Source organism: Sphaerodactylus townsendi, linkage group LG01, assembly GCF_021028975.2.
Source record: "Sphaerodactylus townsendi isolate TG3544 linkage group LG01, MPM_Stown_v2.3, whole genome shotgun sequence".
In the NCBI taxonomy this organism is placed as follows: Eukaryota; Metazoa; Chordata; class Lepidosauria; order Squamata; family Sphaerodactylidae; genus Sphaerodactylus; species Sphaerodactylus townsendi.
This window is the reverse complement of record NC_059425.1, coordinates 7,991,989-8,113,884: the sequence shown is the minus strand read 5'-3', so window position 1 is coordinate 8,113,884 and position 121,896 is coordinate 7,991,989. Positions and strand designations below refer to the sequence as shown.

Here is a 121,896-nt window from a genome sequence, read left to right as displayed (position 1 = left end):
CCTATAACTCATGCTATACTCTGTCTCAAAAAAAGATGATAGTAGGGCTGTACACGCCTCCACCACAGAACTCAATATACTGGACTTTGTTGAAGAGTGTTCCACCTGGGTCTCAGTGCCTACCACTTTGCAAAAGGCAAGTATTGGTGGCAGTCTTTCAACGAACCATAAATGCTCTTGTATCAAAGTACCATGTTCAATAACGCACAAAATTATCGTTTTTACAAAGGCAGCGTGTACAGATTAATGATAATTTTCATAGTAGTTCGGGACTATATTCCAAGGCGGAGGCCTACATTTCTAGACCATTACACCTCAATCGACCATACTAACATCTGCATTTTTTTTTCGTTTCAAGGCCTTGTTTCCCACTTCTCACCCAACGCATTTTTATTCACTGGTCAGCATACCTGGTCACACACACTCCATACCCCAAACCCCTCACTTCGTGGAAAAGTGACCCAAACTGCTCCCCACCATCACATACACACGCTACTACCATGCAGAGAGAAGAACTCATGCTGATAACTCTTCTGGGAAGCCCGCAGGAAGAAGAGATGGATTTATACCCCCCCCCCTTCTCTCATATAAGGAGACTCAAAGGGGCTTACAATCGCCTTTCCCTTCCCTGCCCCACACCCTGTGAAGTGGGTGGGGCTTAGGGAGCTCCAAAGAACTGTGACTGGCCCAAGGTCACCCCGCCGGTATGTGTTGGAGTGCACAAGCCAATCTGGTTCACCTGATAAGCCTCCACAGCTCAAGTGGCAGAGCAGGGAATCAAACCCAGTACTCCATATTAGAGTTCACCTGCACTACATCCACACAGGGGAGTTGATACAGGGCCTTGCTCTTTTCTAAGAGCAAAAATCCAGAGACAACTTTGGGTGGGATGGATAACCGGAAGCGCTGCCGAACCCAACAGCAGAGGTTCTAGAGCAGTGGTTCTCAACCTTCCTAACGCCACAACCCTTTAATACAGTTCCTCATGTAGTGGTGACCCCCAACCATAAAATTATTTGTGTCTTGGTTCCTAAGACCATCGGAAAGTTGTGTTTTCTGATCGTCTTAGGCAACCCCTGTGAAAGGGTCGTTCGACCCCCAAAGGGGTCGCAACCCATAGGTCGAGAACCGCTGTTCTAGAGCACCAGCTTGTCCTAAGGAGGCAGCATGAAAGGGGGAGGCAAACAGCACTCGATTCAAATTTTTATCATTACCTGCTATGATGACAAAATGCACCAGAAGAATGTATTCGAATCTCGTGTTTTGGTCATTTTTCCTTTTGTGCCACTTGGGAGATTTCACATATGGTGGGACAGCACGAAGAAGAGTTTGGATTTATATCTCTCTCCTGTAAGGAGACTCAAAGGGGCTTACAATCTCCTCCCCCGCCCCAACAAACACCCTGTGAGATGGGTGGGCTGAGAGAGCTCTGAAGAACTGTGACTAGCCCAAGGTCACCCAGCAGAAATACAGAAACACGCCTGGTTTACCGGATAAGCCTCAGCAGCTCAAGTGGCAGAGCGGGGAATCAAACCCGGTTCTCCAGATTAGAGTGCACCTGCTCTTAACCACTACGCCATGCTGGCTTTCGGCCTCTGCCCTCTCCCTGTTTTGTTCCCAAGGATCCATCCACCAGCAGAAGGGAGGGTGGGGGGGAGAAAGGTACAGCAGGCTGTAGCAGGAAGGCGAGCAGTTCCCTTCAAGAACACGGCTGAGCAAATACTTGCTGAGCAAAAAAACCTATCCCATTAATATCATTTACAGGATTTTGGGATATTCCTGTAGCATTTAGACATCGAAAGCTGGGCTTACGCGGTCTGGGACCTCCGTACCTGCGGGACCGTCTTATCCCATATGTCCCAAATCGGTCTCTGCGCTCGGCAGAGGCCAACCTACTGGTGATCCCTGGCCCCTCAATGATACGGCTGGCCTCCACCCGGGCCAGAGCCTTTACAGCTCTGGCCCCTGCCTGGTGGAACGCTCTCCCACCAGCTGTCCGGGCCCTGCGGGATCTTGCTGAGTTCCGCAGGGCCTGCAAGACAGAATTGTTCCACCGGGCCTTTGGTGAGACTAGCCGTTGACAGGGGCCCCTCTTTCCTTCTTCTGTTAGAACATCATGCGGTTCCTACCGCCCTTCCCCTTCTGGGGCTTTTTAGAGGGAATTGTTAGCAGGCGCCATCCTGAGTTAACATTAATTTAATATTAGAAGAAGAAGAAGAGTTTGGATTTATATCCCCCCTTTCTCTCCTGCAGGAGACTCAAAGGGGCTTACAATCTCCTTGCCCTTCCCCCCTCACAACAAACACCCTGCGAGGTGGGTGGGGCTGAGAGAGCTCCGAGAAGCTGTGACTAGCCCAAGGTCACCCAGCTGGCATGTGTGGGAGTGTACGGGCTAATCTGAATTCCCCAGAGAAGCCTCCACAGCTCAGGCGGCAGAGCTGGGAATCAAACCCGGTTCCTCCAGATTAGATACATGAGCTCTTAACCTCCTACGCCACTGCTGCTCCTATTAATTTATAAGCTGCATTTTAATGGGGTAGGGTTTATTTTTATTAGAGCCATATTAACTTATATTTATTGTTTTAACTTGACTGTGCTCTATCTGTACATTGTTCACTGCCCTGAGCCTTCCGGGGGAGGGCGGTCTATAAACCCAATAAATAATAATAATAATAATAATAATAATAATAATAATAATAATAATAATAATAATAATAATAATAATAACAACAACAACAACAACAACAACAACAACAACAACAACAACAACAACCACCCCCGTGACTGAGTGCATGGAAGAGAACCTAGTTTCCTACTCATGATTCCCACCAGAGAATGACCACATGAGGGTCGGCACGTACAGACGCCCCTCGCCCCAAAGTGACTGCCAGTAGCCGAATGGACAACGCGAGGCCCAGAGAACAGAGTGGGGTTTTCGTTTTTATATACAAGACACATTTATCCATTAAATTTAGAACACAGTACAAAAAAAACACTTCAACTAATTAATCTTACAATGCGGTTCATATCAATTACTGCTCTTATTCCTAATAATAAAGGGGGGCATTGTAGGGGGAGGGGACTCCAGGTGTTGACTCCTTTGGATCCGCCGGGCGGTACTTTTGGGGGGCGAGTGGGGACAGGAGTAAAGGAGTAGAAAAACAAAACAAAAAAAAAGGCCCCTACGGCTGAACAGCTCGTAATCTGAATGAATGCAGAGAGAGAGAAAATAAAAGAAAAAAAGATACAAATTCTATATTACATACAATTGAGGAGGGGGAGGGGAAAGAGAGGGCGGCTGGGTGGGGGGGACACCGAGCCCAGCCACGGGGGCTGAGCTCGCCGGGGCTGCGAGGGCCAAGCCGAGGTTAAGGGAGCTCCTCCCCCGGGGGGGTCCTTCTTTCTTGGTTAGGTTGCTGTAGATCGATCGTCTGCTTCTGTCCGTCTGTCCGTCTCTTGGTTGAAGTGTGGAGCCGCCCCGAGCCCCTTCAGTTGGCGCCCCAGTTGTAGCTATTGTAGGCGGACTTGTTTGCCTGCGATTTCTGCGGGATGGAACTTCCCTGGCTGCGCTGGCCAGTGGTGCTCTGCGGGGGAGGGGGGGATGACGGGACAAAAAGGAACAGAGAGAAAAGGGGGTTTACTCGAGGTCCCGCTATAGGGGAAGGAAGCCCTACTGCCCAAGGATATAAGGAAAGTCCTCAGCTGAATTCTGGGGGAACAGACAGGTTCTTGCACCACAAAAAGGACCTCAGGTGCATTCTCCTTCCAAACAGTCTACATTTGATGTATTGTCGAAGGCTTTCGTGGCTGGAATCACTTTTGCAGAGGGTGTGGTTTGATATGGTATCTTCCAGATGGGATTCATGGACTAGCACAATTCGCCAGCATGGCCACTTGGCCATGCTCAGGCACAATTGGCCATGCCGGGGCTGGCAGGTAAATATTGGGAATTCTAGTTCCATGAACATCTGGAGTGCCATAGGTTTGCCATGCCATCGTAAGATCTTTATCGAGGGTGTTGTGGATCTTCCGGAGTCGAATACCGGTCTGTCTCCGTAGCATTTTCTCCTGACTTTTCGCCTGCATCTGTGGCTGGCATCTTGAAGACGCAGCCGAAACGTCAGGAGAAAATGCTACTGGAACACGGCCATACAACCCAGAAAACCCACAACACACCAGTCTACATCTGAGTTCTGCATTCTACGTAACAAACCTGCTCACTGCACAAGAGTTTCTTTTCGTTGTCGTACCATCATCAGCCTTTATGGGAGCCGAATGTCTGGAAATCGCCACCTTGTTATTACTACTGGGTACATTTCTTATTTTATTGGGACGGTTTTATATTGTTTAGAATGTTTCATTAAGGCGGGAGCCCTCCCCTGAGCCCGAGAGGGGAGGGGCAGCGTAGTCATCACAAATAACAGTAATAACAATAACACTGGCAGGAGGTGCTGCTGTCTGAGGAACAGATTGGTGGGATCCAAACCATTATCTGATTGGCAGATTTCTGCCACGCTCTTCCCCTGCTTCCGACCCCGCAAAGACCCTATCCTTGGGCTTGCAGGTGGACACAGCTTCCTGCCCTGAACACATGGAGTTGTCTGTGTACACAGATGAGAACCCCAGATAGCATCTTCCTGAGGGGTTGAACAGGACCGCTGCGGGGGAAAGGGAGCGGTACTTCTGCTGGGGTGTTCTGCTAACGGATTGCTGACTCCAAGCCTATCCATGCTCCTTGCCTGAAAATGGAACAGGAGCTTGAGAACGTTGCTGGCTCTGCTTACGTCGAATCAATAGACTAGTATTGGGGTTTTCTTCTCAGGGTCATCGTATCGTTCCAGCAAACACGGCCATACAAATCCGAAAACCCCCAACACTCCCTGAAGTGGGATCCCAGCTAGAAAGCCTTTTGAGAATTACATTGAAACATCTTCTAATGGGAGAAATTGCCCGCGACATGCGAATTTTGGAAAACCTACAGATCAGGAAAGTAATTTCATTCCTATATATTGTCAAGGCTATTTTCATGGTTGGATTCAATTATCGATAGGAGTTTATGCGACCGTTGCTGTGTCATCAGAGACGTTTTGTTATCTTGGGGATGCCAGATCTGTATGAGATTCGCCAGATAGGGTCTTTCACAGAGAAGTTCCGTTACTAGACACAGTGTGTAACAGACTTCTCTCTGTGATACACTCTTCTGAGGGGATGCTACAGCCAGCAGGTGGTGTTTAAACATTGTATCAACCAGATCTACAAGACCATGGCCACACAGCCCGAAAAACCCACTACACCTACTCTGTTCTCTAACCTTTCTTTTGCGCTGCAGACACACAAGAACTATTCCATTGTTTCTCACAGCCAAAAGGACTTCTGGACCATGGCTATACAACCCGGAAAACCCACAACACCCAGCTTGAGAATGTTTTGCAGAACTTTGCAAAGTCGAGGGCTTCACGTGAGATCACTGATGACCAGCTAGTGGCTCATCCCAGGATTTTAAAAAAAGGTCCGTGCACAAGTGCTGTTAAGCTACACCTAGTTTTCAAGGCAAGAGATGATGCGGTTGCCATTGCCCTCCTTGCCTGCTCTCCTCGCCCGGTTAGTGGCCCCAGCCTTCCCTGGTGGCCTCTGGTGCAAATGCTATAGGGCTGGCACAGCATAGCTGCTGAGATCTAGCATACGTACCGTCAATCCACTTTTACACCCAAAAGGCTAATTCATTTGTTGCAAGACAATAATTGCTTTTGAATCTTTATAGTATAACGTACATGCAAAAAAATGCTTCTCTAATCATTCACCAAAATAAATCATTCAGACTCACCATGCTAGAAGACAAATGGCCACAATGTATTATTATGGAGAAGTGCGGTCAGCTGTAGTCTCAGAAGAGCAAAGGTCAATAACCATTAGTTCAAACCTCTTTGAGAGCATTGCATACTGAATAATAAGCATTAAGCCTTACCGAAGCGATTTCCTCAGACCAAACCCTACCGGAGCCCAAGCAAAAATATTATGCCTAAGCCAAAATACTGGCCATTGAATTCAAGCGATGATTGACAAATGTTTATGTTGTTAAGTTTCATTGTTTAAATAATAATAAAAAAGATTGTCTAAGCCAGAATATGGATGCTGATTGATGACAGACAAATGTAAGTTGTGATGATTTTTTGTTTAAACAACTTCAAAAAGAATTATTGTCTTGGGACAAGTGAATTAGCCTTTTGGGTGTAAAAGTGGACTGACGGCACACCTACCCCATAATTTTTTGAATATGGTGAGATCCTGTATTAATGCAACAAGGCAAGCAAACAAAATATATAACACTATTTTACTGACTACAAAAAGGATGTGGGAAAATAAAGCAGGCCCAATGCTTTACTAATAAAGCAGGCCCAATGCGGGAAAATAAAGCAGGCCTAATAAAGTTTTGGGGAGCAGCAGTGCTAGAGGTGGAGGTTAAGAGTTTCGCATCTAATCATTCCTGAGGAACCGGCTTTGATTCCCAGGCTCTGCTGCCTGAGCTGTGGGAGGCTTATCTGGGGAATCTCAGATTAGCCTATGCACTCCCACATGCTGTTGAGATTTGACCTGGCTGTCATTAGTTGAGCTCTCAGCCATCTCCAGCTCTTCATTGGGTGCAGCTTTGTTGTGAGGGAAGGAAGGGCATCAGGAGATTGTAAGCCCCTTTGAGTCTCCTACAGGAGAGAAAGGGGGGATATAAATCCAAACTCTTCTTCTCCTCTTCGTCTACTATCAAGTGCAGCTAACAAGCATCATATTACAACCAAGAATCCACTGAACACGAAATTGAGAAATCTTCCACTAATGTTCTCAGAAATATATACATATATAAAGTTTATCTCCACAAGATCCCTTTACATAAGATCTGTACATGAGACCTGACATTCAAGATCCACAAGACAAGTTTCCCAGCGGTTATTCCCTGTTTCACAGGGCAGGAAAAGCTCCCTGCCTTTGCTTAAAACTTAATTTCTCTGTCTTACTTGGACTTTCGGGGAATCCTGGCTTTATGCATGCTTCCAAAAATATTAATTAACTATTTCTCAATTTTGCATTAGGTGGATTTTTGGTTACAGTATTATATCTGTTAGTTGCACTTTATAGTAAAACAGTGCACATACTTTAGTTTCCAGAATCCTTTTTGTAACCAATAAAATAGTGTTATACATCAGGCTAGCTAATATACCAGTCAGGACAAAACCATCTGTATATAGAAGAAGAAGTTTGGATTTATAGCCCACCTTTCTCTCCTGTAAGAAGACTCAAAGTGGCTGACAAACTCCTTTTCCTTCTCCACTCACAACAAACACCCTGTGAGGTGGGTGGGGCTAGATGAGCTCCAAAGAAACCTGTGTGATGCTGAAGCCCAAGGTTACCCAGCAGGGAATGGTAGGTTTTGTGTTGCAGAAACCCATCTGGTTCACCAGATAAGCCTCAGTCACTCAGGTGGTGGAGTGGGGAATCCAACCCAGTTCTCCAGATTAGAATCCACCTCCGTTTGCTAACCACTAATGCCATGTTGGCTGTCCCGATCCATTCCCAAGTAATCCTTCCTCCTCACAGCCTTCATTGTTTCTCTTGCTCTTTCTTTATCTCTGTTCCATTTTCTTTCTCCCTCCCTTCCTTTCCTCCTCCCTCTCTATGTTCCTTTTAGCTAGATTAGGCTTTGGATGATAGCACTATTAGGAAATTGGCAACAGTTGTGAATTCTTGGTGTAAGCCAGTTTTGGGGAAGGGCAGCTAATGAATGAACGAATGAATACAGGAACAAATGAATAAAATAAACAAACCCCAAGCACTGACAAGTCAACAACCCCAGGACCGCATGAGAGTAAGCGAAAAAAATTTTGTAATGCTAAAGAGGTACATTCTGCACCTCCCAATCAGCACCTCCTGTTCCGGGGGCAAGGGCCAACCACTATCGGGCACCAGGCTAGGCAAAAGACATGAGTCACTTGAGAGGTTCTTTTACCTGGTCTTCTTGCTGGCGTTGGAAGTACAGAATCGACTGCAATTTTAGGAAGGTGGAGGCAGGCCGAGGATATGGAAAATATAAGGACACATTATGACAACACTCCCTGGAGTCAGAGCGTGGGATGGGTGAGTTTGGGACGCCAATGACTCTACCAAGGATGCCGGAAGAGAAGGGCTATCCGGGCAGACTTGGTATGATCCAGAAGCAAGGGAAGGGGGCTTTTTTTTTCATTTTTAGGGGGACACAAGAACACCTAAAATGATCAACCCTGGTGTCTTCCTCTCATGCGCCAAGCCTGGTGTCATTGTTCATGCCGGCCACGTGGGATACCGCTGGCAACAAATTTGCAAGTATGTGAGAGAGACACCTGGCGCTCGGGTGGAGTGACACAGCAGGAGGAACGGACCGTGCCAAGGGGGGGGCCATAAAACGCCACTCCGCCCGGCCCCTGCTGCAGGTGGTGATGCAAAGATCTGGAGAAAGTGCTGCTGCTGATGCTAAGGCCAGGGATGTGCATGAATCTGCTCGGCGTAGCGGTAGGGCGTGCAGCCGGGTTTGGTTGATGGGGCCGCCATGCCAGTTCACACGCACGCAAGTTGGAACGAGGCCGGTAAGTTCCGGGTGTGGAAACTCCCTGCTTTTCAAAGGACTGCTGTGTGGGGCAGAGAGAAATGCAAAGGGCGTGAGCACACTTCCTGCTATGCAGGATGTGATGAAATGATTTCAAATAACCTGAAATGGCCACATGACATCCAGGAGGGGCAGTGGGCCACAGAGTATACTGGGAAAGCAGCTCCCGTGGGCCCCTTTCCTTACACTGCCTGTGAATATTTCAAACCGGCTGCTTTACTCAAGACCCTCGGAGCCAAAGCAGAAAAGGCCTTGCACTCAGGGTTGCTAGTATTCAAATAGGAGAGTTCACCTGCAGTGTTTCTTCAGATAGTTCATGGATTCAATTCTTACCACCAGCCCCTGCCAGCATGGCCAATTGGGGCTGATGGGATTTGTAGTCCATGAACATCCGGAGAGCCGCAGGTTGCAGACCCCTGATCCAGACGGATACCAAAACAAAGGGAAACATCTAGGAATACCAAAAACATGTTGAGGCTAGAAAATTAAATGGAAAACACTTCCTCAATAAATGAACATACCATTTAATTATACCATTTTTTGTACAGCTAAAGCCACATTTTTTTTCAAAATTAGCCATTAAATATCAATGGTTAATAAGCATATATGTAATAAAAATCAGACCAAGATCAAAGCAGCTTTTACGGACCCAATATAGTAAGACAGCATCCAAAGTCGGGTCATGATAATGGCCAAAATATCAAAGGCTTCTTGCTTGTTAACAATATATATGGTTTTCCCTGCTTCACCTTTACACTCCTCTTATTAATTCTTATTCTTGTATTGAAATAATTTGCTTAGTGAAACTTCACAATTATCTTTTGTTGTTGTTACGCTGCCTTCAATTGGAAGGAGAAGAAATGCTTTGTGGCTAATGAAGAGGAAGCTTCACCCTCATTTTGGATTAAGAAATGCGGGTTTATTGGCTGCTTGTTTTGTTTCTTTAACACATGACATCTTTGATTTCAAGGCCATATTTCACCCTAATTCTGATTTTATTTGTTGATAACTTAATAAAAATGTATTTTTTTTAAAACAATATATGCTTCATTCAAGACTATAATGGAATTCCGCTAATTGTTAACAATATGCCATATTCTTTAACTCTATTGTCAGCAACACTCAGATAATCTGGAGAGAATTTTCTCTGTTCCTAGTAGTTGGAGGTAAGCCGCTGCTAGTTTTCAAGTGCCATTCTAGCCGCCATTTTGTTCTAGGCTGCCTGATGATTATAGGCAAAACAGAATCTCGGTTATCTCCCTCTGTTTCAAAGAATCTCTCTTCAGTGCTCTTGATACATCTAGAGACCCGCAAAATCAGCCTTTTTCTTTGTAGAGCTAGCTTCCAGGTACTGAGAGCAGCATGATGTAGTAGTTAAGAGCAAGTGCACTCTAATGTGGAGAACCAGGTTCGATTCCCCGCCTGGGCCACTTGAGCTGTGGGAGCCAGGATTAGCTTATGCACTCCAACACATGCCAGCTGGGTGACCTTGGGCTAGTCACCAGTTCTTTTGGAGCTTCCTTCTCAGTTCTTCCACCCCACTTCACAGGGTGTGAGGGGGGAAGGGCAAGGAGATTGTAAGCCCCTTTGAGTCTCATTAAAGAAGAGGAAAGGGGGGGAGGTATAAATCCAAACTCTTCTTCTTCTACTTACTAGTGTACTTAAAATGGCGTCCCTGGTCGGTATCTAGATGGAGGCTGGAGTTCACCTAAAGTTTACCTGCTGGTCTCCAGACTACAGATACCGGTTTCCCCGGAGGAAGTGACAGCTTCAGAGGGCGGGCTCTATGATATCACATCCTGCTGGAGCCCCCCCTCCCCCCACCAACAAGCTGCCCCAGGTTACTTACACCCAAATCTCCAGGGATTTCCCAAGCCAGAGTTGGCAACCCTAGCCCCCTGCTCCTAGCTCTCCTAGCTCTCGTGCTGCTCACTGGCCTGAGTTTCAGGAACAGGAAAACGGGCCTTCCTTTTGCCATCTTTCAAGAGACCCAGGGAATAACACATGCTTGAAAAAGGGAATAACACATGCTTGAAAAGGGAAGGGCACACAACATCCAGAGCATCTTTTTAATATGCGGGCTCTCCAAAGGAGTCATCGCAGACCCTCTCGGTCTGTTTTGGATGAGCGGACTTCAGTCGCACCTAACTTTCAAAAAATTCAGAATCCTCCTTTGCCCGCTGATGCATTCTAATTGTGCAAAGCAAATATTTATACCCGGTCTAACTACCGCTGAACGTTATGGCTTTGAATCTAAGCCATGAAAGCGTAGCAATTTTGAGTCTGCAAATCTCGTTTTAAGAATCTGGGAGGTGACTTTCTGTCAAAAACGGCCCTAAACTTTGACCCCGGTGACCATCGCCCACATGGAAGACCAAAGGAACTATGGATGGACAGCACGTTTGTCACATTACGCGCGCGGCGTGAACCTTTTTATCCCTTAAAAAAAATGCCCAAAATCGCCATATTTGACGGCTAAGGAAATGAGCCAGTGCCAGCGCCCTCCCCGGGCGAAGGGAAGAAGAAGACGGTGACTTTCTGTTTTAGTGCAAACCCAGCAAAGAATATGAGAAGCTAGCTGGAATTTGGCACGCTGCCAATCAGAAATTGGCCAATGGCCCATTAAGGCAAAGGTCCCCTCCCCCAACTTAACCCGTGAATTGGACAATATAATGTAAAGATCAAGAGCTGTACAGATATGAACCAGCTTTCTACAAGACGCGCTACATAAAAGAATCCCAAAAAGTTACCGCCCTGCAAAAAACGCTCAAAGGGTAGTGCAAAATACACCGTTTAAGCGCCCCAAACTGGTACCTCTCATTCACAAATTAAAAACACTCATCGGTTAGAGTTGTGTTAACTGGAAGGACGGTTTCAGCAGCATTTATTTCCCTGACGCTTCACCTGCATCTGTGGTTGGTATCTTCAGAGCATCTTTCAGATCCTTCCGGTACATGCCAGCCACGGTGCAATGGCATGTAAACGCCAGCAGAGAATGCTTGCCAGAACACGCCATTTTCAGCCCGGAAACCACACAGCACCCCAGTGATTCCGGCCGTGAAAGCCTTCGACAATACTCCACGTCATCCTGGCTTAAACAGATACCTTTTCCTCAGTGGTCCCAAGCAGCAGCTTCTTTACAGGACTCACTTTTTTAGATATTTTAATTTGCTGTTCTGGACATGTTTTAACAAACTGTTATCAATTTAATTGTAACAATATCAGTGAATTTTCACTGAAGCTCCTTTCTTACCTGTTTCAATTTCTGACCTCCCTCACCACACAGCGTGTGTGACTGCTTAATGCTGTTGATCTACGATGGCATCTACACTTTCTAGACTTTCTCAATAACTGGGTCTAGTGTGAACTAGATTATGGGCTATGAGTAGAACGCCAAGTTAAATATGAGCAGCCAATGTGATCCTGCGACAAAAAGGGCTAATGCGAACTTGGGGTGTATCAACAGAGGCATAACATCCACATGGCAAGATGTCATGGTCCCACTGTATGCTGCGTTGGTCAGGCCACACCTGGAGCTGGATTGTACTGTGCAGAATAGCAAAATCCACTTGCAAACAACGGTGGAAGTGGATTGAAAGTGCATTACTCAGCATTACTTGTGCAGAAGGGGCCTCGGAGTTTTTCAACACACTACGAGAGGGAAGAAAGAATTCTCAACTCAGGTCAAACAAATCAATTGAAAAAAATACGGATGGACAACTGTCTATGGGTTCAAACATCCCCACAGCCCTGAAGGGTAGGCTGGTGGCCTGTACTGCAGACAGAGAAAGGCGCGCGGGCGGGAAAAGGTGGGCATGCACAAGCCCATTTGGCAAATCAACACCTGTGAATTCTCAACTCGTAGGTCATGATCTTCACCCTCATGCTGCAGCAAGAAAGAGAGGTAAGACTCCTTGGTAACTTATCACTTGGGGGACCCGTGGGTCTGAGAGAGAAAGAGTGATGACCAATTGGCCCTGATTCCATAAGCCGTTCCTTGTGCCTCATCTCCAACTGCAACAGGGCGGGCGCACATCCTTGTGTGGTGGAATATCCTCAGATGCAGTACTAACCTGTGTTTTGGAGTAGACTGAGCCAGAGATATCTGGCACGCCCGTGTTACTGGATGTTACTGACACACCTGGAGGCAAAAAAAAGAAACAAAATAGGTCAGTGATGGCAAACCTTTTCGAGACCGAGTGCCCAAATTGCAACCCAAAACCCACTTATTTATCGCAACGTGCCAACATGGCAATTTAACCTGAATACTGAGGTTTAAATTAGAAAAAATGGTTGGCTCTGGCGTACGCGCACTCAGGAGTAAAGCTTGGTGGTAGTTGGTGGCTTTGCTTTAAAACAAACCATGCAACTCTTCTAACAGTGAATCACTCACCCTAGAGGGAAGTTTACTCAGAAGCAAGCCCCATTGCCAGCAAACCGAAGCTTACTTGTGCGTAAAGATACCTTAGCTTCTTGCATTGAAAGCATCAGTGGGTTTAATACGCTTAACAGGGTTACCTATACTGCTTCCCCAAAATCTAGGTCTTAAATTTAATCGCTAATAATTCGAAAGCCCAGCAGTCTGTTGTGCCAGTAGATGTGTGTGTAGGGGCTTATCTCCCCATGATGAACTCTGGTGCGTGAATGTGAGAGGGTTCGAGCGCCACCCTCCTAAAACCGCCATAGGTCGCCATCAATGGAAATAGGGTATGGAGCCAGTGAATAACCATAGAGGAGTCCCCAACCTTTTCTGCATCTGAACACATCTGAAATTCTGACATGGCGTGGTGGACACAAGGACGTAACGGCTGTCTCAAAATGGCTGCTGCATGAGGCGGAGTGGCCGGAAAACAACTGCCGCAGCTTAACTGTGGTAATGTGGAGTAGATGCTTGAGCTGAGCTGGCAGCCGCTGCCAAAGGAACATTTAAAAATGGCCCCAAACCACTTTCAAAAAACCATTTGTGGATGCAAGAAAATGTGTGCCCCCCGTGTTGGGGACCCCTGCCCTAGAGAGACAAGTCCAAATCCCTTCCCTAGCTCCTGTTCAGACCCACCCCACAGACCCACAATGAGCTGGTGACATCCATGCCAGTCTTGTCCAGAATTCTGAACATGCAGCACAGATTCTAGCCATCATGAGGACTGAAAGCAGATTGAGGGCAGGCAAAGCATGCCCTACGAGGAAAGACTTAGGGAGCTGGGGGTGTTTAGTTTGGTGAAGAGAAGGTTAAGAGGTGACATGATAGCCATGTTTAGATATCTTGTTGGTGAGGGAGCAAGCTTGTTTTCTGCAGCTCCAGAGACTAGGACCAGGAGTCATGGGTTCCAGGTGAAGGGAAAGAGATTCCACCTAAACATCAGGGAAAACTTCCTGACCGGGTCAGGGTTGTCGGACGCGGAAATGCACGCTAAATAGAGAGTGGTGCAGTGTCTCTTTCTGTGGAGGTTTTTAAAGAAAGGCTGGATGGCCATCTGTCAGAGGCGCTTTGATTGTGTGTTCCTGCATGGCAGGTGGATTGGACTTGATGGCCCTTGATGGGTCTCTTCCGACTCTATGATTCTATGAAAGCAGCTTGAGGTCAGGCAAAACCAGCAACTACCCACTCCTGAACTTTTGAGGCTAACGGTCATCAGCCATCGGGGCATATGCTAACAGAGAGGGGTAGTTTGTTCGGTAAGAATTCTGACATGGCATGGTGGGCATCTCCACAAAATGGCTGTCAGAAAACAGCAGCTGCAAGAGGCAGAGCTGTCACATGGTGAAGATTCTTCTGCTGTGGCAGCAGCTGATGCCCAATCAAATCGGGGGGGGGGGGGCAACTAGAAGTCTGACCCTCTTTCCAAAAAACACTTTGCAGAACTGGACACTGTGTCAAGAACCCGTTAGGCAGGATGCTGCCTGGTATCTGTATCCTGATTGCAATTTCCATGTAACCTCGACATGAGGCCACTAACCTGGATAGCTTGATCTGAGATTGCAAATGCCTTAACAGACCAGGTGCTCAGGAGCAACAGCCGCAGAAAGCCATTGCTTTCACATCCTGCATGTGAGATCCCAAAGGCATCTGGTGGGCCATCATGAGTAGTGAGAGCTGGACCAGATGGATTCTGGTCTTGTATCCAGCAGGTTCTTTCTATGCTCTTATGGGAATTTACTGGCCTTTGTGCCCCCTTTCCTCTCACGGCATAGGTAAGCCAAATCCCAGCTCTCCAGAGGTGTCAACTCCCGTCAGCCTGAGCTGTGGAGGCTTATCTGGGGAATTCAGATTAGCCAGTGCACTCCCTGCAACACATGCCAGCTTGGGCACCTGGGGCCAGTCACAGCCCTGGGAGCTCTCCTTCAGCCCCACCTACCCCACAGGTGCTCAGAGCCAGAGGGGGGAAGGGGGGAAGGGCAAGGAGATTGTAAGCCCCTTTGAGTCTCCTGCAGGAGAGAAAGGGGGGATATAAATCCAAACTCTTCTTCTTCTTCTTCTTCTTCTTGATATGTAAAGGGGTCTGTCTCCTTTGCTCTTTTCCTTCCTCTGTTTATTGCTTTGACACCGACAGAGCAAGATGTTTCCTGTCCTGCCCTGGAATCTCACTTCCCACCACGCTTCATAGGACCTTGCCACCCTAGTGCATTCCCTCACCATCCCGAGGAGTCTCTCTGCCCCTTTAAACAGACACAAACCATTGGTCTCAGAGGGAAGGTGCAAGGCATGGTGGCTCTGCTGCATCCTAAGCCTCAATAACCTTTTCTCTGGGAAAGCGGGAGGGGGAATAACGCAAGATAAAGGTGCCCAGCAAAGCCAGGTTGAACAGAACTAGCTTTCTCAAGCTAGGCACTTGCTGCCTTTCAATAAACGCTACTGATCAAGAATCCAGAGTCTGTTTATTGACTCAAGGTCCAAGACCTAACAACCCCACCACAAAGTGCTGTTCCCCATCTGTGCCAAACTTAGAGCCAGAAAAACCTAAAACCAGAACTCTAGACTGTGAATTTCGCCTTCCTGCTGTACTGTATCTTCTCCTATCTTTGGCAGGACACGGCTGAAAGATAGGAAGGCTGAATTTCACCTTCCCCCACCTTCTGTCAGGGTGTCTGTATTTGCATTGCCATGCTGCTGCTCTCAATGCACCGTGGAGGATGGAATGGGTTTACCGCATTTCTAACCTGTATTGTCACAACTGTTGCTGTAGAATGTGGGAGCAGTACCAGGTGGAGTCTCGAAGGGGTCACTGCTTCTGCCCATCTGTGATGCGTTATTCCTCCCAACCACCCTACTTTTAGGCTGCTTTGAGGGGTTGCCAGTTGTTTTTTAACTACTGACGTGGTTTTCCCAGTTCTGGTTTCTTTAGCCAGGGAAGATCCCACACCATTAAAACCACTGTTCGCGGTCAGACAAGAGTTTGTGTGTGTGTTTGGGATTCCACCCCTTAAGCCAGGAATCTCCCCGCAGGCTTAACCCTACTGCCGTGCATTGCTGGAATTTCACCTTCATTTTTTTTAATTGCAGGGAACTACCTGTGGACATGACTTCGCTTCGAAACCTGCCAGCTGGGAGAAGTGCTCATGGTGAGCAGAAGCTGGGCGCCCCATTTCCGCCATGACTTGACTGGACCGAGACTTCTGATTCTGCCTCAACTGGACCCCGCTGAGGGGCCTCGGATGCAGCTGGGGCAACCGCCTCGAGCCGGGACCCCCACTCACCCTCGCTTCAGACTCTACCAAACCTGTTCCTGACTGCCCTGGGTGATGCCCAGGGACGTTACCGCCATCGCTGGCCAGGCCCGGATTATTATCAGACTCACAGACCAGGGATTTGGTAGTGTGCTGGGCGACCGTGACCTCTGGCTGGAAATGTATTTGCTGCCGTCGCCTATCCAAGGCGAGCTTCATTCCTCCTGCTGAGGCGGTTGAGGCATAATGCTTGTGACTGTATGCCATTAGCTGCTTCTAGTAATCGCTTGGGTTGATAAGTATACAGAGCGGCACAAATATGTTGGGGGAGTTTCCCCCTCTCTCCCCACTCTGCCTCACCCTCCCACCCCTCCACCCCCACGTCCTGCTCACCAGTGCTGTATCCGTGGGAGCCATAGCCACTGGGCTGCTGAAACGGGGGTCGAGGCTGCCTATCGCCGATGGACGCACGCCAGCTGCTTAGAAGAGGTAGGCGAACCTGGGAGAGCAAAGCGCCTGGATGTGTCAGCTGCACGGGGTCGGGAGGGCTTGCCCCTTACCCCCCACCCTCAAGAGGCCCACCAGCGTGGCCTCCCCACTCATGGGAACACGGGCAGGCCCCATACCGAAGGTACAAGGTGCCCCGTGACCTGCCCGGGGACACGGCAGGCTGGTGAAGCTGTAGCCGGGCAGGGCCGGTTCAGGAAGGCCCTGTTGGGTGGTGTGGGAAGCGCTCATGCCTGTTCTGTTGGGTTGCGCCCAGGGTGGTCGCCGGCGCTGGGAGGGAGGCTGGCCACAAACTGTTCGGGAGGTCACCTGGGCGGAGAGAGCGAGGCGCTGGAGTGAGGTGCCTCATCCAACTGGCTGGGCGCTTGAAGGCCGACTGGCTTGCCTCCCAGCCTTCAGCGTAGTTAAACACACAGCAGTAAGTAGCTTACTTGCTCACTTTATTACCTACCACAGACTTCCCCGCTCCCCAGTTTCCCCCCCAGCTGTTGGAGCTCTTTTCTCAGCTCCTTTGGGATGGAGTCCCCTCCCACACACACACACACACACCCCACAATTCATTCTGCCACACCTGGAGGGTCTACGTTTTTATAATTCCCCCTCTGGATGTAGCGATTGAGGATTAATGGTTTAGGGTAAAATTATTTGCTCAGCCCTGCCTTCCCCCTCTCCCTCCCACCCCCTGCTCCTTCGCTCCCTCCCTCTCCCTTCCCCCATCTCTTTCTCTCTTCCTTCCGCTCCTTCACTCCCTCTCTCCTGCTCCTACTCTCTCTTGTCTCCCTCCTTCCTGCTCCTTCTTTCCCTCCCGCTCCCCAGCTCCTTCTCTCCCTTCCTCCTGTTTTTTCCCTTCTCTATCCCCTGCCCTCTCTGAGCTTCTCTCCCTTCTTCTCCCATCCTCCTTCCTCCTTCTGTTCTTTCTGCTGCCTCCTCCTTCCTCCACTCTTTCTCTCCCTTCCTCCTGCTCTTTCTTTTCCTCTCCCCCTGCTCTTCCTCTCCCTCTCTAGCCTCTCCCTTTTTCTGGTTTCTTCTCTCCCATCTCCTTCCGCCCTGCTCCTTCACTCCCTCTCCCTCCCCCTTCCCCATCTCTTTCTCTCTTCCTCTTTCCTGCCACATTCCTTCACCCCCCCTCCTCTCCTGCTCCTCCTACTCTCTTCTATCTCCTCCTTCCTGCTCCTTTTCCTTTCCTGTTCCTTTTCTCTCCCTCTTCCTCCTTGCTCTTCCCTTTCCTTTTCCTCTCTATATCCCTTCCCTCTCTCTGGTTTCTTCTCTCCCTCTCTCCCATCTCCTTCCCTCCTGCTCCTTCTCTGCCTCTCCCTTCCACTCCTTCTCTCCCTTCACTTTCTGCTGCTCCTTCTTTCCTGTTCTCCTCAGCCCTTCTCTTTCCTCTCTTTCACCTCCTTTCCCTGCCTTCTGTCTTTTCTTCCTGGAGGGCGGGCATTGCCACAAAATCTCAATTACATGAGATCACTAGCAGTGATTTATCACCAGGAGGACGTGCTTATCCCATCAGGGTGACACTCTAGGATTTGCCCCAAACTCTGTAGTGAAGTCACTTCTGTTAATGAAGTCAACGTGATGAAGTCAGTTCTTGTTTTTGAGCCAGAAATGATATTGTGTGTTGATGTGATGGTTGACAGAGCAAGTCCTCTACACACTGGTAGAAAAGTAAGTTTGATAAGGAGGAGAAGCAGGGAACCATGTAGCCATTCCTAGTTTGTTGCGTTGGCCGTTGTCAGTTTCCTTCTAATATATGCAGAACGTACGATGATAAATGAAACAAATTAGAGAAACATCACAACTCTCCAGTGGTTTGTTATTCTGAAGAAGCCAGAGCCCCTAATTCTCTTTGCTCAGGGGCACAGGAGGTAAGACAGGAGTAACTTAATTGCAGCTCAAGACCCCCAGAATTTTTACACAACAGTCACCTACAAGCACACAACTACCTGCCACTTTCTGGTGAAGGAAGGAAGGAAGGAAGGAAGGAAGGAAGGAAGCAAGGAAGGAAGCAAGGAAGGAAGCAAGGAAGCAAGGAAGGAAGGAAGGAAGGAAAAGGAAGGAAGGAAGGAAGGAAGCTGAAGAAGGAGGGAGGGAGGGAGGGCGGGAGGGAGGGAGGGGGGAGGAGGGGAGGGAGGAGGAGGAGAGTGTGAGGAGGGGGGGAGGGGAGGGAGGGAGGGAGGAGTAAGGAAGGGAAGGAAGGAGAGGAAGGAAGGAAGGAAGGAAGGAAGGAAGGAAGGAAGGAAGGAAGGAAGGAAGGGCAAGTGAAGGAAGGGAAGGAAGAAGGAAGGGAGGAGGGAGGGGAGGAGTGGGAGGAAGGCAGGCAGGCAGGCAGGCAGGCAGGCAGGCAGGGAGGCAGGCAGGCAGGCAGGCAGGCAGGCAGGCAGGCAGGCAGGCAGACAGACAGACAGACAGACAGACAGACAGACAGACAGACATAAGTCCACCCCTTCAGATAAGGCGCTGCCATCTTCCCTACCAGAGTAAGGGTTGCTGCTCAGGCTGGCATCCCTTCCAGACAACGGGGTGGTCGGCGTCGGAAACGGGATGCTGTAGTAATCCTGCCAAAGATACAAGAAGATATAAAGAAAACTTGCACCCCAAAAAATCTGGTTGGTAACTTAAGGTGCCACTTTCGGACTCCCCGTAATCTAGCTTTCTTTTTCTACTGCAGACTGACATGTAATCAACTCGGAAACTTCATCGAATCTAAGGCGATCTGCTGGTAGCTACGAAGCCAGCTTTGTCCAAAATGTTGAGCTCCTTTCTAGCAGCCAGTTAAAAGCTAAATTCATAGTTTTATGAAGGTGCATCATGATAAGTGATCAGCGCTTGTACACTGAGTCTATTTCCACTTCTTCTTTCTTAATGCTGCCAAAACACAGCATCGCTGCTCCCTTCTTAGAAGGCGCTGCAAATCATGTCACAGCAAGGACAGAGATGCTTAGCACACAACGCAAAATATCTGAACACAAAAAAAGGGAACACAAACCACAGGGAAAGGAGAGAGTGATGACTCACCAACGGGAATCTCGCCTGTCTGTGAAATACCCATGTCATAGTCAGAACGTGGGTGCTGCGGGAAGATTAATCAGAATGCCGAAGTTTAAAGGGGAAACCAAGGACCCCTCTAATTCTTCAGGGAGGGTAGCAGAGACCCCTTGGCGGAAGCCAGCGCAACAGGGGCTGGTGGGGTCACTCATCAAAACCCAAAAGAAAATATGTGCTGCTGAACATGGCAGTTACATGCTTAAACTTCCTAAATCGAAGCTAATTGGGAAAATGGCCCAGAAAGGATGACCTTGATTCAACAAACTGAACATGCTTGTTCAAAGGCGTGATACGGGTGCAGCCAAGTTAAAGGCTAATGCAATTCTGGGACAACCAAATGGAAGAATACGTGTTTAGATCGACCAGGAAGTAATTGTACCACTCTCTACTTGCATTTGGTCAGGACTCTCACTCTAGAGCATTGTGTTCAGCTCTAAAACCGCGAATTTGAGTAGCTGGGATATTGGACAAGCTGGAACGTGTCCAGAGAAGGGGAACCAAAATAGTAGAAGGTCTGGAATCCATGCCCTATGAGGACAGGGAGCTGAAGATGTTTAGTCTGGAGAAGCAAAGGTTAAGGGGGGACATGATAGCTAGGTTTAAATATTTGAAGGGATGCCATGTTGAAGAGGGAGCAAGCCACTGTGCTGAAGGCCCTCAGAGACTAGGACCAGGAGTAATGGGTTCAAGGTGCAGGAAAAGAGTTTCTACCTAAACATTAGGAAGAACTTCCTGACCGTCAGGCCTGTTCGACAGTGGAATGCACTACCTCGGAGATGGGTGGAGTCTCTGTCTTTCAAGGTTTTTAAGCAGAGCCTGGATGGCCATCTGTCAGGAGTGTTTTGATTGCAAACGCCTCTGCATGGCAGGGTTGGACCGCATTACCTTGGGGTCTCTCTTTCCAACTCTAGGGGATTCTCTATGACTCATTCAGAGAATGAGGTTAGGGGCACATCAACCTGCCGTGTGCGAAGTAATCCCACCATAAAGGATGACTCCGATAGGTTTTTGTGCTCGGTGTTTCATTACACTGCTTTTGAGAGCTTCCTTGCAACCCACATTAGTGGTGAACGACGGGTTTGTGGACGGGTTCTTCTGTGGTTTGCAACGGGTTCGGGCTTACATACTTTCTCTACCATGGCATAAGTCAGGCAATCAGCATAAAAGTAGCCGAGCATCTGAGGCAGCCAAGCACCTTTCTACGCTTCGCAGAATTTGAACTGCTTTTCCTTCTGGCTGAAATCGGCAGGATCCCCGTGGGAGTGAGCCCTACGGGCTCCTCTCAAAAACGCCATCCTAAAATGGGGCTTAAAAAAAGAAAAGCAACGCGATTCCCCAAATAGGGGAGGACAGACAAACAGGCATAAAATACCGAAGCTTCTAATCCTTTCACTCATGATAGAGTAGGTTCAGAATTCGGAGCCTTCCGAGGCTCGATGGATGTTCAGTTAATTCCCATCAAAACCCCGCTAGACGGCCATGCTGGTAGTCGCTGAATACGGGGAATTGCAGTCCATGAGCATCTGGAGAGCCACAGGTTGCAGACCCCTGGTCTATGGAAAGCATTCAGTCAGAGAGCAATTCTAAACAGGTCTCCTACAATATTAAGTCCCATTTAATGTATAGGTTTGACTCCCAGGGAAGGAGTCTGGGGATGGTGGCTAACGTCTCAGGAAACATCATTCCCGCCAACACATTTCCTGCACATCAGGAAGCCGGGTGCTTTTCGTAGCCACTCTTTCCTCATTAAGTGACCACAGTTTGATCGCCTCGGTTTAGTCATTTTAGCTTCCAGGGAACTGGAACACACTTATCTTTGGGTTTTCTGGAAATCCACAGTGTCTGAAACACTCTCTTCCAATGCCACATTTTGAAGGAGGAAGAAGAAGAAGAGTTTGGATTTATATCCCCCCCTTTTCTCTCCTGCAGGAGACTCAAAGGGGCTGACAGTCTCCTTGCCCTTCCCCCCTCACAACAAACACCCTGTGAGGTGGGTGGGGCTGAGAGAGCTCCGAGAAGCTGTGACTAGCCCACGGTCACCCAGCTGGCGTGTGTGGGAGTGCGCAGGCTAATCTGAATTCCCCAGATAAGCCTCCACAGCTCAGGCAGCAGAGCTGGGAATCAAACCCAGTTCCTCCAGATTAGATACAAGAGCTCTTAACCTCCTATGCCACTGCTGCTCCCTCGTAGATTCCTTGTAGGAATCTACGAGGTCTGCCTAAACATTAGGGGAAGCAACCAGCTACTCCAGTAGGTACTGTAACATCTTCCAAATAGTTCCTCATTTACATTTCAGGCATTTGGAGTAAAAAAAAAATCGCCAATTTTAAGTTGCTTAGATCTCGGGATCGGGCTAACCTCCTTCCTGTCGCCATGACGCTCCCTGCAGCCCATTCTTAAAAGAATTCAGCTTAGTTTGACAATTTGCTATATAACTATTTGAGTCCGCTGACAATTGTAGAAGAGGGGAGGTCACACTGTGGGTCTTGTAGCCACTAACCAACAGTCCGCTCAGTTGTTAACAGAAAGGTGGATTTGAGAAAAATAATTAATCGCAGCTCTCAACCACAAACCCCCTCACTGTTCGCACGAGGGAGTTAGGGGAGTAACTCAGATATTTTCCAATGGAAGATAAAATTCCAAGGGACAACAAAATTTACAATTTAAGGCTGCTCTGACGACCGCTTTGCAACTCGAGACGCCAAGATGGTTCCTCACCCCAATTAGTAGCATTTCAACCAGCTAGGACTGTCCTCTACCATGTGTCATGCCATGATATATAAAAAAGAGTAAAGGTTCACTAAAAGGTCATCTTCTAAGTTAGCAGAAGTTTGCAAAACCCAGAGGACAGAGACAGTCAGTCTAGGGGCAAAAAGTAGCAAAGATTAACCTTTAACATAATTGGTGAATTCAACTGCAATTCTAGACCAATGAGAGGCTGTGGCCTGGGCGGGGAAAAGTATCCCTGATGTATGTATTGTATATGCTATGCTAAGCTGAGATAGAGATAGAGATTGAGTTAAGTTCTGTATGTGTTGAACTTTGTTATTGCTGAAGAGTTCTGTATAGTTTTATAGTCTTGTATAGAATAGACTTGTGTAACCTTGCAACTGCTAAAGTAAAAGCCTTCCTATGGAAAGAACATCTTGCGTGGAGAGTATTTTTTTTCAGTGAGTGCAAGAAGACTACTAAATCTTCTCATCTTATCAGAGTGACTCCACTTTAAACTCTGCTGATATGTCACTCATGCACTGCTAGGTGATGATACCCCTGTCAAAGAGCCTCTTCCTCTGTCTGAATAGGGAGATGCGCAGAGGGCAGTTGGGAATATCAGCAAGGTGGGGGCGGCCTGCCCTCAGAGCTTTTGTCTGAGTCAGATGTTGCAAGCACAAGCAGGTTGAAGGGAGCTGCTTCGATTGCATCTGGTACTGACTCAGAATTGCTTTCCCATACTCTGTCCCTCCTGCCACGGCACCATCAAGAGCCGGGCAGGATCTACTGGCATGGGTTTTGCACTGCAGCCAACGACAAGCGGTACTCACCGGATAGGCGGGCAGCAGCCCCGGAGCCATGATGTATGGGTTCGGCAGCAACGGCGGCACTCCAGGAGGCAAGTTGGGGGGAGCTTTGCCTAGAGGGAGACGGGCCAAGTTACAGCGGAGCTCTCACATCACACATATCTTACCAGCAGCAGCAGCACGTTAAAGGGAGAGGGGCGGCTCAAAAGAAACCAACAGTTTAAGGCTGCTGATAAAAGGGAAGTAGCCAATTGAAGGGGACAGGCAGAAGAAGAGGAGGAGGAGGAAGAAGAGGAAGAAGAAGAGGAAGAAGAGGAAGAAGAAAAGGAGGAAGAAGAGGAAGAAGAAGAAGAGGAGGAGGAAGAAGAAGAGGAAGAAAAAGAAGAGGAGGAAGAGGAAGAGGAAGAGGAAGAGGAAGAGGAAGAGGAAGAGGAAGGAGAAGGAGAAGAAGAGGAAGAGGAAGAAGAAGAAGAAGAAGAGGAGGAAGAAGAAAAAGAAGAAAAAGAAGAGGAAGAGGAAGAAGAAGGAGGAGGAGAAGGAGGAGGAGAAGAAGAAGGAGAAGAATAGAATAGAATAGAATAGAATAGAATAGAATAGAATAGAATAGAATAGAATAGAATAGAATCTTTATTGGCCAAGTGTGATTGGACACACAAGGAATTTGTCTCCGGTGCATATGAAGGAGAAGAGGAAGAAAAAGAAAAAGAAGAGGAAGAAGGAGGCGGAGAAGGAGGAGGAGGAGGAGGAGAAGAGGACATATCCCCCCTTTCTCTCCTGCAAGGAGACTCAGAATCCACCTGTTCTTAACCACTACACCACAATGGCTCTTACCAAGTACCAGATGCCCATTGGGCTTTAAGAAGAAGGCAGGTCCTCTAACCAAAAGACACGGTCAGGTGGAATACTTGAAATGATGTAGCCAGTGACAGCATCATCAAAGTTTCATGTGCTGCAAGCAAGGACATGGCCACATAAGAGGCTCACTTTCCTTCTTGTCTTGTGGCCCTTGGGAGCAAAGGAACCGCAAGCTGGATCCTGCAGATCCCAGTGGTTTTCCACCAGGCAGGAATTCCCTGCGGGCACTGACAGATCCACAGGATCCAATCCACCCATCTTTGTTCCAAGCAACAATTACCTGCTGCTTTAGCTACCGTTAAACCCATTAAAGCAAGGCAGTTTAGCCCCTGGCGGCGCACAGGACTCCGAGGACCCACCTGATGTCGTGGCCACCGAGCTGCGGGTGGTGGCGGTCACTGTGGAGTTGCTGCTGAGCCCCAGGCTGCTGACGCTGCTCAGACTGGAGGGGGCACTGACCACTGGGGGCGCAGCCGAAACCGTGCTGGAGGAGGTGGAGAAAGTGCTTGCGGAAGAATGGAGGCCGGCTTCGCTCTCCACACTGGTGTGCTGCAGAGGAGGGGGAGAAAGAGAGTCAGGGGTCTGCTGGGGGCGCGGGGGATGGCCATGAGGGCTCACAGAAGCACAGCGATTGCACGTGTCAGAGGATTGCAGTTCAGCCAGCCACGGGTCTGAGTCTGGCCGCATCTGGTTGCCGCTCTGCGATTGCTCTTGCACACCCGCCGCCCTGAGTAGCTACGAGCCAAGCTAAGCAGGAACTGGGAGGGCAGGCGTGCCACGACTCTCAAGGGCACGAGAACATAAGAACATAAGAAAAAGCCTGCTGGATCAGACCAGAGTCCATCTGGTCCAGCACTCTGCTACTCGCAGTGGCCCACCAGATGCCTTTGGGAGCTCACATGCAGGAGGTGAAGGCAATGGCCTTCTGCTGCTGCTCCCGAGCACCTGGTCTGCTAAGGCATTTGCAACCTCAGATCAAGAAGGATCAAGATTGATAGCCATAAATCGACTTCTCCTCCATAAATCTGTCCAAGCCCCTTTTAAAGCTATCCAGGTGAGTGGCCATCACCACCTCCTGTGGCAGCATATTCCAAACACCAATCACATGTTGCGTGAAGAAGTGTTTTCTTTTATTAGTCCTAATTCTTCCCCCCGGCATTTTCAATGTATGCCCCCTGGTTCTAGTATTGTGAGAGATGGGGAAAGCAAATGGCACAAGCAGCAAGCCCAACCAGAGAGATTTCACCACCTCCCTCTCCCACCCCCAATCTCAAATCTGGCTTCTCTGAAATGTATCTCACTGTTTGTGCGGAACAGGAAAGACGCACACCCCTCCCCCCCAGAATCAAGCAGAGCGATTCCTCTACTTCTGACTCATTTTGTCTTCAAGAATATCAGAATGTAAACCCCCCCCCCCCCCCCCCCCCAAGCACCCCCCTCTTCCTGGTTGCTTCTGTTGGGACAGAACTATTTCCTCTTCAGCAAGCAGAGAGGTACTCTGGAATACCTGCACCTATTTATTCATATTCCAATACTTCTCCCTGTTTTTGACTCAGTGGCTTGTGGAAAATTATTCTCGGCTTTCTCACAACACCAGCCCTGTGAGGCTGGCCAGGACGGCTGGCGAGGAGCCCAAGGTCACCCAGGAAGCTTCCATGGTAGATGTGGGGACCTGAAACAGGTTCTCCCAGGGTCCTAGTCCTCCAGTCTATTCACTGTACCAACTGGGTCCCAAAAACCATTTGAATATGAAAAGCTGAGTAGTACACAAGGAATCATAGAGTTGGAAGGGGCCACACAGGCCACCTAGTCCAAATCCCAGGTTGAGAATCATAGGATCATAGAGTTGGAAGGGGCCATACAGGCCATCACGTCCAACCCCCTGGTCAAAGCAGGATCAGCCTAGGGGCCGTGGTGGCGAACCTATGGCACTCCAGATGTTTATGGACTACAATTCCCATCAGCCCCTGCCAGCATGGCCAATTGGGGCTGATGGGAATTGTAGTTTGTGGGCTGATGGGAATTGTAGTTTGTGAACATCTGTAGTGCCATAGGTTCGCCACCACTGGCCTAGGGCATTCCTAACCAGTGTCTGTCCAGTGGCTGCTTGAAGACTGACAGAGAAGGGGAGCTCACCATCTCCTAGGCCCGTGGTGGCGAACCTTTGGCACTCCAGATGTTATGGACTACAATTCCCATCAGCCCCTGCCAGCATGGCCAATTCACCATGCTGGCAGGGGCTGATCGGAATTGTAGTCTATGAACATCTGGAGTGCCAAAGGTTCGCCACCACTGTCCTAGGCAGCCAATTCCACTGTTGAGCTGCTCTTACCATACATTCCCACCCCCTTCATTACCTATAATCCTGTCATTACCTTTCCACCCTATACTTCTTATTACAAGCCCTATCCTATGCAGCCAACAGGAACAGCTCTGTAACCCTTCTCTGAATTAGCTGTAGCCAGGGAACTCGTACAAATCACAGAGGAATGTAACCCTAGGTGACCGTGCGCACCAGGCGGCTAAGAGATGGAACTTCAGCATCCCTGCACGGGAGAGTCAAACCCTCTCCCCTCGTTCCGACTCACCAGGAGAGTGGAAGTCGACGTGCGGCCAGAGGAAGTTGAGGAGGAAAGGCTGTTCTGCTGGGTGGGTAACGTGCTGCTGAGAAGGGAAGGAACGCCTGTCAATCAAGGCTGGCAATTCTGGTAACCTGCAGACTCACTACGAACCAGACACCGGATGGATTCACTCCTCCCTTTGCAATTAATTACTTGAATTAATGCACTATGGCTCCACCTAGACTCATAGAATCATAGAGTTGGAAGAGACCCCAGGGGCCATCCAGTCCAACCCCTTGCCATGAAGGAACACACAATCAAAGCACTCCCAGCATACGTTCATCCAGCCTCTGTTTAAAAACCCCCAAAGAAAGAGACTCCACCACACTCAGAGGCAGTGAATTCCACTGTCGAACAGCCCTGACAGACAGAAAGTTCTTCCTCATGTTTAGGTGGAATCTCTTTTCCTGCACCTGAAATCCATTACTCTGTGTCGTAGTTTCCAAGGCAGCAGAAAAACAAGCTTGCTCCCTCACAGACAGGATATCCCTTCAAATATTTAAACATGACTATCATGTGTCCCCCCCCCCCTTAACTTTCGATTCTCCAGACTAAACATCCCCAGCTCCCTAAGTCTCTCCTTGTAGGGCCTGCATTCCAGATCTTTTACCTGCACCGTCTATGCAGCTGGAATGGGATCTGGACTGTTAGCTTTTCTCTTCCTTCGTTTTTCTTAATTTTCGTAATATCTGTCTGACAAACGGCTTGAAGTACCAATGGGTCCGCAAAAAGCTTACATTCTTTTCTTATCCATTTTATTCTCAAAGCAACCCTGTGAGAGCATGCACCTGGCCAAGGTCGGTAAGTTTCTGTGGCAGGGTGGGGATTCGAACCCAAGCCTCCCAGCACCTACTCTGTCACTCCAGCCCCAAGGTCATGCCGGTTCTCGATAATTTCTACAGAGCTCAAATGCCTGAGCAGTGTCTGATGTCATCTGGGGCCCTTTCCACACGGGCCATCTTACACGGGATAACAACGGGATAGTACCCATTGTGGGTGGGAGCTTTGCACAGTTCTCGCCACTGCATCGGGTCTGCCCCTGTTTATCCGCCCCAACCCAGCTTAAGCAAGAATTGCAGTATCAGCGGTTCTTTTTAGAAAGGCTGAGTTGGAGCCGGTCCTGAGCTAAATGAGAAGTGACATTTAGCCATGTGTTCTTTCTCAAAGAAGAAGAAAAGTTTGGATTTATATCCCCCCTTTCTCTCCTGTAAGGAGACTCAAAGGGACTTACAATCTCCTTTCCCTCCCCCCCCCCACAACAAACACCCTGTGAGGTGGGTGGGGCTGAGAGAGCTCAGAACTGTGACTAGCCCTAGGTCACCCAGCTGGCATGTGTTGGGGTGCAAAGCTAATCTGGTTCCCCAGATAAGCCTCCACAGCTGAAGTGGCCGCACCTTATTGTTTTGTCCTCCCCCCCACTCTCTCCGGAGTGGCCACGGATGTCCAAAGACATCAGCATGGCTGTGGGGGTCATCTGTGGCCAGCTGCGTCACTACACAGCAGGGAGAGGCAGGTACACAAACGAAAGACACGCCTCCAAGCGAAGGCACATTGGCCAGCTCCGGGGCCACCCACACGGAGGCGTGAGAATGACCTGGGGCTGCACAGGGCTCATGTACCCCGGATGCACCCCACGTTTATTGGCCCGTGCAAAAAGGGCCTGGGTTGGCCTCCATTATGACTTTTGTTTCCTGCTCCTTGGAAAGACCCACCCCGATGGGAGGCATCCGTGGGATCCAGCCCGTTGTGACCACAAGAGGCAGGAACAGAAGGACATAAGAAAAGCCACACCGGCTCAGCCCAAGGCCCATAAAGTCCAGCAGTCTGTTCACAATCAGGCCTTACACGGTCTGGGGCCTCCGTACCTGTGGGACCGTCTTACCCCATACGTCCCGAATCGGTCTCTGCGTTCGGCAGAGGCCAATTTACTGGTGATCCCTGGCCCCTCAATGATGCAGCTGGCCTCCACCCGGGCCAGAGCCTTTACAGCTCTGGCCCCGGCCTGGAGGAATGCTCTACCTCCAGCTGTCAAGGTCCTGCGGGATCTTAATGAGTTCTGCAGGGCCTGTAAGACCGAGCTGTTCCGCCGGGCCTTTGGGGAGGCCGGCTGCTGATGGCCCCCCCCAGAACATCAGTGGGTCCTGCTGTCCCCCTTCCCCCTTTTTGTTTTAGGGGACTTGATAGTAGGCGCCATCTTTATGCTGATTTTAATAATGCTGCGTTTTAATAGGATGGGGTTATTTATATAGCAGTGATGGCGAACCTTTTCGAGACCGATTGCCCAAATTGCAACCCAAAACCCACTTATTTATCGCAAAGTGCCAACACAGCAATTTAACCTGAATACTGAGGTTTCAATTTAGAAAAAAAAAAATGGTTGGCTCTGAGGCGTGTGTTACTTGGGAGTAAGCTTGGTGGTAGTCAGTGGCTTTGCTTTGAAGCAGCCATGCAACTCTTCCAACAGGTGAATCACAACCCTAGGAGGGTTTACTCAGAAGCAAACCCCATTGCCAGCAACCAGACTTACTCCCAGGTAAAGGATCGCACTAGTTCTTTGCATGAAAATCAGTGGGGTTTAACAGCGCTTAACAGGGTTACCTACACTGCTTCCCCAAAACTAGGTCTTAAGTTTAATGCTAATAATCGAGCCCAGCGGCCCAGGCCAGCCTAGATGTGGGGGGGGGGGGGCGCACTCTGTTTTCACGTGCCCACAGAGAGGGCTCTGAGTGCCACCTCTGGCACCCGTGCCATAGGTTCGCCACCACTGTTATATAGAGTTTTAAATTACCTAATATTTATTGGATTTTAGCTTTGATTTATGTGCTCTATTCTGTTTTGTTCACTGCCCTGAGCCCTTCGGGGGAGGGCGGTATAGAAATATAACCAATAATAATAATAATCAGGGGCTTCTGGGAAGCCCGCAAGAAAGGCGACGGCAGCTGAATTCTCCTGCCTGTGTTCCACAGGACCTCGTATGATAGACATGCTCCTCTGATACTGGAGGGGCTAGCAGGCCTTGGGCTTCTGGGAGGCCCCGGGGCAGGCCTGCCGCTACCTGCTGTGCTGCGTGGTGGCCGTGCTGGGGAGCTCCTCGGCATGGTTCAGGCTGCTGAGCACTGAGGAGTGCTGGGTGGCCGTGGTGAGCAGGGAGGCCGCGGAGACGGTGTCGTTGAGAGGGGCCGTGATGCTAGGGGCGGAGGGGGAGTCCGATTTCACCGCTGGGCCCGTGGAACCTGTTGGAGGAGAGACAGGCAGAGTGTGAAGGGGCAAGCTACAGGCCCCGGAAGAGGAACACGGGCCCTGTGACTCAGGTTTATGCAGCACAACTCCACAAAGTAACCCCAATCCTGTAAGGTAGGCCACTGCAAGAAACACACCCTGAAAGGGGATGAGGTTTACAGAACAAGAGCTTCCCTGGGGGCTGTAAACTGAGCAGTGAGATTTAGCCGTGTTTTCCTTCTCAAAGAAGAAGAGTTTGGATTTATATCCCCCCCTTTCTCTCCTGTTAGGAGGAGGAGTTTTGGATTTATATCCCCCCTTTCTCTCCTGCAGGAGACTCAAGGAGGCTTACAATCTCCTTGCCCTTCCCCCCTCACAACAAACACCCTGTGAGGTAGGTGGGGCTGAGAGAGCTCCGAGAAGCTGTGACTAGCCCAAGATCACCCAGCTGGCGTGTGTGGGAGTGTACAGGCTAATCTGAATTCCCCAGATAAGCCTCCACAGCTCAGGCGGCAGAGCTGGGAATCAAACCCGGTTCCCCTTCTAGTGATTAGATACATCGAAGCTCTTAACCTCCCAATACGCCACTGCTGCTCCTTTAGGGACTCAAAGGCATGATGCAATCTCCTTTCCTCCCTTCTCTTCACCTGGCACCCCCCCCCCCACCAACAAATACCCTGTGAGGTGGGTGGGGCTGAGAGAGCTCTGAAGAACTGTGAGTAGCCCAAGGTCACCCAGCTGGCATGTGTCGGAGTGCACAAGTTAGTCTGGTACACCAGATAAGCTTCCACAGCTCAAGTAGCAGAGGGGGGAATCAAACCCGGTTCTCCAGATTAGAGTGCACCTGCTCTTAACCACGACACCACTGCTCTCAACAGAATGCTGCCTCTGACACACGATTCACCGCCCCGCGGCTTTACAAAATCATGCCTGGATACAACACTAGTTACTGTACAGGTATTCCCCCCCCCCCCCCCCCCCCCCCCGCTGATGAAGCACAGCTTACCTTCAGCTGTCTGCGTTGTTTGCAACTGGGTGGGTGGCACAGAGCTGAAGCCATTCTAAGAGAGGAGAGAGAGGAGGTGTCAGTTCCGCTGCGGCAGAAATGCACTTTCCTTCAATCCAGCCAACCAGATCCAAATACCTTGTTGTAACACCGAGAGGCAAAAAGTGCTTTTCCACCGAGGAATTGGAAAGCAATAAGCGTGCCGCTGGTGAAGGCCAACAGTTTTACTGATCTCTCTCTCGCTATCAGCAAGTTATAGGGACGAAATGGAAAAGACCCCCATTGCTCCTTCTGCTATGGGAACCCTGAAGAATGACAGCAGGAAGGCTCCAAGAATTAACTGATGTGTTCAGCGCTGCTCCGCAGTCCATTGTGAGCACGCAGGTTGGCTCTTGTAGTTTGCCCAAAGTCATTCCTTGGGGTTCCCGTAGAGGAAGGGGCACAAGGGTAAATTCATAAGAACATAAGAAAGAACCTGCTGGATCAGACCAGAGTCCATCTAGTCCAGCTCTCTACTACTTGCAGTGGCCCACCAGATGCCTTTGGGAGCTCACAGGCAGGAGGTGAAAGCAATGGCCTTCTGCTGCTGCTGCTGCTCCTCCTGAGCACCTGGTCTGCTAAGGCCTTTGCAACCTCAGATCAAGAAGGATCAAGACTGGTAGCCGTGGATCGACTTCTCCTCCATAAATCTGTCCAAGCCCCTTTTAAAGCTATCCAGGTTAGTGGCTATCTCTACCTCCTGTGGCAGCATATTCCCAACATCAATCACACATTGCATGAAGAAGTGTTTCCTTTCATTAGTCCTAATTCTTGCCCCCAGCATTTTCAATGAATGCCCCCTGGTTCTATATTGTGAGAAAGAGAGAAAAATGTCTCTCTGTCAGCATTTTCCACCCTGTGCATAATTTTACAGACTTCAGTCATATCCCCCCTCAGACGTCTCCTCTCCAAACTAAAGAGTCCCAAACGCTAAAGAGTCCCTGATTTTGTTCTTATGACTTGCTAATATTGTAAAGAGATTTCAGTGCAACTGTTTTCCTGCTTATTGTCGTCGAACCCCTTAGTGGAAAATAATCTTTTGCCTCTTGGCAATACAACAACAAGCAAAACCTTAATGGGCATAGAGTCATCATACAATAGTCCAACCATTCTCAACCAGGGTTCCCTGGTACCCTGGGGTGCCGTGAGCATGTCCCGGGGTACAGCGGCAACACTACTGCCCCCCCCCCCCTCATTTTTGTGGTGTCTCCCACCAGCGCCAGCAAGGACATGGAGCTGGCCCATGGGGCAGGGCCTGCAACAAGGTCAGCAGCCGCCACCACCCCCAGTGCTTCCCTTCACCCTGGGAGGGGAAGGTGGGGTGTGTGGCAAGCAGGGGCAATGGGAGGGGAAGGTGGAGGGTGGCGGCATGGGTACCGTGAGATATGAAGAGTGAGGTCAAGGGTACCCTGACCTCGAAAAGGTTGGGAAACACTGCAATAGACACATGAAATAAGTCTCATAAGACCAGGAACTGTAACAAAAACTGAGCAATCTTCTCCAAAGTGAAAGAATCATCTCTGTTCAGAAGCCGCGCGACAGTACAGCTTTAGGGACCGTTAGTCTTGGATGAGAGAGAACAACCATCTCTAAGCAGAGAATATTTTGGGCAAATGAACAGAATGTGTTCTCCACCTGAGCTGTACAAAGTATTTGCAGATTGGTGGTCTCCTATTTTGGCCAAGCTGTTTACCCTGGTCAATGATACGGGAGTTTTGCGCAGTTCTTGGACCAATGCAATTATTACTCCTGATCTCCATCTAATTACAGGCCAGTCAGCTTGTTGTCAATTGCTGGGAAGCTGTACTCAAAATATTTGTTTAACAGGTTGCTTAGGTGGTTAGAAACCAACAAGATCCTGGGGTTGAGCAAATAGGACTTAGGAAAGGTTATTCTTGGCAATACATCTGCACAACCCAGTATCCTACTCCTGGCAGTGGTCAGATCCAGATTATTTAGGTTTCAACTTAGAATTCATTGTCACGTGACCTCAGCTGGGAGGGACACTGCCATGGGACACAAAGATTGGCAGCCTGCGAACAGGGATTTTTATGTGCTGCTATTGAGTCTGATCATCTCCCTACATGTTTATTTTCATCGGATGAAATATTTCACGCACACATAAGCTGATTCTGCATGGGCCTAAAACAGCAGTGCGGAAACGGTGTGAAAATGGTGTAAAAGGGTTTAAAACGGTGTAAAAGGGTTTATACTGTTTTCACACCGCTGTTTTTGGCCCATGCGGAATCAGCCATAGTTGTACATGGACAGACAGGGCTTGGACAGATTTATGGAGGAGAAGTCGATCTCTGGCTACCAATCTTGATCCTCCTTGATCTGAGGTTGCAAATGCCTCAGCAGACCAGGTGCTCAGGAGCAGCAGCAGCGGCAGAAGGCCATTGCTTTCACATCCTGCATGTGAGCTCCCAAAGGCACCTGGTGGGCCACTGCGAGTAGCAGAGTGCTGGACTAGATGGATCCAGCAGGCGCTTTCTTAAGTTCTTATGTATATCTACCAAGGCAGCAAACTAACAAGAATGCCTTTAAAAAAATCCTCCTCTTAAAAGCCATTAAAGCCAGAGCTAAAATAAATGCAAAACACAGAAACCTTAAACTTGAAAACACTACTGGTGGAGGTAGATTTCCACAGATCTCAAAAAAATTATGTAGAACTGAAGTTATAGTTTAAGAGAACTTGACCTTTAATACAACAAATCAAGAAGAAGAAGAAGAAGAAAAAGAGTTTGGATTTATATCCCCCCTTTCTCTCCTGCAGGAGACTCAAAGGGGCTTACAATCTCCTTGCCCTTCCCCCCTCACAACAAACACCTTGTGAGGTGGGTGGGGCTGAGAGAGCTCCGAGAAGCTGTGACTAGCCCAAGGTCACCCAGCTGGCGTGTGTGGGAGTGTACAGGCTAATCTGAATTCCCCAGATAAGCCTCCACAACTCAGGCAGCAGAGCTGGGAATCAAACCCGGTTCCTCCAGATTAGATACATGAGCTCTTAACCTCCTACGCCACATCTCTTTCTTTCTCTCAACATGGAAGATGAGACAGGCAAAGGAGCGTATTTCTGACACCTGCTCCATGCCCAGAAATTGTAAAAAAAACAAACAAAAAAAGCACGCCAGAATCCCAGCCCAATCTGGCCTGGAAGAAAATTCCTCCCTGACCCCAAAGTGGTGACTGGCATTACTCTGGGCCTATAAGAAAGGGCCCCAAGGGCCGAGCACTGACTCATCTTGTCCTCCCCCCGCCCCACGTCTCACGTTCTACCTAAGTTCACAGTATCAGCCTTGCTACCAGATAGCCATCTAGCCTGTAGTTCAAAAACCTCCAAGGAAGGGAGAGTCAACCGGAATCTCTCCAGAGTGACTCCTACCTTGGCCTGGGTCAAGTCTTTCTGGGGTGAGGAGGAGAGAGAGTTCGGGTATCGCCGTGTCTGCGTGGATCTTTGCTCGTACAGTGGTCCCTGAGCGCTGTTCTGGGAGGTATATGTCGCTGTAGGCATGGTGCTGCTCTGGTAACCAGACTCCTGGGCCTTGTTGGACGAAATCGTGGACAGAGACTCGCTGGGGGAGAAAGATAAGCGCACACGGCTGTTAGTAACATGCCTGCCAAAGGCGAGGATCAGCAGAAGGGCAGCTAGAAAGACTACGAAATCCTTGCTCTGTGGTTTCCATGATACCAGTGATATTTTATACCTTTTAAAAACAACAGAGAAACTGGAGCGAGAAATGCACTGTCTGAGCACTGCAGGTGGCGGCCCAGTCATCAACCTCTGCAGGACCAAATCTGCCAGCAATTCCAGTATTTGCTGTGGCGTACCTTGACCCCTTTTATGGCTATCTGGGAGTCAGAAAAGGTCCATTACAGTGGTGGGGAACCCATGGCACGGGTTTTCTGTGGGCATGCGTGAACAGAGTCCCCCCCCCCCCCCCCCCACATCTAGGCTGGCCTGGGCCGCTGGTCTCGATTATTAGCATTAAACCTAAGACCTAGTTTTGGGGAAGCAGTGTAGGTAACCCTGTTAAGCGCTGTTAAACCCCACTGATTTTCATGCGAAGAACTAAAGCACGATCCTTTACCTGGGAGAAAGCTCAGTTGCTGGCAATGGGGCTTGCTTCTGAGTAAACCCTCCTACGGTCGTGATTCACCCGTTGGAAGAGTTGCACAGTTGCTTCAAAGCAAAGTCACCGACTACCACCAAGCTTACTTCCGAGTAACACATGCCTTGGAGCCAACTGTTTTTTCCAAACTAAAACCTCAGTATTCAGGTTAAATTGCCATGTTGGCACTTTGCGATAAATAAGTGGGTTTTGGGTTGCAATTTGGGCACTCGGTCTCGAAAAGGTTTGCCATCACTGGTCTATTAGTATGCAGCTGAGCCCCAGGTTAGAGTCTCTGGATTGGTCCACCGAGCTGCTTGCCTTTACAGTTCTCCTATTCTACCCTTGAAAATCTTTGGATGGTAGGTGAAGAATGTGTACTTTGGTGAATTTCATACGTTAACTTAGCATAAGAGCAGCCATTTTGCCAAGGACTTTTTTTTTGTAAGAGTAAAATGAGTTTTTCTGTCTCTATCCCTTATCAGGTTCAGCTGGCAGTTCCTGAGGCCTAGCTGTGCGCTGTTCAAGGCCACGATGACCATGGAGAGATAACTGGAGCTCGAATTCCAGTGTCAACTTGTTAGCTTGTGAGTCATGGCACCTACAATAGATAACATAACCTAAAATTATTTCAGCTGCGCTAATTAGTAGAGACTTTTTGATTGGAGGTTCTAGGGCATGTGATACCTACCCTACCCTAAAATGCTTAATTGTTGTAACACAGGGTCCATGTTTACTTTGATTATTGGCTTGTCTTGCTGCACTATATCTCATGCCTTTTTTTCAAGATCAACCTCTTTGTTTCGGCTAAGTATTATTTTCCAGCTTGCTTCTATGCAATGAAGGCGACGCTATTACAAATTGCACAGACTCGACTATTCTGGCTTTTTTCTATACTATTATTATTTACAGCAGCTTTTCAAATTCTTTTCTGTATCATCTGTGAATGGAGTTACAGATATCGTTAATCTGCATTCTTTTTGAATAAATGAAAGTAACTTTGAATAAGTGAACTGTGTTCTTTCATGGTTCAGAAAAGAACTCACGCTTTATGGAACTTAAGGGAGGTACCCCTTTAAGTCTTCATAGCATCTTTGTATGTTGCGGTCCTATCATTTAAGAAGAAATATCCTCCAGATCTCAGATCTTAGACCAAGCCCCCTGATCAGAGACTGCAGGAGTGCAAATCCTCAAAATCCGCACTCAGAAAAGCACACCAAACAACGAGGATTCCCCCCAGCATCATAAGGGCGCTGCAGGCTAAATGGCCTGTCTCGGACGCAAGAGGAGCCCCGCCTTCGTTGGGGCAGGGGAGCGCAACCCCAGACGCATGCAGGGACTCACCTTGCCGTACTTGTGTACAGGCTGCTCGGAGGCTGGCTCACGGAGGCACTCGTGGCCGGAGCGGGTTCGTACTCCGAAAGGACAGGCTCTGAACCGAACTGCAACGCCCCGAACTGCAAGTTAAGTCCCGAGATATCCGCGGAGCCGGGCATTTCCACCGCCAAAGCAGGAATCTGAGGACGAGAGGAAAGACCGTTACCACGGCAGATTTGCGGCACCGTGCTGAGCGCGAGGCTTCTGGCTTGGCAAGTCTCTTGGAAACTCGGCGGTACTCTCAGAGCGAAGACGGTCCAGCCAATGACAGGAGGAGGAGGAGGAGGAGTTTGGATTTATACCCTCCCTTTCTCTCCTGAAGGAGACTCAAAGGGGCTTTCAATCTCCCTTTCCCACCCACAACAAACACCCTGTGAAGTGGGGCTGAGAGAGCTCCAAAGAACTGTGACTACACAGCTCAAGTGGCAGAGCAGGGAATCAAACCCAGTTCTCCAAATTAGAGCGCACCTGCTCTTAACCACTACACCATGCGAGGCACCTACATAGCAACCTCAACTACGTCACAACCCAGTCCAGAGGGCTAGCTGCTAGATGCGGAGAATCTGACAAACAGAGCTTAGACAGGCAGGGTTTTTTTATGATTTCATTTCTTAGCCTTGTATGCTGCCCTTCCCCTAAACAGACTCAGGGCAGCTCACAACATATTCAATACCACGTAAAACCAGTATAAATACAGCTAAAGGTAAAGTTTCCCCTACAGTCGTATCCGACCCTGATGTACTACTGCGAGCAGTAGGGTAGTTTGCCATTGATTTTGTGGGGTAGTTTGCCATTGCTTTCCCCAAATAATACAAATAAAAACATTTAAAATCATTCCAGATCTGATCGCACTCATACATACATAAAACAAGCAAGGAGGGCAGAGGGACGGAAAACCTTATTAGTCAGACTTCATGGGAGGAGTTAGAGTCCTAAATGTTCAATACAATTAAACCTTTTTTTTTTGAACTGTTGGTCATTTGTCTATGGGTCTTACATTCTGTTCTGGTTGCCAATGCAAGGCACCTCTGCTAAGCATAGCCCCGCTGAACAGAACCCAAAACCTCCGGCAAGCAGCATATAGCAGTGGAAAGCGACTCGCACTTGGGAGAGTACTCAGGTGTCCAGTTCTGGTCGCCTACATCTCAAAAAAAGCGATATTGAATGAGATAGGAAAAGTGCAGAGGAAGGGCAACGAGGTGGGATGATTGAAGGCTGGGATTGGGAGCACCTTCCTTATGAGGGAGAGGCTGCAGAGTTTGGGGGACTCTTTTTTTAGTTTGGAGAGGAGACGCCTTGAGGGGGGGATATGGGACTGGAAGCCCATAAAATCCATGCATGGGTAGAAATGTTGACAGGAGAGAAATTTTTCTCTTCTCAGCAATATTCAGGAACCAGGGGCATCCATTGAAAATGCCTGGGGGGAAGGATCATGGACTAATAAAAGTTGAACACACTTCTTCACACGACGTGTGATTGGTGTTTGGAATATGCTGCCACAGGAGGTGGTGATGGCCACTAACCTGGACAGCTTTAAAAGGGGCTTGGACATTTTATGGAGGAGAAGTCGATGTAGGGCTACCAATCTTGATCCTCCTTGATCTGAGATTGCAAATGCCTTAACAGACCAGGTGATCGGGAGCAACAGCCACAGAAGGCCATTGCTTTCACATCCTGCATGTGAGCTCCCAAAGGCACCTGGTGGGCCACTGCGAGTAGCAGAGAGCTGGACTAGATGGACTCTGGTCTGATCCAGCTGGCTTGTTCGTATGTTCTTAACCTTCGCACCGTGCACCACTTCCAAAAACCACTGCCGCTTCACCAAGGCCTGGCAACTGTGCCCTCAGAGAAGCCCCATGTGTGCCCCCCAACCAATCAGCCCCTGAGCGTGTTTGGGCCCTCGGCCGCCTCCCTACCTTTGATGTCAAGGACGCCTTCTTTTTCTGCTGCTTCAACTTCTGCTGGGCTGGCTGGGGGCTGGACGACTGGTTGTCCGAGGAGCCCGGGGACATCTGCGGAACGGGGTTGGTTTTGCTAGCCAGGGGGGACGAGGGGGGCGCCGGGGCCGTGACGGAGGCCGTCACCACAGGCGGCTTGTCCTGCAGGAACACGTCCATCATGGCCGAGGTGGGTGGGAAGGCCTGGCGCTTGGCGAACGGGCTGTGCACCGCAGAATCCGACGGGTTCTTCAGATCTGTTGGGCCGGAAGGAAAGGGAAAGGTCAGCGCAGCTTTGGCAGCCTGGCCGAGGCCGGCGAATCTTAGCTCCAGCTTCTACCACTCAGACCTTTGAATCACAGGGGAACATGCCATGATATCTAAAAAAGAGTAAAAGTCCACAAAGAGGTCATCTTCTGAGTTAGCAGAGGTTTGCCAACCCAGAGGACGGAGACAGTCAGTCTCGGGGCAAGAGGTGGCAACCATTGACCTTTCTACACACAAAAAAGAGGGTGCAGCAGTAAATATTAGTAATTAGGATTGGTCAGAATTGTTGCTACTCTGGTTGCATCAATTTCTCAGGATACATATATATATGAGATATAGATGTTGATTCGCATCATTGAACCATTATTTCTGATAGAGTATTTCATTAATTATAATCACAATAACTTATTTTTAAACAACATCCAAGAGGTAAGTCCGAAATCATAATTTTGGACTCATCACTGGACATGTTCAGAACAGTTACCTGAATGGATTTATATAAAATTATATTGATGAATTATTTGGACTGAACATTTATTGATGTATATACATGACTTCGCATTGATTGGAACTAAATACTTACCTGATGATCCTGGATTTATCTGGGATGATTTCGGACTTACCTCTTGGATGTTGTTTAAAAATAAGTTATTGTGATTATAATTAATGAAATATATAAAAAATGAACAATGATATAAATCCATGTATACATATATGCATCTGAGAAATTAGTCACAGCCAGAGTGCAACAGTTGTGATGGTCTAATCATTGACCTTTAACATGATTGGTGAATTCAACTGTGATTCTAGACCTGGGGTAGGGAACCTGCGGCTCTCCAGATGTTCAGGAACTACAATTCCCATCAGCCCCTGCCAGCATGGCCAATTGGCCATGCTGGCAGGGGCTGATGGGAATTGTAGTTCCTGAACATCTGGAGAGCCGCAGGTTCCCTACCCCTGTTCTAGACCAATGAGAGGCTGAGGCCTGGGCGGGGAAAAGTATCCCTGATGTATGCTTTGTATATGCTGAGTTGAGTTGAGATATAGTCTGAGTTAAGTTCTGTATGTGTTGAATTTTGTTCTTGCTGAAGGGTTCTGTATAGTATAATAGTCTTGTGTAGAACAGACTTGTGTAACCTTGCAACTGCTGAAGTAAAAACCTTCCTATGGAAAGAACATCTTGCGTGGAGAGTCTACTTTTCCAAGAGTGGTAGAAGGTTGCAGTGAGTGCAAGAAGACTGAACATTCTCATCTTACCGGAGTGACTCCGCTTTACACTCTGCTGATAGAACGCAGCCTCGAAAAAGAGCTGGTTTGTTCCAAGTACCCCAGAAAGGGCCCGCTATGACAGAGCGGGCCCCCACTCAGCTGGTGAACTTGATCGCTGCTGTGGCATACGCTGTCCCCCCTTTATGGCTATGAGGGAGCCTGGGGGGGGTGGGGGGGGGGGGGGGTGGGGGGGGGGGGGGGTGGGGGGGGGGGGGGGTGGGGGGGGGGGGGGGTGGGGGGGGGGGGGGGTGGGGGGGGGGGGGGGTGGGGGGGGGGGGGGGTGGGGGGGGGGGGGGGTGGGGGGGGGGGGGGGTGGGGGGGGGGGGGGGTGGGGGGGGGGGGGGGTGGGGGGGGGGGGGGGTGGGGGGGGGGGGGGGTGGGGGGGGGGGGGGGTGGGGGGGGGGGGGGGTGGGGGGGGGGGGGGGTGGGGGGGGGGGGGGGTGGGGGGGGGGGGGGGTGGGGGGGGGGGGGGGTGGGGGGGGGGGGGGGTGGGGGGGGGGGGGGGTGGGGGGGGGGGGGGGTGGGGGGGGGGGGGGGTGGGGGGGGGGGGGGGTGGGGGGGGGGGGGGGTGGGGGGGGGGGGGGGTGGGGGGGGGGGGGGGTGGGGGGGGGGGGGGGTGGGGGGGGGGGGGGGTGGGGGGGGGGGGGGGTGGGGGGGGGGGGGGGTGGGGGGGGGGGGGGGTGGGGGGGGGGGGGGGTGGGGGGGGGGGGGGGTGGGGGGGGGGGGGGGTGGGGGGGGGGGGGGGTGGGGGGGGGGGGGGGTGGGGGGGGGGGGGGGTGGGGGGGGGGGGGGGTGGGGGGGGGGGGGGGTGGGGGGGGGGGGGGGTGGGGGGGGGGGGGGGTGGGGGGGGGGGGGGGTGGGGGGGGGGGGGGGTGGGGGGGGGGGGGGGTGGGGGGGGGGGGGGGTGGGGGGGGGGGGGGGTGGGGGGGGGGGGGGGTGGGGGGGGGGGGGGGTGGGGGGGGGGGGGGGTGGGGGGGGGGGGGGGTGGGGGGGGGGGGGGGTGGGGGGGGGGGGGGGTGGGGGGGGGGGGGGGTGGGGGGGGGGGGGGGTGGGGGGGGGGGGGGGTGGGGGGGGGGGGGGGTGGGGGGGGGGGGGGGTGGGGGGGGGGGGGGGTGGGGGGGGGGGGGGGTGGGGGGGGGGGGGGGTGGGGGGGGGGGGGGGTGGGGGGGGGGGGGGGTGGGGGGGGGGGGGGGTGGGGGGGGGGGGGGGTGGGGGGGGGGGGGGGTGGGGGGGGGGGGGGGTGGGGGGGGGGGGGGGTGGGGGGGGGGGGGGGTGGGGGGGGGGGGGGGTGGGGGGGGGGGGGGGTGGGGGGGGGGGGGGGTGGGGGGGGGGGGGGGTGGGGGGGGGGGGGGGTGGGGGGGGGGGGGGGTGGGGGGGGGGGGGGGTGGGGGGGGGGGGGGGTGGGGGGGGGGGGGGGTGGGGGGGGGGGGGGGTGGGGGGGGGGGGGGGTGGGGGGGGGGGGGGGTGGGGGGGGGGGGGGGTGGGGGGGGGGGGGGGTGGGGGGGGGGGGGGGTGGGGGGGGGGGGGGGTGGGGGGGGGGGGGGGTGGGGGGGGGGGGGGGTGGGGGGGGGGGGGGGTGGGGGGGGGGGGGGGTGGGGGGGGGGGGGGGTGGGGGGGGGGGGGGGTGGGGGGGGGGGGGGGTGGGGGGGGGGGGGGGTGGGGGGGGGGGGGGGTGGGGGGGGGGGGGGGTGGGGGGGGGGGGGGGTGGGGGGGGGGGGGGGTGGGGGGGGGGGGGGGTGGGGGGGGGGGGGGGTGGGGGGGGGGGGGGGTGGGGGGGGGGGGGGGTGGGGGGGGGGGGGGGTGGGGGGGGGGGGGGGTGGGGGGGGGGGGGGGTGGGGGGGGGGGGGGGTGGGGGGGGGGGGGGGTGGGGGGGGGGGGGGGTGGGGGGGGGGGGGGGTGGGGGGGGGGGGGGGTGGGGGGGGGGGGGGGTGGGGGGGGGGGGGGGTGGGGGGGGGGGGGGGTGGGGGGGGGGGGGGGTGGGGGGGGGGGGGGGTGGGGGGGGGGGGGGGTGGGGGGGGGGGGGGGTGGGGGGGGGGGGGGGTGGGGGGGGGGGGGGGTGGGGGGGGGGGGGGGTGGGGGGGGGGGGGGGTGGGGGGGGGGGGGGGTGGGGGGGGGGGGGGGTGGGGGGGGGGGGGGGTGGGGGGGGGGGGGGGTGGGGGGGGGGGGGGGTGGGGGGGGGGGGGGGTGGGGGGGGGGGGGGGTGGGGGGGGGGGGGGGTGGGGGGGGGGGGGGGTGGGGGGGGGGGGGGGTGGGGGGGGGGGGGGGTGGGGGGGGGGGGGGGTGGGGGGGGGGGGGGGTGGGGGGGGGGGGGGGTGGGGGGGGGGGGGGGTGGGGGGGGGGGGGGGTGGGGGGGGGGGGGGGTGGGGGGGGGGGGGGGTGGGGGGGGGGGGGGGTGGGGGGGGGGGGGGGTGGGGGGGGGGGGGGGTGGGGGGGGGGGGGGGTGGGGGGGGGGGGGGGTGGGGGGGGGGGGGGGTGGGGGGGGGGGGGGGTGGGGGGGGGGGGGGGTGGGGGGGGGGGGGGGTGGGGGGGGGGGGGGGTGGGGGGGGGGGGGGGTGGGGGGGGGGGGGGGTGGGGGGGGGGGGGGGTGGGGGGGGGGGGGGGTGGGGGGGGGGGGGGGTGGGGGGGGGGGGGGGTGGGGGGGGGGGGGGGTGGGGGGGGGGGGGGGTGGGGGGGGGGGGGGGTGGGGGGGGGGGGGGGTGGGGGGGGGGGGGGGTGGGGGGGGGGGGGGGTGGGGGGGGGGGGGGGTGGGGGGGGGGGGGGGTGGGGGGGGGGGGGGGTGGGGGGGGGGGGGGGTGGGGGGGGGGGGGGGTGGGGGGGGGGGGGGGTGGGGGGGGGGGGGGGTGGGGGGGGGGGGGGGTGGGGGGGGGGGGGGGTGGGGGGGGGGGGGGGTGGGGGGGGGGGGGGGTGGGGGGGGGGGGGGGTGGGGGGGGGGGGGGGTGGGGGGGGGGGGGGGTGGGGGGGGGGGGGGGTGGGGGGGGGGGGGGGTGGGGGGGGGGGGGGGTGGGGGGGGGGGGGGGTGGGGGGGGGGGGGGGTGGGGGGGGGGGGGGGTGGGGGGGGGGGGGGGTGGGGGGGGGGGGGGGTGGGGGGGGGGGGGGGTGGGGGGGGGGGGGGGTGGGGGGGGGGGGGGGTGGGGGGGGGGGGGGGTGGGGGGGGGGGGGGGTGGGGGGGGGGGGGGGTGGGGGGGGGGGGGGGTGGGGGGGGGGGGGGGTGGGGGGGGGGGGGGGTGGGGGGGGGGGGGGGTGGGGGGGGGGGGGGGTGGGGGGGGGGGGGGGTGGGGGGGGGGGGGGGTGGGGGGGGGGGGGGGTGGGGGGGGGGGGGGGTGGGGGGGGGGGGGGGTGGGGGGGGGGGGGGGTGGGGGGGGGGGGGGGTGGGGGGGGGGGGGGGTGGGGGGGGGGGGGGGTGGGGGGGGGGGGGGGTGGGGGGGGGGGGGGGTGGGGGGGGGGGGGGGTGGGGGGGGGGGGGGGTGGGGGGGGGGGGGGGTGGGGGGGGGGGGGGGTGGGGGGGGGGGGGGGTGGGGGGGGGGGGGGGTGGGGGGGGGGGGGGGTGGGGGGGGGGGGGGGTGGGGGGGGGGGGGGGTGGGGGGGGGGGGGGGTGGGGGGGGGGGGGGGTGGGGGGGGGGGGGGGTGGGGGGGGGGGGGGGTGGGGGGGGGGGGGGGTGGGGGGGGGGGGGGGTGGGGGGGGGGGGGGGTGGGGGGGGGGGGGGGTGGGGGGGGGGGGGGGTGGGGGGGGGGGGGGGTGGGGGGGGGGGGGGGTGGGGGGGGGGGGGGGTGGGGGGGGGGGGGGGTGGGGGGGGGGGGGGGTGGGGGGGGGGGGGGGTGGGGGGGGGGGGGGGTGGGGGGGGGGGGGGGTGGGGGGGGGGGGGGGTGGGGGGGGGGGGGGGTGGGGGGGGGGGGGGGTGGGGGGGGGGGGGGGTGGGGGGGGGGGGGGGTGGGGGGGGGGGGGGGTGGGGGGGGGGGGGGGTGGGGGGGGGGGGGGGTGGGGGGGGGGGGGGGTGGGGGGGGGGGGGGGTGGGGGGGGGGGGGGGTGGGGGGGGGGGGGGGTGGGGGGGGGGGGGGGTGGGGGGGGGGGGGGGTGGGGGGGGGGGGGGGTGGGGGGGGGGGGGGGTGGGGGGGGGGGGGGGTGGGGGGGGGGGGGGGTGGGGGGGGGGGGGGGTGGGGGGGGGGGGGGGTGGGGGGGGGGGGGGGTGGGGGGGGGGGGGGGTGGGGGGGGGGGGGGGTGGGGGGGGGGGGGGGTGGGGGGGGGGGGGGGTGGGGGGGGGGGGGGGTGGGGGGGGGGGGGGGTGGGGGGGGGGGGGGGTGGGGGGGGGGGGGGGTGGGGGGGGGGGGGGGTGGGGGGGGGGGGGGGTGGGGGGGGGGGGGGGTGGGGGGGGGGGGGGGTGGGGGGGGGGGGGGGTGGGGGGGGGGGGGGGTGGGGGGGGGGGGGGGTGGGGGGGGGGGGGGGTGGGGGGGGGGGGGGGTGGGGGGGGGGGGGGGTGGGGGGGGGGGGGGGTGGGGGGGGGGGGGGGTGGGGGGGGGGGGGGGTGGGGGGGGGGGGGGGTGGGGGGGGGGGGGGGTGGGGGGGGGGGGGGGTGGGGGGGGGGGGGGGTGGGGGGGGGGGGGGGTGGGGGGGGGGGGGGGTGGGGGGGGGGGGGGGTGGGGGGGGGGGGGGGTGGGGGGGGGGGGGGGTGGGGGGGGGGGGGGGTGGGGGGGGGGGGGGGTGGGGGGGGGGGGGGGTGGGGGGGGGGGGGGGTGGGGGGGGGGGGGGGTGGGGGGGGGGGGGGGTGGGGGGGGGGGGGGGTGGGGGGGGGGGGGGGTGGGGGGGGGGGGGGGTGGGGGGGGGGGGGGGTGGGGGGGGGGGGGGGTGGGGGGGGGGGGGGGTGGGGGGGGGGGGGGGTGGGGGGGGGGGGGGGTGGGGGGGGGGGGGGGTGGGGGGGGGGGGGGGTGGGGGGGGGGGGGGGTGGGGGGGGGGGGGGGTGGGGGGGGGGGGGGGTGGGGGGGGGGGGGGGTGGGGGGGGGGGGGGGTGGGGGGGGGGGGGGGTGGGGGGGGGGGGGGGTGGGGGGGGGGGGGGGTGGGGGGGGGGGGGGGTGGGGGGGGGGGGGGGTGGGGGGGGGGGGGGGTGGGGGGGGGGGGGGGTGGGGGGGGGGGGGGGTGGGGGGGGGGGGGGGTGGGGGGGGGGGGGGGTGGGGGGGGGGGGGGGTGGGGGGGGGGGGGGGTGGGGGGGGGGGGGGGTGGGGGGGGGGGGGGGTGGGGGGGGGGGGGGGTGGGGGGGGGGGGGGGTGGGGGGGGGGGGGGGTGGGGGGGGGGGGGGGTGGGGGGGGGGGGGGGTGGGGGGGGGGGGGGGTGGGGGGGGGGGGGGGTGGGGGGGGGGGGGGGTGGGGGGGGGGGGGGGTGGGGGGGGGGGGGGGTGGGGGGGGGGGGGGGTGGGGGGGGGGGGGGGTGGGGGGGGGGGGGGGTGGGGGGGGGGGGGGGTGGGGGGGGGGGGGGGTGGGGGGGGGGGGGGGTGGGGGGGGGGGGGGGTGGGGGGGGGGGGGGGTGGGGGGGGGGGGGGGTGGGGGGGGGGGGGGGTGGGGGGGGGGGGGGGTGGGGGGGGGGGGGGGTGGGGGGGGGGGGGGGTGGGGGGGGGGGGGGGTGGGGGGGGGGGGGGGTGGGGGGGGGGGGGGGTGGGGGGGGGGGGGGGTGGGGGGGGGGGGGGGTGGGGGGGGGGGGGGGTGGGGGGGGGGGGGGGTGGGGGGGGGGGGGGGTGGGGGGGGGGGGGGGTGGGGGGGGGGGGGGGTGGGGGGGGGGGGGGGTGGGGGGGGGGGGGGGTGGGGGGGGGGGGGGGTGGGGGGGGGGGGGGGTGGGGGGGGGGGGGGGTGGGGGGGGGGGGGGGTGGGGGGGGGGGGGGGTGGGGGGGGGGGGGGGTGGGGGGGGGGGGGGGTGGGGGGGGGGGGGGGTGGGGGGGGGGGGGGGTGGGGGGGGGGGGGGGTGGGGGGGGGGGGGGGTGGGGGGGGGGGGGGGTGGGGGGGGGGGGGGGTGGGGGGGGGGGGGGGTGGGGGGGGGGGGGGGTGGGGGGGGGGGGGGGTGGGGGGGGGGGGGGGTGGGGGGGGGGGGGGGTGGGGGGGGGGGGGGGTGGGGGGGGGGGGGGGTGGGGGGGGGGGGGGGTGGGGGGGGGGGGGGGTGGGGGGGGGGGGGGGTGGGGGGGGGGGGGGGTGGGGGGGGGGGGGGGTGGGGGGGGGGGGGGGTGGGGGGGGGGGGGGGTGGGGGGGGGGGGGGGTGGGGGGGGGGGGGGGTGGGGGGGGGGGGGGGTGGGGGGGGGGGGGGGTGGGGGGGGGGGGGGGTGGGGGGGGGGGGGGGTGGGGGGGGGGGGGGGTGGGGGGGGGGGGGGGTGGGGGGGGGGGGGGGTGGGGGGGGGGGGGGGTGGGGGGGGGGGGGGGTGGGGGGGGGGGGGGGTGGGGGGGGGGGGGGGTGGGGGGGGGGGGGGGTGGGGGGGGGGGGGGGTGGGGGGGGGGGGGGGTGGGGGGGGGGGGGGGTGGGGGGGGGGGGGGGTGGGGGGGGGGGGGGGTGGGGGGGGGGGGGGGTGGGGGGGGGGGGGGGTGGGGGGGGGGGGGGGTGGGGGGGGGGGGGGGTGGGGGGGGGGGGGGGTGGGGGGGGGGGGGGGTGGGGGGGGGGGGGGGTGGGGGGGGGGGGGGGTGGGGGGGGGGGGGGGTGGGGGGGGGGGGGGGTGGGGGGGGGGGGGGGTGGGGGGGGGGGGGGGTGGGGGGGGGGGGGGGTGGGGGGGGGGGGGGGTGGGGGGGGGGGGGGGTGGGGGGGGGGGGGGGTGGGGGGGGGGGGGGGTGGGGGGGGGGGGGGGTGGGGGGGGGGGGGGGTGGGGGGGGGGGGGGGTGGGGGGGGGGGGGGGTGGGGGGGGGGGGGGGTGGGGGGGGGGGGGGGTGGGGGGGGGGGGGGGTGGGGGGGGGGGGGGGTGGGGGGGGGGGGGGGTGGGGGGGGGGGGGGGTGGGGGGGGGGGGGGGTGGGGGGGGGGGGGGGTGGGGGGGGGGGGGGGTGGGGGGGGGGGGGGGTGGGGGGGGGGGGGGGTGGGGGGGGGGGGGGGTGGGGGGGGGGGGGGGTGGGGGGGGGGGGGGGTGGGGGGGGGGGGGGGTGGGGGGGGGGGGGGGTGGGGGGGGGGGGGGGTGGGGGGGGGGGGGGGTGGGGGGGGGGGGGGGTGGGGGGGGGGGGGGGTGGGGGGGGGGGGGGGTGGGGGGGGGGGGGGGTGGGGGGGGGGGGGGGTGGGGGGGGGGGGGGGTGGGGGGGGGGGGGGGTGGGGGGGGGGGGGGGTGGGGGGGGGGGGGGGTGGGGGGGGGGGGGGGTGGGGGGGGGGGGGGGTGGGGGGGGGGGGGGGTGGGGGGGGGGGGGGGTGGGGGGGGGGGGGGGTGGGGGGGGGGGGGGGTGGGGGGGGGGGGGGGTGGGGGGGGGGGGGGGTGGGGGGGGGGGGGGGTGGGGGGGGGGGGGGGTGGGGGGGGGGGGGGGTGGGGGGGGGGGGGGGTGGGGGGGGGGGGGGGTGGGGGGGGGGGGGGGTGGGGGGGGGGGGGGGTGGGGGGGGGGGGGGGTGGGGGGGGGGGGGGGTGGGGGGGGGGGGGGGTGGGGGGGGGGGGGGGTGGGGGGGGGGGGGGGTGGGGGGGGGGGGGGGTGGGGGGGGGGGGGGGTGGGGGGGGGGGGGGGTGGGGGGGGGGGGGGGTGGGGGGGGGGGGGGGTGGGGGGGGGGGGGGGTGGGGGGGGGGGGGGGTGGGGGGGGGGGGGGGTGGGGGGGGGGGGGGGTGGGGGGGGGGGGGGGTGGGGGGGGGGGGGGGTGGGGGGGGGGGGGGGTGGGGGGGGGGGGGGGTGGGGGGGGGGGGGGGTGGGGGGGGGGGGGGGTGGGGGGGGGGGGGGGTGGGGGGGGGGGGGGGTGGGGGGGGGGGGGGGTGGGGGGGGGGGGGGGTGGGGGGGGGGGGGGGTGGGGGGGGGGGGGGGTGGGGGGGGGGGGGGGTGGGGGGGGGGGGGGGTGGGGGGGGGGGGGGGTGGGGGGGGGGGGGGGTGGGGGGGGGGGGGGGTGGGGGGGGGGGGGGGTGGGGGGGGGGGGGGGTGGGGGGGGGGGGGGGTGGGGGGGGGGGGGGGTGGGGGGGGGGGGGGGTGGGGGGGGGGGGGGGTGGGGGGGGGGGGGGGTGGGGGGGGGGGGGGGTGGGGGGGGGGGGGGGTGGGGGGGGGGGGGGGTGGGGGGGGGGGGGGGTGGGGGGGGGGGGGGGTGGGGGGGGGGGGGGGTGGGGGGGGGGGGGGGTGGGGGGGGGGGGGGGTGGGGGGGGGGGGGGGTGGGGGGGGGGGGGGGTGGGGGGGGGGGGGGGTGGGGGGGGGGGGGGGTGGGGGGGGGGGGGGGTGGGGGGGGGGGGGGGTGGGGGGGGGGGGGGGTGGGGGGGGGGGGGGGTGGGGGGGGGGGGGGGTGGGGGGGGGGGGGGGTGGGGGGGGGGGGGGGTGGGGGGGGGGGGGGGTGGGGGGGGGGGGGGGTGGGGGGGGGGGGGGGTGGGGGGGGGGGGGGGTGGGGGGGGGGGGGGGTGGGGGGGGGGGGGGGTGGGGGGGGGGGGGGGTGGGGGGGGGGGGGGGTGGGGGGGGGGGGGGGTGGGGGGGGGGGGGGGTGGGGGGGGGGGGGGGTGGGGGGGGGGGGGGGTGGGGGGGGGGGGGGGTGGGGGGGGGGGGGGGTGGGGGGGGGGGGGGGTGGGGGGGGGGGGGGGTGGGGGGGGGGGGGGGTGGGGGGGGGGGGGGGTGGGGGGGGGGGGGGGTGGGGGGGGGGGGGGGTGGGGGGGGGGGGGGGTGGGGGGGGGGGGGGGTGGGGGGGGGGGGGGGTGGGGGGGGGGGGGGGTGGGGGGGGGGGGGGGTGGGGGGGGGGGGGGGTGGGGGGGGGGGGGGGTGGGGGGGGGGGGGGGTGGGGGGGGGGGGGGGTGGGGGGGGGGGGGGGTGGGGGGGGGGGGGGGTGGGGGGGGGGGGGGGTGGGGGGGGGGGGGGGTGGGGGGGGGGGGGGGTGGGGGGGGGGGGGGGTGGGGGGGGGGGGGGGTGGGGGGGGGGGGGGGTGGGGGGGGGGGGGGGTGGGGGGGGGGGGGGGTGGGGGGGGGGGGGGGTGGGGGGGGGGGGGGGTGGGGGGGGGGGGGGGTGGGGGGGGGGGGGGGTGGGGGGGGGGGGGGGTGGGGGGGGGGGGGGGTGGGGGGGGGGGGGGGTGGGGGGGGGGGGGGGTGGGGGGGGGGGGGGGTGGGGGGGGGGGGGGGTGGGGGGGGGGGGGGGTGGGGGGGGGGGGGGGTGGGGGGGGGGGGGGGTGGGGGGGGGGGGGGGTGGGGGGGGGGGGGGGTGGGGGGGGGGGGGGGTGGGGGGGGGGGGGGGTGGGGGGGGGGGGGGGTGGGGGGGGGGGGGGGTGGGGGGGGGGGGGGGTGGGGGGGGGGGGGGGTGGGGGGGGGGGGGGGTGGGGGGGGGGGGGGGTGGGGGGGGGGGGGGGTGGGGGGGGGGGGGGGTGGGGGGGGGGGGGGGTGGGGGGGGGGGGGGGTGGGGGGGGGGGGGGGTGGGGGGGGGGGGGGGTGGGGGGGGGGGGGGGTGGGGGGGGGGGGGGGTGGGGGGGGGGGGGGGTGGGGGGGGGGGGGGGTGGGGGGGGGGGGGGGTGGGGGGGGGGGGGGGTGGGGGGGGGGGGGGGTGGGGGGGGGGGGGGGTGGGGGGGGGGGGGGGTGGGGGGGGGGGGGGGTGGGGGGGGGGGGGGGTGGGGGGGGGGGGGGGTGGGGGGGGGGGGGGGTGGGGGGGGGGGGGGGTGGGGGGGGGGGGGGGTGGGGGGGGGGGGGGGTGGGGGGGGGGGGGGGTGGGGGGGGGGGGGGGTGGGGGGGGGGGGGGGTGGGGGGGGGGGGGGGTGGGGGGGGGGGGGGGTGGGGGGGGGGGGGGGTGGGGGGGGGGGGGGGTGGGGGGGGGGGGGGGTGGGGGGGGGGGGGGGTGGGGGGGGGGGGGGGTGGGGGGGGGGGGGGGTGGGGGGGGGGGGGGGTGGGGGGGGGGGGGGGTGGGGGGGGGGGGGGGTGGGGGGGGGGGGGGGTGGGGGGGGGGGGGGGTGGGGGGGGGGGGGGGTGGGGGGGGGGGGGGGTGGGGGGGGGGGGGGGTGGGGGGGGGGGGGGGTGGGGGGGGGGGGGGGTGGGGGGGGGGGGGGGTGGGGGGGGGGGGGGGTGGGGGGGGGGGGGGGTGGGGGGGGGGGGGGGTGGGGGGGGGGGGGGGTGGGGGGGGGGGGGGGTGGGGGGGGGGGGGGGTGGGGGGGGGGGGGGGTGGGGGGGGGGGGGGGTGGGGGGGGGGGGGGGTGGGGGGGGGGGGGGGTGGGGGGGGGGGGGGGTGGGGGGGGGGGGGGGTGGGGGGGGGGGGGGGTGGGGGGGGGGGGGGGTGGGGGGGGGGGGGGGTGGGGGGGGGGGGGGGTGGGGGGGGGGGGGGGTGGGGGGGGGGGGGGGTGGGGGGGGGGGGGGGTGGGGGGGGGGGGGGGTGGGGGGGGGGGGGGGTGGGGGGGGGGGGGGGTGGGGGGGGGGGGGGGTGGGGGGGGGGGGGGGTGGGGGGGGGGGGGGGTGGGGGGGGGGGGGGGTGGGGGGGGGGGGGGGTGGGGGGGGGGGGGGGTGGGGGGGGGGGGGGGTGGGGGGGGGGGGGGGTGGGGGGGGGGGGGGGTGGGGGGGGGGGGGGGTGGGGGGGGGGGGGGGTGGGGGGGGGGGGGGGTGGGGGGGGGGGGGGGTGGGGGGGGGGGGGGGTGGGGGGGGGGGGGGGTGGGGGGGGGGGGGGGTGGGGGGGGGGGGGGGTGGGGGGGGGGGGGGGTGGGGGGGGGGGGGGGTGGGGGGGGGGGGGGGTGGGGGGGGGGGGGGGTGGGGGGGGGGGGGGGTGGGGGGGGGGGGGGGTGGGGGGGGGGGGGGGTGGGGGGGGGGGGGGGTGGGGGGGGGGGGGGGTGGGGGGGGGGGGGGGTGGGGGGGGGGGGGGGTGGGGGGGGGGGGGGGTGGGGGGGGGGGGGGGTGGGGGGGGGGGGGGGTGGGGGGGGGGGGGGGTGGGGGGGGGGGGGGGTGGGGGGGGGGGGGGGTGGGGGGGGGGGGGGGTGGGGGGGGGGGGGGGTGGGGGGGGGGGGGGGTGGGGGGGGGGGGGGGTGGGGGGGGGGGGGGGTGGGGGGGGGGGGGGGTGGGGGGGGGGGGGGGTGGGGGGGGGGGGGGGTGGGGGGGGGGGGGGGTGGGGGGGGGGGGGGGTGGGGGGGGGGGGGGGTGGGGGGGGGGGGGGGTGGGGGGGGGGGGGGGTGGGGGGGGGGGGGGGTGGGGGGGGGGGGGGGTGGGGGGGGGGGGGGGTGGGGGGGGGGGGGGGTGGGGGGGGGGGGGGGTGGGGGGGGGGGGGGGTGGGGGGGGGGGGGGGTGGGGGGGGGGGGGGGTGGGGGGGGGGGGGGGTGGGGGGGGGGGGGGGTGGGGGGGGGGGGGGGTGGGGGGGGGGGGGGGTGGGGGGGGGGGGGGGTGGGGGGGGGGGGGGGTGGGGGGGGGGGGGGGTGGGGGGGGGGGGGGGTGGGGGGGGGGGGGGGTGGGGGGGGGGGGGGGTGGGGGGGGGGGGGGGTGGGGGGGGGGGGGGGTGGGGGGGGGGGGGGGTGGGGGGGGGGGGGGGTGGGGGGGGGGGGGGGTGGGGGGGGGGGGGGGTGGGGGGGGGGGGGGGTGGGGGGGGGGGGGGGTGGGGGGGGGGGGGGGTGGGGGGGGGGGGGGGTGGGGGGGGGGGGGGGTGGGGGGGGGGGGGGGTGGGGGGGGGGGGGGGTGGGGGGGGGGGGGGGTGGGGGGGGGGGGGGGTGGGGGGGGGGGGGGGTGGGGGGGGGGGGGGGTGGGGGGGGGGGGGGGTGGGGGGGGGGGGGGGTGGGGGGGGGGGGGGGTGGGGGGGGGGGGGGGTGGGGGGGGGGGGGGGTGGGGGGGGGGGGGGGTGGGGGGGGGGGGGGGTGGGGGGGGGGGGGGGTGGGGGGGGGGGGGGGTGGGGGGGGGGGGGGGTGGGGGGGGGGGGGGGTGGGGGGGGGGGGGGGTGGGGGGGGGGGGGGGTGGGGGGGGGGGGGGGTGGGGGGGGGGGGGGGTGGGGGGGGGGGGGGGTGGGGGGGGGGGGGGGTGGGGGGGGGGGGGGGTGGGGGGGGGGGGGGGTGGGGGGGGGGGGGGGTGGGGGGGGGGGGGGGTGGGGGGGGGGGGGGGTGGGGGGGGGGGGGGGTGGGGGGGGGGGGGGGTGGGGGGGGGGGGGGGTGGGGGGGGGGGGGGGTGGGGGGGGGGGGGGGTGGGGGGGGGGGGGGGTGGGGGGGGGGGGGGGTGGGGGGGGGGGGGGGTGGGGGGGGGGGGGGGTGGGGGGGGGGGGGGGTGGGGGGGGGGGGGGGTGGGGGGGGGGGGGGGTGGGGGGGGGGGGGGGTGGGGGGGGGGGGGGGTGGGGGGGGGGGGGGGTGGGGGGGGGGGGGGGTGGGGGGGGGGGGGGGTGGGGGGGGGGGGGGGTGGGGGGGGGGGGGGGTGGGGGGGGGGGGGGGTGGGGGGGGGGGGGGGTGGGGGGGGGGGGGGGTGGGGGGGGGGGGGGGTGGGGGGGGGGGGGGGTGGGGGGGGGGGGGGGTGGGGGGGGGGGGGGGTGGGGGGGGGGGGGGGTGGGGGGGGGGGGGGGTGGGGGGGGGGGGGGGTGGGGGGGGGGGGGGGTGGGGGGGGGGGGGGGTGGGGGGGGGGGGGGGTGGGGGGGGGGGGGGGTGGGGGGGGGGGGGGGTGGGGGGGGGGGGGGGTGGGGGGGGGGGGGGGTGGGGGGGGGGGGGGGTGGGGGGGGGGGGGGGTGGGGGGGGGGGGGGGTGGGGGGGGGGGGGGGTGGGGGGGGGGGGGGGTGGGGGGGGGGGGGGGTGGGGGGGGGGGGGGGTGGGGGGGGGGGGGGGTGGGGGGGGGGGGGGGTGGGGGGGGGGGGGGGTGGGGGGGGGGGGGGGTGGGGGGGGGGGGGGGTGGGGGGGGGGGGGGGTGGGGGGGGGGGGGGGTGGGGGGGGGGGGGGGTGGGGGGGGGGGGGGGTGGGGGGGGGGGGGGGTGGGGGGGGGGGGGGGTGGGGGGGGGGGGGGGTGGGGGGGGGGGGGGGTGGGGGGGGGGGGGGGTGGGGGGGGGGGGGGGTGGGGGGGGGGGGGGGTGGGGGGGGGGGGGGGTGGGGGGGGGGGGGGGTGGGGGGGGGGGGGGGTGGGGGGGGGGGGGGGTGGGGGGGGGGGGGGGTGGGGGGGGGGGGGGGTGGGGGGGGGGGGGGGTGGGGGGGGGGGGGGGTGGGGGGGGGGGGGGGTGGGGGGGGGGGGGGGTGGGGGGGGGGGGGGGTGGGGGGGGGGGGGGGTGGGGGGGGGGGGGGGTGGGGGGGGGGGGGGGTGGGGGGGGGGGGGGGTGGGGGGGGGGGGGGGTGGGGGGGGGGGGGGGTGGGGGGGGGGGGGGGTGGGGGGGGGGGGGGGTGGGGGGGGGGGGGGGTGGGGGGGGGGGGGGGTGGGGGGGGGGGGGGGTGGGGGGGGGGGGGGGTGGGGGGGGGGGGGGGTGGGGGGGGGGGGGGGTGGGGGGGGGGGGGGGTGGGGGGGGGGGGGGGTGGGGGGGGGGGGGGGTGGGGGGGGGGGGGGGTGGGGGGGGGGGGGGGTGGGGGGGGGGGGGGGTGGGGGGGGGGGGGGGTGGGGGGGGGGGGGGGTGGGGGGGGGGGGGGGTGGGGGGGGGGGGGGGTGGGGGGGGGGGGGGGTGGGGGGGGGGGGGGGTGGGGGGGGGGGGGGGTGGGGGGGGGGGGGGGTGGGGGGGGGGGGGGGTGGGGGGGGGGGGGGGTGGGGGGGGGGGGGGGTGGGGGGGGGGGGGGGTGGGGGGGGGGGGGGGTGGGGGGGGGGGGGGGTGGGGGGGGGGGGGGGTGGGGGGGGGGGGGGGTGGGGGGGGGGGGGGGTGGGGGGGGGGGGGGGTGGGGGGGGGGGGGGGTGGGGGGGGGGGGGGGTGGGGGGGGGGGGGGGTGGGGGGGGGGGGGGGTGGGGGGGGGGGGGGGTGGGGGGGGGGGGGGGTGGGGGGGGGGGGGGGTGGGGGGGGGGGGGGGTGGGGGGGGGGGGGGGTGGGGGGGGGGGGGGGTGGGGGGGGGGGGGGGTGGGGGGGGGGGGGGGTGGGGGGGGGGGGGGGTGGGGGGGGGGGGGGGTGGGGGGGGGGGGGGGTGGGGGGGGGGGGGGGTGGGGGGGGGGGGGGGTGGGGGGGGGGGGGGGTGGGGGGGGGGGGGGGTGGGGGGGGGGGGGGGTGGGGGGGGGGGGGGGTGGGGGGGGGGGGGGGTGGGGGGGGGGGGGGGTGGGGGGGGGGGGGGGTGGGGGGGGGGGGGGGTGGGGGGGGGGGGGGGTGGGGGGGGGGGGGGGTGGGGGGGGGGGGGGGTGGGGGGGGGGGGGGGTGGGGGGGGGGGGGGGTGGGGGGGGGGGGGGGTGGGGGGGGGGGGGGGTGGGGGGGGGGGGGGGTGGGGGGGGGGGGGGGTGGGGGGGGGGGGGGGTGGGGGGGGGGGGGGGTGGGGGGGGGGGGGGGTGGGGGGGGGGGGGGGTGGGGGGGGGGGGGGGTGGGGGGGGGGGGGGGTGGGGGGGGGGGGGGGTGGGGGGGGGGGGGGGTGGGGGGGGGGGGGGGTGGGGGGGGGGGGGGGTGGGGGGGGGGGGGGGTGGGGGGGGGGGGGGGTGGGGGGGGGGGGGGGTGGGGGGGGGGGGGGGTGGGGGGGGGGGGGGGTGGGGGGGGGGGGGGGTGGGGGGGGGGGGGGGTGGGGGGGGGGGGGGGTGGGGGGGGGGGGGGGTGGGGGGGGGGGGGGGTGGGGGGGGGGGGGGGTGGGGGGGGGGGGGGGTGGGGGGGGGGGGGGGTGGGGGGGGGGGGGGGTGGGGGGGGGGGGGGGTGGGGGGGGGGGGGGGTGGGGGGGGGGGGGGGTGGGGGGGGGGGGGGGTGGGGGGGGGGGGGGGTGGGGGGGGGGGGGGGTGGGGGGGGGGGGGGGTGGGGGGGGGGGGGGGTGGGGGGGGGGGGGGGTGGGGGGGGGGGGGGGTGGGGGGGGGGGGGGGTGGGGGGGGGGGGGGGTGGGGGGGGGGGGGGGTGGGGGGGGGGGGGGGTGGGGGGGGGGGGGGGTGGGGGGGGGGGGGGGTGGGGGGGGGGGGGGGTGGGGGGGGGGGGGGGTGGGGGGGGGGGGGGGTGGGGGGGGGGGGGGGTGGGGGGGGGGGGGGGTGGGGGGGGGGGGGGCAGCATGGCCAATTGGCCATGCTGGCAGGGGCTGATGGGAATTGTAGTCCATAACATCTGGAGTGCCAAAGGTTCACCACCACGGGGGTAGGCTAATACACCACCACTCCTGATTTAAAGATGGAAAATGGGGGGGGGGTGTAGGGGGCAAGAGGAAGGGAGGCCAGCCAGCTAGACAAGACGGTGGGTCAAAAGATCGTAACTGACTGGGTCGAACACTGCTGTTGGACTGAGAAGAATCAGCAGCGCTGACCTGCCCTGATCCTGTGGTCTCTGCAGATCATCCATAAGAGCGACCAACACCGTCTCCGTCCCATGGCCAGGTCGGAAGCTGGACTGAAATAGATCCAATGCTGCTGAATCATCTAGGAATGGCCGGAGCTGAACGGCAACTGCTCTCTTAAACATCTTACCCAGAAAGGGCAAGAGCAAGACCGGGTAGTAGTCAGCCAGATCGGATGGATCTAGTAATGTATTGTCGAAGGCTTTCATGGCAGCATTCAACTGGTTCTGGTGGATTTTCCGGGCTGTGTGGTCATGGTCTGGTGGATCTTGTTCCTGACGTTTCGCCTGCATCTGTGGCTGGCATCTTCAGTGGTGTTTCGCCTGCATCTGTGGCTGGCATCTTCAGACTTTTCCCTGTGATACTCCTCTGAAGATGTTAGGAACGTTAGGAACAAGATTCACCAGACCACGGCCACACAGCCCGGAAAACCCAAGAGAACCGATCTAATAATCGTTTTTTCAAGAGCAGATGTTTCACTGGCTCCTTCAGCTTCGCTGGAAAGACCCCCTGTGCCTGGGAACGGATTTATAATGTAATGGGGTAGAAAATGTTGACAGAGAGACATTTTTCTCTCTTTCTCACAATACTAGAACCAGGGGGCATCAATTGAAAATGCTGGGGGGAAGAATTAGGACTAATAAAAGGAAACACTTCTTCACGCAACGTGTGATTGGTGTTTGGCATATGCTGCCACAGGAGGTGGTGATGGCCACTCACCTGGATAGCTTTTAAAAGGGCTTGGACAGATTGATGGAGGAGAAGTCGATCTATGGCTACCAATCTTGATCCTCCTGGATCTCAGATTGCAAATGCCTTAGCAGACCAGGTGCTCGGGAGCAGAAGCAGCCGCAGAAGGCCATTGCTTTTGCATCCTGCATGTGAGCTCCCAAAGGCACCTGGTGGGCCTCTGCGAGTAGCAGAGTGCTAGACTAGATGGACTCTGGTCTGATCCAGCAGGCTAGTTCTTTAAAAAAGAAAGAAAGAAAGAAAGAAAGAAAGAAAGAAAGAAAGAAAGAAAGAAAGAAAGAAAGAAAGAAAGAAAGAAAGAAAGAAAGAAAGAAAGAAAGAAAGAAAGAAAGAAAGAAAGAAAGAAAGAAAGAAAGAAAGAAAGAAAGAAAGAAAGAAAGAAAGAAAGAAAGAAAGAAAGAATCCCTCAGGCTGTCACCAGTCATGATGGACTTGGATCCAGAGGACAAGTGGTAGGTTTTTACAGCTGCCAGGGTCCTGCCAACATCGGCCTGGGTGAGGCAGCTGAAGAAGTCCAAAACTGGACCAGAGGACAGCCAAGGAACTTCCAGCTCCTTCACTGTATTGAGCTGGCCAGAAGGTCACAACAAAAAAGCTCGCAAATCCCTCACAGCTAATGGCCACATTTCTAGTATTTGAAATTATTTGAACAATCTCAGTGAGGATTGTTAAAGTCCTAATTATCCTCAACAACTGTGCCAGCTGTGAGCTTGCAGACTCAACAGAGGTTGCCTAGCTGTCTAGCTTTAATTTGGGGGGGGGGGGGGGAACTGTGCCATAGAAACAGGGCACCAGCCGGTAAATGTTTGACAAAAACCAGGCTAAGATGCCAGAGTTTGGAAATATGCCGGTGTAAGAGGCAAAATGCTCCCCCTCCCCCGCCAAAGCTGCCCTCCAAATCTCCAAAACACCTCTAGCTATTCTTCCAGTCCAATGTTTTGATTCGCCTTCTGCAGACAATTGCTGGCATCACATCCAAAAGTGATGCCAGAGGTTTGGGCAAATACCACTCCCTCAAACTCAACCCAAGAATGCCAGTATGCCATCCCCAAACCTGCAGAGTGTCAGGGGGATAGTGTCTAGTGCCGTGGTGGCGAACCTTTGGCATTCCAGATGTTATGGACTTCAATTCCCATCAGCCCCTGCCAGCATGGTCAATTGGCCATTCTGGCAGGGGCTGATGGGAATTGTAGTCCAGAACATCTGGAGTGCCAAAGGTTCACCACCACTGGTATAGTGTTTGAGATGCATTCTTAACCCAATGTAACTGCTACAAGATATATGTAACTATTTTGCTAAGAGATATATGTAACCAGCCTGCTATATGTTATTGCTGCTCTTCTGGGGCATTCTTTTCTTGATCTTTGCTTTGTGGCTTCACATGTCATGTAGATAAATAGGCTTTCCCCTGACACTTTAGTCTCATGGGAAACAGGGTTGCTTCTATGGGGGTACGATGTCAGGTGGCTTGATCTCTGTCTATCGCCAACCTTGGGGGACCTCAGCTCCAACCGAACTCTTTCTCACATTCCTTGGGAAGCAGGGCCCAGTGCTATTCAATATTTTTATCAATGACTTGGATGATGAAATAGAGGGCATGTTAATCAAATTTGCAGATGACACCAAATTAGGAGGGGTAGCTAATACCCTGGAGGACAGGGGCAGGGTTCAAAATGATCTGGACAGATTAGAGAGCTGGGCCAAAACTAACAAAATGAATTTCAACAGAGATAAATGTTAAGATACTACATTTAGGCAGAAAAAAATGAAATGCAAAGATATAGGATGGGTGACATCTGGCTTGACACACTACATGTGAAAAGGATCCGGGAGTCTTGGTAGACCACAAACTGAACATGAGTCAGCAGTGTGATACAGCAGACAAGAAAGCCAATGCAATTCTGGGATGCATCAATAAGAGTATAGTGTCTAGATCGAGGGAAGTAGTTGTACCACTCTACCCTGCATTGGTCAGACCGCACCTAGAGTACTGTGTTCAGTTCCGGGCACCACAATTCAAGAAGGATATTGACAAGCTGGAATGTGTCCAGAGGAGGGCAACCAAAATGGTCAAAGGTCTGGAATCCATGCCCAAGAAGAGAGACTTAGAGAGCTGGGGATGTTTAGTCTGGAGAAGTTAAGGTTAAGGTGGGGGGAGGACATGATAGTTATGTTTAAATATTTGAAGGGATGTCATGACAAAGAGCAAGCTTGTTTTCTACTTCCTCAGAGACTAGGACATGGAGTAATGGATTCAAGGTGCAGGAAAAGAGATTCCACCTAAAATTAGGAAGAACTTTCTGACTGTCAGGGCTGTTCGACAGTGGAATTCACTGCCTCAGAAAATGGTGGAGTCTCCTTCTTTGGAGGTTTTTAAAGAGAGGCTGCATGGCCATCTGTCAGGAGTGCTTTGATTGTGTGTTCCTGCAAGGCGGGGGGGGGGGGGGGGGGGGGGGTAGACTTGATGGCCCTTGGAGTCTCTTCCAACTCTATGATTCTATGAAACATACTTAGCATGGACACGGCTCATGAGCATGAAGAGGTGGCTGATCCACATTAAGAAGATGTGAGTGTGACCGTGAATTGAGTGGCCACTCAGGAACAGCAGACTCAGAAGGTACGGAGATCCCATTGACTCAGCAAACTTGGGACGTCATCAGCACCTTCTCTGAATGAAGATCCACCCCCACCCCTAAGCCCGGGCCACTTACTCGTCCCATCGTCCGGCTCAAAGCTACCAGTGTTATTCCATGTGTTGTTATTACTATTCCCATAACCTTCTTCCGTGCTTGCCGGCTCTGCGTAGTCCGCTGGGTTGAAAGTTCTGGAACACAGAGCAGAATTTGAAAATTTTCATTTCACGTTCAAGCTTGGTTGCCCCTTTATAACTAACTCAGAAAGTTGTGGGTTTTCCGGGCTGTATGGCCGTGTCCCAATAGCATATTCTCCTGATGTTTCGCCTGCGTCTGTGGCTGGCACCTTCAGAGGATCAGATCCTCTGAAGATGCCAGCCACAGATGCAGGCAAAACGTCAGGGGAAAAGGCTATTGGAACACGGCCATACAGCCCGGAAACCCCACAACAGTCCGGTGATTCTGGCCGTGAAAGCCTTCGACAATACATTAACTCTGGAAGGTTTGATTTGAGTCCAGCAGCACCTTAGAGACCGACGAGAATTTCAGAGGCGTGTCACAGAGGCCCTGGACAGTGTGTAACAGACTTCCCTCTGTGATACACCTCTGAAGATGCCAGCCACAGATGCAGGCGAAAAGTTTGGAACAAGAAACTACCAGACCACAGCCACACAGCCCAGAAAACCCACCACGACCAGTTGAATCCGGCCATGAAAGCCTTCGACAATTAGTTGCACTTATTGCTGGTCCCAAATCCTGGATCCCTACTGCTTTCAGTGGCAACTGTCACCGGCCTTATTTTAACTTTGATTTGAAATTATTTGTTATTATCAATTTCATGAATGTAACAAATTGTATATTATTGAGTTTTTGTGTATGTATGTATGTATATACGTGTGTATGTGTATGTATAGATAGATAGATAGATAGATAGATAGATAGATAGATAGATAGATAGATAGATAGATAGATAGATAGATAGATAGATAGATAGATAGATAGATGGTTAAGGTTAGAATGTTTCTTCTTTGAGTTTAGAGATATGTAAATCTAGCTGGAAGTCCTTCCTTCGTGTTTCTTTCTTTCTTTCTTTCTTTCTTTCTTTCTTTCTTTCTTTCTTTCTTTCTTTCTTTCTTTCTTTCTTTCTCTCTTTCTTTCTTTCTTTCTTTCTTTCTTTCTTTCTTTTCTCTTGGGATCTCTTGCTTAATTGCTTATAAATTATTGTATTATGAATTGTATGATAATGAACTACCAATAAACTTTAAATCATTAAAAAAAAGAAAAGAAATTATTTGTTATTATTGTAAGCTGCTCCGAACCCTGCCAAGTAGGATAGCGCACAAATCGAAATAAATAGTGTCCTCGGCCCCTTCACCACTTCCCAGAATTCCTCAACACTGCTGCCAAAACGAAGTGTGGAAGGGTGACAGTGCCATTCACCCACCATACAAAGAAAGAACCCCCTGCCCACCAGCAATGTTTTTAAGGAAACGTACCCCATGCCTTGGGCGGAGAACCTTCCTCCCCGCCTTCCGGAGCCACCTGTAAAAAAAAAACAAAAAACCTAAGCACAAATACTTTCAGCGGTGTGACCTCTAAACAAAGAGGCGGCAAAAATTCAACTGTAAAAGCAGTTGACAACTGTCAGGTGCTGTCAAAGTGAGCAACATCTACCGTGTTTCCCCGAAAATAAGACAGTGTCTTATATTAATTTTCGCTCCCAAAGATGCGTTATGTCTTATTTTCAGGGGATGTCTTATTTTTTTGTGTTCTGTTCGTCAGGCATGCTTCCCAACAAAAACTTTGCTACGTCTTACTTTGGGCGGGGGATGCCTTATATTTCGCACTTCAGCAAAACCTCTACTACGTCTTATTTTCAGGGGATGTCTTATATTCGGGGAAACAGGGCACATGACAGTCATGTCCGACCTTGGACAGTGCCATGTGCAACCAAAGTCTGATAAGACACCTGCACCGGATAGGTGGCCTTTTTGTATATATGTGGCCGAGAGAAGGCAGAGGAGTGTGTCTTGGAACACCTGCTACCTGGCGAAGCACTTTGTTACTTGGTATCGCGACAATAAAGGAACCTCTTCTTTGGAAGGTGACTGTGTGCTGTTCCTGGCTTGCATACCGCTGGGTGATCTACTCCTGTGGGGCGCTCCGCTGGAAAAATTTGTCGACACCCCTGTGGTTCTGACAACAACGGCCACGAGAACTCAAAGACTGCGGAACCATCTCCCACAAGGCAGCGGAACGCGCAGTTCTTCGCAACGAGGCTTTTGTTGGCCCGAGGACCTTTCAGTGGCTGGATTTGCTACCAAGAGCTCCAGCCTCAGTGGTTGAAGGCACAATTGTGCTTCTGCTCCCAGCTAGAGTTGTTTGGCCCATCTCAATGCACAAAGCAGCATAAGGCACACATCTAGGGAGCCCCATTAGTTTCCGAAGGAATTTGGAATGTAATAAATTACATGATTTATTTATTGCCGAAATCCAAATGGGGGAACCGTACAGTAGCAAGGAGCCAATCCTAGCCTCAAAAACCTTCAAAGCCGCAGGAATGTATTGATTGCCTTTACTGTAAAAAAAAAGCGATATATTGCTGTCATGTTGGTATGTGCCGAGGTAGTTACTGCTAGTTGCTGTGAGGACCATGACAAAATATAGCTATAGTAAATGCCAAGGTATCGGAAATATTTGACCTGCTCAATTTTGTGGCCCTTAATTCGCCAGGACGTGGGCTTCCAACTCTTAGCAAAAATGAGAACTTTAGTTTTGGCATAGTTAATTTCCAGTCTGTTCTCTTTGCAATAATTAGCAAAGCTGTACATTAGGCGTTTAAGGCCAATACTGGACAAGGACAATAGCACTGCATAGTCTGCATACAACATTAAAGGAACATGGGTAAGATGTAATTTAGGACTATGCCCATTTTCTGCTCCCAGCTCATTTCAGGACAGCCATGACAGCTGCCCTTCTGCCCGGCTCAAAGGGCGGGGGTGCCTAGCCTCTTTTCCACCTGGTCCTGCTCACCTCTGCCTCTCCCGCGCCCCCGTCGGCCTCTCTCCGTGCCTCGTCCAGAAGATCCACCGGCCTTGCCACCATCCAGTCCGTTCTCCTGCCCCCGAACTGGAAGATACAAAATGTCCCTAGTACGTTTTCCTCTTGGACCGGCCTGCAGCTCAGTGGCATGGTCAAACAAACAGACTTGAGTCAAGTCTGACAGCCAGAGTGGTGCAGTGGTTAGTGTCAGAGTAGGATCTGGGAGAACTAGGTTCGAATCCCTGCTTATGCCACGGAAGTTCACCAGGCCTACACAGGCCAATTATACTCTCTCAGCCTAGCCTACCTCACAGGGCTGCCACAGAAAGAGAGAATTATGTAAGCTGCCTGCAACCTTGGAATTTAGCATGTCGCTGTAGCAGCTCTGAAATGTTTATCTGCGGTATTAATTTTAGATTTAATATGTGTCTTAATTTCTGTCTCTTGCTAATAGTAATCATAACAAACATGGCCAGTATGATGCAGACAGAATTTGCTTGTTGTTGGGTGGTTCGGGCTCAGTGTAATGTGAATTGGTGGTCTTCTTTTTGTTGAAGATGTGAACACGGACTGATGTGTCTTGCAGGTTTGCATTGGATGTGTTTTGCTGTATTGGTTTGTTTTGTAGCTGCCGTGTTCTTTTAACATGCCAATAAAGGCTTTCTGTTCTGTTAAGCTGCCTGCAGGTATAATCAATTAAGTAAAGGGCAAGTAAGTAAAGAAGATAAAGAGTTGGATTTTACACTCCTTGTGAGGCTGAGAGAGTTCAAAATAAGCAAATAAATGCATCTGATGGCAGTTCCTGGGGTCCAAACTTTCCTCCCAGACGTTGCACTGCGCTCCCTTTAAGGTTCACTCACAAGAACACCTGACGATTTAGCAAGCCAGAAGGCTTCCAAATGGAGCCCCTTTGGTCAAGGACTTTCACCCCCCAGCCACCTCTTTTAGCCCCCAGCCTGCACAATGAGAAGCCCCCACCCCCTTTGCAAGAAGTTGTGATGCGTACACTCTCTTCCGCGGCTTGCTCCCCGGCCCCTTCTTGGCAACCCGCCGCGTCGCCGGCTGAAGTCCCTCTCCCTCTCTCGGTTCTCTTTGCCTTCTTCGCTGGGTTCCGTTTGCCCGCTGTCCTTCTGTCCCGAAACACCCTTCTTTTTGCCAACCATTTCCCAGGAATGCTGAGGGCGAGAAAGACCAACACCGTTCACATAACTCTGGGTATACGTAGCCGCTCCCAGTTCAACACCTTTAACAATGTGACGTAGGAGAGCGAGGAGGCGTCCACAGCGTTCGGCCAACAGGAATGCCCAAAGAGCTTTTATATGTGTTTTAGTTTCGGAAAACAACTGGGGAGACGTGGTAGAGGTTCACAAAGGTCACGTGCAGAGCACCGGAAGAGGATCGGGAGCGCTTCATCTTCCCTCTGTTATACCACAAGCACTTGGGGGCACTTTGTGAAATCAACTGGAGGTAGAATCAGACAAAAGGAGGCACTTTCTCAACTCATCTAATGAAACTCACTGTTATGATATGTGACATGCTCAGTTCGAAGGGGGATTAGATAAATTATCAGTGCCTGCTTACCATGAACATAAGAACATAAGAACATAAGAAGTAGCCTGCTGGATCAGACCAGAGTCCATCTAGTCCAGCATTCTGCTACTCGCAGTGGCCCACCAGGTGCCTTTGGGAGCTCACGTGCAGGATGTGAAAGCAATGGCCTTCTGCTGCTTCTGCTGCTCCTGAGCACCTGGTCTGCTAAGGCATTTGCAATCTGAGATCAAGGAGGATCAAGATTGGTAGCCATAGATTGACTTCTCCTCCATAAATCTGTCCAAGCCCTTTTTAAAGCTATCCAGGTTAGTGGCCATCACCACCTCCTGTGGCAGCATATTCCAAACAGCAATCACACGTTGCGTGAAGAAGTGTTTCCTTTTATTAGTCCTAATTCTTCCCCCCAGCATTTTCAATGAATGCCCCCTGCTTCTAGTATTGTGAGAAAGAGAGAAAAATTTCTCTCTGTCAACATTTTCTACCCCATGCATAATTTTATAGACTTCAATCATATCCCCCCTCAGACGTCTCCTCTCCAAACTAAAGAGTCCGAAACGCTGCAGCCTCTCCTCATAATGATAACTGAATGGAACCACCAGCAAGTCAAGCGTGCTGTCAGTCGCAACTGACTTATGGCGACCTCTTCAAGAGGCTTTGACTAATAAAAGGAAACACTTCTTCACACAACGTGTGATTGGAATATGCTGCCACAGGAGGTGGTGATGGCCACTAACCTGGATAGCTTTAAAAAGGGCTTGGACAGACTTATGGAGGAGAAGTCAATCTTGATCCTCCTTGATCTCAGATTGCAAATGCCTTAGCAGACCAGGTGCTCGGGAGCAGAAGCAGCAGAAGGCCATTGCTTTCACATCCTGCAGGTGAGCTCCCAAAGGCACCTGGTGGGCCACTGCGAGTAGCAGAGTGCTGGACTAGATGGACTCTGGTCTGATCCAGCAGGCTAGTTCTTATGTTCTTATGCTTTCAGGGCCACAAACAAAGAGGCCATCCTTCATCTCCTACCTCTGCATAGCAACCTTTCCTTGGTGAACTCCCATCCCAGCACTAACCGGGACCAACCCTGCGTAGCTTCCGAGCTCTGACAAGATCAGGCTAGTCTGTCTCAGAAAAAGATGTTAGTAGGGTTGTATATTCCTCCACCACAGAATCAACATGCCGGACCTTCTTTGCTGCGGAATGCTCCGCCTGGGTCCCAGTGCCTACCTAGCCCTGCTCCCCCGTAATCCATTTGAAAGTAAAAAAATACATTTTGGCATTTAAAATGCTCTTGTATCAAAGTACCATGTCCGATAATGCACAAAATAATGGTTTTGACAAAGGTAGCACACTATAGCCTAACACAATTTCCTTGACTGCTACACCTCAACTGACCTTACTAATATCTTTTCCTGAGACCGAGTATAAGCGTAGTAATATTGAAAGGAATTCAGAAGTGAACATAAGAGGGATAACCCCCTCACGCCCCATCTGTGGGCTTCCTGAAGACATTTGGCTGGCTACTGCAGTAAATAGAAACCTTCACCAGGGGTTTGCATTTAGGTGATTGAAATGCATTCCTAACTTAACTGCTACAAGATATACGTAACCAGTCTGTTACATGTTATCTCTGGTGTCTTGGGGCATTCTTTCCTTGATCTTTGCTTTATGGCTTCACATGCTCAACTAGAGTACTGTGTTCACTTCTGGGCACTGCAAATTAAGAAGGTTATTGACTAGCTGGAACGTGTCCAGAGGAGGGCAAGCAAAATGATAAAAGGTCTGGAATCCATGCCCTGTGAGGAGAGACTTAGGGAGCTGGGGATGCTAAGTCTGGAGGAGAGACGGTTAAGAGGTGACATGATAGCCATGTTTAGATATCTGAAGGGATGTCATGTTGAAGAGGGATTCAAAGTGCAGGAAGAGAGATTCCACCTAACCATCAGGAAGAACTTTCTGACTGTCAGGGCTCTTTGACACTGGAATGCACTGCCTCGGAGAGTGGTGGAGTCTCCTTCTTTGGAGGTTTTTAAAGAGAGGCTGGGTGAATATATGTCGGGAATGCTTTGATTGAGTATTCCTGCATGGCAGGGGGTTGGACTGGATGGGCCTTGGGGACCCTTCCAATTCTACGACTAGTCAGCCACCTTCTGATGGAGGCACCAGGATGGCGCAAAAGCAGATCTGGAATCACTTCTCGAACAATCACAATTGGAACAACTGGGAAACCGCACGGGCATCACAGTTTGGCTGTAACTCCTCAGCCAGAGAAACGTCCCCAGCCCCCCAACCTAACGAAGGAGGTTTTGGCAAAGCACCCCCCTAACCAAGCTGCAGACCGCCAGGCTTACCGTGTCCGGATTCCCCTCCAACAGCACATTGATGGCTCTGTTCACGTCCCCGTTACAGTCGTGCAGGGCGATGACGCACTCATCCTGGTTCTTGCCTGTGATGTCAATCAGCTGCGGAGGGAAAGCACGGAGGGTCATTCTCGACTCGGCACGGCTCGCAGGCCTGCAGCCGCCACCATCCCCACAAGAACCCAAGTGGCCACGCCTGGGACCAGGCGCCCAGAGAGCCCCCACTCTCCAGCTCTCAACTGCCACAGAGCAAGGCCAGAAAGATAAAGAAGCTTTAAAAAGGGCTTGGATAGCTTTAAAAAGGGCTTGGACAGATTGATGGAGGAGAAGTCGATTTATGGCTACCAATCTTGATCCTCCTTGATCTGAGATTGCAAAGGCCTTAGCAGACCAGGTGCTCGGGAGCAGCAGCAGCAGCAGAAGGCCCTTGCTTTCACCTCCTGCAGGTGAGCTCCCAAAGGCACCTGGTGGGCCACTGCGAGTAGCAGAGTGCTGGACTAGATGGACTCTGGTCTGATCCAGCAGGCTACTTCTTATGTTCTTAAGCAGCAAGAACTCCTTCCAGGATGCCTGTACCTGGTTAAACAAAAACCCTCCACTTTAACAAAGAGTTGAACTTGAGCACCTTTTGTATCGGAGCCAACTTAAAATCGAAAAGCCGGGTCAGCAAATATCTAGCTCAGGGGTAGGGAACCTGCGGCTCCCTCATAGCCATAAAGGGGGGACAGCGTATGCCACAGCAGCGATCAAGTTCACCAGCTGAGTGGGGGCCCGCTCTGTCATAGCGGGCCCTTTCTGGGGTACTTGGAACAAACCAGCTCTTTTTCGAGGCTGCGTTCTATCAGCAGAGTGTAAAGCGGAGTCACTCCGGTAAGATGAGAATGTTCAGTCTTCTTGCACTCACTGCAACCTTCTACCACTCTTGGAAAAGTAGACTCTCCACGCAAGATGTTCTTTCCATAGGAAGGTTTTTACTTCAGCAGTTGCAAGGTTACACAAGTCTGTTCTACACAAGACTATTATACTATACAGAACCCTTCAGCAAGAACAAAATTCAACACATACAGAACTTAACTCAGACTATATCTCAACTCAACTCAGCATATACAAAGCATACATCAGGGATACTTTTCCCCGCCCAGGCCTCAGCCTCTCATTGGTCTAGAACAGGGGTAGGGAACCTGCGGCTCTCCAGATGTTCAGGAACGACAATTCCCATCAGCCCCTGCCAGCATGGCCAATTGGCTGATGGGAATTGTAGTTCCTGAACATCTGGAGAGCCGCAGGTTCCCTACCCCTGAGCTAGCTGGATCCTGCAGGCCCATTCCCTTAGCAGCGGCGCTTTTGCCCAGCTGTATGTGTGGATGGGTGGTTGGCCTGATGCCGCCCCAGATTCCCTGGCTGGTTGTTGGGAGGCTGTGGCCAATGCGCCACGGCAGAGCTGGCTGAAACTAAATCAGGGGTAGGGAACCTGTGGCTCTCCAGATGTTCAGGAACTACAATTCCCATCAGCCCCTACCAGCATGGCCAATTGGCCATGCTGACAGAGGCTGATGGGAATTGTAGTTCCTGAACATCTGGAGAGCCGCAGGTTCCCTACCCCTGAACTAAATCCATCAAAGACGGAGGTACTGCAGCTGGGCACGGGAGGTGCGGAGGGGGTTGGCCAACTTCTGAGCCTCGATTTGGGGGGTGCAGTTAACATTTACATCCAGGAGCGAACCTGAACGTCTCCTTATCTAAGAAGACCCAGGTCACAAATGTATCCCGTTTGGCATCCAATCCCGTTTGGGAGCATGGGGATGTTCCCAAAGGATTTAGTGAAGAAGGTGACATGCAGTAGCCCAGGAGTTTTAGAATATTTGCCAGAAGAGGGATGTCCGCATTCGAGGGGAGGGAGGCGAGGCTTGACTTGTTTTCTGCATCTCGCGGAGACTGGGACCGGGAGCCATGGGTTCCAGGTGAAGGGAAAGAGATTCCACTGAAACATCAGCAAAAACTTCCTGACAGTAAGGAGAAGAGAAGAGTTTGGATTTATATCCCCCCTTTCTCTCCTGCAGGAGACTCAAAAGGGCTTTCAATCCCCTTTGCCCTTCCCCACCCCCAACAACAAACACCAACCAACCCAGGTGGTGAGGATGAGGCGCTCAGAAATCTGTGACTAGCTAAGAGTCACCCAACTGTGGCTTGTGTGTGGGAATATGCGGGGCTAATCTGAACTCCCCAGATAAGCCTCCACAGCTCAGGTGGCAGAGCGGGGAATCAAACCCGGTTCCTCCAGCTTAGAATGCACCTACTCTTAACCACTGCGCCACTGCTGCTCCGGTGGAATGCATTACCTCAAGAGTGTGGTGGAGTCTCCTTTGGAGGTTTTTAAAGAGAGCCTAGATGGCCATCAGTCAGCAGTGCTTTGATTGTCCCTGCATGGCAGGGGTAGGACTTAATGGCCCTTGGGGTCTCTTCCAACTCTATGATTCTACAGTTTCCAAACACAAAGAAATTACTTATCCAAAGAAGCAACAGCTTCAAACTTGGGCCTTGGTCTCACCAGAAGGTATAAAAAGGGGACCTACAGAGCAAAGTACGAGACGGGATTTCTTTCCCACAAGTCTCATTGCTGTGGCCTAACCATGCTGTCAGCAGAATTGGGCAAAGATAGCCAAGGAAGTATCGAGAATTAAAGGGAACTGCACAGTAAAACCCCTGCATACCAGTGCCAGGAGGCAACATCGGGGGAAGGCCTTGGCCTCTACTGTTGGACCTCCAGAGGTACAGAGGCCTTTTCCCTGTTGTTGGACCTCCAGAGGCACAGGCTGGCCACTGGATGGACCCGCTGGTCCGATCCAGCAGAGCTCTTCCTATGTTAATAGCTGCAGCCGTGGAGAAGCCTGTGAAATCTGAACTGACAGCCATCTTAACTCTGCACTGGCAAAACATCCGTTCTGCAAGCAAGGGAAAACCACGGCAACCAGCACACGGCCTTGATAAACCTTGATTCTGAAAGAAGATACTTCTAATCCTTCGCTGGTGGGTTTGCTTCAGTAGATGAACGCAGACAAGCATTGAAGGATATGAAAGCTGGGACTTGGATTCATGGCAGGCAGGCAGGCAGGCCTCACGGTAAAGTCATGTGGGCTCCGCACCAAAAGATATCCACCAAGAGAACACATAACACGCAGATAAACCAATTGGCATGTGGGCTTTTTTGTTACATTTGAGATGCTTGTGATCCCACAGCTGTGATTCTGCATCAGGTTTCAAAACACAGCTGTGTTGCGTGGCTCTTTGCCTTCAACACAACACAGCTGGTGATTTCAAAACAACCCTCTCCCATCAAGTATACCTGGGGCTACAGCTTCATCGCTAGCAACTCAACGAATTAAAGCTATCTGATGCAGGGAACTTGGACTAACCCTGAAAGCGCCTATCCAGAAAATCTTGTGGGTCTCTGAGGGGCTACAGGACTGGAATTGAGCTGCTCTGCTGCAGAAAAAAATGGCTACCAACAGGGTCATTTCAGGTAGCCCACAGGAGAGCAAGAAGATTTGCAAGTCAAGTCGGTAGCATCTGGGAGACCAGCGCAGATGGACAAGAAATGAGAAGGGTCACGAGCTTTCAGGGAATGAGCTCAGCCAGCGTGGTGGGGGTGGTTAAGAGAAGGTGGATTCTAATCTGGAGAACCGGGTTTGATTCCCCACTCTTCCACCTGAGTGGCTGAGGCCTATCTGGTGAATCAGATGTGTTTCTGCACCATTCCTGCCAGGTGACCTTGGGCTAGTTACAGTTCTCTCTGAACTCTCTCGGCCCTACCTGCCTCACAAGGTGTCTGGGGAGAGGAAGGGAAAGGAGCTTGCAAGCCACCTTGAGTCTGCTGACAGGAGAGAAAGGTGAGATACAAATCCAAACTCTTCTTCTACTCTTCAAAGCTCCCTTTGCTAGACAGGGACCTCCCTTCCAACTTGTATGTGACATTGGGAACTTTGACTTCCAAAAGGTCATACGGCGAAACTCTCATTGGTCTTTGAAGGGCTACTGGACTTGAATCATGCTCTTCGACTGCAGATCAGCAGAGCTGCCCACCTGACGCTCATTCCTCTTCCTCTCCTTCAAATGCGAGACTTTCATAAGACACGGCAGAAAAGCTCAAGGCGTTTCACTGCAGTCAGTGACCAAAAGCGGCCAATTTTACGCGACCGCTTATTTTTCCGGCAGAAACTGTCCCCGGGTGGACCAACTCCCTCCTGCAAATGTCCTCCCGTCTCCCCGGGACTCACTTGTTTCACTTTCTCCTCGAAGTCAGCGTCGTTGTGGTCCGATATCATCTGTGCAAGCCGAATTTGCTCCGCAGTGGCCTGAGGCAACAGAGGACAAGACAGCAGCATTAAAACCATTCCCTTTTTTGTTTTTTAAGCATGCTGCAGCCCGGAAGCCCACAAAGGACCCTTGGCACAGGTAGGCCCTGCGTGGCGGCAGCGATCAGTAGGAACAAAAACTCAGAAGGGTTTCAACTGTGGATAAGAAGAAGAAGAAAGAGTTAGGAGTTTATATCCCCTTTCTCCCCCCTGCAAGGAGACTCAAAGGGGCAAGGGCTGACAATCTCCTTGCCCTTCCCCCACTCACAACAAGCACACCCTGTGAGGTGGGTGGGGCTGAGAGAGCTCCGAGAAGCTGTGACTAGCCCAAGGTCACCCAGCTGGCGTGTGTGGGAGTGTACAGGCTAATCTGAATTCCCCAGATAAGCCTCCACAGCTCAGGCGGCAGAGCTGGGAATCAATCCCCGGTTCTTCCAGATTAGATACATGAGCTCTTAACCTCCTATGCCACTGCAAACATAAACGAAGCCCAGTCATGATCCAGAGCAGGGGTAGGGAACCTGCGGCTCTCCAGATGTTCAGGAACTATAATTCCCATCAGCCTCTGTCAGCATGGCCAATTGGCCATGCTGGTAGGGGCTGATGGGAATTGTAGTTCCTGAACATCTGGAGAGCCGCAGGTTCCCTACCCCTGATCCAGAGTGAGGTTTGAGTAGCTTTTAACCTCAGTTCTTCCTCAGGGAGCAGCAGTGGCGTGGGAGGTTAAGAACAGGTGCACTCTGATCTGGAGGAACTGGGTTTGATTCCCAGCTCTGCCGCTTGAGTTGTGGAGGCCTATCTGGGGAATTCAGACTAGCCTGTGCACTCCCACACACGCCAGCTGGGTGACCTTGGGCTAGTCACAGCTTTTCGGAGCTCTCTCAGCCCCAGTCATCTCACAGGGTGTTTGTTGGGAGGGGGGAAGGGCAAGGAGATTATCAGCCCCTTTGAGTCTCCTATAGGAGAGAAGGGGGGGATATACATCCAAACTCTTCTTCTTCTTCCCTCCACCAAGAAAAACTTAAATCTGAGCTCCACACGGCTGCCCCGAACATTGTCCTGAAGCTATTGCCAGAGTGGTGACTGCAGTGGATTGCAGGAGCCATAGTAGGTAAGACCAGGTGGCCACTAATCCAAAGAACCACGTTTGTTTCCCAGCTCCTACACATGTAGCCTGCTGGGTGACTGTGGGCCAGTCACAGTTCTCCCAGAACTCTCTCAGCCCCACCTACCTCTCAAGGTGTCTGTTGTGGGGACAGGAAGGAGATTGGATTCATATCCCACCCTTCTCTCCTGTAAGGAGAGTGGCTTACATGCTCCTTTCCCTTCTCCCCACAGCAGACACCTTGGAGGTGTCAAAGGGAGGTGGTTAGCATCAGGGAGTCCAAGATTTGAATCTCTGATCTGTCATGGAAGCTCACTGGATGATCTTAGGCCAGGCATACCCTCTCAGCCCAGCCTACTTCACAGGATTGCTGTGAACGTAAAAAGCAATACATGCTGCTTTGGGTCCCTACTGGGGAGACAGGTGACCAAATAAATGTAGGGGGCTGATGGCTATCTACTGCCTGGACTGGTCTAGATGGCCTGTACGACACCTTCAAACTCCATGGTTCTATGGTTCTAGGTGTTCAATGGCGCGCGCGGAGGAAATTGAGGATTTGTTTACAATTTTCTCCATTGCTGCAAGCCGGCTGCAAAGCCAAGAAGGTGTTCACCCTGGAGTAAAGGAGCACAGGCTGCCACCATATGAAGACTGTGGCTGAGATTAAGCTTGGGAGAGCCACTCTTATCTCACCTCGATCTCGGGTTCTTTTCCCTCCTAATGACTCCAGGCCGGCTGATCTCTCAAAGATTTATTGTAAAAGTTCGAAACAAAGAAATAAAACATACATGCAATCAGAGAAATGGCTCAGCTGAATACAGTCTTATGGGTCTCTCGGGACGTCCAGCCAAGAGGTGCTTCCCTTAGCCCATGGTAGAGTCACCTAGGTCTTTGTTCTTAGTCTCCAAGAAAACTTCCCTGCTGGCCATGCGGTCCCCAACCTTTGAAGTGCCTCATTCGGGCATCTTCCTGTCCTGGGTGCATTTCTATGGCCTTTTGGTTTCTCGTCCAGGTGGATCAAAGATCATTTGATCAAAGCCCCTTTTTACCATGTAGGTGTGACTCTGCTAGTTTTACAGTACTGTTCCATCACAGCTTATTATTTATTTAAAATTTTATTTCTGGGGGCGGCTTACAGCGACAAACTAAGGATTAAAATGCACCACTATACATTATGAGGTGCCATAAAATCTCTCACTGAGGGTAACGAAGTAAAGAAAGGGAGAGGGGGGAAAGAAGAAGGAAAGAAACGGGAAGAGAAAAGGTGAAGAAGAAGAGGAGGAGGAGTTTGGATGTATATCTCCCCGTTTCTCTCCTGTAAGCAGACTCAAAGGGGCTTACAATCTCCTTTCCCTCCCCCCCGCCCCGCCCAACCACAACAAACACCCTGTGAGGTAGGTGGGGCTGAGAGAGCTCCGAGAAGCTGTGACTAGCCCAAGGTCACCCAGCTGGCGTTTGTGGGAGTGTACAGGCTAATCTGAATTCCCCAGATAAGCCTCCACAGCTCAAGCGGCAGAGCAGAGAATCAAACTCCAGATTAGATACAAGAGCTCTTAACCTCCTACACCACTGCTGCTCCTAAGCCTCTACAGCTCAAGTGGCAGAGTGGAGAATCAAACCCGGTTCTCCAGATTAGAGTGCACCTGCTCTTAATCGCCACACCACACTTGCTCAGGGAATGGAGGTCAGCTGTGATGGAATGCCGTTGCTGCACTCAACCATAGGCTTGGCAGAACAGCTCCGCCTATTACAGGCCCTGTGGAGCTGTAATAGGTCCCACATGGCCCGGGTCTCATGTGATACAGCGTCCCACCAGGCCGGAGCTAGGTCTGAAAATGCCCTGCCCTTGGTTGAGGACTGCCGGATATCTTTCGGGCCAGGAATCACCAACAAGTTTCAATCTACAGAGCGAACGACTCTCCCGGGCTTGTACGTAGAGGGGCAGCCTCGATTTCTCCACTTCTCCAGTAGCAAAAAGAGAGATCCAGTTAAAAACAGACGACTGGGACACGAGATCGAGGAAGGGCACTGAAATCTGTTCATTCCGTTCCCTCCCGTTTGTGCTCCCAAGCAAGAACTCTGGCTGGCCTCCAAGGCAGGCAAGTTCAGTTGCACATTAGCCGAAAACATGCCAGGGCGTGGACTTCCCCCCGCCTTCTCCTTTTGTTTCTCAGGAAGATGTTAGGATCAGGCATGGGCATTAGTCACACGACCAGAGAGAGGCATGCTGGGAGGCAGGACTCCTCCCTCCCCAAGCCAGCCAGGTTTCCATGGACACCCCTCCTCCCCGCTTTGGCCTCACCTGTGGCCGCTGCTTGTGCTGTGCCTGGTTCTGCGTCTGTGTCTGTTCCCAGCTCCCCCGGGCTCGGTTAGTGCCCACCGATGTCATCATTTACAGTATATACAAATAACAGTATTTACAAGGTAGAACGCTGCGGGAGGGAAAAGAGAGCAAGCGGTTAGAAGGGGAAGTAAAAAGGGCAGCCCGTTGTACTTCGAGCGCTCGGCTGCTCATCCCCGCCTGGACGGCCCAGGTGAGCTTTATTTCGGCAGGTCTCAAAAGCCAAGCAGGCCCAGCCCTGGTTAGGACATGGATGGGAAACCACTAAAGCGGTGATGGCGAACCTTTTCGAGACCGAGTGCCTAAATTGCAACCCCAAACCCGCTTATTTATCGCAAAGTGCCAACACGGCAATTTAGCCTGAATACTGAGGTTTTAATTTAGAAAAAACGGTTGGCTACGAGGCGCGCGTTACTCAGGAGTAAGCTTGGTGGTAGTCGGTGGCTTTCCTTTGAAGCAACCATGCAACGGGTGAATCACGACCCTAGGAGGGTTTACTCAGAAGCAAGCCCATTTCCAGCAACCGCGCTTACTCCCAGGCAAAGGATCGCGCTTTAGTTCTTTGCATGAAAATCAGTGGAGTTTAACAGAGCTTAACAGGGTTACCTATTCTGCTTCCCCAAAACTAGGTCTTAGGTTTAATGCTAATAATCGAGCCCAGCGGCCCAGGCCGGCCTAGATGTGTGTGTGGGACACTCTGTGTGCGCGTGCCCACAGAGAGGGCTCTGAGTGCCACCGCTGGCACCTGTGCCATACGTTCGCCACCACTGCACTAAAGCTTACCAACATCTGCTAAACAGAGGACGGCAATGGCAAACCCCCTCTATTAGTCCCTTGCCTTGAAAACCCTATAGGGCACAGGTGTCAAACTCGCGGCCCTCCAGATGTTATGGACTACAGTTCCCATCATTCCCTGCCAGCTGGCAGGGGATGATGGGAACTGCAGTCCATAACATCTGGAGGGCCACGAGTTTGAAACCTGTGCATAGGGTTGCCAAAAGTCGGCTGTGACTTGCCAATGCTTTACTCACACGCTCTCTGGAAGTGCAAGTCCACATTCCATAATCAATTTTCCACTTTGGAATAATGATTCTCTCCAGTCTGCAAGAATGCAATTCTCTGTGTGGGGACACGTCCTCTCCCCCGGCACAGATTTCCCCCACCTGCTTTAACCTCAGTGAACTCCCAGTCAAAACTCTAGCCCAGCACCGAGACCCAGAAGAAAAACACCTTTGGCCTTTACTACTTCTCGGCTGTTCGCCTTTGAGATAAAGGGGTTTGATAAACCACTTTCCCAAGGAAAAGTTTCCATGGCTGATGGAAAGTTACCAGACCGCGTTTCAACATCGAAAGGAGGCCAAGCAACGCTGATGCTCAAGGACCACAGCAAAACACCTGTTTGGTTCTTCCCTTGAGCAGTCAGTGAACCCAAAAGAAGACTCCCCTCAAAGATGGCCGTCACTAACCTAGCAAGCTTAAGATGCAAACAACGGCCTTCACAGCCCCAAATCTCAACTACGCTGGCTCAGAATGTAAGACAAAGAAGCCAAACGTTTTGACCCAAGATCCACAAACAGAAGCCAAGCTGAGCAAGGTATTATATTATATAGGTCCATGCACTGTGAGAAAATGTCTGACGCAGAGGCACAACAAGATGAATAACTTGGGTGCTTTGTGGTTTCCGGGCTGTATGGCCGTGTTCTAGCAGCATTCTCTCCTGACGTTTCGCCTGCATCTGTGGCTGGCATCTTCAGATGAATAACGTTTGGGGTATTTTACAAAGTTTGTACCATCTAGTTATCCTTGTAAGTCGGCAGCTGTGTCGTGATATAAGGGACAACCCCGTCGCTGTTCCCACCCAGTAGATGGAATTCACTACCCAAAACCCCTTGCAGGAATTCTTGAGATAGCATGAAAACAGAAAATCTGGAGGGGGGGGGGACTCAAGAAGAGCCCCCACATCCCAAAGTCTTGTGCATTATTACTGAAACGAAGACCAAAATCAGACCCAGCGACGAAAACAAAACGGAAATTAGGTCTCCAAATATTCACTTATGATCCAGTTGCTGCCGAAGGTGAAACTCCAAACGAAATAACTGGAAGTTATTTAGGCAGAAGTGACACTACTTTGATTCCAAGACTCTCTGCTTGGCTTTATTATCTACAGCGAGGGATTCCTGGAATTCTCAGCGAGGGGACACCCTCAAAAGGAAGAACTCTCCAACGCAGAACCACAGGAGGCCTAGAAGTTACTCAGAAGATTTTATGTTGGGGGGGAGGGAGTAAACAATAGAATCCTTCATTTTGAAACACAGAAACTGTACCAACAAATTCAAGAGGAAGGGCAAAACCTTTGCTATCTTCACACTGAGAATGGGTCTTTTATGTGATCGTTGGCCGCAGTAATTGCCCCGAATGGGAGGAGCTTGCTCCAGAAATGATCCTGTTCCCCTCACCACTCTGAGAACTGAAACTTTATAGCGATGATTTCCAAACGCCGGATCTGGGGAGTTCTCCAGGTTTTTCTCTGAGCACAACCTTCTTCAACGGTAGATCGCTTGAGGAAAAGCAGCTGCAAAGCCAAAAAGGTTTGGACCAAGAAAGAAAATCTAACTGCCAGGTTAATTCTACCAGGTTGGAGGGGGGCGTGTGTAAAGTAGAGGTCTTCAAACTATGGCCCTCCAGATGTTCAGGAACTACAATTCCCATCAGCCTCTGCCAGCATGGCCAAGTAGTGGGGCTGATGGGAATTGTAGTTCCTGAACATCTGGAGGGCCACAGTTTGAAGACCCCAGGTGTAAAGGAACAAGGAGAGACAGGCTGAAATCTTCACTATGTGATGACTCTCAGGTGTAGCTACTCATTTTCCTCTAGCCTAACTTACCTCTGGTGAGGGAGGAGAGACACATTAGTTGCCCCCAGCTCTTTGGAGAAAAGATGGCACAAAAACGAAATAGAGCAATCTAAGTATAGGCCACGGCAGCGATAAGTCTTACCAGCTATTTACAAAGAACTGTTAATTGTTCCAGCAAACAAGGAAAGAAAGGTTTGGATTTATACCTTGCCTTTCTCCCTTGTTAGAAGACTCAAGGCAACTTACAAACTCTTTTCTCCTCCTCTCCCCACAACAGACATCTTGTGAGGTGGATGGGGTTGAGTTTGGAGAGAACTGGGACTAGCCCTAGGTCACCCAGCAGGCTTCACGGGTAGGAGCAGGGAAACAAATCCAGTTCACCAGATAAGAGTCCGCCGCTCATGTGGAAGGCTGGGGAATCAAACCCAGTTCTCCAGATTCGAATCCGAGATAACCTTGAGCCAGCCATCTGAAACAGACTTCTGTGGGGACTGAACTCAGGTCATGAGCAGACCTTGGACTGCAGTGTTGGGGCAGCTTACCACTCTGCCCCCATAGGGCTAACTTTTTTCACTTGGGATTATAAAACAAAGAAGAAGAAACAGCAGCAGCGTTTGGATTTATATCCCCCTCTTTCTCTCCTGTAAGGACACTCAAGGTGGTTTACACACACACACACACCCCAACAAACACCCCATCAGGTAGGTGGGGCTGAGAGAGCTCCAAAGAACCGTGACTAGCCCTAGGTCACCCAGGGCTGTTGGAATGTTGTGTTGGAATGCACAGACTAATCTGGTTCCCCAGATAAGCTTTCACAGCTCAAGTGGCAGAGTGGGGAATCAAACCCGGTTCTCCAGATTAGAGTGCACCTACTCTTACCCAGTACACCACGCTGATTAGCAATAACCTACATCGTAACTGGCAGGATTTTTTTTTCATTTGTTGTTGGCTGCAAAGGGGAAGGCTGGTTGCAGGTCATCACATCTTTTTTTTTTTTGTGCATAAAATTCCTGTTCGTTCCCTGGTAGAAGCAGCAGTGGCGTAGCGGTTAAGAGCAGGTGCATTCTAATCTGGAGGAACTGGGTTTGATTCCCCGCTCTGCCGCCTGAGCTGTGGAGGTTTATCTGGGGAATTCAGATTAGCCTGTGCACTGCCACACACGCCAGCTGGGTGACCTTGGGCTAGTCACAGTTTTTTGAAGCTCTCTCAGCCCCACCCACCTCACAGGGTGTTTGGTGGGGGGGGGAAGGGAAAGGAGATTGAGTCTCCTACAGGAGGGAGAGAAAGGGGGGATATAAATCCAAACTCTTCTACCTGCAATTAGACAAACTGCCAGTCACAGGCTTGGCAAAATTCAAGTCCACCTTGAAGACCAACAAGATTCCCAAGGGACAAGCTTTCAAGAGCCAAAGTTCCAGTTATCTGTTTCATCAGGTTTGGGGAAGAGTTCCATCCAACAGCTGCTTGCTTGCCTAAACAGACCATCCCGGGCTGAATGCCTCATCAGATTGCTGCGTCTCTCGTAGGGCAGCGAAGTGATTTCTCCTCTTTCATATCTACACACGTCACAGGAGCTCAGAAGCTGCCCACGGTTCTCAAGGCTTTACAGAAGGAAGTGCTGTGGGCTGATGTGTTTTGTTAAATTCTAACCAGAGAGGTAGCTTCGCTTCACTTCCTGTATTGGGACGTCAGCGATTTTCATGCCATGGGTGGAATAAACTTCCTTGTTACACATTAGGCCTCTCGCTCAAGGAGATCACCAATTGTAACTACTTGCTGCTGAAAGCGGGGGTTGAATTCCCACTTTGGAATTGGATTGGGTACTTCTGGAAATCAGTACTGAGAATATGGAAAGGGTTCTATCACATTTTCTGGGTCCTCCAGATCAGTCCTGACTGTAAGCATCGAGAGGAAAATTTTAACTGATGCCTTTTGGGCCCATCCAGCCTAAAGTTCCAAGGTGCCAAACTTCAAGATGGTTACTGAGAAACAGGAGTGGATTCAACACACAGAAAAGACATAGCAGGAGGCGAGGAATACAGCACTCGGGGGGGGGGGGGGGAACCCTTAAGAAACTCAGCATGAGATGGAAAAGGAGAGAGAAAATAGAAAGATAGAAGGGAAAGGCCCATTTCAAAAAAGTAAAAGGGCTAAAGTCAGAACCAAGAGTTTGATATCTCTGGGTTCTTAAGTTAAGCATTAGAATAAATGGAATTCTTTCCTAAGCACTGGTATTATCCCAATAGTCCTGACAACAACCATAGACCAATATTACAACCTCAATAGCATGAAAAGGGAAGAGCAGTGAAGTTACTGCTTGCTTAAGGATGCCCAATGAGTTTGGAGCTGAACAGAAAGTTGAGTTTGGAAGACTCTCAAGTTATAGACTATACACTAAGCCCAAGAGCTACATCCACCGTTAGGAACCAGAACAAGGTACCCAAGAATCTCTTCCTTTAGAAGAGCTGACCGAAAACATGGAGTAGTTGAGAGGGACCCTTAAAAGTGTGAGATTCCCTCCTTCCATACCCCTGGCATCAAAGAAGATCTTAGACTCAGAAAACGCCCTAAAGTCAAAGCTATAAGGAGGGAATTCTCCGTTGTGGAATAAATGTTGAAAAGAGCTAAAGATGTTGAGTTCCCCTTCGCTAGCATTCTTCAAGCTGTAGCTGGAGAAACTCTTGTTTGAAATGCTTGACCCTACTTTGAATGGAGAGTTGGACTATTGGCTTGTATAGCCCTTTTCTTTTTGTTTAGTAAATCAGCTACAAACAAAAACAGCTCAGGTATATGAAAACAAGCAAACTTTCTGGTGTTTACATGTGCACACAAGCAGTGTCAAAAACAGCAATTCTCTGCTTGTTTACATTATCAGTGAATTTGCTCCTCAATAGGCTCAGGATCAGACTGCAGAAGTCTGCACTGCCAAGTTGTTTCAGCAAGAGCTCTCCACAACTGTGAGAGATCTCGCTGCTTTAGAGTTCTCTGAACTGGTTGTAAAAAGTTTTAACGGAAGAAACTTGAAAGGGCAGAAAGTGTTGTTTTGATTAATCCCGGGAGCCCTGAAACACAGTGCAGATGGGTTGGTTGAACTTGGACACAGAAGTACAGGGATCCTCAAACACGTACTTCACCGTGGGTTCTCCGCAAGGTTTTCCATGCTTCCTTCCCTGCCACGAAACAGGCAACAGCCCAATGCGGGGGAGGGGGTGCTCACAGAAAGGACTGAATCACTCGAAGACTGCTAAGTGCTCTGCAGTGGATGTACAAAGGAGTTAGAAACAGTTTCCGCAAAATTAGAACACCAGTTGAAAAAGTCAACTGTGGCACAACAGAAGATCCTGAGCTGAAGAAGTTGATTTGCTGTACCGTATCAGCCCAAGCTTTCTTTCCCAGGTGGTTTTCTCACAACCTCCACATGCTAGCTCAGGGGTAGGGAACCTGCGGCTCTCCAGATGTTCAGGAACTACAATTCCCATCAGCCTCTGTCAGCATGGCCAATTGGCCATGCTAGTAGGGGCTGATGGGAATTGTAGTTCCTGAACATCTGGAGAGCCGCAGGTTCCCTACCCCTGTTCTAGCTGAACATTTCCTTTGTAAATGCCGCACCTTCTGAATCAAAATGTTGTTAACTGTCAAGGGAAATTGTGGGCTTCTTCTGTTAGCCACCTGGAACAAGGGATCTGTATAGTATAGTAACATGACATAGCATCATCTCCAAAGGTTCAGATCCAGGCTGGGTAAGCCAACACACTGCACTGCTGATTGTGGTAGACCTGGGCTCAAACCCCTGCTAAATGTTGTTACGTTAAAATGTTTGGCGATCCACATTTCCTCCTCGCCTTTTCACAGGACGATCCCCGGAGATTCACTACACTGAAGCTTTTAGAGAAAGAAACAGGGCCGAACCTGAAGAAAAAGAGAAACTGAAAAATGCGATAAAGGACCAAGAAATTGTTTGCAAGTGCGAGTAAAGTGCCGTCAAGTTACAGCCAACCTACAGGGATCCAGTAGGGTTTCAAGGCAAAAGGCCAACAGAGGTAGTTTGCTGCTGTCTGCCTCTGCGTAACAACCCAACCCTTCCTTGGTGGTCTCCCCATTCAATCAATAACCAAGGCCACCCCTGCTTAGATCCTAAGGTCTGTGATCAAGCTAGCCTAGACCATCCAGGTTGGGGCATTTTCTCCTCCTTGTTTCTGTATAAAGTGCCATCAAGTTGTAGGCGACCCTTCACTGAGTTTTCAAGGCAAGAGACAAACAGGCGGTTTGCCATCGCAACCCTGGCATTTCATCTTTAAAAATCCAGCAAATTAAGAATGCATTTCGACTCCCACCCGAGTCCTCGCCGGGGCTGACCTTACTCAGCTTCTGAGATCGGGAAAGGTCAGGCCAGCCTGGGCCGTCCAGGTCACAGGAGAGAAATGAGCGAGTTTACAAAAAATCCCAAAGCCTGCTAAAACGTCCATCGAGATAAGGATGCATTTTTATTCCCATCGAAGTCCTAGCCCAGGCCTGACCCCTGCTTAGTTTCTGAGATCAGGCCAGCCAGGTCATAGCAGAGAAATTGGAGAGCGTGCAAAAAAAAATCCAAAAGTCCAGCCCATTTAGGATGCTTTTTTTAACTTTGCTGCTGAACCACAGAGCAGAGTCTGGGTCAAGCCCCACCTTGGCCCAGAGCCCAATCGGTTGCTTCGGGCACGCCACTCTCTCTCTCTCGCAAAGTCACCCTAAAGGGGAGATATGCTCCCTTCTCAACCTGGTGACCTCCGTCGCTTCTCAACCTGGTGACCTCCGCCGAGTGTAACTCCGATTAAAACTGCACTGTTGCTCTCGGGCCAGGAGTAAATGCGCTCTCCTACTACGTGGCTACGCTTTGAGCAGCTGCGGGTTCGCTACATAAAAACCCCGAGCGGCGTCGCTTGAAGATCCTGAAGTCAGCAGAGCCTCCTGGCCCGGGACGGAGCTGGAAGTTTCCTTTTTGTTTGTTTTCGAGCAGAAGATCAGAGACCCTTCCCCCCACTTCCACGTGCGGGGTAGAGATTGCGGGGGGGGGGATATTTGGAGATAAGGCGCGGGGAGGGGGGGAGGATCCGCCCCTCCTCTTTTTCCCGTACTCTCCCCCCTCCCCCGTAAAAAGCAAAACTGCAGCGAGACGGTGTGGGGAGAGGCACAAACAAAGGGGGGGGGGAGAGGAAAGGCGAGGAGGAGGCCCGCAGGGGGGGCGGCATTGGGGGGGGGAGTTGGCGAAGGGGAGAAAGGGGGGGTTGGGGTTTCCCTTCTCTCCCCACCCCTCCCCTGGAAGCGGAAACAGCCACAATGGTGGGGGGGGGCAGGAAGGAAGGAGGAAAAGAAAGCGGCCTACTCGACGGGGTGAAAAAATTGACTCGGCGGAGGTGGGGGGAAAACCGTACCGGTTCGGACTTGCCCGACTAAAGACCTCCCCGGGCCGGCTAAGCGCGCTACGCGAGGTCCCGGCTTGGTTCTGGCCGACTAGGCCGCGCTGGCGCTCGAGACCGGAACTGTGGCCGCCTCACGCCCCCCGCTTCCTCCCAGCGTCCCCCGCTCGCTCCCAAGACCGGTCGGCTCAGGCGCCCCCCCCCCCTCAAGGAAATAAAAGCCCCCCTCAGGAAAAAAAGGGGGAGGGAGATTATTGTGGGGGGGAGGGGGCCGGAGGGGCGGGGCCGGCGCTTAAAGGGCTCGCGCGCTATTCCCGGCCCGGCCGCGCAACTTTACCTGAGTCTCCACCGCCGCCGCCGCCGCCACACACACTGACAACTAACCCAGCGCGGCCGCGACCGCCCCCTCCCGGACACGTGACGCTGGCGGCAGGAGGAGGGGAGTGTCCGGAGTGGCTTCGGAACGTCCGCGTCACGTGAAAGGGGCAAAGCCACGCCCCCGGTTCTCCCGCCAGGAGGGGCGCCCACGAGCGGATTCTTTGGTCCAGGTCGCCCCGCCCCGCCCCTCCTTTTCCGAACGCTACCATCCACGTGACTCCGTTCGGCATTAGTGGGTCTAGAGATAGGAGGCGTTGGAGTGTTCATTTCCGGCTCTCATTCGAAGTGTATCTGAGGGGCAAGGGAGTAGTAGGGGTCTCTCTCTCTGGGAGGGATTGTCTCTCTCTGGGTCCTAGGACAAGGTAGCCTCTTCGTACGTCTCTTTATGTCTCCATGGGTTCGTCTCTCTCTTATTTCTGTTGAACTGCCTGTTCATAAAAGTCAACGCGCTATAAAACCAACCTGTGGACAAAACGAATTTATAACAAGTGATACACCAGTTTAGTTTTTGTTCCCTTTTATGTCTATTGAATGGTCGAGCAACGCATCAGTGAACATAAACAGCCCTTACTGCCCTTTTGAGAAGAAGACGTGCAGAGAAGGGCAACAAGGATGATTGGGGGACTGGAGCACCTTCCCTATGAGGAGAGGCTGCAGCGTTTGGGACTCTTTAGTTTGGAGAGGAGGCGGCTGAGGGGGGATATGATTGAAGTCTATAAAATTATGCACAGGGTAGAAAATGTCGACAGAGAGACATTTTTCTCTCTTTCTCACAATACTAAAACCAGGGGGCATCCATTGAAAATGCTGGGGGGAAGAATTAGGACTAATAAAAGGAAACACTTCTTCCTGCAACGTGTGATTGGTGTTTGGAATAGGCTGCCCCAGGAGGTGGTGATGGCCACTCACCTGGATAGCTTTAAAAGGGGCTTGGACAGATTTATGGAGGAGAAGTCGATTTATGGCTACCCATCTTGATTCTCTTTGATCTGAGGTTGCAAATGCCTTAACAGCCCAGGTGCTCGGGAGCAACAGCTGCAGAAGGCCATTGCTTTCACATCCTGCATGTGAGCTCCCAAAGGCACCTGGTGGGCCACTGCGAGTAGCAGAGTGCTGGACTAGATGGACTCTGGTCTGATCCAGCTGGCTTGTTCTTATGTTCTTAAGACGTCGCTTTTGCGCCGCGCTCAATCAGAAGCCGGAAGTGTTGTCATAACCCATTACCTAACTGTGCCCCTAAGTCCCGGATCACATGGCGCCACCACCCGCCATTTACCGCTTTTCGTTCTCTCCCCCTCTCTTTCGCTGACTTCCGGCCACCTGACCCGAGCATTGCGCCGTCGTCACGTGCCGGGGGAGCAGGCCGGCTTCGCGGGCCGCCATGTTGTGTGGCCCTCTGGGCGGCTGGGCTGGGCGCCGGGGCCGGGGATGGCGGCGTCCGAGAGCAAGTGGCTCTCTGGGGTGAACGTGGTGCTGGTCATGGCCTACGGGAGCCTGGTGAGGACAAACCCGGGCGGAAGAGCCCGGCGTGCGGGGCGGAGGGAGGCCAGGACTGGGGAGGAGGGAAGAGCCTCGCGGCGGGTGGGCGTGGGGGCGACCGTGGCTTGGCGGGTGGCGAAGGGGGTTGCTACGGAAACGGGGCCCACCCCGCTCTCTCCTCTCCTAACCTCGTGTAGGTGAGAGCACCTTTCCTCTTGCAGAACGGGTCCCTCTCCGTATACACGTGGGTGCACTTGTTCATGTATTCAGACGTTGCAGATATCTGTGCTCGTGTGCCTTTTTTTTCCAGATTTATGTATCCCCAGCCCTTTCATGGTTTCTATCGGAGGTTTCATCTTATTGTCTGCATCTTCTTAAGCCAGCGGTGTCAAATTCTGCCCTCCAGATGTTCATGGACTACAATTATCCGGGCTGATGGGAATTGTAGTCTGTGAACATCTGTAGGGACAGAGTTGGACACCCCTGCCTTTCAGTGCATATATAACCCATCTTGGGTTTTGGGGGGGGGAAACACAGGCTGTGAATAGCTGCTTAAATAGGTAACGTGTGAGCCCCAAGCAGGGTCGTCCAGAGCTGGCACTTGATGGAAGACCATCAAGGGAAATCCAGGGTCATGATGTGGAGGCGGGCAATGGCAAACCACCTCTATCCATCTCTTGCCTTGAAAACCCTATGGCGGAGTTGTCCAACTCTGGCGCGTCAGATGTTCATAGACTACAATTCCCATCATGGACTACAATTCCCAGGGGCTGATGGGAATTGTAGTCCATGAACATCTGACGTGCCAGAGTTGGACACCCCTGCCCTCTGGGGTTGCTGTCAATTAGCTGCAGCTTGAGGGCAAGTGGCGGTTGTGTGGGTTTTCCGGGCTGTGTGGCTGTGGTCTGGTAGCTTTTGCTCCTGACGTTTTTCCGGCATTTATGTCTAGCATCTTCAGAGGCGGGTCACGGAGGGGAGTGTTGAGAGATGTGCCTCTTGAGCTGCCAGCAGTGGCGTAACGCCAAGGGGACAGGGGGGACGTGACACACCAGGCGCGTGCTGGGGCAGGGCGCTGGGTGCACCGATGCCCTTGAGGCATAGAGTCCCCACTCGCTGTGACTCTAGCTGCCGCGCCGTGGGTGCAAGGGATTGAGTAACATTAGGGCTGACAACTACCAGACCACAGCCACCATGGGGGGGTCCACAACCAAATTTGGTTTGATCCTGGCCATGAAAGTCTTTGACAATACATTGCCTTGAGAACACTTTCCGAACGCACTGTGGAAGATTTCTGCGGAAGTGTACACTATACGAAACGAGATTTCACCAGAGAATTAGTAAAACTTCTGCCATTATCTGATCTTGAACGGCTGCCACCAATAGGTTTCAGGTCTTTATCGACTATTAGTCTTCGTATGCAAGATTTTCGAAGTGCCGACTTTGTACAACATGTTACTGTTGTGACCTTATCCTATGTGGGTAGTCCATAATTGCAATTATTAATGCAAATATTGTAAAGAAATATAGAGAAACTCTTATCTCACCCATTTTTATTACAATTGTTTTTTGCTTTCTAAGATTCCAGAATCTAAGCATAGTCAACCTTCCAAGGAAGTCCAAGTTTGCTGGAAAGGAGACCTCCAAGGCAATCCAGGGTCACAACACAGAGACAGGCAACGGCAAACCACATTTGTATGTCTCTTCCCAGGGTGCTGTAGTGGTTAAGAGCAGGTGCATTCTCATCTGGAGAACCAGGTTTGATTCCCCGCTCTGCCACTTGAGCTGTGGAGGCTTATCTGGTCAACCAGATTTGCTTGTGCACTCCAACGCATGCCAGCTGGGAGCTCTCTCAGCCCCACCCACCTCACAGGGTGTTTGTTGTGTGGGGGGGGGAAGGGAAAGGAAATTGTCAGCCCCTCTGAGTCTCCTCACAGGAGGGAAAGGGGGGATATAAATCTAAACTCTTCCTCTATGGGGTTGCCAGTTGACTGCACTTTACACATTTGATGGTACTTTGCATTCTACACTTGTATAATACTTGATTGCACATTCTACTATTGGAATTTGGCACAGGGCCCTGACCTGGAAGGCCCAGGCTAGTCCAATCTTGTCCGATTTCAGAAGCTAAGCAAGGTCAGGCTGCTCAGTGCTTGAATGGCAGACCACCAAGGAAGTCCAGGGTGGCCCGCAATGGCAGGCAAACCACCTCTGCTCATCTCTTGCCATGGAAACCCCATGATTGGTCATTGTAAGTCAGATGCATCTTGATGGTACTTTTCATCACCACTGTGGGTGGGTGGGTGGGTGGATGGATGGATGGATGGATATTCGTGCTGTGTGTTGTTACATTGTGTGTATGCGTGCACAGCTTGTCTTGCACTCGTGTGTATGGATGGAGATGTATATTATGGATGAGATTCGGGGTGAAGTTCACTTGTTTGCTTTTAAGCAACAGATCCTTCTAAATGACTATAGATTAGGTTGCGGGAAGGCAAATGGGCTAAGACTGGTGCCCAATATTTCTTCACCAAATATCAAGCCAAGAGAAGAGAGTTTTAAGTAGCTTTATTTGCAAATAAAGGGGACACATCCTGCCCGGGTAGACTCTGCCGAAACAGTATATCCACAGCATGTTTATTCCCTTCTACCAAATTTGCCACACCCTCTCTGTTCCCCCATTGGCTATTTAGAATCACAACTTTCTGGTCGGCCTATTTACATATTTCTCCCTAATAAGTACCCCCCCCCCCATTCTTCCTGCATGTTCATTGTGATACAGTTTGTCATCAGAGCAGGAGGAGAAGTTAATATGCATTAGCTCATTAAGCATGCTCAATGCGTACAATCTGATGCAAACCTTGCCCTTCAGCCTAGTCATCCAGCGGTCTTATCTTGTCCTGCAACAAGCATCCTCCCTCGTGACTCATTCCTAAAAAACACATTTCTCGTTTATCACAAGACCACCCAGAGAGCTGCAAGGCAGTGTGGAGACTTTGGTTATCCACAGGGCAGTGTGGAGACTCTGGTTATCCCTGAGCCTTTCAGGGGAGGGCGGTATATAAATTAAACATACCATACCATCCTATTCCAATACACAATCAGCGTGGTGTAGTGGTTAAGAGCAGGTGCACTCTAATCTGGGGAACCGGGTTTGATTCACCACTCTGCCACTTGAGTAGTATGATGAACCAGATTAGCTTGTGCACTCCAACATATGCCAGCTGGGTGACCTTGGGCTAGTCACAGTTCTTTGGAACTCTCTCATCCCCACCTACCTTACAAGGTGTCTGTTGTGGGGAGAGGAAGGGAAAAGAGTTTTTAAGCCCCTTTGAGTCTCCTTACAGCAGAGAAGGGGGGATATAAATCCAAACTCTTCTTCTTAACAGCTAGGGTTCCCAGCTCTGGTTTCGGAAATACCTGAAGGAGGAGCCTGGGGTGGGCGGGGTTTGGAGAGGGAAGGGATCTCGGCAGGATATAATGATGTAGAGTTGACCTACCAAAGTGGCTGTTTTCCCCCAGAGGATTGACGTTGGTCAGCTGGAGATAGTAGTTCTATAATAGTAGGAGACACTGAGTAACTTCATACATATAAAATGAGGCTACCTGGTCTCATTCCTGCACGCGGTCGGGCGGTGCAATCAAAGTCTCATCAGATTACTTCTTGGTAAATGCCGGCCACATTGGTGGGTAATTCTGTGTGTGCTTTGAAGGAACTTCCACTCTGGTAGGGCAGTTTTCTTGTATGTGCTTGAAATCCAGGCTCCAGGGATATGTCTGTGGTTGGTGTGTTTGTAGAGTGCGTCTGGTGCCTTAGGGCACACGGTTTTACATGAAGACACTCCCAAGTTCGATTCAGGGAAAGTACCAGGACTTTTCTCTGGCAGGGACTCCAGGTTAGATTGGGCAGCGCTAGGATTGCTGGAACTGCTCCGAGCTGTGTATGCAAACAGGGGTTGTGTTGTGGGTTTTCCTGATTGTATGGCCGTGTTCCAGTAGTATTTTCTCCTGACGTTTCACCTGCATCTGTGGCTGGCATCTGTATCCCATCCGTCTCCCAAGTAGGGACCCAAATGTCAGGAGAAAATACTATTGGCACACAGCCATACAACCCGGAAAACCCACAACATCCCAGTGCTTACAGCTGTGAAAGCCTTCGGCAGTACAGGGTTTGTGTCTTTGCTCAGTTGAATATTTGTAGCTGGGTTTGCTTAGCGCTAGTTGCTTAAAGGACATAAGCATTTCGTTTCACGTAGAGCTTTGCAATAGTGTCATGCCTTCCCAATGGAATCTTTTGTGCGGGTCTTCTGTTTAGGTCTGCTTTGGTTTTGTACAGTTTAACATAAATAACGACCGCATGTTTCCTGTCCTTTTTGTTGTGGTGGTTGATTTGGCTTTATTTGTAGCCCACTGTTCTCATGGAGATTCAATACAGACTGGGGGAAAATGTAATCATTTCAGGCAGTCAGGCAAGGCGCCCTGCCTTTTTGTGCTTGCGAGCACATTTGGAATTCTGACCGCCATAGTGGGTTCAGCAACAAAATGGCGGCCACAAGATGGCTGCCAGAAGAGGAGGAGGAGGAGGAGGAGTTTGGATTTATATCCCCCCTTTCTCTCCTGCAGGAGACTCAAAGGGGCTGACAATCTCCTTGCCCTTCCCCCCTCACAACAAGCACCCTGTGAGGTGGGTGGGGCTGAGAGAGCTCTGAGAAGCTGTGACTAGCCCAAGGTCATCCAGCTGGCGTGTGTGGGAGTGTATTGGCTAATCTGAATTCCCCAGATAAGCCTCCACAACTCAAGTGGCAGAGCTGGGAATCAAACCCGGTTCCTCCAGATCAGAGTGCACCAGCTCTTAGCCACTGCTCTTAGCCACTATGCCACTGCTGCTCCCAACTCACAGGGTGAGGGTGAGCCTACTGTAAAATGGCTGCCGTAGTTTAATTTCAGTTACACAGTCCAGATCTTTGCGTGGCCAAAGCAACATTGTTAAAAAGCTTCACAACCAATCAGAACTCTCCTGGCCAAAAACCCTATCTAACCTTTCCCCTCCCTCCCCCCCTTGCATGCCACCCCTCACTCCCTCTCCTTCCTCACATCTCTTCCCTTGCATGCCACCCCTCCCTCCGCTAAGGTGGGTGGGCCATGTCCAGATGCCGGGCCCCCTTCCCCTCCCTCCCTTTACTTGCATTCCACCCCTCCCTCCCTCTCCTCCCTTACTCCTCTTCCCTTGCATGCCACCCCTCCCTCCCCTCCTCTGCCCCCCCCCCTTGCTAAAAAAGTAGGCGCCAGAAAAGGTGTCGGTGGGCACCCTGGTTAGGACTGCTGCATTGAGGCCTCAAATAAACAATGGAACAATACTTCAAAACCGAATGACAATGCGAGCAATCATGTATTCCTAGAGTGTACGATATCTAATTAGCAGTGCAATAGGACCAGGAATGCAGTATTGAGTTTGAGCGGGAACGCCCCTGCACAGGCCAGCATAGTGTGAACAGAGGGCTGGCTTACAAAAGTATTAGAAGAAGAAGAGTTTGGATTTATATCCCCCCTTTCTCTCCTGCAGGAGACTCAAAGGGGCTGACAATCTCCTTGCCTTTCCCCCCCTCACAGCAAACACCCTGTGAGGTGGGTGGGGCTGAGAGAGCTCCGAGAAGCTGTGACTATCCCAAGGTCACCCAGCTGGCGTGTGTGGGAGTGCACAGGCTAATCTGAATTCCCCAGATAAGCCTCCACAGCTCAGGCGGCAGAGCGGGGAATCAAACCCGGTTCCTCCAGATTAGATACACGAGCTCTTAACCTCCTACGCCACTGCTGCTCCTAGGCAATGAAGTACCCACTTTTATATGAAGATTCCCCTCTGGACTATTCTGCCCCACTGCAGATCAAATTCCATTCAAGAATATCCTCCTGGATGTTGTTGTTTTTGATAGTGCTACAAAATTTTGATACAAAATGATAGTGCGGGGGTCTTCCTGACCTCCTCTGACTGGCCATTCCACAAGGTAGGAGCCACTGCAGAGAGTAAACGTTGGCAAGCAGCTGTCAATCTTACCAGTTGGCATAGTAGGAGGGGCAGTCCTGCAGGTATGCGGGTCCGAGCTGTGAAGAGTTTTGTGGGTGGTAACCAGTGCCTTGAACTGAGTCCAGTAACTGATCAGTAACCAATAGAAGAAGAAGGGTGGGATTTATATCCCCTCTTTCTCTCCTGTCAGGAGACTCAAAGGGGCTTACAAACTCCTTTCCCTTCCCCCCCCTCACAACAAACACCCTGTGAGGTGGTTGGGGCTGAGAGAGCACCAAAGAACTGTGACTAGCCCAAGATCTACCAGCTGGCATGTGTTGGAGCGCACAAACTAATCTGGTTGACCAGATAAGCCTCCACAGCTCAAGTGGCAGAGCGGGGAATCAAACCCAGTTCTCCAGATAAGAGCGTACCTGCTCTTAACCACTTCACCATGTCGACTCTTCAGGTTTGGTGTGACACACGTGTTCTTTCTGGCATCGGCTGCAGCGTTCCATACCAACTGGAGTTTCCGAGTTGACTTCAAGGGAAGAGCCATATAAAGTGCATAACAGTAGTTCAGCCCTGAGGTTACCACGGCGTGGATCTCCATGCCCAAATCCTGGGACTCATCCGTTTCGCATTTCCCAGTTCGAGACCATGCCTTGTCTCTCTGTGTCCCGTGCATCTGCCGGCGTTCTCCTTGAACTGTGCTTATTTTCCAAGAACCATCCAAACAAATTCTATCCATCCTCCATACAGTGGTTCTTTTAATTATCAGCTCCTGGAAAGCAGTTGATGTAGCCCCGAACAGGATTGGCCTTCTGTGCCGCAGCATCATTTTGCTGGCTCATGCTCTTAACAAGGAGTGTCTTATGTTTTGCAGGAGGGCGGGGATCTCGCAGACTGTTTCAGCCTTTCCAGATCATGACGTTTTGATCTTCTTTCCTGGTTTCCTTTCGCAGGTCTTTGTGCTGCTGTTCATTTTCGTCAAGAGGCAGATCATGCGCTTTGCTATGAAGTCCCGTCGCGGCCCCCACGTCCCCGTTGGGCAGCACGCGTCTAAGGTTTGTTGGCAAGCAAAGTTTGGAGGATCGTTCACCCCAGGAAAGAGAGGAGGATCAGAGCCTGGGGGGGCGGGGGTGTGTGTGTTGAAAAACAATATGACAACTGGGGGGTGGGGACTTGGCGAGAGCCAATGCCTTGGCTCGCTTGTAAGTCAGAACCTTGGTTTTATTTTACATTTGGTTATTTTGTGAAATCTTGTGGACTTAACTTGGTGTATGTTTGACAGGTGTAGTGGTTAATTGCAGGTGGATTCTAATCTGGAGAACCAGGTTTGATTCCCCACTCCTTCACCTGAGTGGCAGAGGCTTATCTGGTGAACCAGATGTGTTTCCGCGCTCCTACATTCCTGCTGGGTGACCTTGGGCCAGTCCCAGTTCTCACAGGACTCTCTCAGCCCCACCTGCCTCACTAGGTGTCTGTTGTGGGGAGAGGAACGGAAGTGTGTAGGCCACCTTGAGACGCCTTACAGGAGAGAAAGGTGGGGTATAAATCCAAACTCCTCCTCCTTCTACCTTCAGGAAAGGTGCTGACCTAAGTAACCAAAATTGATCAATTTGGCTGTACGGTTTTGCATTCACAATTTGATTGAAGTTTTTGTGATTTGATATAGTTTTTTGTAATTGACATTAACATTCTCGTACAATTTTTTTCCGCAAATGGATTAATTCTGGGTGGAAATTTTCTCCCACCTTTTTTGTTGCTGTTGTTGTTCCTTATTTTCGCAGCACTAACAGCTCAGCCTGGTGTAGGGCAGGGGCAGGGAACCTTTAACACTCAAAGAGCCACTTGGACCCGTTTTCCACGGGAAAAGAAAACACTTGGAGCCGCAAATAATTTTTGACAGTTAAAATAAAGATAACACTGTATATATTGGGGTTTTTTTTACCTTTTACTCCATGCATTCTGAGAAGCGCTTGGATGCACCTGCCCTGCTGCCTGCAGGGCGGGCAAGGATGGGGCCAGCGGCTCGGCCTTGCCGGCCTCATCCTCGGGAGGCAAACGCCCCCACCCACGGGCTCAAACAAGGCTGAGGCTGAGGGGGAGAAACCCGCGAGCACTGCCTCCCAGCCCGAGGCGGCGGCCAATTGGTGCGCCCGCCCTGCTGCCTGCAGGGTGGGCAAGGATGAAGCCGGCGGCTCGGCCTCGCCGGCCGCCGGCAAAGTGCCCGCCCTGCTCCAACAGGGCAGGCGAGAGGGGAAGCCCGATGAGTCAGCGGCCCAGCCTGACTCTCAGCGATGGCAATTGGTGCGCCAGAGGCTGGGCAAGGATTGTGAACCAGGCGGCTCAGCTCTGGGCGTGGACGCCCGAGAAAGTGCAAGGGCAGAAGAGCTGCATGCGGCTCTCGAGCCGCAGGTTCCCTACCCCTGGTGTAGTGGTTTAGAACAGGTGGATTCTAATCTGGAGAACCAGGTTCGATTCCCCACTTCTTCACCTGAGCGGCAGAGGCTTATCTGGTGAACCAGATGTTTCTGTACTCCTACATTCCTGCTGGGTGACCTTGGGCTAGTCACAGTTCTCTCAGGACTCTCTCAGCCCCACCTTCCTCATAGGGTGTCTGTTGTGGGGAGAGGAAGGGAAAGGAACTTGTAAGCCCCTTTGAATCTCCTTACAGGAGAGAAAAGTGGGATATAAATCCAAACTCTTTTTCATCTTCAGTGACGTAAATTAGTCACCCAGTCAGCTCCCATGGCAGAGTGGACATTCAAACCTGGGCCTCTCGAATCATAGTCTGAAGTCACAATCTTATACCGTAAAAAGAAAAAAGGTTGGTCTTTGTGATGCCAATTGACTCAAATTTAGTTTTTCCCCACTCTGGCTCTTAACAGTATGTATTTCTGTTTGCTCTCCTCTTCCCCCAGGGCTTGAAAGAAGAGACCGACATCCGACTGTCACGAGTCCAGGACATCAAATATGAGCCTCAGCTACTGTCCCAAGATGACGTTCGACTCCATCAGTTGGAGACACCTAAGAGTCCATGTACTGTATCTAGGAATGTAAACTTTCTATACGTTTTGAAGTTGCAAAAAACCTTTTTTTTTCTCTCCCAGTTTTTTTCCTTCAGAAAAAAACCCCACATTTTAGGGAAAACTGAAATATAAGCAACACTTACAGGGCTATCCCATGCAGAATTACCCCAGTCCAAGCACATTGAAATGAATGGCTTAGATGGGAGTAACTCTCCTCAGCATTGCACTAGAGCAGGGGTCTTCAAACTATGGCCGTCCAGATGTTCATGAACTACAATTCCCATCAGCCCTGCCACTTGGCCATGCTGGCAGGGGCTGATGGGAATTGTAGTCCATGGAGGGCCATAGTTTGAAGGCCCCTGCACTAGAGGAAGGGAAGTTGACACCTTTAAGAGTCCCTCTGTCCAATCAAACCAATTTTTTTTGCTATAGCAACATAAAAATGAATATACAGAATGACAACATTTCACATATTTATGGACTTTAATGGGTACCAGTGCCCTTGTCTTCTGTAATCAAAATTGCAGACATATCCAATAGAGAGAGAAGTGCAAACTGGTTTAGTGGTTAAAAGCAGGTGGATTCTAATCTGCAGAACAGGGTTTGATTCCCCACTCCTCCATCTGAGCGGCAGAGCCTTATCTGGTGAATTGGACGTGTTTCCACACTCCTACATTCCTGCTGGTTGACCTTGGGCTAGTCACAGTTCTTCAGAACTCTCTCAGCCCCACCTACCTCACCAGCTGTCTGCTGTGAGGAGAGGAAGGGAAAGGAGTTTCTACGCCCCTTTGAGTCTCCTTACAGGAAAGAAAGGTGGGATAGAAATCCAAACTCTTCTTCTTCTATGTAATCTTGGCAAATGTACCTTAATTTTCGGTATCTGGTTAGAGAGAGCTTGTTTCTCAATGGCACTTCCAGAGTTTACCTCTGAGGCTTTGATACAGTTTCTTCCCAATCCCCTCCTGATACCCTCACCCTTTTCATCTTGCCCTTTCCCTGTTCGGTTTTCCCATTTCCTTTCATTCATCCCCCTCATTTTCATTTTATGGCATCACTGGGCAATATATTGTGGGAACTGGTTGCTGGCTATCAGTTTTAATTGTGAATCTCTGTTGTAAGCTGTCCTGGGGAAGTATGTTCTGTAAATCTCAAATTATAAATAAATAAATAAGCTATTTGTTACCCATATTCGGGTATGAGGGAGAGGTGAAAAGGTTAAACACTTAAGAACATAAGAACACGCCAGCTGGATCAGACCAGAGTCCATCTAGTCCTTTTCAGCTCTCCTGCCTACCATAGCATGAGTGGGCCCACTCAGGTGCCCCTTTGGGAGGCTCTCACACATACATTATGGGATACAGGAAAGCTTAATGGCCTTCTGCTGCTGCTGCTGCTCACGAACACCTTGGTCTGCTAAAAGGCATGTATCGGGTGCAAATCCTTGAGGATCAGGAGGAAGGGATCAAGATTGGGAGCCATAGATCGATTTCTCCTCCATAAATCTGTCCAAGCCCTTTTTAAAGCTATCCAGGTTAGTGGCCATCACCACCTCCTGTGGCAGCTTATTCCAAACACCAGTCACACGTTGGGTGAAGAAGTGTTTCCTTTTATTAGTCCTAATTCTTCCCCCCAGCATTTTCAATGGATGTCCCCTGGTTCTAGTATTGTGAGAAAGAGAGAAAAATTTCTCTCTGTCAACATTTTCTACCCCATGCATAATTGTATAGACTTCAATCATATCCCCCCTCAGACGTCTCCCCTCCAAACTAAAGAGTCCCAAACGCTGCAGCCTCTCCTCATAAGGAAGGTGCTCCAGTCCTTCAATCATCAGGTCAAACTTCAGGTCAAAAGAACAGCAGAAGGCATGTAGTGGTTGAAAAGCCCCGCAGGCTCATACGATAAGGTATCCTTCTAGGTTAGTGCTGGCAAACCCTTTGGACTCAGCACATCAAACATTCAGAAATGTCTAAGTTGACTCAGCTGGCATGTTAACTGCCCCCCCCCCCCCAACAAAAGATAATCAACTCTTTACATATCCCTGTATTTTTAAATATATATATAGTCCAATCGTGTGGGGCTATGCATCATACGAAGAAACGTCAAAAAATTACAGAAATGACAAGGAGAAAAGTTGTGGCCGGGTGTTGGTGAATGCTGGCGTGGCACCCAAAACACGGCACAGGTTTGTTTGGAGGTTCCCAAGGTCAACTTAGATCTAAGAGCTGTTTACATCCGCAGCTTGCCCATTCTGAGTTTGAAAGCACTGAACTCATGATAACAGAGAACATATTACGTAGGTGTGGGGTTTTTTGTTCAGTTCTCCCTAAAATTTCTGGTTGTTCCTTTGGGAAAATTGAAAAGAGGCTAATGGAAAATGACTTTTTCTTCCAAAATGTTCCACTTTTTCCCCCCCCCCCCCCCCCGACCTTCATAATCTCTGGATCACATTTGGGTGCTGTGTGGTTTCCGGGCTGCATGGCCGTGTTCTAGCAGCATTCTCTCCTGATGTTTCGCCTGCATCTGTGGCTGGCCTCTTCAGAGGATCTGGATCACATTATTCAGCAATCAGGGTTGTGGTTTGGGGGGGCAGGGGGGGTCCTTCTACCTCTCCTATTGCCTGGGCAATACGTTGAACTGACTGGAGTCCTTGTGTGTTTCCTTGCAGTTTGCTACTCCTACCTGTACAGAATGAAGGCCCTGGATGCTATCCGAGATTCAGGTAAAGAAGGAGGGATAATGTTACAACTCGGCCATTTGCTGCAGGTTGGAACGGAGGCGCCTTCTGAGTAGGGTTGCCAGCCTCCAGGTGGGAACTGGAGGTCTTCCGGAATGACAGCTGATCTCCAGACTGCAGAACTAAAAATGGCTAGATTGGAGGATGGACTCTGTGGCTTTAAGCCTTACTGAGACCCTCCCCTCTGTTCTCCCTAGGGGCTACCATCAAATCTCCAGGAATTTCCCATCCCCGAGCTGGCAACCCTCGTTCTTAGAACCATAGAGTTCGAAGAGACCACAGGGACCATCAAGCACAATCCCCCTACCATGCAGGAACACATAATCAAAGCACTCCTGACAGGTGTCCATCCAGCTTCTGTTTAAACACCTCCAAAGAAGGAGACTCCACCACTCTCCGAGGCAGTGAATTCCACTGTCCCAACGGCCCTGACAGAAAGTTCTTCCTAATGTTTAGATAGACTCTCTTTTCCTTCCCCTTGAACCCATGACTCCTGGTCCTAGTCTCTGGAGCAGCAGAAAACAGGCTTGCTCCCCCTTCAACATGGGATCCCTTCAGATATTTAAACATAGCTGTCGTGTCACCTCTTAACCTTCTCTTTACCAAACTAAACATCCCCAGCTCCCTAAGCCTCTCCTCGTAGGGCATGGGTTCCAGACCTTCCACCATTTTGGTCGCCCTCCTCTGGACCCGTTCCAGCTTGTCAATATACTACTTGAATTGCGGTGCCCAGAACTGAACACGGTGCTCTAGGTGAGGTCTGACCAATGCAGTGTTTAATTTTATAATCCACCTTCAGTCTTGGCGAGACAAGCAGACCTGTAAGAAGTTCTCAACAGCTGGCGGCCCTTCGGCTTCATGTGGGCTGGCCCTCTTATCATTCCAGGGCGTCTTTTTAAATATCCTTTTAATAGAAAAATAAGAAATTATTTAAAAAACCAAAAATAAACATATATACACATACATGCATTAATAATAATAATAAAATGGATCTTAATATTCAGTGAAAACATGGTACAGATTTGAGAGAAAACCCTCCATATTACTTATTTCACATACCCTGTTTCCCCGAATATAAGACATCCCTGAAAATAAGACGTAGTAGAGGTTTTGCTGAAGTGCGAAATATAAGGCATCCCCCGAAAGTAAGACGTAGCAAAGTTTTTGTTGGGAAGCATGCCTGACGAACAGAACACAGAAAAATAAGACACCCCCTGAAAATAAGACATAGCGCATCTTTGGGAGCAAAAATCAATATAAGACACTGTCTTATTTTCGGGGAAACACAGTATTACATATTTCAAGTAAAATTCTGCCATTCTGGAAGCATCCACTGGTATATATATAAACAATACTTGTAGCTTTACATATCCACCTAATTCAATTAATTGTTCTGCTTCTAATTGTAATCCCCTTCGGTGGGGATGGTGTTGTTATGGTTTAATATATTAAATGATTCAGCAACATACAAGAAATACAATTCCCCCTTCTCATCAAACTCATGCTTTGATTAGGAAGGTTTGCTAGTGTAGCCATTATGGCCTACTCCCTTCCTTTTTCTTCCCAAATTTCTACATTTGGACCTCATTCTTTTATCACTCCAGGGCTTCTTGAAGCTGCTTGAAGGTCAGGGAAGAGCAGAGACGGAGGAGCCCAGAAAGAAGAAAACTTTTGTTCTCCGTCTACACCTTAGGCGCAGTAGGCTAAGAGCAAGTGTAGTAGGTTAAGGCTCTGCCGCTCGAGCTGCGGAGGCTTATCTGGGCAATTCAGATTAGCCTGTGCACTCCCACGCATGCCTGCTGGGTGATCTTGGGCTAGTCACAGTTCTTCGGAGCTCTCTCAGCCCCACCCACCTCACTGGGTGTTCGTTGTGAGGCGGGGGAAGGGAAAGGAGATTGTCAGCCCCTTTGAGTTTCCTTACAGGAGAGAAAGGGGGGATATAAATCCAAACTCCTCCTCTTCTTCTTCTAGGCCAGGGCTGTCACAGGCCTTGACGTCACAGAAGTACAGAAAAGCCTTGGTTGCAGAATTCAGCTTCCCAAATATTCCAGTTTCCATTCTTCTGAAAAGCCTGTTTCTGTCAAGACCGCTCATACAGCTGCACACAGCTCACGTTATTGCACACGGCACTGTCCAAGGTCGGACATAACTGCCATGTAGATTTTGCACATCTCGTCGGACACTTTGACAGCACCTGACAGTTCCAGTACCTTGTCTCAGCAAAATATGTTGGTGCAGCCAGTTGACTTTCAGCAGTTGAGAGAACTGTATGCTTCCGCATTACAGTGTAGTCCAGAAAAAATATGAGTATTGGGGTGTTGTGGGTTTTCCGGGCTGTATGACTGTGTTCCAGTAGCATTTTCTCCTGACATTTGGCCTGCATCTGGGGCTGGCATCTTCAGAGGATCCTCCAAATCCCCTGCACAGATGCAGGCGAAACGTCAGGAGAAAATGCTACTGGAACACGGCCATACAGCCCAGAAACCCCACAACACCCCAGTGATTCCGGCCGTGAAAGTCTCTGACCATAAATATGGTCATTTTTTGTCAAGACAAAGGTAACATGTAAAAATGATTTTGTGTTCTGTTGAATTGTGCGTGATTGAACATGGTGCTTTGATACAAGAGCATTTATGCCAAAATGTATTTTAATCGATGGGCCAAATTAAACTTCGGGCTGCTGCGCGTGGCCGTATTTGTGCTGAGAAGATACTCCTGTGATGCTACAGTTGTGCTAGCTGGGTATTTGTATAAAGCGGGATTTCCAGCAGTCACACAACACAACACAAGCCTTTATTGGCATATAACACAGGACAAAATTTTAAAACAAAACAAGGTTAAGAAATACATTTAAAATTACTACTTTCCAGTATAAAATGTGCAACAGTTTCACAAAAGAGCACATCAGAGCTGTTCAGGAGATTGGGTATCTTATAACACTCATGCCACTGAGAACATTGCAAGAAAATGGAATTCATGTATTTCATGCATATCTTATTGTATTTAGGGCATAGAAACAGAGAATGGTCAAGTGTTTCAATCGTACTCATATCGCATGAACAAACTCTTTCAGAACGTTCCATACTCTTAAATCTTCCCTCCAGCAGAGCTGATGGTAGCACATTACATCTTGCAGTAGCCAAGGCTCTCCTCTGGGTGGGATTAATCAGCAGACGAAGATATGCTGCCATAATTCCACGCTTGCATGGGATTAATAATGTAGTCGGAGAATAGGTCAGAGCGTGGCGCTGGAGGCCTCTCGCTCGCCTGGCACAGAGTTGTACAATACAGATTGCGTGTTTTTCTTTTTTTTATGTGCGCGTTTGGTCAGCCCAGCGCAGAACCGAGCCCACAGGCACACGGCCTCGCCTGCCTCCATTCAGCCTCTGGAGGGCGCCACATGCTCATTCTCTCTCATCTCTCCCCCCAGAGATCCCGTTCTCAGCAGAAGGAAGGTACCCCAGGTCCTCAATCGGGAAGAACTTCCGTGCCTACCTGCTGGACCTGCGGAACTCCAGCACTCCCTTCAAGGGCATCCGCAAGACTTTGATCGACACTCTTCTGGATGGGTATGACAGTGCCCGCTACGGGACAGGGGTGAGTGTGTTCTCCGCAGGCCATCATGGGCAACGGAGGTTTCAAACCCCCGTGTGCGGCAGCACCGCAAATCTGGCTGGTTTCATTTTATTTGTGTCCGTTGGCATACCTGAGACAGTTGAATTGCAGTTGAAGAGGAATCTTAGAATTATAGAGTTGGAACAGACCACCAGGGCCATCAAGTCCAACCCCCTGCCATGCAGGAACACACAATCAAAGCACTCCTGACATTCATTCATCCAGCCTCTCTTTGAAAACCTCCAAAGAAGGAGACTCCACCAATCTCCGAGGCAGTGAATTTCACTGTTGAACAGCCCTGACAGTCAGGAAGTTCTTCCTAATGTTTAGGTGGAATCTCTTTTCCTGCACCTTGAATCCATTACTCCATGTCCTGGACTCTGAGGCAGCAGAAAACAAGCTTGCTTCCTCTTCGACATCACATCCCTTCAAATGTGTAAACACGGTTATCATGTCACCCCTTAACCTTCGCTTCTTCAGACTAAACATCCCCAGCTCCCTAAGCCTCTCATAGGGCATGGACTCCAGACCGTTTACCATTTTGATTGCCCTCCTGTGGACACTTTCCAGCTTGTCAATATCCTTCTTAAACTGCGGTGCCAAAATATAATCTGAAGAGCCACACTCTATTTGATGCTCGCAGTGGTGGGATCCAAAAATTTTAGTAACAGGTTCCCATGGTGGTGGGATTCAAACTGTGGGGTAGCGCCAATGGGGCTGGGCGGGGCACAAAGGCGGCGTGGCCGGGCATTCTGGGGGCGGGGCATTCCTGGGCAGGGCTGTGGCAAGGATGCAGCGCTGCACTGGTCACTTGCCAGGTGGGAAGCGAGAGATGCACGCAGGCCGAAGCAGGCTGCCGCATGCGCGAAGCGGAGTGCACCTCCTGCTAGATTGCTTCCAAGTTCTGCATGCTACTGCTGGGGAGGGAGAGCGTAACTTAGGCAAAATCACATGGCAAGAATCACCGAATTCAGTAAGCCCAGCCCTCGGCGCACAGCCAATAATTAGTAACCTACTCTCGGGAACCTGTGAGAACCTGCTGGATCCCACCTCTGGATGCTAGGTACAGAGCAGAGAAGCAGGAAGTTTAAACAGTAACCAGGTACTCTTTTACACTCCGCTAAGTACAAGCTTGCAACAAGATCCATCCATCATTCCAGCCAGGCAGAAAGTCAGAGTAAGCAGAGAGAGAGAAACAGAGATAGAAATCAGGCCCAGTGTAAAGAACTGCCAGATCTGCTACAAGAGTTATAATCACAACACATTGGAAATCTGGTAAAGGCCTCATAATAGAATGCTGGGAGGTTAAAATCAGAGAATTTGCCATCATGGCCAAACTAACTAATCTCACGAGTCGACGCCCAAAAGATGAATTTGAGGAGAAATTGAGTCCTTGTTTTTCACATCAATCCATGTAAAAACAAAACATCTCAAAGTCTGGAATTTAACAATGTTTACGATGTAATACATGAATTAGTAAACAGGCTTAGAAGTATATAAACAATAAAAGATCTTAAAACTTTATAAAGTTCTTTCTAATAAATTAGAAAATATCATATCAGAATCCATCATGAGAGGTAGATTTTTCTCTTTTTTGATGTAATCATGTCTAATTTTTATTATTTCTATTACTTTTTTTCTTGTATGTTATGAAGTGTTGAAAAACAATTAAAAACTATTTTAAAAATTTAAAAATAAGAACTACCAGATGATCCTTAGAATCATAGAGTTGGAAGAGACCCGAAGGGCCATCAGGTCCAACCCCCTGCCATTCAGGAACACATAGTCAAAGCACTCCTGACAGAAGGCCATCCACCCTCTCTTTAAAAACCTCCAAAAAAGGAGACTCCACCACTCTCGGAGGCAGTGAATTCCACTGTTGAACAGCCCTTACTGTCAGGAAGTTTTCCCTGATGTTTAGGTGGAACTCACTGCTCTTTCAATGGCCTCTCTCCTCCTATACTTACCATGCAGAATATTATGGTAAGGACGTTTGCATTGACCAAACCCTGCTAGCTCCAGAGATAAGAACATTAGAAGAGCCCTGTGGGATCAGACCAATAGGCCATCCAGCCCCGTCTCCCACAGCAGCCAGTCATTTCCTCTGGAGGGCCAACAACCGGGTGCAGATGCTGATGCCGCCATCAGAACATTAGAAGAGCCTTTATGGATCAAACCAGAGGTCCATCTAGTCCAGCATCCTGTCTCACCTACCTCACAGGGTGTTTGTTGTAAGGGGGGAAGGGTAAGGAGATTGTAAGCCCCTTTGAGTCTCCTTACAGGAGAGAAAGGGGGGATATAAATCCAAACTCCTGCTCCTCCTCCTCCTCCTCTTCTTCTTCTTCTTCTTCTTCTTCTCCTCCTCCTCCTCTTCCTCCTCCTCCTCCTCCTCCTCCTCACAGTGGACAGCCAGATCCTCCGGAGGTGCCACAACAGAGTATAGACATCAAGGCCTTCTCTAACGTTGTCCTGGCTTCAGAGGTTGACTTATTTTGAATGGGGAGGTTTGGTCACTTTCACTCGTAGGCCACTGATAAACTAGCCACTCCATGAATCTGTCTAATCCCCATATAAAGTTATCTGTGCCTGTGACGTAGTCCTTAAAAGAACCCTCCCCTCCACTTTTTCTTTACAACAACCCTGCGAGGTAGGCTAAGCTGAGGATCAGCTTGGTAAAAGGTCTGGAATCCATGCCCTATGAAGAGAGACGTAAGGAGCTGTGGATGTTTAGTCTGGAGAAGTGAAGGTTAAGGAGACATAATAGCCATGTTTAAATATTTGAAGGGATGTAATGTCGAAGAGGGAGCAAGCTTGTTTTCTGCTGCTCCAGGACCAGGAGTCATGGGTTCAAGGTGCAGGGAAAGAGATTCCACCTAAACATTAGGAAGAACGTCCTGACTGTTGGGGCTGTTCGACAGTGGAATTCACTGCCTCGGAGTGTGGTGGAGTCTCCTTCTTTGGAGGTTTTTAAACAGAGGCTGGATGAACATATGTCAGGAGTGCTTTGATGTGCATTGATGAACATATGACAGGATGAACTTATGATGATGAACATATGTCAGGAATGCTTTGATTGTGTGTTCCTGCATGGCAGGGGGTTGGACTAGATGGCCCTTGGGGTCTCTCCCAACTCTTATGATTCTATCTCTTCGATCCTACATGCCTACATCTCTTCCATCTCCATCCAGCATTCACTCTAGTGACGTTGCTCCATTGACTCCCGTCTTCAGGGTCGCTGTGAACTACTTTCTCAGTCTCCTCCTTTCTTTCCTTCGCAATAAGGGCACAGTTACCTGCTCCCTCCACAGCAGGCACCGGCGAGATTGCATGCCACGATCAAAGCCAGGAACTGTAGGGTGGCCAGACGTCGGGGCAAGCACGAGGAGTGGCTGCCACCATCTTGCCCTGCTTTCCTGATGCAGTTGGCTGGAGGCCATTGGGGAGAACCCGGGGTCAGTGGGCCGCCGGTCCATTGTGCTCAAAACACCCAACAGTTTCTGGATCCAGATAGTCCTCCCCAAGGCCCTGTTGCTGTAGAACGAAGAGGGCTGCTTGCCCGTTTCATTTAAGACGATCTTAGTTGGTTTCTTTGTGCTTAATGTGAGCTTTGGGGCGGGTGCGATCATCGAGGCACCACCCGGTGTTCCTTACTCTCGCTTCTCTTTTGTTCTCTAGGCTTTCGGCCATGCGGAGTATGTCAAGTACCAAGAAGCGTTGCACGAACTGGCGGCAATGTGAGTCACGGGGCAGAACTGCGGAGGGTGGTCAGCAAGGGAGACTAGAAAGGAGTCTTACAGTTACACACACACACACCCCATTCTAGCCCCCACACACACACACACTCAATTAATTTATTTTTATTTACTTTTTAAATTTATAAACCGCCCAATCCCCGAGGGGCTCTAGGTGCTATCCCTGCAGAGGGGTAGCAGGGCAAAATGGCACCATACCCCATGGTAGCTATGCACCCTTTCTCTGCCCTCCCACACCCTGTGGTAGCTATGCCCCCCTGCACCCACATACCAGAAGTGTGGTGGACGATTTTCCACGCCCCCCCCCTCCCATGTGACTCACCAGGGGCACCCAGGGCGTTTGTCCCCGGATGTCCCCATTATAGCTCCGCGACTGCACCCCTGACACTTATCCTGGTTGGATTTGATGGCATCGCCTCTTTTCCTGTCCCTGCAGCATCAAGGCCCGCGGAGGCAGCAGCCAACGGCAGCACCAGTCTGCAGCCAAGGACCTGACGCTCTCCCCCGACGTCTCCAGCACCATCCAGGTGACCTACCTGCCCTCCAGCCAGAAGAGCAAACGAGCCAAGCACTTCTTGGAGCTCAAGAGCTTTAAGGACAACTACAACACGCTGGAGAGCACCCTGTGACCGCTGCGGGCCGGGGGAAGGGGCGCCAGCCCACAAAACGACTCAAGAGGGCTTTTGCCCGCCGTGCCCGCGCACCGTTGGTTTGCCCATGTGGACCGAGAGGCATGCGTCATGCCTGTGTGCTGGCTGGTGGCGGGTGCCAAAGCGAAGCGGCTTTTCGATTCAATGGTCTGATATGAAGCATGTTGCTTCCTTGTGGGGAAGGGGGGCTTCCTGGATTCTCCAGCCCCCCCCCTTCTGATTTTGTAAATATTGTTATTCAGTTACCTCTTACGTTATTTATAAAGACTCTATCTAGGCATGCTTCTCTGTTCCCACCACCTTTTAGAAGGAGCCAAGAAAGGTTAGGGGAGCTACGCGGGTTCTTTCTTTTTTTTTTACTTTTCACCCCGCCAGCCTCCCCTGCCACAGAGTGGGAATAAACCTTGCTCTTCTTTCTGCCCTCCCTCTCTTTCCTCCTCTGAATTCTACCCTCCTTTCCTTTTCGAAAGTATGGCAGGCAGGGGCGGGTCCAGAGTGGCACCTTTTCAATCGCCCCGTAATTGAGATTTTTTTGCCTTTGTTGACGGTGGCGTTTTCTCACCCGGGGCTGTGTCGAGAAAGCTCACCTTGTGTGGTAGGCGGATGCTGGGCCTCTTCGCTGCTGGCCCCTTTCAGAGAGCATTTAAAAGCCGGAAGAAACAAGGGGTCCCCGTGAACTGAAAGCAACAGGGCGGCGGGGGAAGTTGGTCCCCAGGCAAGACTCCCGCCTTTTCCCTCCTGGTGGATAGCCAAAGCCCGCCTTCCCCTCTCTTTTTAAACTGCTGTTTAATAAAAACGGACGTGTGTCCAGCCTCGCACCTTCTTGTGTTGGTTTTCTTTGTCTGCAACCCCTTTGACAAGGACCAGCGAGGGCTGAAGATGCACAGGTGCCAAGCTGTAGGTACCAGACTGACTTCAGCGTGGTGTAGTGGTTAGCAGCACGTGGATTCTAATGTGGAGAACTGGGTTTGATGCCCCGCTCCTCCGCCTGAGTGGCAGAGGGTGAACCCAGTGGTGGGATCCAAAAATTTTAGTAACAGGTTCCCATGGTGGTGGAATTCAAACTGTGGCGTAGCGCCAATGCGGCTGGGCGGGGCATAGCGGGGGCGTGGCCGGGCATTCTGGGGCGGGGCTGTGGCAAGGACGCAGCCGCTGCGGCGGTCCTTGGGCGGGAAACGAATGCACGCAGGCACAGGCTGCCACGCACGCCGGGGCACCTCCTGCTAGACTGCTCCAAGTTCTGCGCGCTACTGCTGAGAGGAGGGGCGTAACTAAGGCAAAAATCACATGGCAAAATCACCAATTAGTAACCCCCCTCTCAGCACACACAAATAATTAGTAACCTACCTTCGGGAACCTGTGAGAACCTGCTGGATCCCACCTCTGGATGAACCGGATGTGTTTTTGCGCTCCTACATTCCTGCCGAGTGACCTTGGGCCGGTCCCAGTTCTCTCAGACCTCTCTCAGCCCCACCTGCCTGACAAGGGGTCTGTGGCGGGGAGAGGAAGGGAAAGGAGATTCTAAGCCCCTTTGAGTCTCCTTACAGGGGAGAAAGGTGGGGTATAGATCCAAACTCTTCTTCTTCTTTGGCGTTAAGTACCATCTGTGCATCATTTTGTAATAGTTCTTCAGATTATAACCTGCTATAAATTTTAAGCCATTCTTCCACAGTCTGTCCTACTATTCCTCCTGATTATCACGGCCAGCCTTTCTAGACCATTTAATCGTTGCAGATTTAACCACTTCATCTTCCATTTCCCATTCTAATAATGTCTTGTACATTTTAGTAATCAGTTGCTCATTTGCACATAGATCACATACGAAGTCTGTCATTTTTGAACTAAAACCAGCACTCTTATAAATCATCTTTAAACGTTTCCAGACATTCAGAATAATGGAACCAATTTTTAGCTATATGTTTTAAGTCCCATCCAGGGCAGGGGGCTAAATTCCCCTCTGGAGCCAGCCCACCCCTGTGCCAGCGTGCATGCCCATTCTGTCAGCACAAGGGCAAATTTGCCGGTAGAGGGGCAACTTGGCCGGGTGCCCGGCCCATAAGTGTCCTCAGTTGCCCGAGCCTGCTGGTGCGAAACATAGTGCCAGTGTGGCCAGGGGCGCTCCAGGGGGTGGGGCCGACCTTAGTTGGCCTTCAGTGCCCGATTGGCCCCTGTGCGCTGGTGGAGCTGCTGGCAAAAATACCGTACAGTCCACTTTTATGCCCCAAAAGGCTAATTTGCTTGTCCCGAGACAATGATAATTTTCAAATCTTATCATGTGATATACATACAGAAAAGCTTCTCTGATCACTCACCAAAATAAATCCTTCAAACTTACCAGTGACTTGCTCTGTTCCACAAGGAAACTAAAATCCGGTACTTTGCACTTGGCCAGGGCAGAGTGTAAGACCCACAGACAAACGCAACAGTTAAAAAAAAAAGGGTTTAATAATATCGAAAGTTTAGGACTCAGACTCCTCCCATGAAGTCTATCTAATAAAAGAATACTTGCGATGCTGGAATCGATTGGAGATGGCTTGAAGAACTTGCAGACACCAACTGTTTCCTTAACTGCTTCTAAGGAAGTCTGCGCTGCTTGCTTCTTCTGAGTTCTCCCGGAGTCCTCTAACTGGACTCCGTTTCCTTGCAATTCTGTTGGAACTTGCTGAGTTCTATGGATCTCTGACACTTTAAACGTCAGTGGAATTGCTGTCTCCAGCCTTCCCCAAACACCTGAACAAAAACAGACTGTAAAACAGGAACTGCTAACTAATAAGAATGCGATAGTGCTCCTGCCTCTAGAGGGCTTCTTAAAGGGTCTAACTAAGGTTCCCTCCCACATAATGCTGTACAAAAGGCAACTAAACCCATTCTAACTAAGGGTACAACTGAGGCTTACCTGAGGAAAACAGTGAGGGTGTCTCCAGGGGCATGGCAGGACTACAAATATTAAAAAAAATTTGGACTGTTTAAACAAAAACTCATTGAAACTTACACATTTGTCAGCCATCAATTATCAGCCATATTTTGGCTTGGACAATCTTTTTTTGATTATTTTAACAACAAAGCTTAACAACATGCACATTTGTCAGTCAACAAATCATAAATCATATTTTGGCTTGGGCTAACCAAACTCTGGTAGGTTTGGTCTCGGAAATCCTACCGTGAGGCCCAATACTTGTAGCTCAATTTATAATGCTCTCAAAGTTTGTACAAAATCAGTTTCTGATTTTTGCTCTTCTGAGACTATAGCTGACTGTTTCTTCTTAGGGAGCCAGTATGGTGTAGTGGTTAGAAGCAGGTGCACTCTAATCTGGAGAACCGGGTTTGATTCCCCGCTCTGCCACTTGAGCTGCGGAGGCTTATCTGGTGAGCCAGATTAGCTTGTGTGCTCCAACACACGCCAGCTGGGTGACCTTGGGCTAGTCACAGTTCTTCGGAGCTCTCTCAGCCCCACCTACCTCACAGGATGTTTGTTGTGAGGGGGGGCAAGGCGATTGTAAGCCCCTTTGAGTCTCCTTACAGGAGAAAAAGGTGATATAAATCCAAACTCCTCTTCTTCGTGTCTTGCGTATTGTCTTCAAGAGAAGAGCTCTTGACTTATATTGCTACTATATTTTCTTCTTACTGCTCTTCAAGGCCATTCTATTCTCTAGACGCCTTTCTTGGCATATGAGGCCGGGTCTGCTCTGCTCATGCCCGCTGCAATATCTTGCATGATTGTTTTGGTTCAAGTCTAGCCAAGGTTCCCTGCATGTCTGGCCAGATCTGTGAAACTGTGGGGGTGAAAATCTAGACCTCGCTCTCCCACCCTCTTCAGACAGACCCTCCCCCTCAAGTTGGCCCACCCGCCGGTGTATAGCCCCCTACCTCCAGCCCTCTTCTCACAGTGACCTTGTTGCATCCAGCCTGCGGGGCCCATCAGCTCCTCAGCATGATCTGGTTATTGACAAGGCTCAGCCAGCAGCGTGGACAGGCTTCCTCCCTCATTAGCCAGCCTGTCACCTTGGCTCACGTCAAAACACCACGTGCCAGGGGCAGGGAGCACGGTGGTACTGTGCGGGCCAGGGAGCCCACCAATCGGGTCTTGCGAACACATGTTCCTATCCAAAACACGGGATCAAAGTTAACCCGAAACAAAGAACAGGAGGTGCTGGCTGAAATTATTCTTTGATTAAAAAAAACAAACTTGAAACAAAGAAAAAGTTCCTGCTTGAAAGCCACAGAGGGGAGTAAGGGTGCTGATCTAACATCCTGTGGCAGGGAGTTCCGCAGACAAACTCCTGCTGCAGATGAGCCTGAGGTTTCGATGTAATGGTAGGGTAGAGAACGTGTAAAAGCAGCGGTTCTCAACCTTCCTAACGCCGCGGCCCTTTAATGCAGTTCCTCATGTTGTGGTGACCCACAACCCTAACATTTGTCCATTTTACAGATGGAGAACAGTGATGCAGAGACTCTTAGGCAACCCCTGTGAAAGGGTCGTTCGACCCCCAAAGGGGTCCCAACCCCCAGGTTGAGAACCACTGTGTAAAAGGGCTGCCTAGGGAAATTCAAGGGACTTTCTCTGTGCTCACGTACCTCAAGGAACAATAGTCCCAGGCCTCAAAAATAACGAAGGCGAGAGTGCTCCTGAGAATGAACCAAGCGTATTTCTGGCTTTAAAGCCTTTGAAGTGCGACCGCACTTGGAGTCCTGTGTTCAGTTCTGGTCGCCACATCTCAAAAAGGATATAGAAGAGATAGAAAAAGTGCAGAGAAGGGCAAAGAGGATGATTGAGGGACTGGAGCACCTTCCTTATGAGGAGAGGCTGCAGCGTTTGGGACTCTTTAGTTTGGAGAGGAGAAGTCTGAGGGGGGATATGATTGAAGTCTATAAAATTATGCACGGGGTAGAAAATGTTGACAGAGAGAAATTTTTCTCTCTTTCTCACAATACTAGAACCAGGGGTCATATATTGAAAATGCTGGGGAGAAGAATTAGGACTAATAAAAGGAAACACTTCTTCACACAAAGTGTGATTGGTGTTTAAGGTAATAATGCTGCCGCAGGAGGTGGTGATAATACCCCACCTAACCTGGATAGCTTTAAAAGGGGCTTGGACAGATTTATGGGAGGAGAAGTCGCTCTATGGCTACCAATCTTGATCCTCTTTGATCTGAGATTGCAAATGCCTTAACAGACCAGGTGCTCGGGAGCAGCAGCAGCTGCAGAAGGCCATTGCTTTCACATCCTGCTTGTGAGCTCCCAAAGGCACCTGGTGGGCCACTGCGAGTAGCAGAGTGCTGGACTAGATGGACTCTGGTCTGATCCAGTTGACTTGTTCTTATGTTCCTTTAGCATCGAGTAGCTACGAGTGGCATGTAGGATTACCATCAATCAGTAGCTGATTCCCCAAGATGTTTTCTTTTGAGGGACAAACCACTGGGCGTGACTGTATTTACCCCAAAGGAAGTTGACCCCTAAAAGGAAGACAACCCAGCACAAAGTTACCTGCGTTCTGTTTATTGCTGCACATATTTGTAAGCAAATTTAAAACGGCTCCCTCTTTTTCTTGATGGCGCAATTGACAGGGGACACTTTGGGCAAATCCAGCGCAATGCTTGTTTCTCTCCATAAAACATCTTTCCCAGTTTCATGGTTTACTGATATCCCTTTTATCTTCCAAGGTACTAATCCAAGGGGATCGCTAGGAAAATATTTTCAACTCTCGTGAAGACCCCGAGCTGGGTAGGGGACCGCTCCTTCCCTCACGCTCAGGGAAGGGCTGACCTCTACTCTGTGGCCGCTGCACAGACGTTCTCCCAGCTGTTCCCTTCCCAAGGTCGCCTGTGTGCCCACCAGAGCGTGCCATGGCTGCGGGGAAATCTCCATCAGCAGATGGGCCCGGGGATCGATCGGCTCACAAAAACCAGCGGCACACGGGAAACTGGGTACATTAGTGTGCTAATGGGTGTTTTGGCCTACAGTGGGACATTAGCACTTAGTCACGTACAGAGGGATGCGAGCAAAAATCCAGATCTGTCCCGTGATTGGCTTCAAAACCAGAGCACACCTATTTAGGGAAGTTTGGTACAACAGCTCCGGTTGGGGTGCCAACCTCCAGGCGAGGCCTGGAGAGCTCCCAGAATTCCAGAAAATCTCCAGACAACAACTGGAGAAAATGGCTACTTTGGAGGGTGGGCTCTATAGTAACATTTCCCTGCTGAGGTCTCTGTCTTCCCCAGGCTCCAAACCTCCAAATTCCTGGGAATTTCCAAACGCGGAGTCAAGCGACCTTAAAAGTATTGTAGTGCTTAAGAGCAGGTGCACTCTGATCTGGAGAACCAGGTTTGATTCCCCGCTCTGCCACTTGAGCTGGGGAGGCTTATCTGGGGAACCAGATTAGCTTGTGCACTCCCAACACACGCCAGCTGGGTGACCTTGGGCTAGTCACAGTTCTTCGGAGCTCTCTCAGCCCCACCTACCTCACAGGGTGTTTGTTGTGAGGGGGGAAGGGAAAGAAGTTTGTAAGCCCCTTTGAGCCTCCTTATAGGAGAGAAAGGGGGGATATAAATCCAATTCTTCTTCTTTTCCCTCCTCCTCCTGAGTTTAGGATGGGCACTGATGGAATTAGGATAGCCAGATGTCCTCTTTTTAGAGGAGAACCCTATTTTTCAGCCTGCTCTGCAAATGTTGAGTTTGAATTATGATTGCTATCTTTGGGGGTTTGTTTGTTTGTTTGTTTGTTTGTTTGTTTGTTTGTTTAATATACCACCCCATCCCCGAAGGGCTCTGAGCGGTGCACAACATAAAACCATCATAATGTAGCTTCCATAAATACAGGTAAAAACAGCAATTACTTCCTAGGATAGGCATCCCACGGAGACCTTATTTAACTTAAACTTAACTTAATCCTCCTAAAAAAGGAGGAGCGGGGAGACAATGGGTCTTGATGGTATTGAGAACCCATGGAATGGAATGAAGGGGGCACACTCAGCGGCTGGCCTCTCCAAAGGCCCGGTGGAACAACTCAGTCTTACGGGCCCTGCGGAAATTGCCAAGGTCCCGCAGGGCCCAGACAGCTGGAGGGAGAATGTTCCACCAGGCAGGGGCCAGAGCCGTAAAGGCCCTGGCCCGAGTGGAGGCCAGCCGCATCATTGGGAAATACCTGGAGTTCTTGGGGGTGCAACCTGAGAAGGGTGGGATTTGGGAAGGAAAAGGCACTTCAATAGGGAAAATGCCACGGTCCACCTTCCGTCATGGCCATTTTCTCCAAGGGAATGCGTCTCTTTCACGTGGACATCCGTTGAAATCCACGATCTCAAGAGCAGAGCTTGGTTTCGACTCTGGCTGACCAATGCATTTAGAACCAATCAAACCTGTTCAGGATGAGGATGGCTACATCAAGGGGAGGAATATGTAGGAGCTCATTTTCTCCATTCCTTGGGCTTTGCTGAAACGTCTTAGAATCATAGAGCAGGAAGAGACCACCAGGGCCATCAAGCCCAACCCCCTGCCATACAGGAGCACACAATCAAAGCACTCCCGACGTATGTTCATTCAGCCTCTGATCAAAAACCTCCAAAGAAGGAGACTCCACAACTCTCCGAGGCAGTGCATTCCACTGTTGGACAGCCCTGAGACAGTCAGGAAGTTCTCCCTAATGTTTAGGTGGAATCTCTTTTCCTGCACCTTGAATCCATCACTCCGTGTCCAAGTCTCTGAGGCAGCAGAAAACAAGCTAGCTCAGTGTTGGCGAACCTATGGCACGGGTGCCAGAGGTGGCACTCAGAGCCCTCTCTGTGGGCACACGCAAACAGTCACCCTCCCCTCACACACATCTAGGCTGGCCTGGGCTGCTGGGCTCAAATATTAGCATTAAACCTAAGACCTAGTTTTGGGGAAGCAGTGTAGGTAACCCTGTTAAGCGCTGTTAAACCCCACTGATTTTCATGTGAAGAACTAAAGCACAATTCTTTACCTGGGAGTAAACTCGGTTGCTGGCAATGGGGCTTGCTTCTGAGTAAACCCTCCTAGGGTCGTGATTCACCCGTTGGAAGAGTTGCACGGTTGCTTCAAAGCAAAGCGACCGACTACCTCCAAGCTTACTCCCGGAGCCAACCACTTTTTCTAAACTAAAACCTCAGTATTCAGGTTAAATTGCCGTGTTGGCACTTTGCAATAAATAAGTGGGTTTTGGGTTGCAATTTGGGCACTTAGTCTCAAAAAGGTTCACCACCACTGAGCTAGCTTATTTAAGAATCTCTCGTTCCTGTTCTGACTTTCCTACTTTTCAGAGGGAGGGTATTGCACCTCCAACAATGTTTTTCCTATTTATATCCAAACCGCTCTTTTGAATTCTGCACGCTGGAGCATAGAGGCCAAAGCATGCAACAGCTCACCTGTTGGACCCTCTGCTGCGAAAACCATTTTCAGGCATGTGATCGTAATCCCTTAATTATCTTTTTTCATGTGGAGGGCAGGGAAAACTTTTTCAAAACCGCTCTCACATCTTCCTTTGCTTTAACGCAAAGCTAGATTTTTTTTGTTACGAATCCTCTCTCAAACAAAAATGTTTTACTGTGCCACAGAGCTTAAAACAGCACAGAGCTTAAAAGCAGCAGTGGCGTAGTGGTTGAGAGCAGGTGTACCAGTGGTGGGATCCAAAAATTTTAGTAACAGGTTCCCATGGTGGTGGGATTCAAACAGTGGCGTAGCACCAATGGGGCTGGGCAGGGCACGACGGGGCTGTGGCCGGGCATTCTGGGGGCGGGGCATTAATAATTTATCTGTTACTGTAAAAAACTCTTACTGTAAAAAGAAAGTTCCTAATTTCCAGCTGGTATCTTTCTGCGTATAATTTAAACTCATTATAGCAAGTCCTATCGTCTACTGCCAACAGAAACAACTACTTCTCCTCTAATTGACTGCCTGTCAAATACTTAATACTTTCAAATACTTGATTTTGTTTCTAGAAATCAAAAGAAGGATACTTTCCTTAAACCAGGAACTTGACCATATTTCTAAAACATGTTTTTAAAACAGCCCAACAGGGAGAATGATCCCGTTTTCTACCTTTGCTAACCAGCCACATAGGAAACAACAGGACTTTATTATTTTTGGACCTAATGGAATTTCTAATGGAAAAGCGGACCCAATCTGGCGGACCCAAAAAGCGGACCCAATCTAATCTGAATTCCCCAGATAAGCCTCCACAGCTCAGGCAGCAGAGCGGAGAAACAAACCCGGTTACTCCAGATTAGATACACGAGCTCTTAACCTCCTACACCACCGCTGCTCCTTTCCAAAGTGGTCATTTTCTCCAGACGAACGGCTCTTTGTCATCTAGAGAACCTCACGTCCTACCTGGAGGCTGGCGCCAGGGCTTCTAACTCCAGCTTGGGAAATTCCTGAATAGTGGGAGGCAGAGGAGGGAGGTCAGCCAGGATGTGACGCCATAGAGTCGGCCCTTCAACGCTGCCACCCACCCTTCTAGAGGAAGTGATCATTGTACAGAGGTGTAGCTCCAAGGGGACGGGTGGGGGGCGACGCACCAGGCGCGCATCCCCGAGGGGGTGTGATGAGGGCGTGGTGTAAGGCGTTCCAGGGCGGGGGCGTTCTGGGGTGGGGGCAGAGGACGCACTAGTGCACTGGGCCCTTTCCCCCCTTGCTACGCCTCTGTCTTTGTAGTCTAGAGGAGAGTTGCAGTTTTGGAAGAACTCTAAACCACAACTAGAGGCGGGCCACCTTAAAGCAGGTAACAGTTTTCATAGCAGGCTTCACCTGTAGCACACATTCTGCTCTCCATTTCTAAGGTCTGACCTCTGGCCTTTAGTATCTTTACCAGTGACCATCTATCAGTTTCTTCTCATCTCTATGGTATACAAAGAGAGGAGCAGCAGTGGCGTAGTGGCTAAGAGCAGCAGCAGAGAGGAGCAGCAGTGGCGTAGTGGTTAAGAGCAGGTGCACGCTGATCTGAAGGAACCGGGTTCGATGCCCTGCTCTGCCGCTTGAGTTGTGGGGGCTTATCTGGGGAATTCAGATTAGCCTGCGCACTCCGACACATGCCAGCTGGGTGACCTTGGGCTAGTCACAGATTCTCGGACCTCTCTCAGCCCCACCCACCTCACAGGGTGTTTGTTGTGAGCGGGGAAGGGAAAGGAGATTGTCAGCCCCTTTGAGTCTCCTACAGGAGAGAAAGGGGGGATATAAATCCAAACTCCTCCTCCTCTTCTTCTTCTTCTTCTTCTTCTTCTTCTTCTTCTTCTTCTTCTTCTTCTTCTTCTTCTTCTTCTTCTTCTTCTTCTTCTTCTTCTATACAATGGGATAAGTGAAAATTCTAGAGCATCCATTCTTTATAGCCACTCTAATTCCATTTCTCCTGGACTCCAAAGATGTAGGTAAGGGTTCACAGGTTCAAACCGCCCCATTACATGTCCGAAGCAAATTTTACTCTGCCCCCACCAACCCCTGCCTGGAGACGGGGCTTTGCCGCCCCCCCGGTGCCCCCCACCGGCTGGGCTCCCAGCCAGCGGCTTGCAGTCCCTTCTACCCTCCCCTCCGGGGAGGCCAGAAGAGACTGCCGTCCCCAGGCTCAGAGAGCTGCTTTTATAAGCACTGAGGCCAGGGTGGGTGGGGCTCAGGGGGCGGGGCCACACCCCCAAGTGCGGGTGAGGTGTGGCCCCTCCCCCTGAGGCCCTCCCCCAAAACCCACCCCATAAAAAATCTATACCTACATCACTGCTGGACTCTATGGGTCTTGGAAGAATCTCTGTCATCTTGAAGTCAGTGGCCCTTCTGAGATATCTCCTGGCCCAACTCAGGGGTTGGATCGATCACAAAATGTTGGGAAGTTCCAAGCCAGGACTCCTCCTGTCATTGAGACGACTGTTTTCAAATGGCTTCTCTTTGCAAACTCAAGGGTGATACCCCCCCCCCTCCACCCCAGGACTAGCTCTTTGGTTTGAGGAAGAAAGCGATTGGGCACAGCTATTAATCCGTGTCTGTTTCAGCCCTATTTCTATGCTTAGCAACCTACTCACCAGATATTGAGGAACTGGGCTATGACTGCTATACTTAGCAGTCCTGGAAAGAAACAGTCAGAAATGAATGTGTGGATACGCTATTGTTGTCAATTCTGAACATAAGAACATAAGAACTAGCCTGCTGGATCAGACCAGAGTCCATCTAGTCCAGCTCTCTGCTACTTGCAGTGGCCCACCAGGTGCCATTGGAAGCTCACATGCAGGAGGTGAAAGCAATGGCCTTCTGCTGCTGCTGCTGCTCCTGAGCACCTGGTCCGCTAAGACATTTGCAACCTCAGATCAAGGAGGATCAAGATTGGTAGCCATAGATCGACTTCTCCATAAATCTGTCCAAGCCCCTTTTAAAGCTATCCAGGTTAGTGGCCATCACCATCTCCTGTGGCAGCATATTCCAAACATCAATCACACGTTGCGTGAAGAAGTGTTTCCTTGTATTAGTCCTAATTCTTCTCCCCAGCATTTTCAATGAATGCCCCCTGGTTCTAGTATTGTGAGAAAGAGAGAAAAATTTCTGCATTGGGAAATTGCCAGAGATTTGGGGGAAGAGCATTTTGGGGACAGAAGGGACCTCAGCAGGGTATAATGCCCTCAAGTCCAGCCTCCAAAGCAGCCGTTCTCTTCAGGGGAACTTCTCTCTGCAGCAAGGTTGACAGGTCCCTCCATGGCCGCTGGCAAGGGATGAGGTACGGTTGCCAGATCAAGCTTAGGATAGTCGTGGAAATGTGAGGATGGAGCCTGGAGGAGGAGGAGGAGGAGGAGGAGAGGAGGAGGAGAGGAGGAGGAGGAGGAGAAGGAGAGGAGGAAGAGGAGGAGGAGGGGAAGAAGAGGAGGAGGAGGAGGAGAAGAAGGGGAGGAGGAGGAGGAGGAGGAGAAGAGGAGGAGGAGAAGAAGAAGGAGGAGGAGGAGAAGAAGAAGAGGAGGAGGAGGAGGAGGAGAAGAAGAAGAGTTGGATGTATATCCCCCCTTTCTCTCCTGTAAGGAGACTCAAAGGGGCTTACAAACTCCTTTCCCTTCCCCCATCACAACAAACACCCTGTGAGGTAGGTGGGGCTGAGAGAGCTCCGAAGAATTGTGACTAGCCCAAAGTCACCCAACTGGCATGTGTTGGAGTGCACAAGCTAATCAGGTTCCCCAGATAAGCCTCCACAGCTCAAGTGGCAGAGCAGGGAATCAAACCCGGTTCTCCAGATTAGAGTGCACCTGCTCTTCACCACTACACCACGCTGCCTCCAGAGGGGCACAGTACCATAAAACCCTTTTTCCAAAGCATCCATCTTCTCCAAGGGAACTGATCTGTGTAGTCTGTAGATTAATTGTAATTCGGGGGGGGGGGGTGTCCCCAGGTCCCCTGGCATTCCTACGCTGTAGTTTGGAGATCAGTGGTAATTCTGGGAGATTTCCCAGCCCCACGGGGATGTGGGCAGCCAGCAACAACCAGCTCGCCCACGTGGTTTCCTAAATCCAAGGGACGCTTTGCCAGCAAGGGGTAATATCAGGATAATGCAGGAGAAACATTAACATTTTTAAGGTTCAAAAACCGAGAGCCCGTTCATCCAGATCTCAATCGGAGGGGACATTGGTGCAAAATCACTAGGCCCGTGAGAAAACCCCTACCCTATCCATACGGTCCCGGCCTGTTCTGCACCCTGATGGAGGAATGCCATAACTGTGCAGGCCAGCGAGCAGCGTATTGACCGGAAATCGACAAGGCCTGGAGGCCAGCAAGCGGCCGGCGAGGAAGGGGGATCGAACCCTATTGATCGGGACAATTTGACTCCCAAGGACATAAGGGGGAGGAAGTAATTAATGGGAACACGGCCACATGTGTGGGTCTGAGGCCCTCCGCGATGAAACCTGACCCACCCCTTTGTGGGACGGGGGGGGGACGAGATAGGGTTATAAAGTGTGCTCGTAGTATGACTGCCGTCAGAATGCCCTGGCCCAGCTTGCTGTCCACGCAGGTAAGGCCTTGGAGAGGTGTGGATGCTTTGGGCGGGAGTGGTGGTTTTCCTTGAAACGAGGTCTGAGGAACTAGAGAGCCAGCGCGGTGTAGTGGTTAAGGGCAGGTGGATTCTAGTCTGAAGAACCAGGTTTGATTCCCCACCACCTGAGTGGCGGAGGCTTATTTGGTGAACCAGATATGTTTCCGCGCTCCTAGATTCCTGCTGGGTGACCTTGGGTTAGTCACAGTTCTCTCGGAACTCTCTCAGCCCCACCTGCCTCACAAGGTGTCTGTTGTGGGGAGAGGAAGGGAAAGGAGCTTATAAGCCACCTTGAGTCTCCTTACAGGAGAGAAAGGTGGGGTATAAATCCAAACTCCTCCACCTCTTCTTCTTCTTCTTCTTCTTCTTCTTCTTCTTCTTCTTCTTCTTCTTCTTCTTCTTCTTCTTCTTCTTCTTCTTCTTCTTCTTCTTCTTCTTCTTCTTCTTCTTCTTCTCCCTCTCCTTCTTCTTTTTCTCTTCCTCCTCCTCCTCCTCCTCCTCTTCCTCCTCCTCCTCCTCCTCCTCCTCCTACTACTACTACTACTACTACTAGAACGAGGGTCGCACTCTTATTTACCCAAGCAGATCTCTGAATATCCGAGCGTCCTGCGGCATTTTGAACATTAGCAGTCCAAAATTTCATAGCCTGTGAGGACAACCAGGGCGGACCACAATGTCATTTACCAAATGACCACAGAGAATCTTTGGCTGCCCAGGACTGTTTGCTGCTAAGCTTTTTCTAAAAATTAATAATTGTTATTTAAAACATAATCACCACAGAAAGGGCAATGGCGGGGAAAGGTCGAGGATTGTTTGGAAAATTCCAGAATTGTTAGGCTAGCGGGCAGTTAACGTTTCAGATACTGTTTCAGGGGTAACGCAGGTTGCAAAATATTTTAAATAAATTAGATTAATTAGCAGTTGTGGGTTTCCCGGGCTGTGTGGCCGAGGTCTGGTAGTTTTTGCTCCTAATGTTTCGCCCGCATCTATGACTGGCACCTTCAAAGGAATGTCGCGGTGAGATGTGTTTCTCTCCGTGACACAGAAATGCATCTTACTGCCGGCCTCTGAAGATGCCAACCACAGATGTGGGGGAAACCTTAGGACCAAACACTACCAGACCACCTTAGGACCAAACACTACCAGACCACGCTACACAGTCCGGAAAACCACCAGTCAGTTGATTCCAGTTGTGAAAGCCTTCGATAATAAATTAGATTAATCGCTTAAAAATGTTAAACACCCCAGAAGAGTCAGAGTTGCCAGGCTGCAGGTACGATTACAGAATTAAAGATTGATCTCAACAGTATGAAGATCTGGAGAAAATTATTGCTTTGGAGAGCAGACTCTATGACATTATACCTCACAGAAGAGGAGGAGGAGGAGTTTGGATTTATACCCCACCTTCCTCTCCTGTAAGAAGACTCAAAGTGGCTGACAAGCTCCTTTCCCTTCCCCGCCCCACAACAGACACCTTGTGAGGTTGGTGGGGCTGAGAAAGTCCTGAGAGAACTGTGACTATCCCAAGGTCACCCAGCAGGAATGCAGGAGTGCAGAAGCACATTTGGTTCACCAGATAAGCCTCTACCACTCAGGTGGAGGAGTGTGGAATCAAACCCTATTCTCCAGATTAGAATCCACCTGCTCTTAACCACTACACCAGGGGTAGGGAACCTGCGGCTCTCCAGATGTTCAGGAACTACAATTCCCATCAGCCTCTGTCAGCATGGCCAATTGGCCATGCTGGTAGGGGCTGATGGGAATTGTAGTTCCTGAACATCTGGAGAGCCGCAGGTTCCCTACCCCTGCACTACACCATGCTGCTGGTGGTTTTAGTCTGTGTTAGTGAACCTATGGATAAAAGAAGATAGGAGATAGTGACAATTACTCCAGGATTGTTAGTCCAGAAGTAACAATGGCAGTCTTGTGGTTCCGATGCCCGTTCAGGAAGAGGAAACTCTGAGTTTCCAAGCTGAGGTTCATAACCAACCTTTGTGTCGTAGCCGCTACTCAGAAAAGGTGGGTCTAGGCAGGGCTGGAAATAATTGCTCACCGGTACTGCGTCGAACCGCTTCAACCACTTCGACACAGTACCGGCAAACAATTCTCTTCAGCCCTGGATGCCAGCCTCCTGGTGGGACCTGGGGATTATTTATTTATATTTATTTATTTATACTTTGGGCTTCTAGACCGCCCCATCCCCGAGGGGCTCTGGGCGGTGTATCATAATCACCCTTTCTGTGGTGATTATGTTTTAAATAACAATTATTAATTATCCAGATAACAGCTCATCTCCAGACTACAAAGATCTGTTCCGCTTGAGAATATGGCCGCTCTGGTGCCGGACTCTGTGGCCGGTGGCCTGGGAGGACCTGGTAACTCCATTCATCATGGCTGCTAATTCTGATGTGGGAAATTTCTGGGGATTTGGTGGCGGAACCTGGGGGAGGGGGGTCCTCACCCGGGAAGTAATGCCATACATAATGCCTCACGTTTTTAAGCTGATGTTTTTTCAAGAGCCAGCGTGGTGTAGCGGTTAAGAGCAGGTGGATTCTAATCTGGAGAACCGGGTTTAATTGTGCACTCCTCCACCTGAGTGGCAGGGGCTTATCTGGTGAACCAGATGTGTTTCCACACTCCGACATTCCTGCTGGGTGACCTTGGGCTAGTCACAGTTCTCTCAGAACTCTCTCAGCCCCACCTGCCTCCCAAGATGTCTGTTTTGGAGTGGAGAAGGGAAAATGAGTTTGCAAGTCGGCTTGAGTCTCTTTACAGAAGAGAAAGGTGGAGTATAAATCCAATCCTCCTCCTCCTCTTCTTCTTCTTCTTCTTCTACTTCTTCTTCTTCTTCTTCTCCTTCTCCTTCAGCAGTGGCGTGGGAGGTTAAGAGCTCGTGTATCTAATCTGGAGGAACCGGGGATTGATTCCCAGCTCTGCCGCCTGAGCTGTGGAGGCTTATCTGGGGAATTCAGATTAGCCTGTACACTCCCACACATGCCAGCTGGGTGACCTTGGGCTAGTCACAGCTTCTTGGAGCTCTCTCAGCCCCACCTACCTCACAGGGTGTTTGTTGTGAGGGGGGAAGGGCAAGAAGATTGTAAGCCCCTTTGAGTCTCCTGCAGGAGAGAAAGGGGGGATATAAATCCAAACTCCTCCTCCTCCTCCTCCTCCTCCTCCTCCTCCTCCTCTTCTTCTTCTTCTTCTTCTTCTTCTTCAACTGATCTCAGTAATCTGGACATAATTCTGGGAGATCTCTGAGCCTGCCTGCCTGCATGGGTCTTGGGTGCAGACACCTCCTGTCTACCAGTAACAGTCTGTCTTTCCCATTCTGTCTGTGCCCCACTCCTACCCATTTATTAGCTGAACTTTGCCTGTCCGCCTGCCTCTCTGTCTCTCCGGTCGTCTGCCCACTCTGGTGTGACCAAGAACAAAGATGCCCGCAACCGGCAAAGCCAATCAGGGACCCCAGTCACTGAATGAATAACCTCCAATGTGTTTTGATGTCTCTGCCAGGGCAAATTGATCCACTGTTAAGTAGGCATGAAATTGCACCTCCTTCTAGTCTTTCATTATCTGTGGGGAGAAATCACCAGTTTAGCCAGTGGTCCTTTGCCTTTCGCTCAACTCGAGAAACAGTCGTCAGGACAACTCTACGTGGCTAGAGGTGGGCTTGTTTTTCGGGGACTTCTGTTTGTCATTTGGGCGAAATGGGCAGAACCACCAAAAAGGCAGACATTTCTTCTTGCTGCAGATCCCGGAGGCTGACCGGTAAGGTTGCCAACTGAGCCTGGAAAATTTCTGGAGATTAGGGTGTGGCGCCCGGGAGTGCCTAGTTTGGGAAACAGAGGGAATTGCATGGAGATTTACTGCCTCTGCTGTGGCTCTTCCTCTCAGGGGCATTGATCTCTGAATGTCTGGAGGTCGAGCCAGCGTGGCGTAGTGGTTAAGAGCAGGAGCACTATCATCTGGACAACCAGGTTTGATTCCTTGCTCTGCCACTTGAGCTGTGGAGGCTTATCTGGTGAACCAGATTAGCTTGTGCACTCCAACACATGCCAGCTGGGTGACCTTGGGCTAGTCACAGTTCTTCGGAGCTCTCTCAGCTCCACCTACCTCACATTGTGTCTGTTGGGGGGGAGGGAAAGGAGATTGTCAGCCCCTTTGAGTCTCCTACAGGAGAGAAAGGGGGGATATAAATCCAAACTCCTCCTCCTCCTCCTCTTCTTCTTCATCATCATCATCATTTGGGGAGACCTCCAGGCCCTGTCTCTAATTGGTGACTCAGGCTCCTAGAGAAAGGGGGCAGGAGGCTGGGACCCCCGGCAGCAAGTGAGACAAGCGGTGAGGGGTGGATGGGAGTGTAGAAGGGGGGTAGTATGGAGTAGACTGGAGTTCACCTCCCACCTTGTTCCCATCAAACGTGCCACGACTTCTTTAGCGACTGAATGATAAAGAGTATCTGATGGGCCCTGCAGGGTCAGACCGAACGGTTAGTCTACTCCAGTGGTGGCGAACCTATGGCACGGGTGCCAGAGGTGGCACTCAGAGCTCTCTTTGTGGGCACGCACAGAATTCATGTGGGGTGGAAATCGCCCCCCCCCCCCCCCACACACACACATCTAGGCTGGCCTGGGCTGCTGAGCTCGATCACTAGCATTAAACCTAAGACCTAGTTTTGGGGAAGCAGTGTAGGTAACCCTGTTCAGCGCTGTTAAACCCCACTGATTTTCCTGTGAAGAACTAAAGCGTGATCCTTTACCTGGGAGTAAGCTCGGTTGCTGGCAATGGGGCTTGCTTCTGAGTCAACCCTCCTAGGGTCGTGATTCACCTGTTGGAAGAGTTGCATGCAAAGCCACCGATTGCCACCAAGCTTACTCCCAAGTAACGCACGCTTCAGAGCCAACCGTTTTTTCTAAACTAAAACCTCAGTATTCAGGTTAAATTGCCGTGTTGCCACTTTGCGATCAATAAGTGGGTTTTGGGTTGCAATTTGGGCACTTGGTCTCCAAAAGGTTCGCCATCACTGGTCTAGTCCATCATCCTGTTTCCCATGGGTTGACCAGATAGCTCTGGGAAGCCCACGAGCGGGGCCCAGAGACAACAGCCCCCCCCCCCTTTCTCTTGCCCCCTGCATCTGGTATGCAAAGATGCAAGGTTTGTTCTGACTGCAAATAATTCTTCAGTGTCTGTATAGGGAGGGACTGCATGCTCTCGCCTACAGAAAGAAAGACACCCAAACCTCAGCCAAGACTGAGGACTTATGCTGAGAAACAAGAGTGAACCTCTTGTGCTGGTAAGGCATCCTATTGCAATTCTAACTCCCCAGTGAGGAGGCTGATTGGGAAGGGGCAATACCAGAGCAGCAACT

The 121,896-nt window shown here is 54.5% G+C and overlaps 2 protein-coding genes across 2 annotated transcripts; one reads left to right on the top strand and one right to left on the bottom strand.

Annotated features, from left to right (window-relative positions):
• Nucleotides 1-2,927: 2,927 nt before the first annotated feature.
• Nucleotides 2,928-82,309, bottom strand: UBAP2L (ubiquitin associated protein 2 like). The gene is given in 26 exon segments (XM_048503439.1): nucleotides 2,928-3,584; nucleotides 7,997-8,038; nucleotides 8,427-8,651; nucleotides 12,703-12,770; nucleotides 16,688-16,793; nucleotides 16,877-17,026; nucleotides 17,028-17,110; nucleotides 19,275-19,356; nucleotides 19,817-19,871; nucleotides 20,287-20,405; nucleotides 23,389-23,477; nucleotides 24,579-24,768; nucleotides 26,808-26,880; nucleotides 29,896-30,073; nucleotides 31,066-31,120; nucleotides 34,487-34,676; nucleotides 36,558-36,730; nucleotides 38,507-38,784; nucleotides 58,878-59,080; nucleotides 60,386-60,431; nucleotides 61,923-62,018; nucleotides 62,938-63,106; nucleotides 65,828-65,938; nucleotides 70,111-70,188; nucleotides 73,596-73,725; nucleotides 82,222-82,309. Coding segments are annotated over 25 exon segments (3,045 nt in total). The 5' UTR covers nucleotides 73,686-73,725; nucleotides 82,222-82,309; the 3' UTR covers nucleotides 2,928-3,488.
• Nucleotides 82,310-83,604: 1,295 nt separating this feature from the next.
• On the top strand, nucleotides 83,605-104,343 carry LG01H1orf43 (linkage group 01 C1orf43 homolog). Its single transcript, XM_048510422.1, has 7 exons — nucleotides 83,605-83,759; nucleotides 90,705-90,806; nucleotides 92,667-92,784; nucleotides 95,440-95,493; nucleotides 98,939-99,105; nucleotides 102,799-102,857; nucleotides 103,312-104,343. The coding sequence occupies exons 1-7, from the start codon at nucleotides 83,691-83,693 to the stop codon at nucleotides 103,502-103,504; spliced, it is 762 nt and encodes a 253-aa protein (XP_048366379.1). The 5' UTR covers nucleotides 83,605-83,690; the 3' UTR covers nucleotides 103,505-104,343.
• Nucleotides 104,344-121,896: the final 17,553 nt, after the last annotated feature.

Coding starts and splice junctions, on each gene's coding strand:
- LG01H1orf43 (XM_048510422.1), top strand. CDS start 83,691: ATGGCGGCGTCCGAGAGCAAGTGGCTCTCTGGGGTGAACGTGGTGCTG. Junction 83,760..90,704: donor TCATGGCCTACGGGAGCCTG/GTGAGGACAAAC, acceptor TTCCTTTCGCAG/GTCTTTGTGCTGCTGTTCAT. Junction 102,858..103,311: donor TTGCACGAACTGGCGGCAAT/GTGAGTCACGGG, acceptor CTGTCCCTGCAG/CATCAAGGCCCGCGGAGGCA.